Here is a 144179-nt window from a genome sequence, read left to right on the forward strand (position 1 = left end):
AATACGGAGGGTACAGATTTTAGCTACCCAGGATTTGTTGGTGCCTTTGACTGGTTTCTTAAAAAAATCACGCAAAGCAACTATGCTCAAAAAGTAAGTCAAGATTTATACACATCTTTAATTGACGAATATAAAGTTGCGAATAAAGGTTAGTTTCACAAGAATATGTTTTTTTTAGTTTTAGGCTAAGACTAAATAAAGCTGTTTTTTTTTAAATTTTCCTTTTAAGGAATTATTTTCCTGATCATGATAATAAACGTCCTCTTTGATTAATTGCAAAAAGCTGACCAAAAGGCACTTTTTGCAAAACAGTTTGTCTTTGTTTTTTCGTAAATAATTTCTTTATCTCTTGCAAATATAACACTTAAGAAACCCCGGTTTTTTAATCAGCAATGTAATTTTCGTACATGCACCACGTAGGGCAAAAACTTTCAAAATCGGGCCTCTAAAGTTAAACAAATATTTTCGCCTAACTTTGTATAAGACCACTTTGTGTGCGACACAGTTATCCATTGCCGATAAGCAACCCACTAGGTTAAAGAACCTTTTTAAGGGCTGCGCTTGCTGCAGACAATGACTCCGTCTCCAAATCCTTGTCCCTATTAATGATCAGAATAAAACAACTAGCTCTCCGTTTGTTTTTAATATGACATGTGTAGTTGGTGGCGCTTTAAATAAGGGTATTTCAGCGCATGGTTATTTGTCAATACCTCAATATATTAATTTTTCATGACTTTTGCCAACTACACGTTCTTTTGTAAAAAACAAGCAAACAGCAAGCTAGTAAAAGTTTCTTAACTTCAGATGTCCTTTTACTAGAAAATGTTTCCTATCAAAACAAGTTTTTTGATTTTGGTGGGGTCTAAAAAGAGGGATAAGCAATCAAAAATACTAGTCATTATCCCGTGGATGCCCATCCTAGTGTGCGGATACCAGACAGATGTAACTGGTATTATAATATGGACTAGTCAGGTTAAGGCACGAGTAACTGTTACGCAGCGTTAAACGCTTGGTGTAGCAAATAATGGTAAACTGTGCCAGACATTGAGGTGGAGTGCTTTAGTACAGGTATGTAGCATGTCGTAAATTGAGTGAAGCGCACACAACATTATGGTGCCCGGTGTAATATATTTTTCAAAAAATAACTTTTTACAACTTTAGCTGAAATAACAACACAGTTTACAACTCTTTGCTATTCTGTTATAGCAAAAACAGTTGGCCAACCTTTTTTATTTTTTTTAGAGAATGTTCCCGGTAAAAGTTCAAAAATAAATACTACTCTGGGCTGAGGGATTAGTACAGGCAAACAATGACATTAGCAAATATTTCTTGGGTTTAAGGCAATAAATAACAAATTAAATTTGATAAATTTTCTCCCTGATCTTTGTCAAAGCATCTTCAGATCACAAAGATGCTCTGACAAAGATCAGGGAAAAAAATTATCAAATTTAATTTGTTATTTATTGCCTTAAACCCAAGAAATATTTGCTAATTAACTATGAAAAGGCAAACCTATAAAGAATTCATTAAAAACAATGACACAATGACACAAACTTTATCGTAACTTCGAATAAACAGAAACTCAGGAAACAGCCATCGTTAACATTGGACTGAGCACTTAGTAAGGTAAACTGTGTCATCAATGCGTTTAGACGCAATACCCTTTTCGAAAAACTTTATTGCAACTTCGGTTTAAATAAGAACATAGGAAAAACAGCCTGTCCAGCTAAAAAAATCACTCAGCAATTTTACTTTGCAGATTAAGTTTTCATGACACTAATAAAAGGTGTTGCTACCTACTAACTGCGTTTAGCATAAGAAATATTGATTAAGAATTTCGTTGCAGCTAGCCAAACTGCATTTGGCTACTTTTACTCTTCAATAGCCAGAAGTAGCTAATAGCTAGCTATAGCTAAAGAGAGCCACAAACCTAATATAAAAATAAATAATAATATACCAAACTTTAAAATAATAAAAATAAATAAGGCTAGCTACAGCTAGCTGGCTTCAGGAGGATGCTGCCTTGAAATCTACGTTAGCTAGTTAAAATCTTGAAATTGGTTTGTTTCAGATTTACACATGGCTAGAAAACGTGATGATATTTTCATCTTAATATGTGAAAACATGGACACAATGAAGAGAATATCTTAAACGTTGATAGAACTGAAATTTAGGCAGTTAAGTAATACACCTTTCCCGAATTTATATTTTGTAAAATATTGCGTGCATGAAAACGAGGCAAATCTTGGTAAACATTATTCGGGTTCATATAAACATGGAGAAAGACAATACTATGAGAGATATTTTTCTTAAAATAATTGAGGAAAATATAGATTTAGTCTTCGATGAAACTGAAGAAAAGCGTGAGGGAAAACATAGAGGGAATGCCACCGTTCACGATAAAAGAAATTGAAATGCATCGACAAAATAGTGGTAAACAGCACGGTGTGGCAATTATTAAGACTTTGGAGCGTGGCAGAAAGTTTAGGGATAGATAGATGGATAGATAGATGTGCATATTTTACATGGCTAGCCTCACAAATATCGAGGTATATACCCTGTCTATTATTTCCAGGAGGGACCATGGCTTAGATGGAGAGTCCTAGAGTATTTAATGCTCATTTTGAGCTACGCAGACCCAATTAGGGCCCGCGCTCTACTAGACAACTCCCGGCAACATCCAACGGCCCACACAGTGGGATGAACTATACATATCTGCTGATAGCATTTTCACATCAACAACTACATTTGTTCCAAGTAAAAACAGAATTTTTAAAGACTTAGATATGGTCAGCCCTGTAAAAAGTAATGCTGACAAAAAGGTATCCATCTAACGTTATATGATCCTAGAATTAATGATAGTTTGTGTAACATAAATCTTAGAATATTAAAACTGCAAGAAGATATGCTTATGGTTGACAAACGGGTTGGTTTTGCTCATTGTATTGACATTACACGAAAAAGAAAAAAACAACATTAAATATGCGAACTTTCATGTCCGATCTACATTGTCACACCAACTACTACCGTTAGAATATACCATCAAGATTGTTACTAATATTATTATATCAAATACTTCAAATAAATCAAAACATAACGAAATGATACTTACCCATTGTTTTCTCAAACTTGGATCCGATGGAAATGAAAACATTCCAATGCCTGTTTAACTCTAGGTTTATTAAGAGTAGAACTTTTGCATAACAGTACGCAACAAGAGTTACCAGGTCGAGAGGCTGATATACCTGGATAGATTAAAGTATGATAAATTTCTTGCTGACCTTTCTGATTGCTACTCGCCATTACAAATACATATTCTTCTTTTACAAGACAAGTATGTTTTTAAATACATTATAAGTAGTTTCATTAAGAAAAACCTGCAATCCTTTAGAAAAATACACAATAAAAGCAGGTGCGGATCCAGGGTTAGTCAGATAAGTCGCGTGACTAAGTGTAAATTTGACGAAAAATGTTAGCCAAGCGAAGATGTCGACGATCCAGGCGTTGCAAACGGAGGGCGTTAAAAATTGTAATTTTTTACGGCGAAAAACCATGGTTCACAGCCCTCTCCAATTCGCCTATAGCGATGTTGACGTCAAAGTTGTGACGTCGCTACCATATAGACTGAGAGGGTTGCAAATTATAGCTTACAGATTTTGACTGATTCATTTTGACTAATCAGTCACTCAGTCAGTCAAAAATCAAATAGCTATGGCCCGCAACCCTCCCCATCTCACCTAAGGGACCTGTGACGTCAAAATCGTGACGTAATTTTCACACTCTATGCGTAGTCCAACAATATGTGGCCCGCAGCCGGCGAAGGAAATTTAGGTTCCGTACTGCGTGGTTACTAATAACCTGTTAGGCTATAGTTTTAACTCCCATCCGTCAGGATTAGTCAAAGACTCACGCCTTTTGGCTTGGATTCTTTCCGTACTATTATTGATTATGGCTGAAGCAGATATGTTGGCGCGGGTGCTTACTGATTTAAAGTGTGATAATTTTGAATCTGTTCGTAAAATGCAAAAAGAACTTTTAGAAAGTGTTTATTCTCGAGCATTTTTGTTGTCTGGGGATATTTATCCCTTGGTTGGTAAAAGTCTTCATCGGAATTTAGGTCCAGATATATACCTTTCATCTGAGGCGAGGTGTGAAGATAAAGGAATTATTGCTTTAAGGTGAGAAGTACACACCTTGCATTTATTTAAAGGTTTTCAGTATATCTGCTACGAAAAGCTAGTTGGGGAGAGCTTTATACAACAGACTATTAAAACCAAATACAAAAAGATTTAATTAGCTAATAGCTAGGGCTAATTACACCTTTACGATAATTCGGAAAAAATAATACTCCATCGCAGTTTATTTTGCAATCAGAGGAGGTAAACATTACACTTTTATAAGAGTTTATTAAGGAGAAAACACGTTTTTTCGTGATAGCTTTTCTTGCCACGTTTTTATACAACATAAGTTGTATCTTATTATTATTAACGTTTCCTGAAAATTTGAAAGAAATTGATACGACAGAAGTTAAAAAACTGGAGAAAACACGCTTTCGTCTCTAACAAACTCTCATAAAAACACGAGTTTTTCCTCCTTTTTTCCGATATTGTATAACGATGAAGAGCCGTAGGAACGCATGTACAATTAAATTATCATAAAGGTGTATTGTTTTTGTAATATGAGCTTTGAACAGAATTTTCAACATTGCGGAGGAATTCTTTCTCAATTAATATTTGTGTTGTTATTAGAAGCAAGAACTTGACATCTGGATAAGTAAGGTTGGTGATGAAAATAAACAACTCTTCGAATGACTATTAAGAAACAAAGTTTGTTGAGTAAAAGGTCATGGTAAAATATATTATTTTTAGATCCAATCTATCAGGAGACTGTCTATACAGCTCATCATCGTTGGTATAGGTATAGGTGATAATTCTCTTGTTGATGTTTTGAGAATCTTGACATCCATAGAACTTTTCTTGCATCCTTCCTTTTATTCCAATCATCCTGTTTTCAATTTGCTTTTAAAAACCAAAAGGCAAATATTTTTATATCTGAGAAAAGTTTATTCAGATTTTCCCTTTCCCATATTGTTTGTGATATGACTCTTTCTCCTGAGGAGGCAGTTAAAGCAGAAGCAATCAACAACTGTACCCCCAAGACATGGTTTCCTTTTCTATCAATACTTGCCTTGTCAACAGTAATAAAGAGAAAAATTAACACATTTTACCCACAATTCGGTTTGTTACAGTTTGTTACAACTTTCTTTACACAGTGTATATCGCCACACCCATCTATTTTACCTGATGAAGATCAGTTAAAAATTTTATTTTGTTATGAAGATATTGTTAAGTCTGGTGTAGACTTCAAGCCAAATCATTACGTTCCCCTTTTTCCAGGTTGCAACTTTCTTAACTGAAAGTTGCATTTTTCCTATTTCAGCATGCAAAAAGCAGTAAAAAGCCCTTCTTAATTCTTCTTTTAAAGTTCAAACGAAACTTGAGTTTAGCCGTATGAATAAACAAATATATCTGAACAAATACATGGGTTAAGGTGTGTTTGTATCATATCACATGTATGTATATTTCATTTTCATTATCCTGATCTTTCCATATTCTTATTGTTTTTGTTATTATTGTGTTTTATTTTGCTGTCCATGGCTGGTGTGATCATTTGATTCACCTAGTCATGCTGATGAAGCCTGATATTGGCAGAAACAGCAGGAGTTTATAAATAATGAAATATATTCACAATTGTCTCACTTTATTGTAGTTAATCCCTGTTAATTTTAGTGGTTTTATCTATCTAAAATAAGACGTGTAAGACGGAGATTTGATTCTTATAAAAGATGTTCTTAGGAGATTTTGTTATAGCTTAGCGTTTCTTTTGGTCAATTTTATTAATAACTAGATAAATCGGAAGACAATTTTTCGGCGATTTTTGTACCCGCAAAGCTTAAAATTTAGCCCCCAGCTGCTAAATTCAAGACTCAGTCTTGACTAAGTCTTGAAAAAGTCTGGATCCGCCCCTGTAAAAGATCATTCACAACGCATAAAAGTATCACACTCGCCGGCTGTATTTTTATGTTTACAAAGTTTACGAAGAAGTGCCTCGTTTTCATACCGATGATGTAATCGATAATTTAAATTCGGGAAAGGTGTATTATACTAACCCAACCAAATATTCCTCTTTCTTCAAAAAAGTGAAGAAGCCAGAGCATAAAAAATAAGGCGTCCTTGAACTCGGTCCCTCGAAAGAAACGACTCGTACCTTAACCCCTAAAGCTCGGTTTAGTTAAACAAAATTCGCCTCGTTAAAAACATAACTGGAAACGAGAATTTGAAGGAGTATCTAGCGTAGCTCATCAAATAATATTCAATTAATTTAAAAGTAGGGGTTATTGTCGTATTACTTATCGTATTAAAACCTTCTATCTTAGAAACTAAGAATTTCATATCATATTAAAAACCTAATGCTTTTGAGACTGAAAGTAAGGAGTTGAGATCATCTTGCACGTATCCATCTTTGGCTGATTCCGATTTCCAACGCCCATGTTGTTTGAATAGCTTGTCTGCTACTCCGCCACTCTCAGCCGCAGTTGCATCACCGGATCTAAGGCTATGTAGGCCAAACTTTGATTTTTCTAAACCGATACTGTCCAGATCTTATTATATTATTTCCCTCATTCTTGTGTATGTCCTTTTCTCAGAGTTCCAATCGGATTAGATTTTTGTCACAGTAACTGCTCTAAAAATAAATTCCTCCGAACTCTCATCCGTTAACTTTGTAAGTTCTAAGTACACTAGGTTTTTGCCTGGACATAATTCGTGTCCTGTCTTACTAATAAAAATCCAATTTCCTTCTCTGTAAACGTCAGTTTTGCATTTTTCTATGAACAGTTTCATGTAAGATTCACAAATTGATATATCACAACGTCTAAAGGCTGAAATACACGGTCAGTTTAAAATGATCATTTTAAAATGACTGGTGTTTTTCGTCATTTTAAAATGATGGAACACCTGAATACACGAGTCATTTTAAAATGATAGAATTTGTAAATAAAAGTTCTTTACACTATGGACTCTGAAGAGGAATGTGCTGCAGCAGTTGTTATAATTGCCATTCTTTCAAAAAGAAAAAAACGCAGAAGAAATAGATCTACTTGGGTGAAGCCATGGCTCGGTAGAAGAACAGAACTTGGTGTATATAATACTCTTTTACGAGAATTGCGTGTGGAAGAAGTGTTCGAATATAAAAAGTTTTTAAGAATGGCACCTGAAAATTTTGATAAACTTTTAAATTTAGTAGGTGTTGATATACAAAAAGAAACTACAAACATGCGCGAGCCAATTCGAGCAAAAATTAAGTTAGCAGCAACACTTCGTTTCTTATCAACAGGTGATAACTATGCAGACTTGCAACATATATTCCGTATACATAAAAGTACGTTATTTCGAATTATCCCAGCAGTATGCGATGCTATCTACATGAACTTAAAAGACAGATATATAAAGGTAATATTTATTTAACAAAATATTTAAAATATAATGTATTGATTCCGTTTGACTGGAGTTTAATTACTGCCAGCGTTTGGTGATGCAAAAGACTGAGTATAACTGTGTATATCTTGCTAATTATGGGGTGGTATCTGTAATACTACAGGTGAGTGTGGGGATGTCATCATGCTGGAATAATACGATCCTTGCAAGTTCTGTGGAGTTGACTGTCTTTGTACTACGGGAGGAGTAGTTGTACTCAGTTGAAATGGCAAAGGTAGTAGCCCGAACTGTGCTTGGAAGATTAATTCCTGTATTTTTACTTTAGCATATTCCTTTACCCGTTTATCAGGAATTTCTTGAAGACTCAACCCAATGTTTTGTCCAAAAAGAACATCAACGTGATTTACTTTGTCCTTTTTGGATGACAATACGGCCATAGCTTCATTAAGCATTACATCTCCTTTCGCTTTGCTATTATCAACCTTCCGTTTTTTATTCAACGGCTGTTTGGTTGACCGGGGAACATTATTGTCTAGTTCTATCCCTTTGGTTTCGTCTTCTCTGTAGTCAGCAAAGAATCCTTCACAATCGTCTTCCTCGTTAGAGTTGTATTCACCGTTTTCCTAAAAATATTTTTATTTTAGACACCATCAACAGAAGAGGAATGGAAAACAATTGCTAAAGAGTATGAAGAGCGTTAGAACTTCCCGAATTGTATTGGTTCTATTGATGGCAAACATGTTGTCATAAAACAACCTCGAAATAGCGGATCGTACTATTTCAATTATAAAGGCACTTTCAGTATTGTGCTTTTAGCTTTGGTAGATGCCAATTACAAATTCATTTATGTTGACGTTGGTTGTAACGGAAGAATAAGCGACGGAGGTGTATACCGAAATAGTTCACTTTCAAAAGCCTTGGAAGGTAATCTATTGGGAATGCCACCACCAGCAACGTTAAGTGATGATGAGAATGAATTCCCGTATGTTATGGTAGCTGATGATGCATTTCCACTAAAGCTTAACATTATGAAACCTTACCCATTCAGAGGCATGACCAAAGAACAAAGAATTTTTAATTATAGATTAAGCAGGGCAAGGAGGATCAGGGGCGGATACAGGTTTTAAAAGTCCTTAGTCAAAATTTTTCGTGAAGCCAAAAATTTTTTGTCGCAAATGCCCGAATTATCATTTTTTTAATGTATACTTACCAGACATTTCATAAGAATAAATTGAAAGAAAAAACAACAAATCTAGCTACTTTTTCAAAGCAGCTGGTATTCCAAAATAATGTTTTTTGAAAACTTGAAGGGTTACATTAATAACCCATAAAAATCTTCTTTCTTCTTTCTTCTTTCTTGCACATCACGTAATGTAGAAAACCATGGACAAATTGAATCTAACATGAAATGGGTCAAATTGAGCAAATTGTCAAAACCGGCCAATGGAATAATGAATGAATCTATCAAATCTGACATCTAAACATCAGTATACCGGGTTGACACGATAACAAAGAATTATATAAAAACAAATTTAAAAAATGAATGTGCAAGAACTATTTCAGTAAAATATATAAAAAAAACAAAGGATATGGCATATAAAAAACAAGGCTCAAAAAGTAAATTTATAAACTGAAAGGACTCTTGCTAAAAAGCAGCATTAACATATAAATCAGGGGTTGTGCTCAAAGCATTTTAATAAATGTATGTTATAAAATAGGAGTTAGGACTTCAGAAAATCCAAAGTTGAGAAACTTTTAGGGTGAACCTAAGATGTTAAGTGTATAATTACCAACTTAAAAGTAAGACTTATTAAAAGATGAGTAAGTAGAGGTAAGTATGGGTAAGTAAGGATAAAGTAAATTGTTTAAATATGTATTAAGTTTTAAGTGAATTTAAATTAACTGTAATCTTCTAGGATCTCGGGCAAAAACATTAAGTACATCATCTACCTTTGGAATAATTTCTTGATGAATGTACATTCATTAAGACGGCCATTAAGACGATCTTCTGTCATGGTACTACGGCAATAATCTTTTAATCGTCTTAATGATGAAAAACTTCTTTCACATTCACATGAAGTAATAGGGATAGTAGCAAGAATGCGAATAGCAACATTTATATTACTAAATAGAGACAGGTTTATTGACTTTAAAGTTTGAGCAATGGTTTCAGGTCTTGTACCCTGATAATCCAAAGCAAACTTTTCCCACAGCTCTAACTCAGACTCTAGAGCAAGAGGATTTGGCATGTCAGATTTGTAAAAATCTACAAACCTTTTAAATTTGCTCTTCCAATCTTTGTTGGAGTAAACCATTGAAACTACTTTGGCTGGTACAATGCACAATCCATTATACACTACAAAGTTTTCAAAACCAAACCTCGAGTTAAGTTCACTGTTTAAATGGTCCAAGATTGGTATGGTTAAGGCTTTTTAATAATAATCCTTTGGACTGATAGCAGGTTGGTTGTCCCTTAATGTTTGCCTTCTGATAACCCGTTTCATTTTCTCCTCAACTCCTACACTTTCCGCAACATCTAATGCCTCCTTGTACCATGAGTTGTGAAAAAAATCTACATTGTTCCTGCAACTCATAGTTGTATTTTTCAAATTAGTAATGTATTGAACATTATCTGTAATATCAATACTTCTATCTTGAAGCAAAGTTGTAACACCATGTGTTAGTGCCAAAACATTTCTGGTCACAACAACAGATACAATGAACTCAAAGGTGGAAATTTCATTAAAAAAAGAGTGTGCTTATTGAAGAAGTGACAAGAGATGAGCAACCTGCTTTTGATGATGATTCTGAGAAAAATGAAGGAAATAATAAAGGCTTTTGGGACAAAAAGGATACAGGGGAAGAAAGATTAGCAGGGAAAGTAAAAGTAGAAGAATTTTTTCCAAAAACTTGGCTGGCATTGGAAGTAGAAATGGAAACCGTTGAACTATTGTTAGAATTATACGTAGATGAACTTTTTATTGAATCAGTACTATTTATTTTAGTTATCAGCAAGCTGTTTTGTGTGGACATACTTTTTACTTTAGGTAATACAAGCTTATCGCTGCATTTATCGGTCCAAAATGATAGCTTTGCTTGTACTTTATCACTAGCAAAACCCACAGTTTTAATTTTTTTTACAAGTTTTTTTTCATTGGAAAAGGATTTACGCTTACTACTATGATTTAACAAACGTATACAGGGAACAAAATGGTTTGGTTTATAATTTTCACCTGGTCTGGATACATAACCATGCATAAAATAACAAAGCTCTATGTCAGAAGCTATGTTTTCATTGGGGATTCGAGGTTGAACTTTCTCCGCAAACAATAACTTATAACATGTTTCGCCGCATTCGGGGTATGCTACATTTATATTGTGATTAATGACAGTAGAAAGGGCAAGTATGTCAAGAAGACCTGCCCATCTGCCGTTTTTGCAATTATACAGAGCTTCAAATTGCACTAATTCTGTAAGTGAAGAACCATGGGGGTAATCTTTATCAGATATAGCCAGGGACATATCAAATACTTGCTTGAAATTCTTAAAAAGTTGGTTATTATTTAGTTGTCCTTGTTCAAAAATAGAGTATAGAAGGGGATGCGTAGAATAAAATTCAGCATGAATAAACAACTCTAAAGAAGTAAGTAACCTTAAATCATGGCACAATGAATTGTCACCTGACAACATTAATGTTACCGAGCTGTATAAGCAGTTTCCACTTGCTTCAGAGCTAAAACAAGAAAAACAAAGCCAATCTGAGTCTTGTGCCTAGCTATTAATACATTCACAAACATAACAACACAACTCAGCTACCATTTATATATTTGTTTATGACACGTTTTAAAATATTAAATTATTCTGAGAATAAAACAAAAGAATATTTAATAAAAACAATTAAGGTCAGCCATATTAAATCTTTGGCTTTAGTTTCAGTTTATGACTGAAAATTGCATTGTTATAGCTGAACAAAAACTAAATTGTAAACTTCACAGTCTATTAACAAAAACAAAGCTTTAGGGATCAGAAAAAAGTTTAAACAAACCTACCTCAAAGCAATGAGTGTTTCCGAGTTGTTTTGAACAAACTTTGTAGGAAAGTCCAAAGGAGCTAACCTATATTTTAATACACTTCCATTCTCCAGCAGCTGCGGAAAATTTATTGTAGGTAATTTTGACAAATCACCAATGCGGGAGTTAAAAATTTCTTTCATTACATCGACATTTCTACTTAAAAAAGCACTAGTCACCTTGTCAGACATGGTTTTTAAAGCCATGTTTAACAAGAAAGAACCTTTTTTCACAGGGGTAATCGAATCCAGCGGACTGCTAAGTCACTAGACTGGTAATTCGAGTTATATCGTTAAGGGCGGTTACCTTTTTTTTCACTCAAAAATCGTGCCGCACAAACTATATATGTCACTAGTCTATGTTACAGGTTTGCTCAACTCTGTAGATTTGTATGACTTTTACCGCCGTAAGAAACACTACCGCTTAACAGACCACAGACTATATTCGTCAAAACAATCACGCACCATGCAAATTAAAACAGATACAACGCACAGACGTGGCTCTGCGGCACCCTGAGCCGCTGGTCCCCTATTTTATATCAACTCCCGCTCGTCGGCGCACGTTGTTTACATAAAAAGAACTTTACGCACTACTATGCCCCTCTCGATTGACATCGTCCGTTATACAGGTAGACAATTTACCTTCGTCACTTGACGTCTTTGACGTGGTATGTATCCGCCCCTGAGGATTGTAGAGAATGCATTTGGTATATTGGCTAATCGTTTTAGAATCTTTTTATCGCCTACACCAGAAAACGTCCAGAAGATTACTTTAGCAAGTTGTGTGTTGCATAATTTGTTAAGGGAAAAAACTCCGTCAGGTTACACCCCTCCTGGAAGTCTTGATGTTGAGGATATTGAAAATGGAAGAGTGAATAATGGAACGTGGAGGTCTGAATCAAGTGAAGCTTTGCGTTCAATAAGAGTTACTGGAACCAATAACTATAAACCTGACGCTAAAGCTGTACGAGATCAATTCTGTGACTACTTTAATACAGTTGGAACAGTCCCATGGCAAGACAATTTCATTTAGATAAGTATATTATAAAAAGCAAATAAAAATACACTTGCCAGAGAGGATGTTGTTTTTCTTGGAATGATTGTGTCCCGTAAAAATGCCATAGATTGAAAATGAGGCCACTTTGACTCGTAAATTTCATCTCTACCCGCTCCACTTTTTGGTATTGATTTTTGGAGTTCTTTTGAATAATAACTTCGTAGAGTATTTATCTTTCTTTTCACATCACCCTCTAAATAATAAAATATGTATGTTTTATTATTGTTAGCTTTATAAATACCCATATATATATACATGCAAATCAGAGTCAATAAAAATTGCAACAATTTACTACTAAAAATACTAATAAAAGTTACATAAAGTTGCTAATAAAAGTTACATGTTTCTATAAATAATACAGTATATTTCTTAAGTTTTTAATAACAAAATAACATTCATTATGGTATTCAATCCACGAATATATAATGATATAAATAAGGTTATTTTGATATGATTTTGTATCGAGAATGTAAAAGTACAAACCTTCCATGGTGCATTTTCCCATCAAAATTCTAGTACTTTTAGCCTTTGCATCTTTGTTTTTATAAACTGTCAAAGTTACGTTCCACAGACTTTCTTCTTCTCTCCATGCACTTATAAAATTCTCAGTTGATTCCGTTTTCTGCGCTTTAGTTCCCATCTTGAAAATTATTCTTGTAATATATTAAATTTGTACTCGAAAAAAATTGAAAATGTTTACTATCTTCTATACTCCTTCTGTTTATACAGAATAACTGAAATATACTCAAAAAACTCAATGGCGTCATAGTAAAACAATTCCGTCTAGCAATTTCTATGCAGAAGTTCATCATTTTAAAATGATAAACTTCAAACATGTTAAAATGATCATTTTAAAATGATCATTTAAAATGACTGGTGTTTCTCGTCATTTTTTGTGAAATACACGGTCAGTTTAAAATGATCATTTTAAAATGATCATTTTAAACTGACCGTGTATTTCAGCCTTAAGACCGGCTATCTCGGAAAATCACATAAATCCTGCATAGCCAATTAGCATATTGCTAATGTCCTCATATTGTAAATGCTTTTTCCCTGCGAAAGTTTTGTGTGTAATAACTTTAAATGTTCGATTGTAATAGGTTGTGTTCTATTTTTCTTGGTCGAAATAATTCGTATAGAAGCCTCAAGCATTTCAGTAACAATAGGATTTTCACATGGGTTTTCGTATCCTCCGAGAAGATGAAAAAACTTTATAGCATAATAAGCACCTTCGATTTTTGACAAAGACCAATCGGACTGAACTCCGCTTAATAAAAACAACGCAATAGTGGTTGGTTTGGCTGGCGTAATTGACACTGCCTTACACCAGCGTTCCCAAAGGTTGAACGACGATTGATATTAATTCTCCTCACTACAAAATGACATATATGTTGGCAGCTCAGTAGCAAAATGTTTTAAAGATTCATTCTCAATTTCAATTTTCAAGTAAACTATAAAAGGGAGAAAGTTATGACTATTTGATTCTACTTGAACTTTCAGAGTATAGTATTGTGCTCTTAATTAAAGTCCCAGGGACCAGTACTCATACCTGTGGTCCCAGCGGACTCATTTTGCCCTGTGGCATTTTTAGCTGAAATCCAAATTGACAGCTAGTATTGGCGAAACGAATTTCTCGCTGCCAATGAAACACTTCTTATTTTTTCCTGTGTTACACATACTTTTGGGTCACCAAAAATCTTTCTGTCTGTGATTGCGGTTTTGTTTTCTGAAAACAGGAGCGGCCAGAAATAAGCAAAAGGCCAATAAAGTAACACAATTACACCTTAACATTTCGAAGTTTTTTATGTGTTTTAACACTTATTCTACAAGACTTGTTGAAGGTACTACGTACTTGTTTTCGACTTTCCAATTGTAATTTAGCGCATCTACTCCTTCTGTATTTGGACAATAAAATTTTAAATAAAACCGACATATCTTTTTGATGTCGTTGTCAGCAAATCTATCAACAGTAAAAGGACCCCACAGTTGGTTCAAATTGCTCTTCTTTTACTTGCCAGTCATCGTGATCTATCATACAACTAAGAGTGTCAGCAAATCTTAAATGTTCCCTTGGAACCCAGTTTTCCGTTAGGTCCATTCTATTTTCCCGCGTATATAAAATATACTTTCATCAATAATTTGGAGATCATTTTTTCGGCTTCCCGCGTTTACAATTTTTGACACTGCAAAATTATCTGTTTCCCATAGAATTTTCTGTATTATCAAAATGCTTTTTTAAAGACTCGAGTATTCTATAGTTTTTAATTCCCTCCAAACGGAGCTTTTTTCTTGTTCTTCTTGCAGACACTGTCTAAATGCAATTCCCTGTTGATTTGCATGCATCCCGCGCTGCTATCTCAATGGAGCTAGCATAGAAATTTACAACAATCGTTTTTGTAGAATTATCGTACAGTTTGCTTATGCTATATTTTGACAGATCTTTTTTCCAAAAGAATAGTTCTTTAATCGCATGGGGGTACTTAGCTATATTTAGCGTAGCATCCCAGAAGAATGACTGCTCAATGATAGAATATAACTTTCTTGTTTTTAGTAATTGCCCCCATCACAATTTTCATAGATATAATTTTACCACACAGCTGTGAAAGATTTCTCGCGCTTGTGTAAGGTAGGCGTATAATAATATCGTTTATTAAGTTTTTCGCTGATACCATTCTTTTCTCTGGTATGTACCACTCTATTTTTTCCAAATCTACCGAGACACCTAACCATTTTAACTTCTGTTTAGGATCCCACACTGATTTTTCTGCATTTTCTACAAAACCTGACAGTTGTAAAGATTTTTGAACAAATAGGACATCTTGTTTTGCTTTTTTATAATTCTTATCAGTGCCAAAACCATCGCCAATAAATATCGCAATTTTGATCATATTTTCACTCCAATATTTTATAAGAACTCTCATTGTTTTTGTAAAAATAAACGGGGCCGGAGAAAGCCCAAACGGTAATACTGTAAAAACAAAGTATCTTTCCTTTCCTCCTATGACCCATGAAAACCCCAAGAATTTCTGATGTTCTTCTGAAATATCAATGTGATGGTAGCCCTGCTTTATATCAAACTTAAACATGTACCCTTGTGCAGTTAGAAATTCCCTTACCACCTTCCAATTCTCAAACTTTACATACCTTTAATCGAGAATTAGTCTATTTTTTCCTCCGTTGGTATTGACTGAAAGGGGATTTACAACATGTGGTGCAGAAGACACTTCCTTAATTCGACTTGTATCAAGAAGCTCTTGTACCGCTTCATTGACGAATTCCGAATTTTTTTTAGCGGATTGATTATTAGAAAAAGTTTGTTTTTGTGGTGTCGTGAAAAAGGGAATAGTATAGCCTTCCTTGATAATTTTGAGAATAGTCGTATTACAGCCGATGGTTTGCCAATATTTTAAGTTTTAAGCCTACCCTCTAGTTCCGGCCGTACTTTTACTTAGACAAAATTCGTACGTTTCCTCATCTCTTACAATGTTATCAAAATTTAAACACTTATCTATTGTCTTTTCTTTAGACTTGCTTGTGGCCGATAACGTTTGGGCAGTCCTTCCTCCAGTGTCCCGTCTTGCCACAACCGAAGCACATTGATCTTGCACTTTGGAATCTGTACGCTGATTGAGAAGAATATGGTGTGTTATGGTTGCCGATACTCCAAGATGTTTGAGATGGTTCTCTTGAAAATGCGAATCTTTGTGATTGGAAATGGTTTGGCATAGGTGGCGACGAGGACGTGTGCATAGGGCTGAAACGTGGGGGGTAGAAGGACTTTGGCTTTACCTTTGCTTTTTTTTTGCCAGTGCTTTTAACTCAGCCGATTTTATCCGTTTTTCGTCATCTGAATTGCTTACTAATTCATCAGATAAGTACTCTTCTACAGTGACCATCCTGCTGGTGATCTATCCGCCAATGTTATTAGCTTGTTTCGCTTCGTGATTTCGAGTTTTATTCCTGCTAAACGTTTTGTTGTTCTTGATACAAAACCTTCTTTGATAAGGTCGATAACATCTTCCAAATCTTCCACTAATTTTTGGTTAAATTCGAATTGGATTTGGTTACCTTTGAACTTATATTGTCTCGACGATTCTGGTTTAGCTGAAACCTTCATGTTTTTCGGTGTACTCTGTTGTTGCAGGTTTGTTTCGAATTCTTGCTGTTCGATAAACTTTTTATCCAGGTAGCTTCTGATTAGGTCAAATTGTTCTATTCCGTTTAGCGTTTGTGTGGCAGATTGGCTTTTAACAGGTTCTTCCATGTTATTATTAGAAGTTTCGTCCATTTTTAATGCAATTGCGTGACCTTGAATACTTGAAAGCTAATCGAAAGGGGGTTGAACTTTCTGAAAATCCGCTCTTTTACTTAAAATCACGTGACAACGTGATACCGAGGTTATTACTGTAAGGCCTGTTCTACACCGAAAATAATTTCTAATAACAGTCTCTAACAATACTTGTTATCAAATTTGTAACGCAGTTTTCATTCTTTTCCCAATTTAACGAATATCAAGATACTCACACGGCTGGAGTAGCGCTGGGTCGCGGGGTCAGGTCGGACTTTAAAAGTCGTGACGTCACGGCAATCGGTTAAAAAGTCGGGCGGAGACAAAGAAAAAGAAGGAAAAGACCGCTCGTTTTAATAGGATTTCTGATGTACATCCGAAATTTTAATTATGCTGAAAAGTATTTGCTGTTTATACGGCCTGAAAACGAATGCATACTGGCGCGCCTGCACGCATATATTACAAACATCCTCTCCATATGTGTCATAGAGAGTCACGTTTTAAACCTTGAGGAGGAGTGCAAATTCTTGTGACACGTGACTTTTAAGAAAAACAAGGTTTGTTCAGCGTAGCCTCGATACCAATTTGACATCCATACCTAACATTGTATTAGCTTTTGAATAATCAAGCCTAATGAAAACAAAACTCCAGAATTGGTCGGTAAAATTTAGGTAGGTCGCCCTTGTTTACACACGAATAGCCAGCATTGTTTTTTGAAACTTTTATTTACACGTTCTTTTATTTTGAGAAATATTTCTTTATTCTTTTATAACAAGTCTAGAAACGTCGACTTTGAGTAGTTTCTGACAGGTTCGCTTTACTTGACAAGAAAAACAATCATGGCATGGGAAGGCCTGTAAAGAAAAGAGCTCACCAAAATCAACGAATCAAACTGATTAAACAAACAAAATTTCCTCGACATATTTTATATGAGATACGTTCTACTAAGCATATTTCTATATTGAATAAATCGTAATACGTAAACTATAATTGAAGTTTTAGACAGATGTTTGTCCAATGTTGGTAAGAGCTTTTTTGTTTGTAGCAGAGAATCGCATTTTTGATGGCAGCAGCTACATATAACAGAGGAGGGGAAGCATTGGAGGTAGTTGAATGGGACATGCCTTTCAGTGATACACAGGGACATACAAGAGATACTATTGACTTTAGTAGATTAAGTATGGGTACAGAAATTCGGAACAAAATGTGGGAAGACGATAATAAAATCATGCTGAGTAACTATCAAAATCGAAGCTCTTCATCCTCACCATTGTTTGATCAAAATCAAAATGTACCGAACAGCATGCCAAGCCCTGTCAGTAGTCAATCCTTAAAACTGATGATGGGCTCGAATGGATTTTCCCCAACAATTAATGAAGCAATCATTTCCAGTAAATATAACAGTGTTTTATCAAATCCAACACAGATAAACCCAACTATGTTTTTAAGTAATGCATCTATACAAGAAAAAGTGCGAATGAGAAGCCAGCCATTACTGCAGTCTCCAGTTTCCATGCCTGATGAAAGAAAAACCCCAGAGCTGCTTTCTCAGCAGCATAATGGCATTTTGTTTGATGACAGGAGGGTAGGATATATATCCTTTTTTAACTTTTTTGTAAAGGGTGACTACACAAAGTTTCAAAAATAAAATGCACTAACATAAAAATTTCCACTTTAAAATTGGCTGTTTAAAATAACAAATTGGTGTAACAGAAAAACAATGAATATTTTCTGTAATTTGTTGAACAGACGTCATTTGTTTAAAAAATAGTCCATTAGTAGTATGCGATAAAAAAATCCATCAGGTTTGAAGTGAAACATTTAGGGTTTAGTTACTTTTCAATGTTCAATATTTGAATTATAAAAATTTACTGGAACAGTTTTCTTAAATAATTTCTTCTAGGAAATAAATTTTCAGGTAAAAATGTGGTATGGAAATTATCTTATATGGTACGAATAAAGTTGTTCCACAAGGGCAGACATGTGCAGCCTGTAATATAAAGGTTGTTATAATTGCGGATTCAGAGATGCAATATATATGGGATAATCAAAACATTATGTGGTGGATACACTTGTCCTAAATGTCCTAATTTATATAATATTGACATTTGTGATTAGAAAGGATAATCAGTACAAAGATCTACTTTTTAATTAAATCTAGTAGTATATATAACTTTAGGATGCCCACTTTTGAAAATTCAGAAAGTCTGAATTAACTTTTCATCATTGAAGATGGATTGTTGTGTTAAACCTAAAATTAGAATACAATTCCCAATTATGGCATCCTGTTATTACAGGGTATGTGCAAATGAATGGGTATTATACGGAACCAAATCAAACCTATGGTTGGCCAATGTAAAGCACTGACCAAAGGCCTCATTTACTGATTTCTTAAGTCAATCTTGGTGTGTATATTCCATGATTGCAGAACTCCATGTTCGGTAATTTTTTCCTGACCAATAAACCAATAAAAAGGTTGTAATCTATTTTGTTTCTTTCAAGAATATTATTTATCAAACACTTTTGGGAAAAATAATTACAAATTTATCCTAAAGGAGGAAGTGTCTGAACCAAAAAAAGAGAAAAATCTCTCAATTATTAAGGAATGGATTTGTTGTTTTACTATTACTGCAAGAGGAATAACTGTAAAAATTTATTCAAAGTCTCTTTGCAATAGTTAAATTATATGTCTGCATAACAGCTGTGATTTGTTCCATTTTTTTGTCCTGTTAATCTGTTACTAAATTAAGAAACAATTATACTATCTCATTTTTTTATAATGCTTAATTAGACTAATTGTGTTAGGTATCCTAATAGCTTAATTCTAAATGAGCATTGTTTTTAAAATTCCAGTGTATATTATATACATTGTGATATATATACATAATTTGTTTGTGATTAAATTTAATTATGTAAAATTTGCAATTTCTTATTTTTGTTTCCATACTTTTATCATGTGCAAATAAATAAGAGCATAATAATTTTAAGTTTAATGTTAAATTATAAGAATGTTACCTTTGAACAGTTTAAAACAATTCATTTTGTTGCAACAGTATCAAAATTCTATCATCAAAATTTGATGTATTTTCTGAGCGAAAGGAGGGCTGAAATAACTTCATATTTCTTAGGCTTTGTTGGGAGTATTCACATTCCATGTTAAAGCTGCATGTCTGGCATGAATTCTCACCATGCATTAATTTAGCAATCGACAGGTCTTATTTTTGGGGGACTAATTCCAGTATGGTTCAGGATTTGAGAAAAAGTATTATTAGTTATCCTGACATGGCTCTAACCTTCCTATCGCATTTCGTAATTTTTGCAAAACAGTAAACTATGTAAATTCCAAAGTAAAATAAATCTGTTTTTGGTATGACAGGCCTATCAATAGGGGAGAACAATTGCTCTTTCTAACGCAAAGGCTCTCCCAATTCTGAAAAATGAGAAACTAGCTGAGCCATTAATTGCTCCCCCAATTCCAAAAAACGTTTTACTGGCTGAGCGCTATCACATCATCTCACATGGAAAGCAATGTTTTCTTTCTTATTATTTATACAGTAAAAAAGAACCAAAATATTTAAAAAAAGACAAAATAAAATAGATAAAAAGACTTTGTGATAAACTTTGTGTTTATAAACTTATTCAATTTATTCAGATTGCTCGCCAAGTTTAAATTATTGTAACCTTGGGGGAACGATTTATTGCTAAGGTGTTATTTTCTTACTGATAGGCCTGCATTATTACAGATGGTTGCGAAATATTGGATATCAAAGCTTCATAAAACTTGTTTCAAATTAGTGTCAACACTTTTAATATAGCTTACCTCCCAATACAACACAATTTAGCATATATAATATTTAATACAGTACCGCTCGAATGTAACTTTACATGTATGCGATAGTATCATCTTGGCATGAGCTTTTGGTAGCGTCAGAACTTTCGTTCTTATTGTTAGCCTATTGTTAAACACATGAGCTATTTTTGCATGTTGAAAACAATAGAGTTCATGTCTTGTTCGCGAAATTTAATTAGCTCATGTGAACTGCGTGTGTCCCATTGTTGTATTTAATTGCTATAGTCGTCAAGAGATCAACGAAAACAAATAAAATTTAACAAGGATTTAAGTCGGCGATAGAAAAGATTCGTTAGATCGTGTTTTAAAAGTTTAAGAGCGAAAAACGGCGATAAAAATGCTTCGTTAGATCTCATTTTAAAAGTTTAGTTTTGAGGCAGTTTGTTAGGACAATACAGTGATACATTTTAGGTTCTATTGGCTATTTTTGTTTTACCACAAGTTTTAAAAAAATTATTTTAATTAAAATATTGCCTTTTATGGATAAAGATTTTTATAACAACAGTACTTTTGTGTCATCTTAATTCAGAAGACTCATTGTGATCCCTTTATTCAACTGTGTGAGAGTAAAGCAATTTAATTTTAGAACAATCAATGACATAAATTGAAAATCATTCAGCAAAAAAATTATGAAAAAAGTTAAAATCAAAAAAAATTCAAAATGTTAGTGTGTGGTTGTGGTTGTATGCATCTTAAAGTTCGATCTACTTTACAAAATTTTGTGCTCTTAAGTCAGTGATTGCAGGAAAGTAACTTATGTGTATTTAAGTCAGCATTGTTAGAAATAACATGCTTAAGCTAGTCAGAAGTTCAAACACTTATCTTTTTCTGTGAAAAACAATTGGATGTCATCAATGTCAGGTACAAGTGGCAGATTGTACAATCTGCATGTTCCGATTTTGTGAGAATCAAATGAGTTATTTCACAATAGCTTGTCTTACTTGGCTTCAATGCTAGGTATAATTACATTGTGTATCACTTCATAGTAACTGTGTCCATGTATAAGATACCAATTAATTAGAAGTAGTGGCAAAAGAAATTTGTGATTGTTGTTAAACTTTTGAGAAAAAAGGGTGTGCAAAAGACTGCTAAGCTAATATTTGCAAATGGGACCTGGAAAATAACAAAATTTGTGAAATAAAACTCTTAATGAGATTACAGAATGATTGAGAAAGAAATATGGCTTTAAAATAATTGCTATAAAACCTATTGAATTTCAATCATTCATTGTTACTTTGTTTTATTTGTTAGATACATATTAATGGAAATCCTTCTAGTCAAGGAGATCTGTAATTATTTCATCCCTAAAACATTTTTCATTTTAATATGCGTTAAATCTGTATATTAATAATACCTGTATTTTGTCTTGCACGAAAAAATGTTGTGTTACCGAGACACCAAAATATTTATCCACAAAGTAGCAATTGTGATCTTATGACCAGTGGATTTTTCCGGGGGCTGACGACTAATTATTTATTATTTTGCAAATCATTTATAGCAGCAGGTAACATTCTATGCTTTACATTAAAACCTTTTGGAGGATAGCTGACTTGAATTCCATGTTGACATTTTTTTTAAGGTGAATGAAAGTCAAACAATAAAGGAGGAGTTGCTTGAAATGAAATCTATCTTTACAAAATTAGTGGCTCAGTCAGACGGTAAGCCTTTTTCAAACTCATATAGCTCATTATTTTTTTGTTTTTTTGTTTTTGGTGTTTGTTTTACTTATATTATTTTTGACAGATATTGTTGGACTTCCTGAGCCTGTGCAACTTGCCCTCAAAGTAATCAGATTGGAAGGTGAACTGCAAGACCAAGACTCAAAAGTGAAAAGTTTGGAGGATACTATTGCTGACTTGAAAAATGAGATGCATAAGACAAAGGAAGACAATGAATTCGAATTAGTGAAGCAAACAAGAGAGGTTAAATTTCTTACTGAAAAATTGGACTATAAGACCAACTTGGATGCGAAAATGAAAGAGATGAAACAAAAGGATGAAGAAACTGAAATCGAAGAACTTAAAGAGCAGATAACAAACCTGGCAGATGTAAAAGAAGATGTGAGTTAAAATGGTCATATTAGTTTGGAATTAAATACTGCTCTAAGTTGTAAAGTGCTTTTATCTCTGAACATAAATTCATTTCAAACTCTTCTCTAACAACTGGAATTGTCTTTCTTAAATGGTAATATAGATTTTCTTTTCCTATTGATGTCATCATAGCAAAACTGATCATTGTTTTCTTTAACGTTCTAAACAATTGAATTATTGTTTTTAACCTAAAATCCTAGCCTAATACTCTTATGAAGCATATTCTTTTAAAAACACTATAAGCCTGTGAAAAAAATCCACTTTGCTAAAAGAACAATGGAAAAGGTCAATGATTTGAATGTTAATGATGTTAGCAATGACCCGTCAAAACGCAAAAAATTTTTTGTTAACAATTTGTTTAACCGTTGCTTCATGTATTGGTTTTTACAAACAGTTAAAGGGATACTGTGGTTTAAAGATTTTTGATGATGTTTACCTGTCTCTAGCAAAAAAGATGGGTTGACTCGGTTTAGGAAATTGGCACTACTTTGGTTTCAGGAGGTTCCTAGTAATCTGCGAGGTAAAAATAACTGACATCAACAACCCATTAATGCATTTACATTGTGTCATGCATTTACGTTGTGTGGCCAATAAAGGTAGCATATCAGACATAACTTTTCAGCTACGTCATGGAAAAAAAAAATATTTTGGCGTTACAGACTTAGCCAATTATTATAAGAGATTACTAAAATTTATAAACTTTACATTATTCTTTATGGCCTTTGTACTATTCCTCATGTTGTGATCTTATGCTATATTGTTGTGTATCTAGAAGGTTAAAGAGCTTGAAGATTACAAAAACGAGAGTGAGCATAAAATCAAGATGCTTCAGTTCGATGTTTCGAACAATGAGAAAGAGCTGGACCATTTGAAAAAGTTGCTGAACGAGCAAGAAACAAATAGGCAAAATAAGAGAGCTGAAATTGAAAAGTACATAACTGCAGCTAGGGAAGCGATGGAAAGAGAGCGACAAGATAGATACCTTTTGTTGGTTGAGCAGAATAAGTTGAAACATAAAGTTGAGAAATTATCAGAAACGTGCAAGTCATACCAGGTATGCTTTGATTTTACAAAAAAATTACTTCCCTTTTCTCAATAAGCTTACAATTTCATTGCTCAGAATTGGTAATAAAAAGTATACCATTAAATAATACTATCATATGGCTGGTTTCTGTGTGGTCCAGCTTTGAACAAATTTTTTTCATGCGTTTGAAAGACCATACAGAAACCAGGTGAACTATTCGTAACAAAAAATATTATTGGTCATTTCAACGTTTTAACATTAGCATCAGATGCCAACTGAATAATTTAATGAGTTGAACCAATCAAAAAATACATTATATTAACTATTTTCCAACTTTTGTTACATTTCTTGTCAGACAACAAATCTCCTAATTAAACAAAAAAATTGCCTATCAAAATCTTAACTATGCTTTGTACCCAAATTTTTATATGGTATTAAACAACTTATATACCTGATTAAGACATTTGTGTGACTGTAAATACAACATCATATTTGCTACTAGACAAAAAATGAAGAGTTGTGTCGCATTCAGAATGAACTAGAGCAAGAGTGTGATCAGTTTCGAAAGTTGAAAAAAATGATACAAGAACATGGTTTACCCAATCATGAACAACTTATCATGCTTCAACAACAAGCAAGTTCTTTTATTCTATTTTTTCTTTCTGATGAATCTTCCCTTTTGTTGTTGTTATTTATTGTTATAGATTGCTGTTAAGTTATATATACATTTTAGCTGGACACAAATTTTTATTTATTTATTTTGGGTGGCTGGCATATGGCAATCCTAATAAAAAAATGATTTTTAGCATAAAAATCTGAATATTTCGCTTTTCTTTGCAAACTGTCTTCCTTCAAGTTGTTATAGTCTATATATCTTTTTTTTCACAATTACATTGTTGTTTGCGTACTTATACAAAAATAAATCTAAAAACACGAGTTTCTTTTTCTAGACTGAGATGTTTAAAGATGATGTTCTTAGTGAACGCAAAGACAGGGAACGAGCTCAAGCACAACGCGAAAAACTCCGCAGGGATTTGGAAATTCTTCAAAGTCGAAATCAATCGCTTCAGGAGCAGGTGCACTTATATTGAATTTAATAAATGTTTTAGTTTGAAGAGTTAGATAATCAGGTTTTAATTTCTGAGTTTAATTTCTAGGTGTATAAATATCAGGAGCATATCATGAGATTAAACACAGGAGACCGAAGATACCAAAGTCATCAAGAATTTATCATGCAACAACAGGTGTGTAGTTTCATAGATATATTATATTTTCGTGCATTAAAAAAGCAAATGAGATGTCGTAAAAATAGTTAAATGACTTTGATCTTTAGTAGGCTGGATATTCAGGAAGGCTTTTAGGATAGTAATTTATTAAGTTGTAGTATGCAAAAATTTTAAACTAATTGAATATTTGATCAAGTGTGAAATCTGTATACCAACTTTTGGCATTTACTAGTAATGCTTCTTTTAGGCAAGTGGCAAGTTTGCAAGACAATTATCGAGCCCTGCATACTACAACCCGAAATTAAGAGGGAGCTCAAACATGACTAATCCGATGAAGAATCCTGTCATGAACGGAGCTTCTTTAAATCAGGTTGGTATGACAAGACAAGCTCCACCTCTTGGTGATCTCAACCTAAACCAAAATCGAAGTTTGAATGGTTTTCCTGCTAATTTTCCAAATAGCAGAGGAGCGGCTGTGCGCAGTCCTCTTGGGTAGGTAACTTTTGTATGAAGATATTGTATAGATGTTGTAGCATGGCTCGTACCTGTAAAAACTAGAAAATCAATGAAATTTTGAAGTTGGTCTGCAATTTTGTTTATTTTTCCTTTATGGAAAAAAAATCCATAAAATGATGAAAAGTGCAAAAACTTCGGATAATACAATAAGCAACCTACAAATGAGTTACTTTTAAAAATTTCTTTTAAGAATTCATTTTTTTTTTCTACTAAATGATAAATTACAGGTGTGAATTAAAAATTTAGAATCTTTATAAATATTACTCTTAATACTACAACTAAACAACTGCGAAATTTTACCATCAAAACTGAGATTAAATTGCTTAAGTTGCTTATAAAAACTGTTGCTTATAATCTTTTTCTGTTTTTGGTTGATTTATTCAGCAATCTTCAATTTCAGATTTAACAACGGTGGTCAATTTGATCCATGGCCCCAACGTAATGGTATACCACAGCAGCTGTCGCAACCTCCAGCTCTATCACAAAGAAACACGTTGAGCGGGAACTTGAATAACAACCGCGCACCACGGTCTCCTTTATTAGGACCAAATGGAGATCCATGGATGCTTCCACCCAGCCCAAACAATGTACCACAACAACCTCAACTCGGCCAGGTATTGAAAATGTTTTCAAAGTTACTTTCGCGCGTATTTATTCACGTGCAACTAACTTGAGGTGTAGTTCAGCACGTTATGAGGTGTACCCGTTCATATTAACTTTCTGGCAAGTTTATTTTAAGTAGGGTGTGTTTTATATTTCACTACGAAACAGTGAAAAGAGAAAGTAATTTGTCAGATAGGATAAGTTCGAAAATGTTTTTACGAAACATCGATGTTTGCGTGTATTGGTTTTAGCGACACTCGCGTGCATATTAACTGTAGCTTAAACTCAGACCATTCCCTATTTAATGTTTTATTAAAGACAGCATAGTGTACTGAACACCATTCGCTTATTTATATTGAAATGAAAATACGCTGTATTATATATAGTCTTATAGCTAACGTTCTTTATAGTGGACACTTCTCAACAACGGACACTTTATTCAAGAACGGATGGAATGACGCGGTTATAATCTGATAAAATTCATATTGTAGACTTTTTATAGCGGACAACCCTCCATAGTTGTAGTCATTTTAGAGTTCCAAGTTACATAACTTTTAATAACAGCCACGCCCAATATATGATAAACAGGTTGCTAGATTTTTCACTCAATCAAAACAATGAACTTTTGGATTAAGAAAGCGAAGTTCTGAATATTCTCTAACACAAGTAAAAGTTTAGAAAGTGTTTTTATACTCTGTTTTACCTTTTAAATGAAAGAAATATAAAGCATATTTACAGCATAATTTCTTCAGCTTCTGATTGACGCACTTTTTCGCCGATTTCAATAAGCCCGAACATTCCCAGAGCAGGCGTTGAAAAAATAGAAGTCATCTATATTATAATACCCGTATACGTCTGTCCGTCCGTCTGTCTGTCACGCATAAGTAGCTTAGCTGCGCAATAGCGAGAAACACGCGATGCGGTATTAAAAGGACGGGCGAACCCGTGGATTTTCCACGGGCTAACAACTTTTTTAGAAAAACGCCTACATAGTGAACGCCTACCCCTATGATTGGTTCTTTTTTAGGTCTGCAAGGTGTCTGTTTTAGGGAGGTTTTAATGTAATCAAAATCACCGCAGTGTTGTTTTTCCTTGTAGCCTGGTCTCAACTACAATAACACCATTTGGTCACAACAAGCACCTGCCTCTCCTACTACCTTCAGCAACAGTAACAATGCTGCTCGTCAAACTGGACAAGCGAGTCCCACAAGTTGGCAGTTTTCTGACTCTCCACCGGGATTCAGCCCGCACTCTAATGATTCGATGAAAGTTTTACCAGGTAAATGAATTTAAACTTTGCAAATTTAATTAGATGTTTTGTGTGAAGTGTAGCATTTTGAACTTTAGGTCGCTTATGCAAGAGGTCATTTTAAGGAACATAAACTTTTGCCACAAGCAAACGTGTTTCTTAGTCAAGTTAAAATGATCGCTGATAAAGTTCTCATTTGGGTATTAGGTTGGCCAGATGTAGATGTAGTCTAAACAGCGATGCGATATTTTCCTTAGGTGGCGACGCATGGTCTACTGCTGGTGACGATCAGCACACAGCGACTGAGGGCCAGTCATCGCCTTCTGTGACTACCGACTACAACCTTGCTGAGAAAGGAGAAAGCAACGACAACATTGTCGGTTTTCAGTGTGGCAAGTGTAACCTGAAGTTCCAGGATACAGAATCGTTTCGTGAGCACGCAGAAAAATGTTTTAACTAGGACGGTAGGTGGCTTTTGAGAACGCAATTCCAGTTTGGCTGCTTTTTTTCTTGTGATTGCCACACGCGTTATATTTTTGCGCATAGCGTATATTTTGTTGTTGTCTTGAAACCAGTGAAAGTTGAAATGAACGAGACATTCAAGATGGTAGCTTAATTATTTGCTTTGTTTTCACTGAAGTAGACCTCCCGCACTGTTTTCATTGTTGTGGCTGTTTTGCCATGTGTCGATTTCAAGTTGAAATGATATTTTTTTTGAGTTAAGAATAGTTCGCCTGGTTTCTGTATGGTCTTGCTAATGTACAAAAAAGATGTTCAAAGCTAGACCACACAGAAACCAGCCATAGATTGGTATATATTTAATGGTATATTTTTAATCTAGCATGCCTTATTTTTTTAACAAGCAGTTTATAATAAATAAATAAATAAATAAATAAAAAAAGAATGTGTAATATATAAAATTTAGTTTTTGTCTCATGATTAGTTGAGATCAATTTCTTCAATACAGTGAAAAATGATATTTTTTGCGTGCACATACCGTCCTGCACTTAGCTTGCACGATCAATTCAACTGCCAGGTTAATATAGAAACAATTCTTACAGTTGATTTTTTTAATCCTTTTTATGTTATTCGTATTTTAATCTCCAAATTATAATTTTGTGAACCTTTCGTTTGTATTCCTTTTTTTCTGGTTGAGATAAAAATGATTTTTCGGCAAACGTTTATTTAAATTTATTTATATTTTTATGAAGGGAATTTATGCGTACAAGAGAATTATAGTTTTTTTCTGTTAGAGAGAATAATTGTTTAATTTTTGACTATCTAGAATTATTTAGTTTATTTACATTGTATATAAAAGAAAAATAATTTTGTTACTAGGCTACATAATAAAATAAGACCGTGTGACCGTGAAAATATGGCCTAGGAACAAAGTGGCGTGTAATTCTTATCGCTAAACCTTTTTTATATTTTTTTTAAAGTAAAGCTGGGTTACTGAGGCAAGGCTTATTTTAGCCTCGAGGCTAATTTCCAAATAACAAGAGAAACTCCTTTTTTTATCTGTTGCGGAAGAATTCTTTATGTAAATCACTGTAGTCTCGATTATAAAAAATGCACGTGCCCGCGTGGAGTTTATTAGTCATAATCTCGATGTACCCAAGTACCATATACTTTCTCCCGTAGAATTTAATGTCAGTATCGACCATACAAATTTACCCACTGTAGAATCATTAGGAATTTTACATTTAATAAAGACAAAGTAACGTTTCATTATGCTGGCATGCTGGTATGTTACTCGTCTGCTCAAAATGTTTTTGTTTCCCTACGTTCGAATTTGTTCTTTGTTGTTTTAAGAAAATTTTTTCTCATAAAAGTTATATTTAAAGTAAATCATATATATGGTGTGTAAACATTGTTCTTTTGTATAAGCAAAGTTTTATTTACGCCCTGTGGTGGCAAAATTATAATCATTAGAGTTATTTACGTATTTTTGAAGAACTGGTGTGTACACGCGAAAGTCGAAATTTCCTACACCTCAAATGATATCTTTCCAACTTGCTGAAATCATAAGAAACTCGCGGGCACAAGACATTTTTCTTTTTCTTTTTTGAGCCTACCCTGGATTGCTATTTGATCGAGATTTACCACCTAGAGAATAATGATGTAATTGGCTATTTTGTTGGTCTGCCGCAGAGAATTTCTTATTTGTTCAATCGTTTTTTAATGTCTTTTGCTGTGTAAACCAGTTTCTCCAAAAGAAACACTGACTTTGTTTTTGGGTAAAATTGGTATCTTATTTATGATCATGTTTCGTATATTTTTTCAATTTTAATATAGACGATATAAAACCACTCATTGTGTGTAACATGCGATGTGTACGTCTAATTATAATGTGTATCACGCGATGGATGCGTCTAATTATGTGTATAACGCGATTGATGCGTCCAATTATAGTGTGTATCACGCGATGGATGCGAGGTCACTTCATTTTCTGTTATCAGTTAAGGTATAAATTTTGATTGGTTTCCCTCCAAAAAATCTGAAGATATTATTGCTGCATTACGTATGGATAATTTGTTTTTCTATCCGTTTGTTTTTTGGCGCAGAAATTATTTGCATAGTTTAAAAGTAATATATATAGTTAAAATATCTTTAGCCAATTATTTAGCGTAGTTTTTATATGTAAAACAAAAATTTTCATAAGCGTAATGTTCCTTTAATGTTTATATCCCATCGACACGTTCTCATAAAGGCGACATGAAACGTTTTTTTTTTTTTTTTAAATTCCTTCTTTGCTTTGTTTTCTTCCGCTAAACATTGTGACATCATAATTCTAAGTGTCATTCCCAAGTCGTAAGACGAACTGTTCTTGGTTTTTTACAAAAGTATTGCTCTTTTTTGCTTTGCCTTAATCTATTCTGTAAATTATCATTTCAATCTTGCTCCGTGAAGAAATCGTAGTGTTCAAGTTAGCAACTAAACCTTACAAAAATCATGTCAATTTATATTATTTTTTTTAAAGAACTATTCAGGACTGTACACTAGCATTATGCCTTAATTATGATGATTATTCTATTTCTAGTTCTGTAAAATGACGTAGTTTATGCTCTGTATATCTTAAAAAGCGTGAATAAAAATAAAAGTTTGTAACACGTCTGTTTTGTGCTCGCAGGGTGTTCTTCAGGCGCCAACACAGAAAAATTAATATTTGTGCAATTTTTAATTTTTTCAATGCTGATAATGCCAAAGTTACAAACTACAGTCCTTCCTTATCTGTACTTTCTTGTTTCTCAACATTGCTAAATTATGGATAACAAAGTCTATACATATCTGTCTGGCTATAAATGCTTTGCAACAAAACAATTTGGCTTTTAAAGAACCACCCATCGTTCACGCTTTACTTAATTTAGTCAACGATGTTACTGATGCATTAAATAGAAATTTTTCACTCTCTGAGTATTTATTGACCTTTCTAAAAGCTTTGACACAGTAGAGCATGAAATTTTTGTCACAAAACTTGAATACTTTGGCGTAAGAGATAATAATGTAATCTTTTTCACGGAAAATATTTTTTTCAAAGAGTTAAAGAGACGTCTGTTAGTATATAACAAACACCTAAAGAGCCCTGGAGGCAAGGTTGTTTTTAAAAATGGTCATATATGTATTTTTAAAATGGCCTTATACATTTTATCGTGTTTGGTAATATCATCATCAGCGCGCCATATGTTCCTCACCGTAACAAAAGTTACGAAAGTAATAAATTTTCCTGACCATTTTTTCCTAGCCAAGTAAAACTGCTTGTTCGATGCACAAACATATGTTAAAAAGTACCAGTACAAAGTGACTCGCCTCTTATACACTTATTTAAAACAAAAATTTGTGTTTACCTCGTTTCTAATAGATTGAATTATTTTTCATACCTAAACTTCCGCACGGGGGTAGAAAGGGGATAATGGAAAATATATAGAGCTTTGTTTTGGTAACTTTGCATGCAGCGAAGACAGGGAAGTGCGAGGTAGTTTAAAAAGAATCTTTTCCTTTCTTGTATATATTTATAATCATGTGACTCGCTTTTTTGACCAAAGCAATTATTAAAAGTCAACTTTCGTTAAATGGGCTACGGAACGACTGTTAGTTTTCGACTTTAGTGACTTACACGAAAGTCGAGCTGATGTTTTCGAGCTGATCGAAAAACAAAAATGGCTATTTTTCCGGCATGTATGTAATTTACAGACTCAAACATATAGATATATCTAGAATTTTTATCTTATCTTGGTCATGTTTTCATCCAGAATGAGTCTTGCTGAAATATTTCTTTGTCATAATACTTTCGAAAAAAAAAAATTAAACCAACGAGCAAAATGCGCTGGTCTGATCATTGCACAAAACGCGTTTGCCGGATTTTTAATATGTGCGCGGTATATTCCAATTACTTTCAAAGATATACTCAGCCATACTGCTATTGGGCCATACTACTTTTGCTGTATTTTTTCTTTTCGCAAGAATTAATCCTCGTTTATTTCCTAAAAATTGCTGATTAGAAAAAAATAAATCCATACAAAATGCACTAAATTAAAATTCTTAAAAAATTGAAAGTCATTCCTTTCCAAACATTGAAATACTTCTGGGTGAACCAAAACTACATTTTCATATAAATTTATTCTAACTGCAAGAAAATATACAGACGATTCTATTTTTTATGTTTTCAGGATTCTCTCATAGGTATCTAGAGCAATTTAGTTCTTCTCTTTCTTGATACAGATAATCCCAACTCTTGCGATTAAAGGCCAGTTACCAAACCTTGTTCCGTTTAAATTCACAACACGATATCAACTATCACTTCTTACTTTTCCCTTTCGTTGGTTTACTTTTACCGGCTTGCTTTTTGCCCTTCCCCTTCGCCGAAAAACCGGCAACCGGTTCTTTCTTCATTTTAATCATGGCGTCTTTGCTGATGTCATCATCATCACCATTATCTTCTTCATCGTCAACATCTGCTTGGTCGTCGTCTTCTCCAAGTAGAACACCGTCAGTTGAAGCAATTTTAGTTTTTTTGGCAGCTTGGTGCACAGCGTAAGGTGTCTTGTGAACGTCTTTGTTATACAAACGTGTAAACGCTGATTTTACCTAACCAAAAAAATACATTTGTTGTCAACGAACATTTAAAAAGTCGTGAGAGTCAGTGGAAAAAAATATCCAAAATTTCATCTTCAATACCAAAGGAACAAATTAGTTGTGTAAGAAATTTATGCGCATGAGTAGTCCCATAATTCCTAATTTTGCCTAAAATAGTTTGAATAATGACTTTTTCCTGGAAATTAATTTTTGCAGATGGCAAAGACAATTTGTTAAAAAATGGACATATAAAAACACAATATCTAAGAAACTGTTGATATAACAAACTTCTATATACTCGTTGTCGTAAACCATATTTCAGAGAAACAAACTAAAATAATAAAAGGAATGAACTCAATCTTACCTTGGTTGGAATCTTTGCCGTATCATCCGATTCCTTACCCCATTTTCCGATTTCCATAACGGAATCCCAGTCTTCTCTTGTTAAATTATACTGATCCATAAGATCAATGACTTCCTTAGCTGCCGCATTGGCGTCAGCATCCTAAGTACCAGAGAAAATATGAAATAGTAGAGCGATAAAATGCGGTTTGGTCAAGCACTTAATTTTTGCAGGATGAAATTACTTGAACCAGGGTTTATTTCTGTTCATTGCTTTTCGTAACCAGAGAAAATGCCACGCGCTGAAACAAACGGTGCACGCTCATTCCTAAATTAACCAAAAATCGCCGCAAAAAAGGAAGCGAAGCACAACGAACACAAAGCTTACTTTTTCTAGCAATGGTTGTTTCAAGCGGTTTTTTAAAGTCGATATATAATCCATGTTTATATCTGTTTTCATGCAGTTACAGCTAAAAATGAAACAAAGCATTTAAAAAATTGATTACTATGAAAACTGCTTTATAAACCAAGAGGGTAAAAAAGAAAACGTATCACACACTTATCACTCACTGTGGACACGATAATTATAACCGCTTACGATAATTCATAATTTAAAGTCACCTAAAACATTCTTGATCACGTTTCTAATTTTGTTATCGTCTACCCATAAGTAAAGTTTACGGTACATTTTAACTTCAAACCCGAAAGTTTTAACAAACAAGTAGGCCAGGTTAGAATAATACGAGGTGACTACACAAAAACTTTTAAAAAACACAGAAGACATAAATAAGCCGAAATAAATACCTCAAAGCCATATGTGTTTTCAACTCTTGTAAGATTCGATCGTGTTTAGTACGACTGGAGTTTTTACCAAGCCATTGAGGAAACTCGATGCGTTGTCCCAAATGTCCAGACATTTTCATGGAAGGTAAAACAGTAGAAAACAAACCCTGTATAAATATATTTAAAACAAGTTTTACATGAGCAGCAGAAATCGGCCTTTCATTGATATTGTGATATCACAAACCTTCCAAAATGCACTCACGTTTATATTTCCAAAGTCAGACAGGCATTTTATAAGTTAATGGAAGTGATTTTATAGCAAACAAAACAGTGACAAAAAGTATGTAAAATGGACACGAATTTCGTTAGATTTATGAAAAGATTTTAGGTACGTGGCTAAACAAAGCAACCTAATTAAAAAAGATTATGAATTTTAGAAAAAAATTAATTGATAAGACAACAAAAAAAATTAATTGATAAGACAACGGTTATCGAATTTTGACAACTTTCGCAACATGTTTGAAGTCACAATAAAAAAATCTCCAGCTCTACCTGTAGAGGTAGCAAGCTCCATTGCTGCCGGGTTCTGATCAGATTCTCGACAAGACAGCCGTCTGCGATTGCATCAGCCGTGTCGCTTACAGCATCCAATATTTTCTGCATGTCACCTCTAAATAGCAGAAAATTTTTTTTTTTAAATATTTCTTGTGTCGATAGGAGTAATTTTTCACCGAGATCTTAGAATGGGCCTTTACATTATAGTTTAATACAACTTTGTTGAAATTCGCAATTGTGTTCCATGTGGTCCATTTCTTTTCACCAAAATATCGTTGTTAGATTCTCATTCAAAAGACTTTGTTCTCCACACAACTTACCATACTCTGATTATTCACTTTCTTAGTCAAAATTTACCACTAACGTAGTGGCTACTTGTGGAATGGTTCAATTTCTGTCACTGCATGCCATACAAATATTGAAAACATGGTGGCCTAATAGCTTTAACTTGACGAGGTTGCCACAAAACCTAAAAATCTGTTCTTTTGTCGCAAATCATTATTACAAACGGCAAATTTTGCTACCTTATTCGGGTAGAGGCTAAATTCCAGGTATGAGGATGGCTTCAGCCGCGAAATTTAAACAAATTACTATTCTAAGTGGATTTTCCACGGACTTAACTTCCTAGGACAGTCTGCTCGAGGTGGCAAAAACCCATTTGTGTTTTAAAATTGTTAAGACATTCTTTAAAAGTGAATGTCAGTCCTACAAGACAATTCAAAGTTAAGAAATCAGGCTTCAAAAAAAACAACAACAACAATTAACTTGCATTGCAGACAAAAGCAGTCGCCTAGCACAGGTTTCAATTACACAACAACCACCTATCAATGATTTGTAAAGACAAACCTTCCTTCGCTCGGATTGACACCCAGATAATTTTCTTGCATAAAAAGCGGAATGAAAGAATAATCCATGAAAAACAAATCCGACTTTTGATTTATCGACATCTTCGATGCTTCACTATGCGTGAATAACGTCTTGATTACATCAAATGGTCCCTGTTGTAAACAAGCATGTTTACGCAAAATGGCAGGTGGAGTAGTGTCAAAGATATTTAATATTTAATAAAACAAAGTAAAAAAAGTTAGATGGTAAGTATACGGCATGGCAAGTATTGACTGATCCAATTTTACTACACTCCCGTCATGCTCGGAGTTTTTCAATCGAGGTAAACCACTCTTAGCAGAAAATGAATACGCGGAAGAGCCCTAATAAATATTACATCCACCAAAATATGCTAGTTAGAACTCAACGCTTACCATTTTAATATTCTTCTTTGCATTGTTAGCTTCAGCCTTTGCATCATCGTAGGACAGTTTGTTGCTTGTGGCTGTCCACATCTGAAGGTTATGTACAACCTAAACAAATACAACGTATGTAAAGAGTGCGCTTTACTTTACTGATAGAATGACATGGTTCAAAATAATGCTGTCTTCTGTTCTTTATTATACGGCTACTTCACGAAAAACCTTTTGCTATCTACGTTCTTTTACCTAAAAAATATAAGCCAAGAGAACTAGGGTAACTTCTCTTATCGATCGAAATGAAAAAGTTAAAGACGAGACATTAGAAAGCAGGTTAGTAGTTTTGGAGAAAATTAAGTAACTATTTTGAGATACAATATCAAAGAGATATTTCCTAACGTCATCTGTTTTACAGACAAGGAAACACACAGTAAATTGCGATTACCATGAGTATATAATTCTACTATTTATTAAGTGCGCCCAAGCCTAGTTTCGAGTGCTAACTGTCCCTACTTAAAAAAAAAACAAATCTGCAAGAAGAGTATTCCAACCTGTCGTATGTCTTGGTTAGCACCCACCACAATCTGCTCCATGGCTTGTGGAGGTATCTTTAAACCTTCTCTGCTGGCTATGCTGAGTGCAAATCCCTAAACGAACCAGAAATAAAAGGTAGTCAAGGGATGGAAATATCATTTCTTATGCTTTATAAAGGGGTGCGAAATGCTTTCGGTGCACAACTTTATTTCACTCCAATGTCAGTTAAAAACCAATTAAGGTATATTCTCGTTTGTTTATTGTTTAGCTTATTTCATTGTTATTCATTATAATTATATATCTAAGGTCCATTCAAATATCAGTAACAAGAAGCCCTGGAGGCTCTAAGAACATCCGCTCGCTACCAAAATATTTGATGGCAACCTGCTAATTCGTTGTGTTATCGTGCCAAACATTCGAAGAGGTTTGGTGGATGAAGCTCTGAAGATAAAGCACGCAAATGACATTATATCTTACAACAAACTCAAACAAAGCGAAGCGAGTCATAATGAACTCACAATTTAAAATAAAATAAAATAGCCTATCATTCATGGTTGAAAGTCTTGCGATTAAAACGTTTATGGTCTTAAACAGCATTTAGTTAACAAAAAATCAAAATTTTGATGCCACCATCATGTTCGGCATACTTTTTTTATTAACTGTGCCAATTTTTGTTGAAAATGAAGTAGTTTTAATTTTTGGACCAATTTTGACCTAAAATGACATTTAAGGTGGCAAAAAATCAAAATTTTAATGACACCATCATGTTCAGCATACTTTCTTTGTTAACTGTGCCAAATTTGGCCGAAAATGAAGTGGTCTTAATTTTTGGAACAATTTTGGCCGAAAATGGCATTTAGGTGACAAAAAATCAGAGGAATGTGAAATCTCAGGGTCGATTTTTTCTCAAAAAATGCTCCAAAAGAAAAAAACGACGGTTTCAAAGAATTTCCTACGCCTTCGGGCGCAGAAATTCAATTAATTTACTGTTGTATCATGTTCATCAAACCAGCCAAATAACCATTCGCGTACAACATTTAAATACAGAAAAAACAGCCGCTTCGTAGTGCTATATTATCTTATAAGACATTCCTATGAGACAAACACTGCTACCCAATTCCAATTGATGACAAACTGAATTACCTTAATCTGTTCAACACGTGGTTTATAGAAGCGAAGATCAAAACAGTGATTGGCAAGACTGCGAACTTTAGGATGGTTTCGATCGTTGCACATACAAATGATAGGAATTCTTGTCTTCTTGATCAACTGAATAAGTTCCTAAACAATCAGATTGAATAAAATTAGTTTTCTTACTTCTTCACAAAATTGAAACTCATCATCCTGTCATTGTTGAATCAAAAATAAAAACCTGGATACAAAAGAGTGGGTTCTCAGTTACTAAATGTCAAAATTTGCGGAAAATTCGAAAATCTTTTCAAAAATTCACCCAAAAAGATATTTAGCATCCAGAAATCGGTATCGGAAAAAATAGGGAAAGACAAAAGACTCTTTGATATTTTACTTTCTGTTAACCGATAAGAATCGCTGCAAATGTGTTTTTTAGAACTTTGCTTTTAAAAAAAAGAAGAAAAAGAAGAAAAACAAAATAGCGAACAAAATATTTTCTCATTAACCTGCATTCCACCCCTGTCTTCATTACCAGCCATACCGTCAACTTCGTCCATAATTAATACATGATTCTTTCCACCATTGTTTGAACCTGGAAATTGAAAAAATATTCGAAGTAAAAAAGTTGAGTGTTCACTTTAAAAAATTAAACTTTCAAAATGTTCTGGTTTGCAAAAGGTATGACACCACCACCACATTTCTACATTAACATAATGTTCAAAAGACATAAAACTTGAAAATAATTATATAATTATATTATTTTACTCCCTCACAAGAACAATACCCTTTTCACAGGAGCTAGCCCTTCCATCAAAATCATACAATAAAGTAAAACCGCCCAAAAAGAAAACTATTATAACATGGTACAAAGACAAGGTGATTCTGAAACCTAGGAACCGACAATTATGGCAATGCTTGTATTTCATGGCAGATTTGGCTCGTGTATTGATGCCATAACAGAGAGAAAAGAGAGGAAAAGAAAGTTTCACTCACCTTGCAGCATTCCGTTAACTGTCACATTTGAAAGAGATTCTTTGATGACAGTTTCAAGCGCTTTCTTTCCACGTGTGTCACTTGCATTCATCTCAATGAAAGAAAAGCCAGCGTCCTAAGAAAGAAGAATATCACTGTGTTAAAAAAAGCAGAAAGTGAATGCCTAGTTAGTACCCCAGACTTTGCATTTTTTTGTTTATTTATATTTTGCTTAAAAAAAACCTTTCCTAGGTTGAAATGTTAGTGAAATCTCCCTTCAATAGATGTACGTGAACACCATACAATATTTTTTTGCAATTTACCTGGCAAACTAAAGTAGCACTCGTGGTTTTGCCCACACCAGGCGGGCCTGATAATAAAGCTGCCCTAAATATCGAACCATCATCTTTGCCCGCATAAAAATCTGGAACAAAAAAATCAGTTTAACAAATAGAAAACAAATTGAAAAAACAAAAACAAATGTAGACCTATAAAACTGCAAGGTATATCACAGACTGTCAAGACAGCAAAATTGGAAGTCACTGCATTAGGGTACGAAAACATTTTCAACGTCAATGAAATAAAACGCTACCAAAACAAAATCTTATATGAAAAACAAACTAGCTTTCTTACCAATAAAACGTATTTCATCATCGAAATTCCTAATTTTTTTCATCTTTATCAACAATGAAATAAAATTCAATAAATCAAACATATACTAAAATAAGAATACTTGATTTCGTCTTTTTTCCTGGTGCATTGTTGTCTTGCCAACGCAACAGCCATTTTCTCAACTTATTAGCATTGCTTTTGTCACCTTGCTGGCCAACAATATTCTTCATTGCTTTTGGTTTATATTTATCAACCCATAACAACGACGGGACACCTAAATATATTTTTATATTTTTATTTTTTCTGAACTATGCAAAATGTTTATAAGGATCACAGGGTTCTAATTTAAAACTAGCTAACAAAGTCTGAAAACACTTTTCCATGTTACTTACAAAGCTGTAACAAAACTCCTACCTTGTGACAAATTCGGACTCGACACCACAGGTGATTGTGTGTTTTGAGATGTAGGTGACGATAGTGCACTCTTTTGTGAATGCACCGAAACAAAACTCTTCGGGGTGTTTTGACTCTTTTGAGATTGGCTAAATTCCGAGATACTTTCTGAATTATTGCTTGACTGACTACCATCTATTGTCATTGGACTTTCGGGTGTGAGGCCTTGCATATTCAATTTCTTCGACGTTGTCTTATTCGGTTCAATGTTAGGTGAAGTCCATTTCTTGCCAGGTCTTGTGCGCACCAGTTCCAGAAATTCGTCTTCACTCAGTTGATGGGTTTTATGTTTTAACGCCTTAAAAATACATTGTTTAGTAAGCATTAGAAAGTTTCATGTACTGTTTTTCCAAAGGTCGTTATTAGAACGTTAGAAAATATAAGGACTGCTTTTCTACTAAATTTAAAAAAAAAAACCCTAACACGCACTTTAATCAAGAATACAAAAAGTAAGAAATTTGTTTTGTTGAAGCAGTCTCATTATGTAGAAAATCAGGACACAAATTACTTTGAAATCTCAGGAGTTCATGTCATAACCCAGACTTTAGACTCTTTTTCGATTTTAGTGGCAATAACATAAAAATAAAAAAATCAGAGTTTCACAACCATACCTTTTCCATTTTCGACTGACCAGGATCTTTTCCGACAATAACAAAACTGGTTTTGCCACTGACCGACGTGGTGACTTTACCACCATAACGTTTGACACAATCAACAATATCATCACGTTCAAATGCATCAAGAACACCAGTAAGTACAAAAGTTAATCCTTGCAAGCAATCCTCAGCACCCTATACAAAACAAGACTTCGACCTTTAAAAAAAATTGAATAAAACTGCTTTTTTGCTTGGAGTTTAATCATTTTAATTTAATTCGAAATGATTAGTTGTAAGAGTATTTATAAAAGAAGAAGTTTTATTTTAAATTTAGAAAAGGCAATAACCTATAAACTTGAAACACTACTAGTTCTTTCATCAAAAGGGCTACAAATTGAGGGCTACAATTTAATAGAATTTAAAATCAAAATCAAAGCATCTCTGCATACCACAGGCATTTCTTTCGACCCTAATGCTGATGGACCCTCTCTATTTATGTAAGCCCGATAATTTGTTTTTTTCTGCGCCACAGGCGTTTCATCTGTGTGTGGAGTATTTGGTGTCTTGTTGCCATCAGGTGTATGCGAGGGTAAAGAAGCAGCAGTCAATGGTGTTGTTGCACTTGGAGAAACTGGTTTTGGTGAAGATTTTTCTCGCTGTGGTGTTTTATTCGTATCTAGAAATACACACTAGAGTCAATAAGTAGTAAATTTTATGTTTTTGAGGCGCATAAATCTAATTGGTGGACCTGTCACCCTTTTTTGCTCAATTTGGTTAACTCTTTACCCACTTCGTCTGTAAGTTATTAGACTTGATGACTTTAATGGGGTGGCAGTAAAGCATTTAAACTGTATTGGAATAGTGACTTTAATGGTGATAATGGAACTCGTCAGACTTGACGTAAGGTTTCAAGCAGTAGAATACAAAACTAATAAGTGAGTTTGATTTAAAAAAAAATACAGTTTACAGGTTTACTGTGCACTAATTTTTTAATATAATGCCACATTAATAAGATTAAAAACTTGTCTCAAAATATACAACATAAGTTCATTGGATTTCCTGATAAGATCTTTCTCCGAAAATCCATAAAATTTACCCGTTTGTTTTTCTTTTAAAAATAAATACTTGATTTCCAGATCAGATGATTTCCTATCAGTGTAACAATTTGTCCAGGTAAAGTTGCAAAAATTAGATTTTTTCTACAAAAAACTTTCAGGCCTCCTAGGATAAAATATGTTTCAAAAATTTCCCTATGCAAAAATTTTTACCTATAAGTTACATTCTAAGTTTAACTGAAACTTTTACTCACCAGGTTGATTTTTTGCTTTCTCCTTGTCAACATCTTTTGCTTGCTTCAGGTACTTCTGTACCGAGTCTTTCATTTTAGATTCCACAGGGTCAACTTGGTCTGTTTTGGATTCTGTTGTTCTAACCTTGGTTGAAAGTTTGCTGGCTAAACTAGAAGTCTTTGATGCATTAGCCTAAATAGCAAAATTATTTTGCTACTAGTCAAAAAAGCGAAGTGTAAAAATATATCTGCCTCGGATCTCACCTTTTTCGAAGGTGGTGGTGTTGGCTCAATAATTTCATCATTGTCATCATTATTATCATTATTGGATAAAACAGATGCTTTCTAGGAAAGGAAATTAAAATAGTTTTGTCATTTAAAGCTGAAATTCTAACATGCCTACAAAGAGAACAACAGAACTGTAAAAAAGAGACATGTTATGAAGTAGCCAGAACCAAATATATGATACATTTTTGTTTTAAAAGAAAAGTCAAGTTTAACAAGACGTATGATATACGCAAACAACCTCGCGAATAAAGTTTACAAAAAGCTGTCTATCAAACTGTGATTTTTATTACAATTTTGCTATTCAGATAGGCAATAATATTTGTTACGTACTACGCAGTTATTTTTCAAAATTGATTTGTGAGATCTTCTTGAACAGAAAATTCCTCGAAATTTCAATCTTCGATGGGTCTTGGATAAACTGAGTAACAGGAAGAAGAAACACCACAAACCCCACCTAAAATTTCCTAAATTCAGTAATTCAGTAAACCCCCTTAAACCCTTTGCAGCATTTTTTTGCAAAATAATGTTTATAATAATACGTCAGTCCCGTGTGTCTGTGACAGGCAAAGTGGACGTCTTCGTTTTCCTTTGATGTTGCCGAAAAATGTCTAATATGTAAAATCTTCAGACGTTACGGCGTGACAATTTGGGTAAGTTTCCCAAACCTGGGTCCCAAAATCCGTTTCGGAATAAACGGGTTGATGACGTCATTAAAAAAACTTCAAACCCCAATATCTCTGCAACCGTTAGTCAAAGATACATGGTCCTATACATTTTCTTGATCAGCGTTTTAAGATCTACACAATAGAGAGGCAACGTGAAAACAAGCTTCTGAACTATTTTTTTGGTGGATGGGTTGCTGACGTCATAAAATTCAAATAATGCTTCTTTTTTATTTTTATCCTGCCTCAGTGAATTTTCCCATGGACTTTATGGACTAGTGGTGTTAATAATATGCTATAATGCTTAAGTATATTTACTGTAAAAATATAACGGCATAAAATTTACATTTACAGTATTTACAAAATGTTAAATATAAAAACCTTTCTAACGTTGCTAAGGAGGATGTCTTCAAGCAAGATTCTAAAACCCATTACAACAGTTTTTTATGGCAACCATCGAACTTTAGGCCATTATGTGGGAACTAGTCGGTGGCCCGTCTTTTTTATACAGCACTGCGTGCCTCTCGCTACTTGCACACATAAGCTACCATTTTGCATGACAGACAGATGGATAGACGTAAACAGGTATTATAATATAGACTAGCCGGTAGCCCGTGGAAAAATCCACTGGGTCGCCCGTCCTTTATATATCGCATTTCGTGTTTCTGTAACACGACTTTTTTCTCGCGCACAAACAGACAGACGGAATACGGCTATTATAATAGAGACTAGTCGGTTGCCAGTGGAAGAATCCACGAGGTCGCCTGCCCTTTATATTACGCAATTTGTGTTTCCCTAACAGGACATTTTTCTCGCGCACAAACAGACAGATGGAATACGGCTATTATTAAAGAGACTAGTCGTTAGCCCATGGAAAAAAAGAGAAAAATTCGCCCATCCTTTTTACATCGTGCATCTCGCTACTTGCGCAGCTAATCTACTAATTTTGCGTTACAGACAGACAAACATACGTATACGGGTATTTTAATATAGATTAAGGCTCCAAAACACTTGAATGCTTTCTCCATTGTTATTTTCTAATGCTAATTTTGCTTTGCTGTTGTTTCCCTGAAACATCATCAAATAGCATTCCGATTTTAACATTAGAATGTTTTACTTCATGTTAGTTATTTGTTGCTAAATAGTTAAAAGAATAATTTGAGTATTAATATTTAGTTTGGTCTGACAAATAGCACTGCTGTAAGACGTTTGACCTTCAAATGTATTAAACATACATTTGAAGGTCAACGTTGATACATCATTATTTGATTGTAATTGGTAAGTTAAGGTTTGTTTATGGTAATTTAATTCTGGTTAAAAATTACACTTTTGCTGGTGTCTACTTTGATGGTTTGTTAAGCAAATTGACAACATTGTATGAATTATTTCTTGATAGACTCAAACAATTTTTTTAGCCAAATACTCTGCTTTTATAAGATCCAGTAAAATTTAAACTTAGGCTGGTTGTTTTTATTTTTGTTTGTAACACAACTTTAGAATTTGCAAGGATGTTTTTATGGAAAATTTGTGTTGTTGCTGATCTGGCATTTTTACAATCTTTTTGTGCTCATTATATATGGTGACAATAGGAATATTACTTCTCTGATGAAAAACAGTTGTAAATAAACTTAACAAAGAAAATTTAAGAATAATTCCTGATCTAAGATTTTTGCATACTTTAAAAACCAGCATAAACTCTCATTATTTGGATGTCTTTAACTTTTAAATCAAAAAGTTATTGTTTTGTAGTCAAATGTTTTTCAACAAAATTCAAAAGTGTGGTAACATCATCACTCTGTTAAAAACGTAATCGAGAAATGTTACTAAATAAGGGAATTATCCCTTGAAGTATGAGCATCATAACACTATTAGAACAAAGTTATAATTATTAATCAGTTTAAAATCGCAAACATTTGTCTAAGAACTTGCTATACAAAAATTACTGAATAGTTAACTTTGAGTTATGAGATATCTGCTCTGTGGCTCCAAACATTTTAACAAAAGCTATCTATCACAAATACTACAAATACTTTGAAGTTCTGACTAAGGGCAAATTTTTTTTTTTTATATTAGTTTTTTTAAATTAGTTTTAATTTTCAACAAAGATATAGAGAATGAAAAAAAGTGACTTGATTTCAACCTTTCAAGTTCATTTGGATATTTTTTGGCAAATAGTGATGCCAACATGTTGCAGTAGCTGCAACAAATATGAATACTAAATGAACAGTAAATGCTGATATTTGTTGTTTATTCACCTTTTGTTGTAAAGTCCTAGTAGGTTTCTGAACAGATTGCATCTTTACATCTTTCTTTACCTAAAAACAGACAAAAAAATAAAACAAATTAATGTTTATAGAGGATAGTCCATGTCATTGAGTTCCTTTTTGATGCTAAAAATTTTGTGGGAGACTGAGCAAAGCAATTTTTCATTAAAAGACCTGGATGTAAACTTAGAAATTTTCTAGGCAGTCCAAGAAGAGCTTGAACCTTTTACATAAACATTGGTATACAAGCTTAAATTATATTTCCAGATGAAGCAGTGACTTGCTAACTTAGTCAAAAAGGTAACTTTATTAAACAAACCTTCTGTGGAGATTTTGCAGTCCCCTTTACAGGACTCTGTTCAACAGCTTTTGTTTTCTAAAAAAACACATTTAATTTAGAGAATAAAGTAGGAAATCCAAAGTGGGCTAAACCTAAATAGATTTTTAAAGAATTACAAGGCCAAAATCAGGGTCAAACTCATTAACACTTTGTTTTCAAACATGGGTGCTTATTTTAATGGCATGCTTTAACAATGAATTACAGCATCTACAGCAAAGGAGATTGTCAAAATAAACGTGTTTAGTTACCTTACCTTTCGTGGTGAAGTCCTACATGCTTTCTGAATAGACTGTATCTTTGCATCTTTCTTTACCTAAAAACAGCCCATAATGGGACAAGTTATGAATATGTACAGGGTAAAAAGTGTACAGGGTATAAAGAACCAAATTAGATATCAACAATAGAAAAGGCTAAAGAGGCATGTGTATTTATGATAAATTCTTTGACCGTAACAAACACTTCCACTTATCTTCTAACATGTTATGGTGGAGGTATGCATAAAGAGTGATAAGTAACCTTTTTAGATGGTGGATCATCCATGTTATCATCCTTAATATCAATTTCAGTGACAGGTTTTTTAGATTTGTCTTCACTCTTTTCTATGGAATCAGATGAATCATCTTCTGGCTAAAAGTATTAAGGTTACTGTAAAGAAAACAATTTTTTTTTAGGTTTTTTGCAAAAAATTTATGACATATAGAAAAAAAAATTCTCTTTCAAATGACATATTTTATATTCTATAAAAATTTTTGGAACATCACTTTTTTCTGGAAAAAGCCTTATCAGAGTTGTTATATTCTTCACACCTTCGACAAAATATGTGCAAAATGAGTTGTTCATATTTTTTATAAACATTATGCATGATATGGAACTCCCGTTTAAAAATATGCATAATAATATTTTTTAGATAGTTTACTTTCACCATCGATATATAAATATATGTAAATGTTGTCGTAAAAAATTAATAAAGTTGAGGAGTGTGCATATGAGATCTGAGATGGCGAAAAAGTCGAAGTCAGCTAGTGTAGATAATTGTCCTAACAATAACGTAATCATGTTTTTAAAAAATAACAAACAAAATTATCTAACAAGTCGACATGAAAATCTGTGCATTTATACGGCTATGTGCCATACTTTCAGAAATCTTAATATTAAATTGGAATCATGTCGAAATATAGTTATAAAAGTAATCCTTTCCGTTCCTCAAGAAAATGTAAAAAAAGGGTCATGGTTTGATGATGTTGGTGAAAATACACCTTTAATGAAATCATCAACAAGTCGGAAAAAAATCTTTAAATAGGGAGAAAATGATTGCAGTGAGTAAAGTTCATTTTCTGATACGGACGATGACTTCGATGACGACGAAGATAAAATGGAAAGTAGTTCTTAAATAGTGAACATAAAACTGTTATCAGAATATGTGAAGGAACAAGTTGCTTGTAGACAATGCTTTTCAAAAGTAGAGGTTGAGGAGAAATCTAATTTTAGGGTGGGATTAGCAACAAAGCTGAGCTCCAACTGTTCAAATGAAAGTTGCGTCACCCACATCACAGATTTTACACAACAGAAAAATCGGAGGTTTTCGATATTAATAGAAAAAGTGTGCTTGTGAGTAGAATCATAGGAAAAGGACGGAAAGGTTTAGAAGAATTTTGCAGTGTACTTGGGCTGTCGCAACCTGTCAGTAGACCTGCGTTTTCAGAACACATGGAGTATATAGAAGAAAAAGCATTCGATTTGATGCAGAAAAATATGAGAGAAGCAGCAAAAAGGGTCAAAGCTATTATAAATAATGACACAGAAACTCAAACTGTCACAGATTTACCAACTTTATTCGATGGCTCGTGGAGCAGCAGAGGATGGTTAGCCAAGATAAGAATTGTATCAGCAATAGTGGAAAATACTTGCAAGTGAGGACAAACAACTTGTAGAACAAGAGGGCGTACAGTACCGCTTGAATGTAACTTTACATGTACGCGAGTTTTACGACCTCATGTAACGATCTCATATCTACATGAAGAACGTTCACATATTTTTTGTTTATACACGAACTTAATTGCTTTCTATTGTTATCGTCATGCGTGAGTCAGAACAATAAGATTTGATGAATCCTTTTGTTGTCACATGTAACATGCATGTTATTGTTATTCTTAAAGATCACGAAGGCTATTGAAATATATTTTTTTAGAAAAATGAACGAACATAACACGTTAAAAGCATTTTTATCACTGTTTTTCGTTCTTAAAATTTTATAACACAATCTAACGAAGCTTTTCTATCTCCCTTTTTCGTTCTTAAACTTTAAAAATGAGATCTAACGAAGCATTTTTATCGCCGTTTTTCGTTTTTAAACTTTTAAAACACGATCTAACGAATCTTTTCTATCGCCGCTTTTCGTTCTTAGACTTTTAAAATGCGATCTCACGAAGCTTTTCTATCACCGTTTTAAGTTCTTAATTTTTAAAATGCGATCTAGAAAGCATTTCTATCACCGTTTTTCGTTCTTAAACATTTAAAATGCAATCTAAAAAGCATTTTAATCGCCGTTTTTCGTTCCTAAACTTTTAAAATGCGATCTGAAAAGCATTCTTAAACTTTTAAAATGCAATCTAACGAAGCTTTTCTATCGCCGTTTTAAGTTCTTATACTTTTAAAATGCGATCTAACGAAACTTAAATCTTTGTTAAATTTTATTTTCTTTCGTTGATCTCTTGATGACTATAGCAATTAAATACAACAATGGGACACACGCAGTTAACATGAGCTAATTAAATTTAGCAAACAAGACATGAACTCTATTGTTTTCAGCATGCAAAAATAGCTCATGTGTTTAACAATAGGTTAACAACAACAACAGAAAGTTCTGACGCTACAAAAAGCTCATGCGAAGATGATAACTATCGCGTACATGTAAAGTTACATTCGAGCGGTACTGTAGTACTGGATCAAAGGGGCATAGAGGACGAGGAGCAGCACAAATAATAAACAATTTGTGACATTTTTAATTTGTAGCGTATTTTTGTATATACTATATTCTTATAATTGTTGTTTTGGTATTCCTAAGCAATCACAAAATGTTTCCAACGTTACTTCATACGCATACTCTCGAATTTCGCCGATTATGTCTCCAGGTGCAGTATCTCAAATAAATGCTAACATCGACTGTGGATATTTGCAATTGGCATCCTCAGGTCCGATTTCCTTTACCTACAAGAGAAAAAATACAAATTTCCAAACAATTTATAAAAGGACATGGTAACTAAGTTGATACATATTTTTGAAAATTAGACAGCATCAATATTCTAACCTTTAACTCACAAGCCCACATACAATAGTGCATATAACGGATTTGTTTATTAACTTTTCCACGTTTTTGGCATACTTTTACTGATTCCATCACGTTTTCAATGAAAAGATTACCATCGAATCTAGGAAATGAAAATATTGTGATTGTGTAATACAAAAAACACATGATGAAATTTATGATTTTCATATTTTCAACTTACCCTCACAAACCCATTCTTTAAGAACTTCTTGGCAATCGTATTCTTATTCTTCTCAATTATTTTTTTCTTTTGTGCTACTCTTCTTGGGCATTTTTTAATTGCGCTATGTTTATAAAGCTGTGCCTTGTAACCCTGACTTCTGTCTAATAATAATTTTGAACGCGCGCACGAATATTTAGCATAAACAAAAAGTTCGCAATTCTATCATCTTTCTGCATACTCAGTTCACACATTTTCATAACACCTATAGAAATCTTTAAAAACAAATATCTCATTAGTAAATTTTCGCATACATGCCTTTAGGTTTGTGGTCTCTTTTTCCGAAAGCTTCCTATTGGCTCACTGAAATTTTCGGTAATGAAAATCTGAATAAATTAAGCACAAAAGGTTCCCGGATTTTAAGTATAAATTACTTATAAGTGAATTATGACGACAGAAAGAAAAAATATGCAGTTTTTTGAGTAAGTATAAATTATTACAAATAATTTCATAACAACGTTATTAGAAAAAAAATCTGTGAACCTTTTTGATTTTAATTTATGCTGAATGTAATGGCGCAAAAACGAGAAGCCTGCGACCATGCTTTCGAAAAAAGAAGCCATTTTAAAACGTACAGTGAAAAAAAGTGGTGTGTGTTCATTTAATTATATTTTCTTTTTGGAAAATCAATGTCTCACAAAAATAACACCAGCAAATACGTCTTTCATCAAGCATTCAAAAACAAAAAAAATAAGATAAAACATACAAGTATTGATAAATTATAAGAGTTTTTCTGACACTACTCATCAAGTGATTTTTTCCCCTTACAGTAACCTTAAACATCGAAAACAGGTATACGTGCAGAGAAAAAAATTAGCATGCACAAGGGTTGACTTCTTTACCTTTTTTCTTTTAACTGAAGTGGTGGAGGAAAAGAAATCTTCAGCAGTAGTTGGTTGTAACACTTCTTTTTTAGGTGTTATTAATTTTTTAACTGATGATTGTTTTTTAGCAGATGCTTTTTTAGTGCCGTGTTTTCCTGGAGTTTGATATGTGACAACAATATCATCATCATTTTCTAAAAAAAAATAAGTATGATAAAAAAATTAATTATTTACTAGTATACTACAGTCTTGATTCCTTTATGTAATACAATGCTGTGCCTAATTTTTTAAAAAAGAAAAATCATTTTCCGCCCAAACAACATCAAAATGATCAACACATTTCCTCACAAAATTCTGCTTTCACAGATGCACCCAATTAAAAATAAGACACATTATTCATTATTTAGAAACATCAGGACAGATTATTTTCATCTTTGTGGTTATTAACTACGCTAACAACTAATTCTAAGACATCCATACTATTTCAAGAACCACATAAATATATATATTTCTAATATCTTAATTTAAATTATTAGTAAAATGTGGACCCTTGAATGTCTTTAATACCTTCACTACGATTCTTTGAAGGAGTCTTTAAAGGAGTCTTCTTACTACCTTTTCCCTGATCTTTGCTATTTTTGTTTTTTCTATTATACACAAAAAAACGTCTTTAGGAATTATATACACACAAACATGACAACAAATAAAACAAAAATTGTTAAGTAAAAGTTTTACCTCAACTTTGATGGTAATGGTTCCTCATGGTCTGAATCAGATTCTAAATATTTTATAGTAAGCAAATTCACAAAGATTTAAAATAAGAACTTGTTGAAAAAGATAACACCATGCACACATCAGAGTCATTTTCTAATTATATATACAATCTACTTGATGACACAGATTGTTTCTGCATGTAAAAACCCTTAGCAGTCCCACTTAAGAAATCCTTATTTGTTACACTGTTGCTCAATGGCATGGAAGTGGTGAGACCAGCTCCTTGATATTTTCAAAGTTCTCCAAACACAAGAGGAGGTGCAGTAGGAGCAAACGTTTTCAACCACTTTGCTGTAATATCCACAACCACTTTGCTGTAATATTCAGCTTATAATTTGTTGACTTGACTGCATCAATTATGTAATCAAAACATTGGTACATTTTAATCCAGGGTGCTTTAACATTTGTTTTAGTTTTCATCACATGCATCAAACTCATCAATTTGCACAACTAATTAAGTTACATATTTTCATATTATAACCTATAGGGAAGCCATGATTTGTAGCTGTATTCTGCCAAGTTCCAAAACTGATAGCTGTATCAGCGAAATAAAATGCATCTTGTGCTCTAACTTTTCAAGCATGTTGCAAGAGTTTCTTGTTCCATATTGTAAACACTCCAAAAATGTATAAATAATTTAGCCTCCATAATTTCGAATCAGAAAATTGAATTCATGCACAAATATTGCAGAGGCAGATGTACATCACCCATTCTAACTTCAAATTCATCTTGTGAATTTAGCTTTTTCACACTGACTAGCACATGTGACAATGGATTTAATGGATTTCAGAGAAGAAAAGGTTTCGAAATATGACCCTAATATTAAACTCAATGTGTCAAAATTTATGTTCGAAAATGCTGTGTTCGCATAAACAAGAAAGGTTTGATATTGTTTGGGGTTTTTACAAGGAAAGTAAAATTGTAGTTATGGAAGGCAAAGTCACCCATAGCTTGAGTTTTATCCACATTATTACCTGATTCGATAGTTAATCTTAGGTTCTTTCTTTTCTTGTTTTTATCTCCAATTCCCTTTTCTTTCGAATCATTTGCTGGTTTCTGTAAGTAAATACAAAGATGTGAAAGAAGACTTTAACATGTCAATAAAAATGTACAAACAGTGATGTATGCAACAACTTGATGAACTATTTTGATGTAATGGCAAACAACACACAAAACAAACGCTAAAGTTGAGTTAAAAATATCCAAAAAAAAGGATCTTTTTTTAAGGTGGAAATTTTTTAATGAATTAGCTCGTAAGAGCCTCTGGGAATTTTCCTCAATTTTTTAAATATTTAATGTATAATATATTTACTAACTGCAGCTAATTGTTTTTACTAGTTTGTTTTTCTTTCACATAATTTATTGTTGGTTTGTAGATTATGCATTTTACTTTTTTCAAGATAACTCAATGGGAAAACAAATTTGTTTGTAAATATACTTTACTGTTTATAATAGCATTTTCATATTGATTGTATGTAATGTATACGGTATGTAATGTAATGTTCTTCTAAAAAATGGTGGGTAATCATTATCATGCTAACATTGGTTGGACCAAGTATTTAAAATTTTCAAGGCCACTAAAGCTATTCTAGGTCTGGCAGACACTAGACTTTGGAAATTCCATAGATTAAATAGATTCTGGAAAAAATTTTAGGTAAGATTTTAAATTTTAGATTTTATTTTAGGTTTATAACCTGATAGCGTGTTTCTTTTTCATTTTTTTGTTTGTTTAATCACAGGAAGCAAGAGTTATTATAGGTTGAAACTAATGTCTACAAATAAAAAGAAAATAACATTGTCTGATTTAGTAATGTCGGCATTAGCAGAAGATCGACTTGTTCAAATTAATTTTAAATTCATTATTATTTCGGCAATCGGAGACAAGGAAATTAAGACTGAGAGAGTGGCTAGTTCAGACACTCGGTTCTCGTGTTTGGGGTTCACAAGTTTAAACGTCCCCCACTTGTCTCCAGCATGAAAAAAAGACACAGAATACACACACATCTTTATAAAATGATTAGGGTAAGTAAAAATACGCTAAAATTTTTCCTTAACACGATGCGGGTTATGCAAAGTAAAACACATCGATTGAAATTTTATGCGGGTTATATGAAGGTGCTGGGTATCTGATAGCATCTTGCTTATGACTTCCTAAAAAAGCTGAACTGCAGGTTATACGATGTGCAGGTTATATACCGGAAAATACGGTAGCATCAACACACAACACAAAAATTATATCATGACAATTCCTTGTAAAATTTTAAGTGGCATATCTTAATGCCACGAATAAAACCTGAGGTATTTGAATTTTCTAATTTTAAAGAGCAGGACATCCATTTAATACGGGGCATTTAACAGAGGAGGGTGTTTAAGCTAAAAAAAGGTATCAGTTTTCTTTTTTAAGGATGAATTTTCTAATTTTTATTGCTATCTTATAAAAAAGAAACCTTTCTTTTAGTATGCTTTTCGGCGCTAAAATTAGCTATGGTCTGTAAAATATATTAAATATTGGTAAATTAAAAGTTTGTTTTGACAGGAAAAGAAAGACAACACAAGGAACTTTAACACACTGTGCAAGCAAACTCGCCATGAGGGTGATACTTTCACACATTGAGGCAATGAATATAGGAGCTGATGCAGAAAGTTATTTTGGGCGTCGATAGCCCCTGCGGGTATTTTTTCATACGCAAATTATTGCTTTATTTTCACCTAATTTTTTAGAAAAACAGGGAAGTGTTGGCTTTTTCCAATCAAAAAATAATTATATCAGCATAAAATGTGTGATAAAATTACACTACTTCCAATGAATATTTAATTGTTATTGTTAAAACCAGCCAATCGAAATTATTAAAGTTGATAATGCATTTTTACAATGTTTTGTTACATTGTCCTTGCTGTCCTAAAGTGAAAACTGTTAATCTCCCATTCTAGGCGATTACTAATAAGAATCAATTGGTGGTGGGGTTTACTTGTGTTGAACCAATCTTGCTGGTGAAATCATTGTGTTTAGAATAGTGGTATATATTGTGTTGTGTATAAATCAATTGGGTTTATTTGGTGTTGCCTTATTAGGAGAACTGTGAAGATAACCTACAGGTTAGTCATACACATATTGCGAGTTTAACAAATGGTAGCAGAGGAATAAAATTGCAAAGTATCATAGAGAAATGTCGAAAAGTTGGGTACCCCCACCATCATTGAATACAGAGTCCAGTTACAAAGACTGGAAAAAAGACGTTCAAATATGGAAAGCACTCACAGAATTAAAGGCGGAAAAACAAGGGCCGCTATATTCATGGGTTTGAAAGGAAAAGCTAAAGAAGGAGTAGACAAAAATTTACTTAAAGGATGAAAATCAAACTGCGTACCTGGCTTATGAAACCTTTGAAAAATTTAAACGACCCTCTGAGATGAGCATGAATGATTACCTTATAGAGTTTGAACAATTATATCACAAAATCCAAGTTCACCGTATGGAACTTCCTGATGGAGTTTTGGCATACCGAGTTTTACAAAGCGCTAATCTTACACCAGAGCAGCAACAGTTGGCTAGAGCAACTATAAATGAATTACACTATGATTCAATGGTATTACAGTTAAAGAAAATATTTGGTGATACTGTGGCCTCATCTGTGTCAAATGATGCTGTAAAGATAGAGCTTGTTTTACAAGCAAGTGCAGATTCTACAGAGCAGAATTACTTCACTAAAAGAGGTGGATATCAGCGTTGGGCTGCAGCACCAAATCAAAGATATGGATGGAGGAAAACCAGATCCAGTAACAGAGTAATAAATCTGCCTGATGAATTTGGAAATATTTCAAAGTGCAATATTTGTCAGTCCATTTATCACTGGGCTGTGAATTGTCCCCATTCTTATGAGAATCAGGAGTCTGAAGATTTGAAAAAGGAAGAGAGTCGTTCAAAAGTTACATTTTTTTCTAAAATTAAAGAAAGTGATATGCAATCCCTTGTTGGTGAAACTTTGTCATGTGCAGTTTTAGACTGTGGTTGTACCTAGACAGTCTGTGGTAAGAATTGGTACCAATGTTTTATTGATAATATTGATAGTGATAAAATGCCAGAAGAGTATCCAGGTGGAACAAGATTTAAATTTGGAGATAGCGAAGCAGTTTGTTCCATAAAACGAGTAATCTTACCTGTAATCATTGGTTCAAAAGAGGTTAATCTAGAAACAGAAGTTGTACCCAATGAAATAACTTGCTTTTAAGTCAAACATCTATGAGAAAAGCAGATGCAGTTTTAGATTTTAGCAACGATACTGTTAAAATGTTTAGAGAATGCCATCCTTTAAAATTTACCACCACAGGTCACAGTTGCATACCTTTAAACAACAACAGAATAGAATTAGATGAAAAGAATTATGACCATTTGCTTCCTCAAGTTGCCTTTGTATGCGCAAGTGAAAAATCCAAAAAAAAACAAGATCGTCAAACTTCATCGTCAGTTCTGTCATCTAAGTGCTGAGAAATTAAAATCTCTTATTAAAGCATCAAATTCCTTTTTAGAGGACCGGAGTGAAATCATGAAATTAATTGATAATGTCTCACACTCTTGTAAAGTATGCCTTAAGTATAGAAAACCAAGACCACGTCCTATTGTTGGCTTACCAATGTCGTCGGAATTCAATCAGTGTGTGGCTTTAGATTTAGTGCAATTTTCACAATCATTGTGGTTTATTCATATCATAGATACTTTCACAAGATTTTCATCTTCAAAGTTAACAAAGACAAAAGATAAAGATGTGATAACAGACATCTTTGAAATTTGGTTAGCAAGATTTGGTCAACCAAGAAAGTTTCTGGCTGACAATGGAGGAGAATTTATCAATAAAGTGTATGAAGAATTGTGTGAGCAATTTAACATGGAGTTTTCCACAACAGCAGCCGAAAGTCCTTGGTCGAATGGGCTATGTGAGCGACACAATGGTATCATTAAGGAAATGCTGAGAAGATTGTGGAGGATACGAAATGTACACCTAATCGAGCACTTTTCTGGCCTATTAGTGCCAAGAATTCTTTATCAAACAACAATGGATTTTCACAAACCAGCTTGTTTTTGGTAAAAACTATGACTATCCCTGCATCCTCACTGATCAGTTACCAGCCATGAATGATACAGTTTCAAGTAAGACTGTGGCCCATAACCTTGCTGTGATGCATGTATCACGAGGAGCATTCATAGCAGCAGAATATTCTGAAAGAATACGTAGAGCATTGCGTCCATAGTGACCAGTGTTACAATGATGTGCAGTATGTAACTTGAGATAAAGTCTTTTATAAAAGAAAAGACAGCGAAAAATGGCATGGACCAGGCACTGTAATTGGACAAGAAAATAAACAAGTACTTGTCAAGCATGGTGGAAGTTATGTTAGAGTCCACATTTGTCGGTTGCAAAAGGTAAATCAAGTAGTACATTCACAGAAACCATCACAAGACTCTGTAAAGAGCCCAGAAGTAACAACTATGCAGTTGGATAACTGTGTTTCACCGGAAGACGAAATTTTTGACATAGTTGATCTTGAAAGTAATACTACGGAAGTACCAGTAACAGAAGCACCAGTAACTGAGAATGCGGCCATTGATAATTCACAAACCAATGGGACACCAATAGAGGAAAGATCTAATGAAACATCAAAAAGTGAAACCACAGTCAATGAAAAAAAAGGCAATACCTCTATATTTCAAGGAATACCAAAGTTAAAAACCAGAATCATCTATAAGCTAACTCCAGACAGTGAGTGGATTAAAGGATTATTTCACAGCAGAGCAGGTAAAGTGAGTAGAAAAGGAAAAGAAGGCAGGCAATATGACAGCTGTTTAAATGTGCAAAATGAAGACACAGGTGAAATTAATTGGTTAGATTTCAAGATGTGTGAGTGAATGGCAACCGGTCGTTGAAGCCAATGACACTGAAGAAGTATTCTTAGCGATAAAAGCAACTATTGAAGACAAGGTCTTGAATGCGAAATTTAAAGAATTAACCAACTGGCAAGACAACAATGTTTCTCCACTGTTGAAGACAGAAGTCAATCTACAATATCCACAAGATGGGTAATCACAACAAAAAATATAGAGGGCAACAGAATTGTTAAAGCTCGTTTGGTCATAAAGGTTTTGAAGAAGAGGAGTTTCAAAATCTGACTAAAGACTCCTAACGTTTTCAAAAGAAAGTCTGCGAATTGTACTCACAATGTTAGCAACTAACGAATGGGAATGCCACACCTTAGATATCAAAACAGCATTTCTTCAAAGTAACCCGATTGATAGAGAAGTAATTATAAAACCCCCAAAGGAAGCAAACGTAATAGGGGTTCTTTGAAAATTGAATAAAGTAGTATATGGCCTTGCTGATACTTCAAGAGCTAGATATTTACGAGTAAAGGAACAGTTAATTGGTTTGGGAATGAAAATGTCTTTATTTGATGAGGCTTTATTTTATTGGGTTCAAGATGACTGTTGTCAAGGATTAATCGTAAAACAGGTTGATGATTTTCTTTGGGGAGGATCAGAAGATTTTCAAGTAAAAGTCATTGCATCCATTAGAAAAATATTTCGGGTTGGGTCAGAAAATTGTAGTAATTTTAAATATGTTGGAGTCAACATACAACAATTCAATAGTTCTATTGAGTATGACCAAAGCAAATATGTGGCAAGCATTGAACAGGTTGAGATTCTAAGCACCAAAAACAAACATCAAGAACTCTCACATGAAGAGCAATCTAGGTTTTAATGTATTTGTGGTCAATTAAATTGGGTATCTTCTCAATCAAGGCCAGATATTTATTTTGATGTTTGTCAGTTAAGCACAAAGTTAAACCGTGAAAATGTTGATGATGTTATGAGAGCTAATAAATTGGTAAAGAAGTTGAAATTGAATCCTGATATTTGCCTAAAATTTTGGAAGTTGAAACCTCCATTACAATTAATCTTGTACGCTGACGCCTCATTTGGAAATCTACATGACGGAAGCTCTCAAAGTGAAATTTTTGTTTTTCTTAAAGGTGTTGAGAACACCATGACACCTATCACATGGCAGTCAAGAAAGATTAAAAGAGTTGTGCGTAGCACACTTGCAGCAGAAACCTTAGCACTTGTTAATGGTATTGAAGCATGTATCTGGGTGAAAAATGTAATAATGGAAATCTTGAAGACAGATCTAAAAGGTATCTTGTGCTACACAGATAACAAATCTTTGTATGAAGCTGCACATTCAATAAAAGCTTTAGAAGATAAGCGATTAAGAGTTGACATGGCTTCTCTCAGACAGAGCATCAATCAAAAGGAAGTTATATTGAAGTGGACTCCCACCAAACATCAGTTAGCAGATGCAAGGAGCAAATAGTACACTTCTACTGAATGTGCTACAAAATGGTCATGATGAGTATTAGTGACCAATCAAATGTTGTGTTTTCAAAATGTTTTATTATAAAGTTTTTTTTTGAGTTTTATTTTTCAGAATTCATTGCTGAAACACCACTTAGCACTTGGCATCACACAACTAAGGACTCAAGAAAGAATAGTCTTCAGCAACTGTTTGATCAAGACTTGTATAGTAGAGGGCATTGGTGAAAAGCCAATTTCTTCCCAGGACCACTATACTAAGCGAGTAGGAGTCGCTATAAATTCCTCCCATAGCCGCATAAACTGAACAACGTGCAGAAAAGAAAATAGAGGGAGATCTTCCATTCTAGGCGATTACTAATAAGAATCAATTGGTGGTGGGGTTTACTTGTGTTGAACCAATCTTGCTGGTGAAATCATTGTGTCTAGAATAGTGGTATATATCGTGTTGTGTATAAATCAATTGGGTTTATTTGGTGTTGCGTTATTAGGAGAACTGTGAAGTTAGTCATACACATATTGCGGGTTTAACAATCTATTACAATAAATATTAATAATTATTAAATATTACAATGTTTTGTTACATTGTCCTTACTGTCCAAAGTGAAAACATCTTATTAAAGGCATTAAAAAAATGATATATTGATTTTTGACTTTAGTGACCAACACAAAAGTCGAGCTAATGGAAGTAAATAAATTTATAAGCACTGAGGACAAAAACAACATCTAAAATAATCTTAAAGGGAATTCAAGGTATGAAATGATGTTGGACTTATATTATAGAGCTTAGTTGGTTAACAACAATTCTTTTTAATTTTTTTAAAAAGCTTTTATTGTTTTTAAGATATTCACATATAAAGAATTACAGATTTATTTATGCTGCATAAATTATGATTTCATATGTATCCCTGTTAAGGGATGTGCATCTAAACTTTATCAATGCATAGATATTATAAAGGTGAATTGATTAACATAATTTTTTTTGTCAAAATGACACTAGTTTTTTCGTCGCAGGCCTCTTAACTTTTTTCCAATGACTGATGTATCCGAGGTCGGCTGCCGTACGAAAGGCAGAAAGGAGAGACCAAGATGGCGACAAGAGCTGTGTAATTTGTAGCTAGACTTATGTTATTTATAGCCAAGAAAGCTTTGTTGTGTTAACGTATAGCCGTTCTTTTCATTGGCGACGAGGATAAAACGAAACAAACACAAAACAACAACACCACAGGGAGACTGTGCGTCAACAAGAATGGCGGAGCAGAGTTTGAAGAAGTTCGATCCTGATATTCACAGAGACAATTGTTATGATGTATTTTCAGATTATTGTAATGCATTCCAGTACGAGTACGAAGCGATTGCAAAAGATCCACCAGCAGGAAGCGAGCCAGAGCAAGCAGAATGGATCGAACTCAACAAGAGGAAGGTATTTTTAGGAAGGTTTGCATCCTGGAACCTTCAAAAAGACTTTGAGGAGGTTGTTCCCACTGCAGAGAGGCGTACAATCACTTTTGATGAGACAGTAACAAGACTGAAGGAACGTTACCTATCACTGAAACAGCAGGTGAATCGTTTGACCTTTTCCTTAACCGTGTCAAAAATGAGGTGAACATGTATTCATTTCAATGTGATAGCGACACATGTAATGTGAAAGATACCATGGTTAGAGACCAAATTGTAATTGGGACGACAAATGATGACGTCAGAAAAAATGCTCTCAACAACCAATGGAATTTAGAGGAGCTCATTAAAAATGGGAGAAAGCTGGAAGCAGCCACAGTAGGAGCTCAAAAGATAACAGAACAACCAATAGCTAATGTAAGCCGTGTAAACACACCTGGAAAATACTCTAAGAGAAACCGTGCAAGAGAGGACCTCCTCAAGAAAGAAGGAAAGAGGAATGCATCTCCACCAAGAATGCCCAAATGTAATGACTGTTCGTCGAAATGTTGTAAAGGAGGGAAGAAGTGCCCGGCATTTAACGAGAAATGCTTTAAATGTGGACAGTATGGACATTTCAAGGGTTCAAGAACATGCACGAAAGGAAACAGAAAGCATAAGCAGACTAGGCGGGTAAACGACTCATCAGCAGACAGCAACGCCGAAGAGAGTACAACAGAGACCGAACCGTCTGAAGAATCTGAGAATGAGCAACAGCTGTCAAAAGGCTAGTGTATGCAGCCTGGAGAGTACCAAAAACCCGAAGAGCCGCACCTAAATCAAGAAAAACCCCACCACCCAAGAGATACGAAGTCACTGTTGGCATAAAGGAAAGAGTGGTCAAGGCATATTCAGATACAGGTGCAGACATTTCTATCATGTCAAAAAGGATGGCAAACCAATATGGCTCAAACCATATGGCTCAAAGAACCTTAAATGCCTAGGACACTACACTTGACCAGTTATGTACAGTGAAGTTGTGGCAAACGTGCGATTTTACATCATCAAAAAGGACCTGGAAACTCTCCTCAGTGGTGCAGTAAACGAGGAGCTAGGAATCATTAAGTTCCAGGGCCCGACAAATTCTAACATCCGCAGTGTCAACGTAGACAACACAAACATCAGAGATCTGAGCGCGAAATACCCAGACCTTTTCAAAGGGATTGGTACACTAAAAAAACACACCGTTAAATTACACATTGATGACTCAATTACACCAACAGCGGAACCACCCAGACCGATACCATTTCACTTAAGGCCAGATTCCAAGAGGAAATAAAAAAGATGGAAGAGAACAACATCATTGAAGAGCACCTTGGCCCAGCACCATGGGTATTGTTATGAAATTGTTGTGCTTCCTTACTTATATTTTGTTTTATTTCTTTAGATCTATATACTGTACTACTAACATATACTCCAGTTCTTTATGTTGAATAAAGCCATTGTTTTGGTTCATTACTGTTATCACTTTCATGACAATTTATTCAACATAAAACAAGATGAGCAAAGCATTGAAACCTTCACGCCTGGATATTGATCCAACTTCCACAAAAGCTGCAAAAGAATGGAAACACTGGAAAAGAACATTCGACAACTTTATTACTGAATGTGGGACAGAAGCACCTGATAAATTCAGATCTGTTATAAACTTTATATCTTCAGATGTTTTTGAATATGTTGAGGAGTGTACAACTTACGATCAAGTGGTAGAAACTTTAACAAATCTTTATGTAAAAACTCCAAACACTATTTTTGCTCGTCATCAGCTGAGTTCAAGAAAACAAAAGCCTAGTGAACCACTTGATGAGTATCTTGAAGAGTTAAAGAAACTGAGTAAACATTGCAACTTTGAAGCAGTCACAGCCGAAACGTATTGATCTGAAATGATAAGAGATTCTTTTATTAATGGCTTAACTTACATTCGACAACGCCTTCTGGAAAGTACAAAATTGACACTAGACGAAGCACACCAGAAAGCTCGGACTCTAGATGTTGCCCAGAAAAACGCTGAAGTTTATTCCCAGAATATTCAACCAACTGTCGCTGCAGCAACCGTTGAAACTGAATCTGACTCAGAGTCCGTAACGTCATCATCTCTTGATGCATTGAGAAAAGGATTTAATCCTAGACAAGCAACTCGTAAAAAATCATGCTACTTCTGCGGTGGTGCCATGCATACAAACCGATCATTATGTCCAGCTCGAGACGCCACTTGTCATAATTGCTCCAAAACCGGACATTTCTCAAGCGTTTGTCAGTCAACTAAAAACAAAGCCAAGGATTCTAACTTGTCAGCTATCTACTCTCCAACACTTTGTGCCATATCAGCTGCTTGCCCATCCAATCTTCGTCATGCTTCAGTACAAGTCACTATTAATGGTACCTCATTGGACGCTCTAATTGACTCTTGTAGTTCCGATAATTTTATCAGCGAGAAAGCTTTCAAATCATTAAACATCCCAATGACTTCTTCGGATAAAAAGGTGTCCATGGCACTAACCTCGATGCAGTCTGCGGTGATTGGAAGCTGTACGTTAACCCTATCGTTAAATGACCATGTCTACGAGAATGTTAAAGTAGATATACTTCAGAACCTGTGCAGTGATGTTATCCTTGGATACGGTTTCCAAAAACAGCATAAGAATGTAATATTCGAATTCCGTGGAACACAGCCAGATCTTGTTATCACTGGTAAACAAATTAATAATACAAATGTTGCTGCAATAACCGATGAACCAACAAACGTTGCAAAAGTCAAACCACCTTCATTGTTTAAGAGTTTACCAGAAAATATCAAACCAATTGCTACAAAATCAAGGTTTTTCAATAACGAAGATGTAGACATTGCTCCAAATGAAACTGCTCAAAATGAAACTGTAGAAGCAACAGAGATACGGCCAGATGAAGTTGAAAAAGAACTCGAAAACAATTTAAGACGATCTACACGTACGATCAGAAAACCTCAGATGTATGGTTTTGAAGACGATCAGTGAACCCTTAACTGTGGGAGAATGTTATGAAATTGTTGTGCTTCCTTACTTATATTTTGTTTTATTTCTTTAGATCTATATACTGTACTACTAACATATACTCCAGTTCTTTATATTGAATAAAGCCATTGTTTTGGTTCATTACCGTTATCACTTTCATGACAGGTATCAAATCCTGTACTGGCACCTAAAGAAAATGGAGGAATCCGAGTTACTGTGGACATGAGAAAACCAAATCTAATGTATCTTTGCAGCCAGAGAAATTCCATTCTGGGGAATCAAGGTAACACCGGAAGGAATTATGCCAGATCCATCAAAAGTTCAAGCATTGAAAGACGCTTCTGTACCAACATCGAAAGATGACATCCTTTCCTTCCTTAGCATGATCCAGTCCCACTCCAGTTTTATCCCCGGTTTAGCAACAAAGACTCGCCATATGAGAAAGCTGACAAAACTGCACAAACGTTTTGAATGGACCAAAGAATGTCAACAAGAGTTCATAGCACTAAAGGATGCATTCACCAACGACACACTAATGAGACACTTCAATCTAAAATTGAACATCTATATTTTTGTGGATGCCCACCGAACTGGCCTCTGTGCAATACTCGCACAGGGTGACAACATAGATGAGTCTTCTCCAGTCGTGTGCACAAGCAGGACAACAAGAATGTCGAACAACGATACCCTCAACTCGATCTTGAATCACTTGCTGTGGATTTTGGCCTTAGACGATTCTGCCACTACATTGCTGGAGGACCAGGAGTGGAAATCATCACAGACCACAAACCACTGGTCAGTATTTTTGCAAGCACCCGAATTGGTTCGATTCGAACAGACAGAATAAAACTGCGACACCAGGACATTACCTTCAAAGTACAGTACCGCCTGAATGTAATGTTACATGTGCACGATAGTTATCACCTTTACATGAGCTTTCGGTAGTGTCAGAACTTTCGTTTTTATTATATATCCATTTTTAAATACATGATCTATTTTTGCATGTCAAAAACAATAGAGTTCGTGTCCCACACGTGAAATTTAACGATCGCATGAAATTTTCGTGTGGCTTATTGTTTTTTATAATTACCGCAGCTGCTAAGGAATTAACACAAAAAAATGTTAATTACCCTTCGTGTCTCTATTGTTTCAGCAAACGAACATCTTTTATTCAGACATGAATTTATTTGTTAAAGTATCTCCGATTTCGTAAACGCGTAAGCGAATGTTATTGTTCTGCACATGAAGGAAATGTTATATGTTTTGTTTATACATGCAACGAGTTATAAAGATTTAAAAGTTTAAAAACGACGAACGGCGATAGAATTGCTTTTTTAGATCGCGTTTTAAAAATTTAAGAACGAAGAACGGCGTAGAAAAGCTTCGTTAGATCGCGTTATAAAAGTTTAAGAAGGAAGAATAACGATAGAAAAATTTGTTAGATCGCATTTTAAAAGTTTAAGAACGAAAAGCGGCGATAGATATGCTTTTTTAGATCGCATTTTAAAAGTTTAAAAACAACGAACGGCGATAGAAAAGCTTCGTTAGATTGCATTTTAAAAGCTTAAGAACGAAAAGCGGCGATAGAAATGCTTTTTTAGATCGCATTTTAGAAATTTAAGAACGAAGTTTTATCTTAACATTTATCTTAAAAAAAAACTTTTTTAGCGCGATGAAAAAAATAAATATTTCTGAGAATATATAAATAAAACTTTTTAGCGCGATAAGAAAAAACACTTGCAAAAAACTTATTTTTTATGATTATAAATATCTAAACTTTTGAGCACAGTAAAAAGAGTGTTAATATTATTCCCGAATATTATAGTTGATATTTTGTGATTGTTAACACATTTAAACAATAACATGCATGTCTTAAATTCGAACAACATTTTTTGTATATATTATTGTTAACAAACGCACCTATAGATAATAATAGAAACATGCAAAATATGTGTGATAACAATAGACACATAGTTTTTTTATGTCAACATGACATCGTTATGCGACATCGTGAAATGCGTGTACATGTAACATTACATTCAGGCGGTACTGTATCGTAGAGATGAGGAAAAGAAAATCCTGTGGACTTCTTATCCAGGCATGCAACACCCATTAACAAAACGTCACGGCAACAAAAATCCTGCAAACTGTAAAAAACTGTCTGGTTCCTCCAATACGCCCCCTATACAGAAGCCATCTCCATGAGTCGAATCATCGCAGAAACCCCTGGTCAAGTGCATTTACCAGGGGTAAATTCCAAAGTCAAAGAAATCGTTGGAACCATACCGTAAGGTCTACCACGACCTGGCGATATCGGACGAAGATCTAATGCTGCGTAACGACCGCATTATCTTACCACAAAGTCTTAGGTCGAAAGATATCGTTAAAGCCCACAAAGGAAGCCACCCTGGTATGAGCAGCTTGAAGAGAAGAATCCGATCACACTTCTGGTTTCCCAGCATCAATACATTGGTCCAGGAAGCAGTCGAACAATGCGAGACATGTCAGCTTTTTACGAAGAAGACAACCAAGGAGCATATTTCACCACAAAACGTACCTACAGGCCCGTGGGAGCACGTATTCATCGATCTGTTTGGCCCGATGCCAGACCACAGACATATCTTAGTAGTCTTGGACAACTACTCACGCTTCCCAGCAGCCAAAATTGTTCCGACAACCGCAACAAAACCAGTTCTAAAAGCCCTCGAAGATACTTACACGGACTTAGGCACTCCCGAACGTCATCGCACCGACAATGGTCCGCCTTTTAACTCAGCTGAATTTGCCAAGTTCTCTAGCGAGAACAACATCACCAGGTTCTGACGTACCCGTATCACCCACAAGGTAATCCAGCAGAAACCTTTATGAAACCATTCAGGAAAGCTATGAAATCAGCCTTCCACGAGCACAAGAGCAGAGATACAGCACTCAACCAGCTACTAGCATCATACCGTGCAACACCGCACACGGGTACAAACCTCTCACCCGGTGGAACCATGCTCCACAACGGATACAGGAAGGATTTTCAATGAACGCGATACACTACGAAGGAACGCAAACGGCACAGGACAAAGATCTCCAACAAAGAAAACAACAGAAAGAGCTGACAAAAATATACTCGAGACGTCAACCATCGACCGTTCAACAGGGTGACCTAGTTCTCATCATCAACAGTACCCACTCAACAAAGTTTGAGCCCGTATATCATCGAACACCCTACTGGATCTGCGAAATCGACACCAAGGGCGTAGTCCTGAAGCGATCGACCGATTTCAAACGAATTCACAGACACAAAGATGACATCAAGGCATGACATCAAGGCATACCACGAAAATACAAAGGAACTAGTTACACCAGTTCCTTCTGACCTACCAAAGAAATCAACAACATGGATCTTCAATCGAAATGAAGAACCAGAACACCACCACGACGAACACAGTGGTAGCAACAACGATGAGTTGATCATAGAAGACGGAAGCGACACCGCCACGATAACGGATGACAATACAATAGACGGAGGAGACACTTCAGACGCAGAACCCGAAGCCAGAAGCAAAAACTACGAGAAAGGTGACCTCCGAGACATTTACTGGACTATGAACTTTAAAAGTATATATATACATGTAAAAAACACTTTCTGAAAAGATGAGAGTAATGATGTATCCGAGGTTGGCTGCTGTACGAAAGGCAGAAAGGAGAGACCAAGATGGCGACAAGAGCTGTGTAATTTGTAGCTAGACTTATGTTATTTATAGCCAAGAAAGCTTTGTTGTGTTAACATATAACCGTTCTTTTCAATGACCAGATAACTTTGGATAGGGATTTACAGGGATTAAAAAAAAATTTAAAACCTTTTTAGAGGTATTAATTACCATCATTATTTTAAAAACTCAAAACACTTTTTTGCAGCATTGGTTTTTTGTGTACAATCATTACTTTTATAAGTCTCTTTTACAAAACTACAGAAGGTCTGCATGGGAGAGTGCTGCTGTGCTGAAGCTAACTTATTTATTTAAAAACAATTTTTAATCTACAAAAAATAAATTATTCTTGAGATATTACATCCCAAAGACAATAGTTTGAATTAAAATATAGTATTTTTAGGAAAATTAAAATAAATAAAAAGGAAGACTTTGTTTAAAACAATTTAAAATAGTTCTTAACAATGCTTCTAGTGATGAATAAATACTTTGATTTACCATCACTGAAAAATCGCGTTTTAAAAAATCATGCTAAAAAGGTAAATAAAATTTTCAGTGTTTACTATTCTTTTTGATATTAGTGTTATTATTATAGAAAATAATGGAAGTCTAAATAAAGGCTTAGATTTCAAGCTATAGCGTAACAAAAAGAACATATTAAACAACGAAGATTGCACTCTTAAACAACAAAGATTTATCCAATACTTAGCACCATCGTTTGTTTGTTTTGATCTTGCTGCACTCGCCTACCATCTTCACGAACTTTCGAACGCGGCAAAAGGACTGGGTCAATTCATTATTCAGCACACTTCTGCTTGTGACGTAGTTACCTGGCTTCTTATTAGGCGAACTCCCCCCCCCCCTGACTTGAGCATCGAACGACTAAATGTTTATTTATAATTTTTTTCCTTTCTTTAAAAAAGTTCTTCATGAAGATAGCAATGAATGAAAATAATTTGCAGGTTCTAGGATTTCAATTCGAGCCAGAAAGAACAGCGAATGATGAGCTAGTTCTGACTTTTCAAGACATGGACTAACATAACATTGAAGACCTTGCTGCTCCTACTCGCCTAAAGTTTTAGGGATGTCTATGGTGCCTGTGCGATAAATGTGAGAGGATGCCCTCTGAAGTAGACTGTTTTTGCTGTCACAAGAGACAAAAGACTCTATTTATATATTTTCAATTGCATGGTATAAAATTTTCTACTCCTTCATGAGTAAATCTTAGATGCGAGTGTGATTGAGTAATATTTTGCAGATAAAAATGTATTACGGAACACGAATAATTCCCAGTGGTGGTTTTATTTAAGAGTACGCTGTGGACATCTTTGGTGGCACTCCATCACAAAGAGATTTCGAACAACAACATACTTAGGAGCCCCCACTCACCTCCTTAACATCCATTTCTTTCCTCCTTTTAGATATTTCTCTGACTTTTGGTTTTTCTTTTTAGATCCTTAGGCACCAAAAAAAATTTTTATCCTGTTTTTTTCAACTGTTGTTAGTGCAACACAACAGCGCACCACAACATTATTCTGCCTCTCAACTTTACTGAATGTGCGATCTGAGTCTAATCTCTCTGTGGCAGGACATCTAGTAAAGAGGAAACTAATTTTTAATTATTGATTGGTTGTCTTTAGAGAGGCTGGAAACAACTATGCAACCCTAAGGCCAAAGTCATATTGGACTTCAAGTTTTATTAGTGAATGCTTCTTACTTAGGTTCGTACAGAATTAGAACAGTGTGTGCTTCCCTTAAGGTCTAGACACATATCTCGCCTTTGATTTTTTAATTCCATATGAATAATTCATAAAAAGCGGTCTTTCACAATTCAGGGGGTAAAATTACCAAAGTTTTTAAACATATAATATAATATCAGCCTGGCTCACGTTTTATTTATTTTGGTCACTTCAGTGTGCTCCAGTTAAATACAGCACACACGACATATATTTCAGCCTCTCTTTAGTGCCTATCATCCACCATCCATATAGCAAGAGACCACATGCTTTTTTTGTAAACAAGAATAAGATGTTGTTCAGTTGGTGTTAGGAAAGAAAACAAATAATTATTTATTTCTTTTATAGAAATTAGTTACAAATAAGAATTTTTTGTCAAAATTATAGTTGATTTTTAATCGAACAGTACCTTTAAGATTTCCTTCACTGACTCTTTAGATGGTCTATTCTTCTTGGTGTTTGGAGCACCAAAGAAGCTCCGAATGTCATTCTATAAAACAAAAATACAATTGGAGTTCACACTCTTCTACCTCACATCTCATGAAAAGTGAGTTGCACAACTCAAATGAGCAGCAGTTAAACTGTAAAATGTATAATCAAATTCTGCATTTAAAAACTGATCAAATTTAGCATCTATAGTGACCTCCACTCCATGCCACACAAAGACAAAGTCTTCCTGGTAGTAGTGGTAGCATTTCCACCCCTTCAACCAAAAAAAAATGAATCTCCTATGTAATAATTACTGCATCATTTAGTTTCACCTATACCCCTCCCCCAAATTAATATCATTTTTATGAAAATTTAGGGTTTTCTGTGTTTTTAAAAATATCGGAGCAGAAGTCGTTTTAATACATACATTATAATATACAATTTTTGAACCAAATAAAATATTAAAAATCACACTCAACTTTAAACTTGATCATATGTAAAAAATAAAAGAAGTCCAGTATCAAGTACTGTGGGCCCACAGGCCTTTGAAATTGCAGTATTTATTAAAAAGGCCTATGTATAATATAAGTCATCACTTTATACCTTGGGTTTCCTTTATCAATAAATTTTGGCACAACTTTCACAAAACTGAAAGTTTTGGTTTTATTTTCAGCTAAAAAATGTAACAATTAAATGCGGTAATTATTAAACCAAAGTTGAAGAGTGCTTCTCAAGAAGCCTTATCAGAGAAAGTTTTTGCCTTTCTACTCAAAATAAGAAAATTTGACTTAACACCTGCTATAAATCACTTCATACAATAAGTATATTAAGTATATACATGTAATTAATTATCACAATTGTTTTCACTAGTCGTTAACCCGTGAAAAATCCACGGGTTCACCCGTCCTTTTTATACCGCATTGCGTCCTTCTCGCTATTGCGCAGCTAAGCTACCATTTTGCGTGACAGACAGACGTATACGGGTATTATAATATAGATTGAAAAATTTTTTATATATACATAGAAATATATCAAAATAAACATACCATGATTTAATTTACTCAAAAACATGAGTTTATAGTTTTTCTATTGTGCTGTATTGTATCTATGCATTATTTTTTTTTCTAAAAATAAAATATAGAAATACATTAAGGTCTATATAAAGCCGTTTTTAGGATAATATTTTTTGCTATAGAGAGAATCTGTAATGACCATTCTGTTCAGTTCATGTGCACACACTTTTCTAATTTTGTTTTATATATAAATGCTTATTCAAAAAAAAGTTTACCAAAGAAAAATTATGATCAAATACAGTATTTATCATTTTTTGTATTTTCAGGAGATTAAATATTTGTGATGTGTACTTGAGGAAATCATAGTTATCCATAAATCTAAATTTTTAACAAAAATTTATTGTTTGGCTATCTTGGTTTTCCCAGGGACAAAAAGTCAACAAAGAACATTATTTGTGCTCCAACAGCTAGCTAGCTGACTATCACCACTTAAATAGCTCAATTATGAATCTAGGTTAGCTAACATTATCAACAAATTTTAAAAGAAAAACCAAAAAAATGAAGGGGGAGGGGGGGGGGGGGAGGGGGAATGAGTGCCATATTTGGATTTATTAACAAAAATTATATCAGATAGGAAATTTTAAATACAGTGGTCATTGCATGATCATTTATTTATAAAAAATGGTGCCAAAGCTTAGTTTAGTGGTTAAAACCCTAGACTTAGTGCAGGAGACCAGGGTTCAATTCCCCTTGGTTGCAATTTATTCAATATGAGCGAGATAGATATATAGATGTGCATATTTTACACAAGCTAGCCTCTTAAATATTGAGGGATATACCCTGTCAATTATTTCCAGGGGGGGGGGGGGGGGGGGGCTTTTGCCTGGATGGGGAGTCATAGAGTACTTAATGCTCATTTTGAGCTATGTAGAGAGCCAATTAGGGCCCGTGCTCCACTCCACCAGCAACATTCAACAGCCTAGGTGTGCCCAGGTGTGCCACCATCTCCCCAAATTTCCTCACATGGCGAATCGAATCCTGAGCTAGAACCACTAATCTACGGCACCATAAAGCATAGCGCGCGGTCGTGTAACTAGCCAAGCTTTTAGTAGGCTACCATACGATATATAGCAAGATTTGTTTAATAGAGAAAAATCTTTGTTAAACTTTGTTACGTTGCCATTATGCATCAATAGATACATTATTTTACTACGTAGCGCATTATGTTTTAGTGGCGTGGGGGGAGGACAGGAAAGAAAAATTGACACTTAAAATTACTTTCATTTTCAAAATTCATCTCCCGCCATAACGACGCCATCTTTATATACCCACCATAATATAAAACAGAACAGTGTTTTAAAGATAGGGAGCCAACAAAACTAGAAAGCTGCTTGATAACTATTAGGGCCGCAGAAAAATGTTGTGGTCGTTGTTGCAATGATGCGAAAAAAATAGAAAACACAGGAAGAGAGATCGTTGTAAACAAGACAAAAAAGAAAGGGCTTGGTATTTTGTATAAAGCTTTTTTTAATGCAATTATAGCAAATGGAGTCGATTTTTAAGACAAGATACTTCTTAAGAAACCTTTTAAATAGGCCTTGACCAATTAGTCTTACCACTACTTCAACTTTGTCTGTAGCTAGAGCTACCTAGATTGCTAAGTTTTTTGGGTAAGTTGGTGCTAGCTATAGTGCTAGGTAGCTATATAGCTAGCTAATGTTTTATATCCACCCCCTTTTCTCTTTTGCCCCCACCCCTTACCTTTTTAGAGCTTGCAATCTTTTCATTATTTATTATTTTTATAAGTTATTCAATAAAAAGTATTCTTCTGTGAATGAAGTCATTTAAAGTTTTGTCTGCTATGAAACAAGTCAAAGAGGGTTGTTCGATATGGGATTTCTGAATTAGGATACCATTTTATATTTTATCATGGTGGTTAAAACTGAACGTTAAACCCCCACACCACACATATCACACACTAAGCCGCGCGACACTTTTCTTCCCTAGACAGTTTGTTATTATTTGAGTAGCAGACCATCCACAACCATTCCACCACCTCCTAATGACCTGAGCAGTGTATGCAGAAAAAGTTTTAGGATCATGTGCATGTGATGAACTGTTACACAGATATCAGAGTTTAAAGTTATTCCATAGCGGCATTAACCCACCTGTTCTGAAACATGTGATAATTTCATATTATATATTCAATTCAATTTATTTATTTGCCATAGAAAAGTTGAAATTACAGTAGGTATAATCCATTATGTAAATAGTTACATATAGTTATATTCAATGGCTAAGGACCAATACCATACCAAAGCTAATAGTAATGGTGAAGGACACCAAATGAGTAACAAGGGTAAAGTGTATAGGAAGGGAAAATACTATTCCATTATCCCCATACAAACCAAAGGGCAAAAATAATAATAATAATAGGACGAAGAAAATTGACACACACACACGCACTTTAAGATATAAATCCATGTTGACAGACACATACATACACAGCACGTACAAACACTCACACACACGACTGAAGGGTCATTTCATGTGTCCAGAAAAAATCTGTTGAGTTTATATTTTATAACAGAATTTGACAATGTGATAAAGGATAAAGAGGTAATTTTTTGTAAATTATTCCAGGAAGTAGTGCATTGAGATCTAATTGAGTTGGTACCAAAATGTTTGAGAGAAAGTGGTCAAGCATTCCAGCAGTTTTGTACCTGGTATTGTAATGGTGTTGATGGATCTTGATATCCTAGGTTTCTGTTAGAGCTATAGGAGTGGAATCAGTGAGAACATATTTAACAAAGAGAATGTTGGAGATTTGTACAATATCCAAAAAAATTTTAAGACCAAGTTGATAAAAGATAGGACAGGTTGACCCCAGGCTTGACAACAATAAATAAGATTTGAATAAAAAAGGGAGTAATAGACCTGGATGGTTACTCTCAGTGGCATATAGTGTCTAAGCTTAGCAATAGCACAATTAGCAGACCTTAATTTCTTTGCAGTATCATTAGTTTGAGGTTTCCAGGATAAGGTGTCGTCGAGAAGAAGACCAAGATATTTGACACAGGTAGTTTGGGAGATATTTTTGCCATTAACTTTAAGGTTGAAGGTCCAATTGATTGGTTTGTTTTTAGGCTTAAAGATGATAAATTCTGTCTTGATGACATTGAGAGATATTTTGTTGGCATTTAAAGAGTTAGTTGAAGTGGCCCCTAATTACCCACAGTCATTTTCAAGATATCAGGTGTCAAACATAAAAATGCAATGCAACAGCTTCTCTAATCTTAAAAATGCTAATGATGATAAATGTCAATATGTCGGTCCAAAGCATTGATTTTGTGCCTTAACGTCAGAAAAGTTTACTAATACATAAAACACATGAACTATACTTTGCCTGCTATGGACTGATGATGCAGAATGAGCCTATTAATATATATAATTAAATCCCTGCTGTATTTAGTAAAACATTTGAGTTATTGAATTTAATCCATGCCAGTGACCTATACAGCCAATTGCCAAATAAATTATTGTCAAATTTTCTCTGCTTAGGGTAACCAAAACATCTGATATATACATAAAATATATTTTAAAATCTGCTTTCTTTATCTTTGTTTTTAACTAATTTTCCTTAAAAATTAGAAATTTTCTCCTTAAATCTGCAATTCTTCCCAATATTTACTTGTAGGACTCCCCTGATATGCTTAGCCAATTTGCTCACAAGAAAGAGTAATGACAAAATGCAGCAGCAGACAAATCAAAACACACTTGCTTCATGCATGATAGCATTATTGACATCTAAAATGTGCCCCCCCCCCCTCCCTGAACCATATTTTTATTATGTTAAACCACTTTGATACTAACTTGATTTCCATTTTGTCTATTAGACACAAGTCTGCAAAATCTTGAGAAAAAAAAGCCATGCTATTCTCAAAAAAAGCCTGTAAATTTATATAACATCTGGATAATCGGTATATAATAAACAGAGAAATTCTTTTGTTTTTTAACATTAGCTCCTAGTAGAGTCTGAAAATCATAAAAAGATAAATACATGGCAAGCGTTTTTTGTTGGTTTTTGAAATTTGCATTTTAAATTCTCATCAAAATCCTTGAAATTTAAAATATTCTAGCTGTGAAAAGCTATTTTTTTTAATTAGATTTAATTGATGGCATGTAATACATATAATTTGATTTTTTTCATTTGAATTGATGAATAAAGTCTGTGCTACGACACAGATTCTTAGAACAACTAGTCATTTTTACTTAAACACTTACTGATCATAATGCAACAATGGAATTAAAGTTTTGAAACAAACACTGCTTTGGGTAAAAAGTGCTGTTTTGTTTTTTTCTTAAAGAAAACAAAAGCATGATGCTTATCACAGAGAAGGGATTAAAGAATTTTGTTAATAACTGTAGCAAGATAAAATTTTGTTGTGGTTGTTGATGTTGTTATTGTGTTATGACAGACATTATTTTAAATGTTGAAAGTGTGCCAAATTATACACTTTTACCACAAGGTAATTGGATTATGTAATGTCTCAGCTATGTGTTAAAATTGATGACAAATAGAAATATTATTCATGTCATCAACAAGAGTATATTATCAGTCTTTTAATTCACATATTTTAATATGATTTATTGTAGTTTTATTTTGTAGACTTATCTATACACGTTATATATATGTTACAATCTGACTTGGAGTATGTCGGCAGTAACAGTATCTGAACATACAAGCCCCAGTTCGGGATCATTAAGTCGGAAAAACAGCAACTTTGCAATTAGAAATATATTTCGTTCATCAAAACGACATCGAAGTAAAGAAAGTATTGACACAGTCAGTACGAAATCATGTGAAAAGGAGCAGGTCAAGTCATCCAGCGAGCCAAAGCAGGATACAATGATGTGCAACGTTTGTTTTTCCTGGAAAAATACTTCGTTGTTTCCAGTTTTGTTGAGTTGCGAACATAGGAATTGTATAGATTGTTTAAAACAATATCTTGTAATAGCTGTCAAAGAGTGCAGAGTTATGGTGTCTTGTCCTGAATGCTCAGAAGTGTTTCATCCTTCAGATGTGAAGATGATTTTTAATGATGACAATTTGTTTGCAAAATATGAAGAGTTCACTTTACGTCGAGCTTTAGTTGGAATACCTGATATTAGATGGTGCCCAGCGCCAGACTGTGGATATGCAGTTATTGCTTCTGGCTGTGCTAGTTGTCCACAGTTAAAGTGCATGAGACCAGGATGTAGTTATGAATTTTGTTACCATTGTCGGCAGTTGTGGCACCCAAACACAACTTGTGATTTAGCTCGCATGCAAAATCAGTTTGAAATAAGGTCCTTGTCATCTGCAGATCGAAAATCTTCAAATATGCATGAGGACATAAAACCATGTCCGAAGTGCATGGCCCTTATAATTAAAATGGATGATGGTTCGTGTAATCACATGACTTGTGCAGTATGCGGAGGAGAATTTTGTTGGTTGTGTATGAAAGAAATATCAGATTTGCATTACTTAAGGTACTTCTTTAGATGTTTCCTTTTTGTACAAGTAAAACAGCACTTGCAGATTTTTTCTTAATCAACAATGAAATAACTGAATTTGATTTTGTGCTCTTTTGTGTTGTAAAAATTGCTTTTTTTATATTTAGCCCATCTGGCTGTACATTTTGGGGAAAGAAACCATGGAGTCGCAAAAAGAAAATAATGTGGCAAATGGGAACCCTGATTGGGGCTCCTGTGGGAATAGGTTTGGCTGCGGGCGTTGTTCTACCCGCGATGATGATTGGTATTCCAATATACGTTGGCAGAAGGGTAGGTCTAAAACTATTTTTAAATGATCAGGGAACATTTTTAGGTGAAATTGAAAACTGGTAGCTTTTCATTAATTATTAGAATTATGGCGATCATATTTACCATAGAGATATATGTTATTATATCTTTATGTGAACAACACTGTTCATTTAAAACCTGGTATTCACTTTTTTGTATAAACCAACAAACAGTACATGAAGTGAATTTATTTTAAATTTACACCATAGTGTAGCGAATATATATACTTTTTTTTGTTTAGTAAGTATAATATACTCTAAATTAAAAATTGTACTATTTATAAAAAAATTAAATTCTTTCGACTTCGATCCTTATGCTTTTACACACGAGGCATGTGTTCGTCTAACAATATGATAGTTGTGTGTAAGCTGGCCTTTGTATAAGCAAGGTTTCTAGTCTACATGCACCCATTTTAAACCAGACAATCAACTCTGTGAGTACATTTGCAAGAAAAGATTTTTCTCTTTACTGTATGTTTGTTTTTAGATTCGTGAGCGATTTGATTATTCCGAAAATGTGCACAAGAGAAACCTTGCAATAACAGGCGGCGTGGCGTTGTCAGTCATCGTATCACCGTTCTTAGCCGCCCTTACCGTAGGAGTGGGCGTTCCAATAGCTTTAGGATATGTTTATGGCGTAGTTCCAGTGTCGCTTTGTCGAAGTGGCGGTTGCACTGGCGTAACCAAATCTAGAAATGGTCATGGCGTGAATTTTGAATTTAACGAACGTGAAGATACGTACACACTTCCTGGCGTTGCCAGCGTTAAAAGCAGCCCAGTGCGGCGTAACAGTGGTAACAGCAGCATGTTGGATACAGCCAGTGTTTTAACTCAAGGCGGTAGCGTTCTAACAGTTAAAGCTACCATAACCAAAGGTATGTTGCTGGGTGTTTTTTAAATACTACTAGTCTTGTGTTATGGTATTGTTCTGCTCCACTTTTGTTTTTATTGTTTTAAATTCTCTTTTTGATCTCAGAAATATAAGTCTGGTGGTCACGTGCCACCTGTTAACTGTTTCCTCTCTTTTAAAGATCACCAACCAAGCATTTCCGGAAGCAACGACAGCACAAGTTTGGATGGACGTTCTTTTATCACGTCGTTTCGAAGTCGGGACCATGACGTTGACTCCCACGCGTCCTTAATACCTGCACCAAGAAGCACGACCATTAGCATAACTAGTAGTTTAGACAATGTAAATACGAAATCAGCAAGTAACAGCAATATAAGTCGCCTACCGGAAGTTAGTTGCGAAGAGACGAACAGTAATTGCAGTGTCCGTAAACTTGCTGATGATACACATTCAATAGGCTCGTGTTCGTCGAGCAGAGTTAACGACAATACGTCGTCGTCAAGTCGTTTATCACAACACTCGCACGGGAATTCAGCAGACACTTCAGTTATCGCCGAGGAAAGCTCGGCAGCGATTGACGCTGCTAGTGTAGTTTCAAATACACAAGTACGGCCATGAAGCGTGCGTCTGCATTTATTTATGTTTTGTCTGTTTTCTTTCCTTTTTGATGATACCACTTCGTCCTGTATTATGTATTTAAAAGTTTGACAGTGGTGCGTTGAACGTATTTGCAGACTGTCTTTCTTAAGTTATGCTACTTGATTGATCTGATAATTTTTGTTAGATGTTTTGGCAGGAACTACCCCTTCTGTTTTTTGTTTCGTTACTTAAGGTCACTTCTTATTAAGGCGTTCTTGGTCGCACCTCACGTTTGCAGACGGACGCATCTTCTACGAATTATTAAACATTAAGAAAACGTATTTATCTTCAATGCAATGAAAGACTATCATATTGTGTGGCAACGTTTAAATACTTTAATAAAAACAGCCTTGAGAAGAAACTCTTCGCGTATTTTGTTTGTAAACTTTTTGTTTGTTTTTTTTGTTTTATTTGCTTTATTTATTTGCTTTATTTTTTTTATATTCTTAAACTTACATTTCTTTCTCTTGATGATTTTTAGACATGCTTTCTTATTGTATTGTTTTCTGATCCACATTATCTTGATTATCTGAACGCCTCGAACACAAAGCCTTTAAAAACACAGCCCTAATAACATACTGACTTTCAGGAGTATCAGTTTTGGTCTTGGGAACAGAGACGGTGTTTTTGTGAAGGTTTGGTCGGCCAATAATTGTTCTTATTGCTTTAAAGCAATCTGATAGTCTTTTCTCTATTAGCCGTCAGTTCTCTCAATGTATTGAGTATACGTGAAATTATCCTATGATTTAGATCGTTTGTACTCCTTATCTTTACGTGAAGGAATAAGCAGAAAAAAAGGTCAGTGTCAATAGAGGTTCGAGTAATTGAGCTCTTGTCACTCGTTTAGCCACCATACCTAGTTTTTGTAGAACTGAAACATTGAAAAGTACCTAATGAGCTTCAAAACAACCGTCGAACTGTATAAGTGCGACTTTTGTTTCTCCGTAATGATAAGGGATTTATTTTACTTCATTCTTACAGCATAACTATTACCTTACTATTCCACGCGAGACTTGCCTTTATGTTTCCCCTGCTCTTTGTTAGCATAACTCGGGTCGAATATATGCCCTGGCTTTTTTGCTTTTTTCTTAAATATTGCTTTTTAACTAATTGGGGACTGATAACGAAGTATTTTAACATGGAGTTTAAATGTAGGGTTGTCGCTGAATTATCTTGCGTAAAAGTCTAACAAACGCGCGAAATTAAGTCTTTCTATCGGTATAAGTAAAATGTGGTGCAGCGCGAAAATTATACTTGATCCTGAGTTAAAATGGATGTGACTACTATCTAATTCGCTACAATTCTTTCGAACAAAAATCTCTCATGAGAGGTGAAGCTCGTTCCCAGGATATTTTTCCTTCATTCCGACAAGAACGAGAATAATTTATTTGACTTTTTTTATCGTCTTTCTTGTATATAACAGGTGAAAAGCCAGGTATTGAGGTTGACGTTACGAAATAAAGAACGCAGCTTTGTGCGTAGGCTTATTTTCTTTTTGTAAATATTATTGTAGAGGAGTTGTATATGAAGCTTTTGTAGTCGTTAAATCTTACAGAAGGGTTAATAATAAATTATTTTTACGAATTATGGGAGTGTCTTCTTTTCTCTTGAGGCTGATGTTGTAGCATATTCACATAAAGCCTCCATTTCTTTACACCATTGGAGTATCTGTTGTATTTAGAAGCAGTAAAAACACGTGTAAACGCTACTCTATGTTTTTTAACTGAACTTAATGTCTCGATAACCTCAAACACAACATTCCCCCCCCCCCCCCCCCCTCTTCAGTTCAATATGACTTTACGATATCACTTTACTAAACATAACAAGTTTGCAGATTGTCTTTTTATACATAGATTTACAATAAATCCGTTACTGTTGTTCAGGTAGGTAAATTTTCATGAAAATAGTCTAGTCTTCTTCTAATTCTTTGAGGATATTTTCGTACGTATAACTCCGTAGATCTGGTAGTAGTTTCGTATTCTCCTGGAGTGCCAATATCGTCCTCTTCCTCCCCCTCTTGACCAAAGTTGGTTGGTTTAAGCTTGGACAAGAACTTAAAGTGTTGAACGTTGCATGTGATAGTATGTCCTAGTCGGCTTGCCGTCAATTTTGTACCTTGAACTCGTCTGACACAGTATGGTTTTGGATCAAAAGGGCTTGAAAGCTTGCTCGATAATATCGGCTTTTGTGAGTTTGTCTAGTTCTTTGTCGACTTTTTAACGGACGTGAAAAAGGATACGTCGTGGTTGTTAAGCGACAGGTTTAACGCTTTCATTGATGTGTAATTTTTCTGGCTCTTATAGGGCATAGAAACTTTTCACGAAGAAAAACAAAGTGAAAAAAGCGGTGTTGCTTGCACTAACGTAACAGATGTAGCATCTTAAGGTTTACGCGATTCTAGACAGCATTTACAACTCTTAAAGTCATTGATATACCAGCTTGATACAGTGCTCAATTTTTTAATCTTTACTGTCAGTTACTTCTCCTAATTGTCCTAAGCCTTTTACCATACTTTCTTATTCGCTTTTCCCTGCCGCTGTTGTTGTATCCTCAAAAATTACTATATGCTCTTCCCAACATTACAATCGAGAAAATTGCCATACCGATCGGATCGCCTTAGGTAGTTCTTCTTTTTAGCGTAGCACAGTTATAGCCGTACTAGTACCTTAGCAGTTAGTCATATAATTTTAATGGGTACAATATTTCAATGTTATGAGTCATAGCATATGAATTCCGTGATGGTCATAGCATGTCTTCTGATATTGTTGAATGTATTTTCTGTACCTACGCAGCAGTGATTGATGATGAAAAGTTAACAACGTCTTCAGGATCCTTAGGATCTGTCGGCTCCTGCACGCCGTTATTACACGGAGTGCCTACCCAGGAACGGGATTATACTCTCTTGATTTGTGTGTCGGTTCCAACTTCTTCTATTATAAACACGGCTGTTTCCAGCGGGCAATATTTCGGAAACTCAGACTGCGCATGTCTAAACATTTTTTTTTTTGAATTAGTACTGGGGCGAGATCCGTTTAAATGTAAACATATTTTAGACTAGCTAACCTTTATTTGGATACAGCTTTATACTTTATACCCACTGAAATCTTAAAACTGAGATTTGATAACAAAAATTTATTCATTTATCAATAAAATTTTGAAAAAGTTATTACAATTAAGTCTCATTTGTTTATCAGCTACCACAACAAGCTTAGATTTTATGTCTTTTTCTTAATGAAAACAGATACCTTCTCAATCCTGTTAAATTCTTGTAAACACGAAGTTATCCTGGCAAAAAATTTGGTTAAAAGATGTAGTTGAGGCTTAAAAAACTGCTCTTAATATATGTCCTGTGAAAAATAAAATTATAAAATATTATTATTATATAACAGTTAAAAACACGAGTTAAAAATACTAGCTTTACAAGAAGGCATAAAATAATTTATTACAGATTAAAAAAGCTTTTAGTGTTTCTTACGAAACTTGGTAAAGTATCCAATTTTCGAATTTCAATTGGTAAGTCATTATAAATCTTTGATCCCATAAATTTAAAACCAGATCTATTAACTTCAAGTCTCACTCTAGGTATTTTCAGTAAGTAATTCTTGTTTCGGGTGTTTTTACTGTGCGATCTTATCTCGAAGAAATCTTCAAAATTGCTACACACTGCTTTTTCCAAGCATTTTCTGACGAGTATGACAGCATGTTTCTTTATTTCATTCATAATCGGTACTTGCCGTTTCTCTGTCACCTTCGCAATTCTTCTATCAAGCGATTGAAGCTTAATTTGCTGACCGTTGGTAAGATTCAGGTTTGTAGTACAGCAGTAAAGAAGCGTTGGCAGCAGCATTCCGACGTAGATTTTAGTGATTGCATTGTTCGTAAAGTTAGATTTCAATGAGAGTAGTAAACAAAGCTTGGCAGACATTTTCTTGTAAAGACTTATAAAGTGATGGTTCATTGACAAAGTCTGGTCCAGAACAGTCCAAAGATACCGATATTCGGTGGTTGTGTTAATTAGCTTTCCGTTGATTTCCAAGTTCAAGGTTGATCCCTTTTTATTTAAATTTTTGCGAGTGTCGAATATCATCAATTTGGTTTTCCAGCCTTCAGATTTAATACAAGTCCGTTTTCAATGAAGTACTTGTCTACGTTTTTCAATCCAGCGTTGGAGGCGATCTCAAGTTGCTAGCTTGTTTTTTGTCCAATGTAAAACACGGTATCGTCCGCAAAGTTTAGTACTCTAGAATGTTTCAAACAATTTTCGAAATCATTGAAGTAGATTAAAAAGAGACAGGATCAAAGAATGGACCCCTGTGGTACACCACAAACAATGGGGTTGGGCTTCGACTATTGACCATTTACTTCACAAATCTGGGCGCGGTTAAACAAGTAGTCTGCGAACCAGTTTAGTGACAAATCTTTGACTCCATAACTTCTTAGTTTTGACAGAAAAATGGAGTGGCTTAAAGTATCGAAAGCCTTCGACAGGTCAACGTAAAGCGCACCATTAAATTCCCTTTGTCCATCTCCTTCCTGATTTCCTCTGTCAGATAGAGTGTGGCTAATTCGGTAGATCGTTTTTTCCTGTATCCGTATTTGCTGGGTGTTAAAATTTCATTTTCTTTAAGATAGTTCACAAGTTGAACATAAACAGCTCTCATCATTATTTTAGATATGACCGGTAGGATGGACATCGGTCGATAGTCTGACATTTCGTCCATTTTCCCGCCCTTGTGGAGTGGGATGACTTTCGCCAACTTCCATTCAGTTGGTATGTTGGCTGTTTTTAGCGACAAGTTGATGATGAACGATAAGGGACTTGATATGGCTGTGGCTCCGTCTTTCAAAAATCCTGATGGTACTTGGTTATAACCTGTAGCTCTCTTGCGCTGCAACTTTTTCAGCTGACTTTCAACAAATACATTTGAAACGTAAGTGAACGCAAAACCGGAATTCGTATTTTCAGTCACTTCACTTGGCTTACCCCATATAAATTCCTTCATTGGCAGTGCAACAGATTTAAGTTTATTTGCACATGTGGAAAAATATGAACAAAAACTACCAGCTTTCTGCAGCCGATGATGAAAATGCTTTTCATAATTTTCCAAAATTTGCTATATGCTAAAGTAGGCTTAACTAGGGGAAGCTGAATTGTTTTAACAAGAATTACAAAAATGGTTGGCTTTAAAATTATTATCACATCCTTCATCAACACCTTGCAGACAAAACAGAATATGAGCTTGAGCATAAGTATTTTTAGCATTTAATGATGTAAATACAGGCTCAACTTTGCACCACAGTTAAGAAAATACGAAATTTGGTTTTTGGTTTTTGATGTATCTGTAAAGTCTGGAGGCACAGCATAATTTTTCTTACCACTGGGAAATTAAAGTATTTGGCGAAAGGTGGCAAAAATTCTCTGTGTTCAGAGTACTAACCATGCTATCGCAACTAGTCTACCAAAACAAACTAAATTAAGTCTGATAGTACAAGTAAAAACAGCTTCATTCCCCACAAATTATATTGTGTTACACAAGTTCAATTGTACAAAGCGTCATCATCATATGTAAGATGGAATACATAAATGACTTACCTTGATGTTCTTCTTAGCAAGAAAGTAAAACAGAATTCTTACTATATATATACCTCAGGGTAAAGGAAAAACCCTAATGATGGAATGTTTAATAACTCCTGATTGCTTTGTTATATGGCTATGATACTTACTGAGTTTCAACATTTATCTATTAGACACCTGCATGCTAATTTTTTAGGTCCCATACCTTTCAGAGGCTTTGATATTGGCCATTACTCGAAACTACCCCTGAAAATCTCTATGAAATCCTTATAATGGGAAAAATATAATAACTCCTGTTAGGATTATTCTTAGAACTTGAAACTTGCAACACAACTTTGTTTCATCAAGAAGAATCATTTTGAATAATTTGAGCACGTGACTATTCCGATTTTCCGATTTTGTCGGATTTTACCCGAAAATCGGAAAAAAACGGATTTTCGGGCAATTTTTGGCAATTTTTTATCCGATCCATGTAAAAACCTGAAGATATGTTAAATAACTTTTATTTAGCTTTCAGAAACTTCGAACAGAATGTAAAAATTCGCTCTAGAACAAAAGTAATTATATTTTAAGCAGATAGTGGCATTTTTAACAATTTTCAAGCCTTTGATGACGTCACAGAAAATGTGCTGACGCAAGCAAATTTTTTTTCGCGCCATTTTGTTCCTTTTATGACGTACTATAAGTGTGCCAAGTTTGATTCAATTTGAACAACCCTATGAAAAGTTATTGAGGGGGGGGGGGGGGGGGGGGGGGGGCGGAATCCGCCCCCCCCCGGTCATAGTATGTTCGAAAAACCCCGGACCGAATAGGGTTAAACTAGTTTTATCAATTCCTATCTGACTTATTTCAACCAGAAAAATTACTTTTAATGGTTTTTGTACTTGTATCTATGTTAAAACAGATATGCTGTAAAAAATGCCTTATTGGCGTCCCCGAAAATTCCTAAATTAAAAAACTTAAGAACTGCAATGATAGGTCAATGTATATTGGGCTCTCTTTCATCGATCTGGTCTAAAACTATACCATATGAAGTTTTTAGCCATTGTTTTAATTTTTGCACAAGTTATTGGACTTTTACTATTAGCGAAAATTATGCTTCTTTATACTACCCACATAAAATTGCCACTTTGACTAATTGGTTAGGAATTATTAATTTTTTTAAAAAAATTCACAGACTTGTACTAATATCAAAATTCCTCAGATGAAATATCCTAGTAGTAAGCTATTAACATCTGCAGGAAATTATTATCAGTCTACGTGTGCTCTGGGCCTATTTCGTGAAGTGTTTAAGATAACAAGAATGATAAAGCATTATCTTCTTAACATAAAGCAATTGCAGAACTCTTTAAGTTTTTGGTCAACAACAACAACTTTAAAAATAACCCACTCTGCATTGAAATTTCTAGCTAGCTAGCTAGCTAGCTACATATGTTTTAATATCTATAGCTACGCAACTGTAATTATATTTTTGACATAAAGACTTGATTTAATGTAATAACTTTACGTATCTTTCTTGCACACTTATTGCATCTCATTGCAGCACACATGGTGAGTCACCATACAGTGTTTGTTGCATGCTTTCGTTTGGTCCGAAAAGCTTTTGATTGCTTTCATTTGGTCCGAAAAGTCATTGATTGCTTTCGTTTGGTCCGAAAAAACCCTCCTAATTGCTTTCGTTTGGTCCGAAATTCAAATTACACGGCATCGGTTACAAAGAAATTCAATGATTATTGAAAAATACATGCTGTGTCACATTTCGAATGCCGTAAATATGGGTCAAAGTCGTCAGTTTTTTGTTAACCAATCAGAATACCTTATTTCGGCCGCCAAGCCAATCACATTGCATGAAAATTCTTCGGATGTCAATCGCTTTTTGCCGTATCCATCAAATCAGTCACACAAGAGAAAGGTCCGTAAAATAAAGGTCAACGGTCGCAGGGACTGCAGGATCACAGTACCCTATTATTTTTTACGATTCTTAGTTTCTCGCGTGACGGCGCTGACGTACACTGGATCCGCCCCTGTTGTAGTTGGTATAACTAGTCGTTAGCCCGTGGAAAATCCACGGGCTCGCCTGTCCTTTTTATACCACATTGCGTGCTTCTCGCTATTGCGCAGCTAAGCTACTATTTTGCGTGACAGACAGACGGATGGACGGACAGACGTATACATACGGGCATTATAATATAGATAACGACAAGTAATTACTTTTGGTGGAAGTTCTTGACCAGTGTGTCTTCGAACGCAAGCGACGCAATCGTGATCGCCAATACTCAAGTGTATAACTTTTGTAGAACGAATTAGCGAGTGATTGTTTGTATAAATCAAATCTATAAGGGTGCTTGATTTTCTTGTTGTTCTCGTAGCCGCTGTTACCAACTAGTTAAATCCCTGGACAGCCATTAGCTCTTTAAATTCTGAATGATCATTTTTATTTTTATAGTTAACATTAAAGTCGCCCATAATGATAATTTTTAGCTATAGGTCGTTAACGGTCTCAAGCCTGTATTGAAAATATCCTTTCCACTTCTTGTGTAAGTGAAGTGAATTGTCCGGGGGTCGGTACATACAGCAGATTAGATAATGTTTCGCTTTTTCCGGGCATATTTCGATCCAAATGTTTTCTAAAAATTCACATTCAAGGTCTTCTCGTCGTTTCCAGTTTATATTCTCCGAAACACCTCCTCCTAGGCCAGTTTTTCGTCTCTTTTCTACAAACTGGAACCTCGGAATACAAAACAAGCTATCGCTTTCGTGTACAATATGTGTCTCTGAGAGAGATAAAATTGAGTTTTTCTCTCCCGAAAATAAAGCCGTAAGATTTGGTAAACAATTTGTCAAACCTCTACAGTTTTAGTGATGCACACCATCGCCGGCCAACGGCTTCAATAATTTTGAAAAACTAAAGCAAATCCGCTGAAATTGATTAAATGTGTGTTTTTAATCTCGGCCGCCATTTTGCGCCGCAACGTGCTCAAGCAATCAGCGCATAATGAGACAGGTCTATTTTATAAGTTGTTCCCATATCTCTTTGTTTTTCGCTATTTTAAATGCTTCTGTAATGTTAATGTTCAGCGTGTCTTTCAGTTGCTAAACCATCATTTTTACCAAGTTGTTCTCGGTTATAACACTTATCAACAAGACAAAATGCCCTGGGAACGAGGTTGCGCATTAACTCAACCTGGGAACGAGATTGAAAAAGAAAAAAATATATTTGGTTAGTAAGTCTAGTAACTTCGGCATCTGGTTAAGCAAGCACAGTCAGAGATGAAGAGATGTCGGATCAGTCAGAGGGTGATGGAATTTTTGACATGTCAATCTTTGGATTATTTTTTTTTACATATAGCTAGCTAGCTATCTAAGCGGCTAGCTAATTGTTTTCTAACTGCATAAATTCATCCTCCCTCTTCCACTCTTTGTAGATTGTTCTAGCTATATTATTGAAACCGTCGTTGGAATTGTTTTTACTGTAATACTATGTAAGAGTTTATGTGGGCTTTCCATGTGTGTGTGGTGTCTGCCTGTCAAATTTAAATCAAACATCTTTAAATAATTCTAGCTTCTTCAAGGGATCAAAGTAATAATCTAGCTAGCCTTTAAACTGCAGATAAGTTTGAGAAATGAAATGACATAATTTTCTCTGATCTGGTTTTGCGTCCTGGAACAATAATGGTCATTATCCCCCCTAATCCCCTCCACTTTGTCCAAGTAAGTGAAATTTGGATGATGTTAAAAAGGCTATAAAATGAAACACAAACTTTAGGATAAGAAAAATTGTCACACACCTTTTGTCAATAAAAAGGCTTGCAACTTTTTTTAAGCTTGCCACCATTTTTAATTTAATCAAAACAAACAAAATCGACAGACAGTATTGTTTGTTAGGCTCTCCCTTGTGCTTGCTTGGCAAGGCAAGATGAATAAGGTTCTAAAAAATACCATTCAAGAAGAAATAGAGCGATATAACAGAGATAGATATACACATGTCGAAGGTAATTCCAACCCCAGTAGTAGTGCTGTTACTACTACCGGTTTTACAACTGCGGTGGTTGCTAACAACAAAGGGAAATCAAAGAATAGCCTAACTTATTGAAAATCGAATTTAATTATTTTGCAGTCGCATTGAGTGAAAAAAGCTCAAACAAAACCACAATTTTATGTTATTTAAAAATTTCACAACAAAATTATGTCGGCATTTATTTTGCCGACGCAACAGTGGTATCAGGTCTATTTATATCTTAAGGTTCAACCCTTAGTTGATAAACTATAAAATTTAATAAAAGACCATAAAATATAAATTTTAATATAGCTGGCGCCCTGTGGAAACAATCCATTACCTATATGTTTTTGTGATTTTCTGGGCTAGCCACTTTAAATATTTATTATCAGCATGTCTTCCTTTTTTTCTTTTTTTTTTTTTGGTTTTTACTTTGCTAGAATAAATTTTGTGATCTCTTTAGATAATGAAAGAATCAGCAAATAGATATATTTTTTAATCATGCAATTTTCTGCATTTCTATATACGTAAAAAGTTTTAAGCAGGAGTCCAAATGGACTCTTGTGACCATAACTTACACAAGTCTTAGTGCAAGTCAGACTTGTAGTCTCATGTCAGATTTCAAGCCCTAAAACATCTAAAAGCCTCCATGATGATTATAATAATAAGTACAGAATGTTTTTTTTAAATAAAGAGGTTAAAAAAATGCTCTAAATTGGCATCAATAGTCGATGTAATCATATCAATCTACATCAAAGTGTCTTGTTCTACATGTTAATAATATGCCAGTTTTTTCAGTGATGTTGTTTTCTTAAAAGTAAGAGTCAGTCAAGCCTTTGACACAACAAAACAAAATCTCAACTGCCTAATTAAGATTTTAATAAAAATTCTATTTCTCCACTTTTTTTTAAAAAAAAAGCAAAGAAAAATGACTCATGTTCTTTAAAATGCATATTATCATCATTATTGATTGTTCTTATTAAGAGATTATATCTATACTATGATTTTTGTAAATATTGTATTGCCATGGTAATGCTTTTACATCAAGTTTATGCTACATTAAAAAGATTTGTTAAAAAGTTTATCTAAATTTCTCATTCTGGGGAGTTACAGTGTTATATAAAATATTTTGCATCAGAAAAAATTGCTCGCACCCCTCAATGTGTGTTTTCCAAGTTTTCTATATTACGTGTGTATGTTAAGTGGTAAAACATCTATGAGTGAGGGTGTATTCATAATAAATGGCTTGCTTGTGTTTCCATTAACGAGTTAATTACTGTCATTAATGATGCCATTTATATTTGTAATAATATGTTTTCAAGTTCATATGTGGAGGAGATTTTTCTCTGTTGTCATACACAGCTCCATCTCTTTTCTCGTTTCAGCTTCAATAATAAAAAAATGATTCCATGCTTAGTTTGGGAAAATCACTTGAGAAAATGGTAATGAAGTAATGAATAAAAATAGGTAAGTCGTGTGCATAAAACTCTACGTGTTGTTTATAGTATTAAATTATAATCTGTTAAATCTCAGTTAGATTAATATAATGTTTCAGATGAAAGTTAAACTTTTTACATGGTGTATTGTGAGGGTGTCCACTCTATCAGGAATTTTAGGTTTAAATAATTCACAAAACTATTTTTATTTTATTTTATTTTTCTCTTCTTTTTAATCAATATTGTTATACATAATTAATTGCTAAAGTTGCCAGGAAAGCCACAGTATTAGAAAGTCAATTGTATTTCAATTAACAATGTTGCGATGTCAGTATAGAGGGATATTTAGCGAAAAACAATGATGATGTTGGGCAAACAAAAATACACAAAATTCTGTGCGTGTGCCCAAAGTAATAACACTCTTCTCCAGTCGACACATATCCTATTCTCCTGAAGCTCACGGGTTTATCACACTGATTTATCTTGTCTCAAACAACTTCTTATTGTTACCTTCTCACAATTTTTTACAACTTCTTGTTGTTTCATTATCTCAATATTTTCCATACCATGTCTGTTATTTGCAGAGCATAATAAAAATAATTCTAAAACTAGACACTTTAAAATTACTGTGATGTTTTGCAATCTTCTGTGCCTCTAATTTATTTATTTTGCCATTGAAAGTACCTTTAATGGCAACAAAATTGTACTCACATTTAGTAAGATTTATTTTTCAAAAAATTTCCAATATGTTGTTTGAGAGGATATTTTTAAAATACTTCTGCTAGTATATGCCAAATAAGAAAAAAGGTCTGTTTGTATTTTACTTCATTAAAGTGAAGTGAAGTATCAGGAAGTACACTGAAGCTTTTTTGCCTTTGCAATGCTTATAACTTTACTCTGAAACCACTGAGTCTGTCCATAATGAAACCTATGTTCTTTTTTAGAAATGACAGGATGGTGCAAAGAGAATCTCGTTACTACAAAGAACAAAATGGACACCAACCATCATTTTATCCCATGATATTTAACCCTACCGTTTATTATTCATCACACACTTCACATCATCCACAATTTGAAGCAAATCACACACCAGGAAATTTACCTTACCAGGTACATGTGTAGATCAATATACAGCGACATCAGAACATCTCTGCAGCCTATTCTTTTCATCTCAGACCTTAAACCCATTTTATATGCACTTAAAATGTTACATAAAGGGTTTTGACTAAAGCTATATTTATTCTTTAATGTAATGAAGAATATTACTACGTGTCACTAAAATATAAAACCGATTAGATCTTGGATATATACAATCTAAAAATTAAAAAAGAAATGTCAAGTATCTACTTGGAAATTGACATCATCAACAAGATATAGATGACTATCCACCAAGGTTTATACATTTGTGAACAGACCAAACAAAAGAAAATTAAACAGTATTAATCATTAATCATTTTCAAAAATTTATTTAAAGACGAAAAATCATTTACTTTTTTGAGATTCCATACTGTCAACTAAGTGAGGTTAAGCAAATTAATTTTCCAGATGGAAATTTTTTCCAATAATCAACAAAGTACTGGGAACATTATCATATTTAATGTATTGAGGATATTGAACACTGGCGTTAGGAGCTGCTACCATGGACACTTCAATAAAAAAGGAGGTCTACGAGCCAATTTCTGAAAAATTAAAATGGGGTGGTCAAGAAGTGATATCTTTATATTTTGCTAATTTTAACATATTTTGTTTACACCAAGTAGTTAACAACTTTGCAAACTTCTTTATAAAAATTCTCACCTTCAAGATTTTGGGACTAAACGTTTGTCCTATTTTTAGATAAATTTTGTGCAAAAGCTGAAATAGCATTTTGAAAGTGAATTTAATGCTAGAATTTATGTAGAAAAAATGTTTGTTCTAGTTTTACATACAATGCAACTCATGTCCTGCATAAAAACCTACATGAGTTCCAATGTCTCTTGTGGCCCTTCTTGCACATGATAAATTATATAAGATGTCAAGGTTATCTTTAAAAAAATTAATGTGCATGCTACGGGCTTGGTACTTAGACTTTCCCAAAGTTAGAATTTTGTTCAATTTAACTATTGTGCAATAGACCATAATAGCAGTAGCCTTTGGTTTTGGAAGTTAAAATTATATCATTTAATCTTTTTTTGAAAACAAACCATGTGCTTGGGCAAAGGAAAAGCACCATAGACCTATAAAAATAACCAACTTTGTAGAAAATCTTATTCAAAATTGTCTTCTGCAACTGGCTTGCTATGCATAATAACGTTTATAAAGATCTGTCTTAATCTTTCTTAGTAATATGATTCTTAAAATAAAATAGGTTTAGGAGCAAAATAAATGTCTCTTAATCAGCTCTATTATGCCCAAAAAAGTAAAGAATTACTATTTCAATATTTTGAAAAAATACAACATTTTGTAGACTTCATTTGTGGCGCCGTAGATTAGTGGTTATAGCTCTCGTACTCTGTGCGGGAGACCGGGGTTCGATTCCTCTTGACGGCGATTCAACATGGGCGAGTGAATGTTACCATAGCCCCGGGTTAACCCAAGCCATGTGAGGGAAATTGGGAAGATGGCACACTGTGTGGGCCGTTGGATGTTGCCGGGAGTTGTCTAGTAGAGCGCGGGCTCTAATTGGGTCTGCGTAGCTCAAAATGAGCATTAAATACTCTAGGACTCTCCATCTACGCCATGGCCCCTCCTGGAAATAATAGACAGGGTATATCCCTCGATATTTGTGAGGCTAGCCATGTAAAATATGCACATCTATCTATCTATCTATCTTCATATTTTCAAGAAAGCTGCTGCAAGATGTAGCTTATGGTGTGAACAAAATAACAAATAAAAATTGTGATGAACAAAAAGTTACTAATGGAATTTTGACCAGGAAAAATAGTCAAACAACTGCCTTTTACAGAGGTGTTTGTATAGAAACATGCTACACATTCATGTCTGTTTATTTTTGTAGAGAATTATTTATGGTCTTTAGTCTGGGCAAAATAAGAGAAAATGAGCAAAATTGGAGTTCTAGAATTTTTCCAGAAAATGGCTAGGGTTTTCAAAAACCAAGATGAATGGTGTTACAAGGTCTCTTAATATGCATTTATTTAAAGACAATTTATCCCTTTTCCAATTTTGCCAAAAAATAGTAATTCTACCTGAATTAGTAATTTTATCTCATGCATCACTGGATACATTTCAGACAACAGAAAAGAATTTTCAGATTGATGTTTTTAAGTTTGACTGAGCAGTCACGTACATCACTTTAAAGATGTTATTTGTAATTTTAAAATTCTATTTTGGGATCCCAACGAATACATTTTTTTTTCATGTGCACCTGTTGCAAATTTCTTGACATGGATAATTCTTGTTTTCTTTGCCTAATTAAAATAGAAGATTGTTTGCTTGGAATTTACTTTACTTTGTTATGATTGAAGTAACACAGTGTTTGCTTGTGGAGTTAAATGTCATTTTTGACGTAATGGGTCATTGTTCCTAGGTCTTTCCATTTTCTACTTTTTTGTTTTCATTGCAAAATAAAAGTAAATAAGCCAACTTCTGTTTTCTTTTTTTGTGTTTTTTTATTTGTAATGGTTTCTATTGTTTTCTTTAGAGAGATTCATTTCAAGACAGACAACTAACCATGCCTCCTCAGTTACGGGACACTTCCAGGTATGGCCTGTCGAAACAATATAAATTATTAAAACAATAATACTAAAATTAGTCACATAGGTAGCTTTGGTATTATATCTGTATTTATTTATTCTTTCAGAGTTCACGCAAGTAATATTTTTACTCCTGGCAATGCAACAGGTACTTCTCAAACTAAGGTGATTTCTGTTTTTATTATTTTTTTATTTGGAAGATATTCCTACTCGGTGTTACAGGTTTGAAAAATAATTGTATATCAAATGTGAAAAATATATATATTAGAATTTTTATTCATATTTATCAAGGAAATTAGGGAGTAGTGATTTTTTGTATAAACACCAAGAAAGCATTTGTAATTGTATTTCTAAACACTTTAAAAATTTCAGCTGGAAAAACATCATTCAACTCTAAACTCTTCGTTGCTTGCTACACATCAAGGGCATCATTATCATAAAAGTAGTCGAAGACGTGGTAGCATGCCAGTATTTGAGGTATGAATTTAACGTTATTACTGCAACAAACGTAATGATTGATTATTAGTTTGCACTTTTCCCATTTCTCATTCTACTTTGAATTTCCTTTAGTCTCACACACAGTCATTACCAAAACTTAACTATGTCCAAAAATCTATTCACCAAGCAACGCTGGTCCAACGACCTATAAAGGTGAATTATAACATCTTCTAACTTTTTTCAGTCCTTTTAATTTGTACTTTTTGATATAATGTGCATATGAAATGTTGCTGAAATCAACTACCGCACCACTTATATCTAGAGATATGCAGGCATGACTCAACTTCCATTAATAGACCCATTATCAACCAATTATTATCAACAATCAAACTCTCATGTGTCAACCAAGGTAATAATGTTATTTTGTGTTTTTAAGTGTAATTAATATCCAATTACATATACTCTTACCAGATATGCCTGTGGAGTGGCAAACTGATAAGAAGATATTAACGTTTAACGATTCTCTGTTAAACCATTGCCTCTGTTCTGTAGAAGTGACTTACCGATAAAATCTATAGAGTAAATTTTTTTTAAAAAAAAGTCATAAACCCATCAGTGCTGAAACAGATAGGTTGGCACAGTATTGAGAAATCAGCCCAATTCTGGTAGCAGGAGGTCCCTACCCTTACCCATAGCTGCAATGCTTTGATAGTAATGAACTCATTAATTTATTAAGTTATTTACATCAAGGTATTGTTATAGACATTGTAACACCGAATTTTTCAATTAACATTTTCAGTGGCATTTTTCAGCAACTTCAAAGAAAAATAAACACATCCACTATATCTGTCATAAGCTTAGCATATTAGGGTTTGACAGTCATTTTTTTGATTTTCTTAACTCTATGTTTTAGTCAGCTGTCCCAAGTTATTAGGGGTTTGGACATCAACTAATCTAATATTATCTTTTAGGAAATATATGATTCAGAAAAGTTCAGCTAAACAAGCAAAAATATGTATCAATTATGTTTAACATTGTGTTTCTTTTATTTATATACACATAGCTGTTTTAAGGGTAAATTTGGTTTTCTAATAAAATTGCAAAAATCGCTCCGGTTTGAGTAACCATGAGTAAAAACCATGTGAAGTAGATTTCAACAGATTTTTTTGTTTTTTTTTAAATTCTTAAAAGAGGCTGTCAGTGGCTATTATGTTTATAAAAAAAAACAAAGATGAGGAAGCAGAAAATTTTATGTATATTTTAGACTAAATTTTTTCAGTTAGAGTATTGAGGCAAAACGGCGAAAAGATCAATGGCTTTTTGGCATCATATTTTAAAAATCTTTCGAGTGCTATAATATTTTGATCACAATAATTAACAGACTGATCAAGATTTGATTTTGTTTATACTTGTTTTAAAGGATCAGAGTAATTATGATTTCAGTGCCAATTGTGACAAAAACAAAATTTGAGTAGTCAATACTTTCGCAAACTCGTAGACGAACTACGGTTGCTGACGAGTCTCATCACCTTGCATGTGAGCAACAAAATTGTGTCTATGGGGTTGGAAATTTACACCCGCACCAGTTTTCGATCATGTTTGTTATTTCTTTAAAAATAAGACCCAAAATGAGAAGAATTTTTCTGATTTTCCTGTTTTTAAATTATGAAGCAATATTTACAAAAATTTCATTGTATTGCCCTATTTTGTGGGAACTAAAAAAACTGTTGTTATTTTTACTAAGATACAAAAAGAATTTATAATTGAAGCTAAGATTTTTAAGTTGCAGATAAGCTAATCTCAAAAAACTACTGTACAATTACTGTACAACTTTTTTGTCTACCTGTCTATGTAATGTTATCATTATATATATGTGTTTTTAATATAATATTCCCCTCCAATTTAATTCAAGTACATCTTATTAACCTCAGAATATATTTCAGCTTTCAATACTTGTTTTTGTCAGCAGTATATTCTGGGAGAAAATATAAATATATTTAAAGGGGACAGGTGCAAATTTTTTTAATCCTGTCTTTAATAACATATTGTTTTTAAGAGTACTTTTTGTTCTTCTTTTTTTCTTTCTTTTTGTTTGCAGATATATATATACATATTTTTTGATAACTCAATGAGTAGTTGTGTTGGGTGGTTTTGGAGAACTTAACATAAATATAATATTTAATTTTAAAATTTAAGTTTTTGTTTTATTGTCTTTGTTATTGTTGTTTTTATTTGTTGTTGCTGATTTAATTTTCTGTAGTTGTTGTTGTTGTTATTTTTTGTGTGATTTCTTTCTTTTTTGTTTGGAAATTCTGTGCTTGATTTTAAATTAAAGTGTTGGTTTAAAATTTTTGTTCAATGTAAAAATACTAACACAATATTTTCTTTTTTTGTAAATTTTCATTCATTTTATACTTCTTTTTCTTTTTTTGTTTGATAATTCAAAAATTTAAATACAATTAAAAGCAAGATTTTTATCTTCAAGAACCATGCCTATTAAGTATTTTAAGGAATGAAAACAAAGTGTATGTTTAACTTGACCGAGTTAATGTGGAACCTACGAGCATTATTTGAAAAACTTTGGCTTAATGCAGAGGTAGAGAGATTTTTTAATTTTTCATACTTCTTTTTTCTCATTGTGTAGTAGAAACTTATGACATTGTAAATATTTTATGTTATTTTTCTTGATTTTGTTTGTAAAGTGGATTTAAAACTTATTGGGGAACGACACACCTAATCCGTTTAAGACAGTTGTTTTTCATATTAATACATTTTTTACATGTGTAAGTGTTGTTTATGAAAGTGGAAAATACAGAAGTTGTTAGGCTGGTTTATCTGAAAGCATTTTGTGACTCCAAAAGGTGTTTGCTTTCTTGCTTCAGTTAACATTTAACTCCATATTAACCTGGTACAATACAATCTGCATTTTTGTTTATTAAAATACGACCTCTCTGCACCATTTCGCATGCTGTGTTCACCTGGAAGAAAAGGGTTTCCATTTATTGTGCAAAGTAAAAATTTTGTACAATAAAATTTTTGCTGTTATATTTTCTTTTTTCTTTTTTTTTTTTTTTCATATCAATTTCTACTGATTAAAGGGTTTTTTGATTGATTAGCCATCCCAAACCCATACTACCATAGGGAATACATGGTAAACCTGTACTTATGATGGCAATAATGATAAGGAGAATTCGAAATCGTGTTGTTTTGCCTATTTAATAGCTAACATGAAGTAACTTATTCAATGTATAGGAAATGACGATGTTCTATACCCTACTACTCTGTCACTTTTAATGTAAACAAATATGTTTTTTTATGATTTATTTATTTCTTGCTGCCATAATGGTATTGATATTGTCACCTTCGTACTGAGTAGAGTTGTCGCTAAACGCAGTTTTTGTAGTTTGACTTTAGTTACGATGTGATTGTCAGTGTCTTTTGTCAGTGTGCATACAAGAAGGAAGAAAGTTTGTAGAGACATTGGCTTAAACCAGTATTTCTTTTTTAGTATTGAATCACGAAGTCAGGAAAGTCTGCTGTTGTTGCAAATATTTTCTGAGAATAACCAAATGGTTTTGTTTATTTATCATGTGATATGAGAATAGGGAAACTTACAACCATACAATATCATGTTAATTATGTGTTTTGTTTGTAAAGTAGATGTATTCTTTGGACAAGTAAAATTGACTTGGACCTCAATTATGCTTTTAACATTTTGAAAAATTATATATACCCTTACGTTGTGCTTGTCTTGAACAATCTTTTAAATATGCGAACACACTTATATACTAAAATCTGAAATTTGGTAATGTAATCCGGGTCCAAAGTTATTAAATGCACCAAACATTTTATCAAACATTCTTTAAAAGTCATAAACCTTTTTCACAAGCCAAAACCTGTGTTAAGAAACTGCAAAATAATTCTTACATGAGAAAGTGAAGAAAGTTTCCTTAATTTTTGCTTAAACTTACTTTATAATCCACAGTCAAATTGCTGGTCACCCTGACTTTACATAAGGCAGACAATTAATTTCTTACTTTTAAGCCAATGATGTTATAATTATCTTCTGTATAATGTTTTAGGCTCATAACACTGGCACATGTGACAATCCACCTCAACAAAGGTTTGTCTCTCATACAATTATCTTTTTGAGTTAAAGAATTTATTGTGCAATTAAAAATCAAGCTAGAACATGATATTTGTAGAAATAACCAGTTTGGAGGTAAGACGACACCTGACTAATACTCTGCGTTAAGTAGGCTTCAAAGAAATATTTGAAAAATTCTCTTTTGCAATATATATTATGCCTGGCGTTGTTGTAGTTGGTTCATGTAGGTTTTTGAGTTGTACTTGTGCTCACCTCTTCTTGTCTTTGCTGGCGTTTTGGAAACAGCATTGTAACTTTTGCTTCGGTTTTAGTGAGTTGAAAGAAAGGACAGCGAATTGTGATTCTGTGGAAAAATGGCCCCTTACTCCTGCTGGTGAGTACGATACTGGTGGCTGCAGTATATTTTCAGCTTCTTTACACACTAGGTTTTACTGATGTGTTCATATGTGATGTTTTAGCTTCAATGAAATTGTACAAAGATCGACTGACTACCTTCGAACAAGCTGAAATCTTAGATTACACTGAGGTCTGGTACCTAGGTGTGGATTCTAAGAAGATTGAAGGTGTTCCTGGTGCACCAATGAATAATGGTCAGTTTAAATTCGTAGCTTTAACTCAAGCGTAAATTACCACCCCTTTTTGCACTTAGGTTACTAAGAGAATGAGGTACCAACAGTAAATGATAAAATAATTTTTAATTTGTTGTTGTTGTTGTTGTTTAGTGTGGTCATCGTACTATTTTGTTTGCATTTATTCTTTTCGAAAGCTTTTCTCTCTTTAGGTTATGATGACGAAAACGGTAGCTACATCCGAGTGTTAAAAGATCACATTTCTTATCGTTATGAAGTGGTCGACCTCGTCGGTAAAGGTTCTTTCGGTCAAGTCATTAAAGCGTACGACCACAAGCTGAAAGAATATGTGGCCATTAAAATTATTCGAAATAAAAAGAGGTAACGTGAATAGTGTTTTATACTACCGTAGTTGAACAATTCCCGCATTTAAATATATATGCCAGTGCTCTCAACGTTCAAGACAATGTTCTAAATATTAAAAATTAATAAACATTCGTTCCATTGGTTGAGAACAGAGGAAAAATTAGTTATGTCATCAGTTAAATCATGCAGGATGGAATTTGACGTTTTCCTTTCGTATTATTCAAGTTAATAGGACTGTACACCAATTAAGTTCCAAAAAAATTTCAGACATATTATACCGTATGTTTCTATTCTATCGTGTCTTCAACTGGGTGGTTCGTTGGCGGGTAGTGTGTAGCTGTAATGTTATGTTGGCGGGTAGTGTGTAGCTGTAATGTTATATGCCTCTTGTCTCAACCTTACTTTTGTTATGGAGTGACGAAGTGCTTCCTGTTCTATATGCGACGATATACTAACTCACGAGAGAAAATTAACTGACGTTAGCTTTTAGTGAAAACCAAACCTAAGGGAAGAAGGTTATATCCAGTCCTTACTTTTTCCTTTACTTTTAAAATAATCAATAAAATTTTTCCTTTTTTCTATATGTGCAAACAGTTTTATATTGAAGCAACTTATTTTAAAACAGTCTAATTTCTGCATCCAGTTTTTTGATATTTATACAACGTATTTCAGAACAATTTCTGCATTGCTTTATTTAGATTCCACCACCAGGCGTTGGTGGAGGTCAAAATACTAGACTCTCTCCGTCGCAAGGTAAGAAGCTTATAATATTAAAGATGATCTTGTTTTCAGGTTGTGTAACATTTTAAAGTAGTAACGCGTGCAACAAATTAAAAACGCTTTTTTTAATTTAGGATCGTGAGAAGGGGCATAACATAATCCATATGAAAGATTATTTTTATTTTAGGTTTGTGAACACCCCTTTGTTTGTTTTTGTTTTCTGCTGTTGTGTTTTCTTGTGTTTTTGATACCAACAAATCATTCACCCTCATCTTGCGAGCTCCATAGTTTTTTTTTTCGACAAAATTGCAGGTTTAAAAAACAGGCGAGGTTTTTGATTTTTTCTTTAATTCGCCAATATTTACACGCGCGAAAAATGTTTTTGTATGTCATGTCTATGTTCTTGGAAAATACAGCTAAGAATTCATTGGATTTTTTAAAATAAGTACCTGCTATAAGTGTACCAATTACCGGAAATGATCGTTTTCCATAAGGGTATATTTTCGTAGCAGTATTAACAACATTATTAAAACACGATACGATTTTTTTCTGTCGTTACGATGCAGTTTTTGCTAAAGCAAGCAATAGTGCATATATGGGAATGGTAATTCAAACAACGCTAATGGCACCACATGAAATCTAAAAGACGCCAAAACCTGGTAAAAAAAGAAGAACTTCTCTTTAATATTCGCGTGTTTTGTATCCCTGGTTTTTCTATCCATCTCCTAACCTTTTAAACTCTTTGGTAATTTGTGTTTTCGTTCTTTTCGTGTAGGAATCACTTATGCATTTCTTTCGAGTTGTTAGGGTATGCACATTTTATAATTTTGTGTTCTTTATTTTTTGGTTTAATATGCTGGTATGTGCTTAGAAATTACAAAATTTTTTGTTTTTCAGAATGAATTTATACGAACTAATAAAAAAGAATAACTTTCAAGGGTTTAGTTTGACGTTGATTAGAAGGTAATATTTTGATGTTGTTTTTTTGTGTGTGTGTGTTTTTTTTCCAATTTTTTTAAACAAATGATGCGGTGACCACTTACATGTACAACGAAAAAAATATTACAAAATATTAAATTATCATGAAAAAGAAGTGAATTTAGAATCCTTTTTTCTTTATTTTAGGTTTGCCATATCAATACTACAATGTCTTCGGTTGTTGCACAAATGTAAAATTATCCATTGCGATTTGAAACCGGAGAATATACTGCTGAAACAAAGAGGCACGACCGCCATCAAGGTAATCGACTTCGGATCAAGCTGTTACGAACACCAGAAAGGTATGTTTGTGTTTTATTGCATCTTGTTCTCTTTAACCTTCTTGTGTTATTATTATTATTATTATTAAATCCTGTTTATAATATCTCTTATGTTTAGTATATACTTACATACAGAGTCGTTTTTACAGATCTCCAGAAGTTATCCTAGGTAAGTGTAGCTTGTCATAAGTTTAAAATGCGTCATGTATGTTGCAATGAAACGCTATGAAAGATTATAATATTTTAAAACAAGGCGTCCTGTTCTATGCCACATTATTTTCATTTTAACGGTACAGTCAGAACGTTAAGTGAAATTCTTGATCGTAAAGCTTGAATTTTTTTACGAAGAAACGAGGAGCTTGTTAATTTTTTCCACATAAATATCTTCGCGAAGTATAAAAAAAATGTTATGTCTTTTTTCTTTAGGTATTTCATACTGCACAGCTATCGATATCTGGTCATTGGGGTGTATTCTAGCAGAGCTATACACTGGCTATCCGTTATTTCCTGGCGAGAATGAAGTGGAGCAATTGGCTTGCGTGATGGAGGTGAATATACATAAACGTCTAATCGTAGATCTCGTTTTATCTGTTGATTCAGACGCAAGTGATTTTGATAATCAGCTTTGAACTAAATTAAAATTGTTAATTTTAATTTAGTTTATTTTAACTGTTGTTGCGTAAGTTTGACCGTGAAGCAACAAAACAGCAATAAGAGCCGCCATTAAATGGGCTGCATATAAAACACCACAAAAATAGATACTGAAGTAAACTAGGGATGTTGTTTATTTTTTGATCAAATTGTATGTTTACAGACTTGAATACAATTTTAGTTATTTTACGCAGCAGCAATTAATGAACGTAACCTCATGTCTTGTATGTTTTGTTGTTAGATATTTGGTCTCCCACCAATAGATCTCATCGAAAAAGCACAGCGAAGGAGGCTATTTTTCGGTACGAAAATTTGTTTTATAATGTCGAAGAACAAGAGCAGCAATAGGCTGTTTTAATTTTCCAGTCAGGTGTTTTATTTCTTCTATCTCACTTGTTCTATTTTTTGGACAACGGATCTCAAGTGCTGTTTCGTATGTTAACTTTGCATTGCAAACATTGAGTATCGTAACATTACCTACAGTTTCATGTTACTTGAAACCTTTTTCATAATTTTGAAGAAATGAGAAGTAGTTTGAACGCTCTTGTTGAACATAATTTAGATCGTTCCCTGTTTTCTTGCATGGCTGTGTTTTTGATTTCAGTTTCAGAATGCTCTGTCAGGAATTTTCAAATATTGTCAGGAAAATTTCAAGAATTTTAGACTTATTTAAGTTCAACTATTATAATTTAAGGTAATGCCAAGGATTCAATTTCATATCTGTTAGCACTAATTTTATTTAAGCATGGAATGCCAGGAATTTTAGTGAAAAAGTGTCAGGAATTTTTAGAAAATAATGAGTTAATATTGAGTGAATGAGTAATATTGAGTCTTATAGAGACTTGTACCCACGAATTAAACCCTCGCATCTTGTCCCTGTGGAGTACAAGTCATTGATCTAGTTATTCTTTTTATAGATTCAAAAGGTCAACCTCGAAGTACCACAAATTCGAAGGGGAAAAGAAGAAGACCTCTCTCCAAAAATTTGAGCACATCACTCAAAACTAACGACCCACTTTTTCTCGATTTCATACGGTGTTGTTTAGAGTAAGTGAAAGAAATACCTCTTTATGTCATTTTTTTACACTTGTAACTGTCTTTCCATTGCCATGTAGCTTTTGATTTTTGATTTTTTTGAAACCTTTCTTAGCGTAAAGGTATTTTGAACGTTGTTTTTTTAGGTGGGATCCATCTAAAAGAATAACTCCTGATGAAGCTATGCATCATGCTTGGATAACTGAGGTAACTATTTTGGCTTGCTAAACCAGCGCATCATTTGTTTTGCCAACTTCCACATAGTAAGAAAGTGTATGCTACCTTGCCAACTTAAATTATGGCTGCCCCATGGGACGAAAACTTAAGTAGGAGACGAAAACTCGAGGTGACAATTAGCACAGATGAAACATCTCGAAAATTCTATTTTTTCAAGCCGCTACAAGAGAAAATTGACCCTTTATTCTACCTAAAAAAAACTTTTTGCGAGAAAGCATTTTTGTGAATATTGTGCATTTAATTTTTTTTCTCGCGCGTAAAAGTAAATTTAGCTCCTGGGTAAAATTATAACATCTAGCATTTTCTTTGATTGGTAATGCTGTAATAACTCTTCAAACATCACTTCTTGAACTTTTCGATCAAAAAAGATTAACTTCGTGGCATTTTGGCATTTCCCCCAACAACCGAGTTCAACCTGTCATTTCTTAGCTAACTGAAAATTTTAGCCTTTTTTGTATATCCATACCAAAACGCTAAAACAGCCAAAATTATCTTTAAAGTGACAAAATTGTTTCAATAAAACGGAGGCAATATATACTACTATCTACACTTTACTCAATCGTAATCTCTTATGTTTTGAATTGTAAATTAGTATTTACCATTTACTATGTAAAACCAACTTTAAATAAATGAAATAATAATAATAATAATAAATAATTACAGGGAAAACAGAATTCAAAACGGACATCAACAACACGAAAGCAAATCGATGAAAGTCCGGTTCCAACCACAGATAAACATTCGGGTTCAAACCCAGATTCATACCGGACATATTTTGTTACTCAGTCAAAAAGGAAGCCTGTGTACCACGCTCAGTTACAGTATTCGCATTATCCGGACCTCTCGATGCATTCCGGTGCATACTTCTGCAACAAAGAAAACAAAAACGGAAAAGAACGGCATCAGCCTAGTGAACCTAAAAACGACAAGTTTCTGCCTTCGTTAAAATAGTTAGGCTGTGTAGATATCGCGATTGCAACAAAAATTAAAAGCCACGGCTACGTTAGATGAGTTGAAATTGCCGTATCGGCATTGAAAACCTTTTACGAGATATTACTAGATTTGCGACATGCGAAGTTAAGACTACATCAATTCCGTTGTCTCGATTCGTCTACGGTGAACATTTCTCTCTGGTAGAGAAAACCTTAGTTTTAATAATAGTTTATAGTTAGAGCATAGATAACGCATCCTGCGCACAAACAAATTGACTATGTACACCCTTCATCGTGGCCACGTTTAAAAGCTATGTTATTATTAAAAGTTCTTCCGTGAACACGTAGAGTTAAACGTTTCGCAAACAAACACCAAAACGAGGCACTTTAAGTAAGTTTACCTAAAAAGCTGACAATCGTACATTCGCACAAAGTATTGATTATTTCAACTGAACTATCCTGAACGCATTAGTGTAGACCAGACACACTGCGCGTGCCCATGCTACAAATTCATGTTGCAGCACTTTGTTATTTTATTTCGTAGTAGAAAATAAGTTTTATTTATTTGTCACGTTTTAAAAGTAAAATACTTTTTTATTACACCGTAATATTTTTTGTAAATTTTTGTTATTTTTATTTTTTATACCTCGTTTTATTTTAAATTACCTAAATGACTTTATAAATAATTATAATGTATTATTATTATTATTATGATCAATGCTGATATGGAGATAGACTAATCGCTCGTTCTCTCTTCATTTGTTAAAACAAATGTTACAGCGTCCCACGTTGGACACCAATTCAATGATTTTGTTTTTGCGTGAACAAATTTTCGCGCGAATTTAATAAACGTATCATTATCCTGCTAATTTTTCGTGAATTTTACAAAAAAAAAAATTACATGCCAATTTTTTTCTCAATTTTTCACTATTTTTTTTCTTATTATTTGCTTTTCAGTGGTTTCAATCGATTCACGGGATTTAACTTTACTAAATAGCGACAGAAAATGAATTCTCTTCTGCTTGTCAAAAATAAAGTTTCGTGGTCTTTTAGACTCGCCACTTGGTGCGGCTGATTAAAGGGGACCCCTTGAAGAAAGCCTTATTATGATGTAACAAAAAACCAGCATTGTGATACAAGGCGGCATGGAATACAACATAACACATTGCATTACACAATCTTATTTTAAAATATTAGTAATGTAAGATTCTGTACAATTTTAAAGAAAACTACGTCTTCTACTCGAGGTGGTGGTGGAGGATTTTAAACCATTAAAATGATTGGTGTCTATACGCGTCTAACTGTGCAATGACGCCGTTACAAAGAACTGCAATATAAAAAAAATTGTTTTTATTTTTGTGACAAGCCATACCGTTAACTTTTACCTCCCTCTGTTGTAAACCCCCCACCTATGAATGTAAATAAAAGCCAAGATTGTTAGATCCAGGGTAATCAAAAAAGTGTGGCTTGTACTCACTACTTTCTTCGACTAACCTAAACTGAGGTTTTCTTAAACCGGCTGTGGCACCAGCCTCGTTCCCAGGGGCTCTTAACTTTTTGAACATTAGCCGTCAAGGCGGCTTTGACACTGTGGTTACATAAAATGGCAAGTAAGGTGAAAGCTCACAAGAGTGTATTCATAGGTTTTTATATTTAAATGCGCCTATGTAAATAAGACTTGGCTGGACTTTTCGTTACTAAGATAAGTCTGAGAAATTTAATAAAAATATGAGTTCCAGTTTGTAAAAAAAAACCTAGATGCAACGATTTAGTTCATCTTTTCATAATGAATTTCAGGTAGTTAAAACTCTTATTATAAGCAAATAAAAATTTAATTTCCATCCCAAATTGAAAAAATTGCAGTTGGTATTGGGAAAATCAACCGAACACAAGTAAAAATAAGTTTTTCGAAAAACTCAGAAGTTAAAAACAAATTTGATAAATAGGAGTTTAAAGTTGAAATGATTATTAGTCTTCAAAATTAAAAAGGGTGTCAAAGAAAATTATCCTCTCAAAACTACCAAGCCGTATGTCTTCCTATGTTGGTTTGATATTTTTACGTTTTTAACAAAATATATTAACTGGTGTAAATTACCCAACTGACAGGGCCTCGTGATCGGCGTAAAAATTAAATGTGTGGCCAAATTCAACTCAGGAGCTTACAGTGGTGTATGATTATGTTTTTTAAAATCCGTCCCTTGTATGTTCAATCTCGTCCCCAGGGCATATTGTATCTTTTCCGACCTCGGGACGGCGAAACGAACACGTCCAGCCAGATAATAAAAAAGACAACAGGCGCTGGGAACAAGGTTGTCCCTGTTGTCTCTTGCCGGGAAAAGTTACGTCCGTTTTATGACATATGCGTGGGTCCTTGTAATAAACATTAACCGACCCTTGCAAGTTATACGGAGTTGTCTACTAAACCCAGTGTCACGCTATTTAAAGCTGTTCTTCAATACATGAATCTTTTTTATATAGAATATATATTTTATTTTACCTTTTAAACAGCATTAATGCTGGTTAGTTATTTTCGAATGTAGTAAACAGTGCATTTCGGTTATACACCTACTTTGTAAAGTTATAAAAAACATAGATTTAGTTTTTGTTGAGTGGCTAACCATGTGAATATGTTGCAACGCATGATGTAAACAAGAAATATGGCGGCCAGAGCACAAGCGTAAATATCGCTTCAATTCCTCTTAATCACTTTGTACATGCAGCCAAGACCAGAAGACAGTTCTTGTGTGAATGGTGAAAAAGAGATTTAAGTTTTCTGTGTTAGGACTATTATAAAGTTTATTGAAATTTATTTTTTAAGAGACCTTTTTGTGCAATTTTTCATTATATTATTTTTATATTATATATCAGTCAGGGATAACCGCAAATTAGGCTATCATGCCAAATTAGGCTAGTAGCTTAGTTAGGAGATTTTTCATAGACTATTTAGGCGAGTATCTCCTATTTAGGCGATTTGCTATCTTCTTTTATGATTATCTCGAAAACCACGTCTGGTCGCGCCATATCTTTTGAAGCTTTGGTTGCTAATTACATCATCTTCGTTTGAGCAAAATTTTTTATAGTTTGCTTCACAGGATTAAAAATTATACATCAAAAGTCTTTGGAGCGGCTAATTAAACGAGAAATAGTCTATTTAAGCTATGCGCCACCATGTTGAAAATATGCGCGCGGGAAATTTAGCCTTTTTTCAGAAGCAACCGTGGCCGTAAAACAAAGAAGCCGTAACACAGCTCATGCGTTCTTAATCAAAGCAAACTAAACGCTATATCTTCGGACAGCGCAAATAATAAAGAAAAATATATTTGGACCATCAAAAGGGGGTTCTATAGAATGTTTTTAGCTAATATAATCATTGCAATTATGCAACAGAACAGCGATAGGCAGCAAAACCATGTTGATAGCCTAATTAGGAGTGATAAATCGCCTAAGTAGGCTATCGTAGACTAATTAGACTATTATAGCCTATTTTGCGGTTATCCCTGACTGTATATTTATTATATTTCATTATGTTTATTACATATTTTTAGCTAGAATTGCAATGTTTATAAAAGTTCTGTGTATGCGCACGCATCTTTACAGGCAATAGAAAAGGCCTACATAAAGAAAATTGACTATTTCCTTTAATTTTTAGATTTAGGGAATAAACAAGAGCTTGAATTGGTTTTTACTAACTATAATTTTTGCCGTGTCTGCATGACCGGCAGCCGGCCGATGATATTTGAAATACTTAATGGCCAGCAGTTAAAAAATTACATAATTTATGTGCCGGTCATTGTTATCCTATATACTAAATAGCCGGCAGTTTAAGATGTATGTGTTTTATGACGAGGGTGTCGATAAGCCGCATACGCCGTAAAAAGTGCAGCATTTTCGGGCAAGTTTGGCATTTTTTTAAAAAATCAAGTATTCACCCGAAAAAACCTGCATAGGCTCGAACAGTGCCTGAAAGACACTAATGATTTAAAAAAACTATAAAAATTAAAATAAACTTCCTATGTGGCAGCGAAGTTCTTAGAAGAACTGTTTTTGTTGGTTTTTGTTGGTTTTCTTGTATATAAACTTTATTAACTCCTTCTTCACAACCATCGCCCACATGGTTTGTTACAAGGAATTGCATTTTGGAAATGTTCCGGGTGAGTTTGGGAAAGTGTGGGCGGTTTCGGGGGACAATTGCCAATTTTATTTGAAAAGTCGGCCAAACTCACTCGTATATATGCGGCGTTTGCGGCTTATCGGCACCCTCTTGTTTTATGTGTCAATCATTAATGTTATAGATACTAAGTAGCCGGCAGTTGAAAACAGGCCAGTCATTAATTTCCTCAATTTATTTTTTCATTATATCGTTGGTGAATAATTTTCATGTAATTAAAAAGGCAACATTTTGTGCTATATTGTTTCTTGCTACCTACTTCCAAAGTTTGTGACAATGTATTTTATTAACATTTAAGTATTTTCAACGCAAGGTTTTGTTGAGACAATAAACGAAACGAAAATATGGGAATTAAGTTTGTTTTTCCGTTTATCAATTTCATATAAAAATTACTTTTCAGAGTATTTCTTTCTACATACTTTTTAAATAAACAGAATTTTATGTAGCTATAACTTAAAGGTAATTTAATTTTTTCAGAAGTTTGACTGTAATATTTAGCTAACTGCAGTAAAATATTTTTAAGTTGACTTGAGTGGAAAGAAATCATTCCTCATAAAACAACAAATGTTTGGCTGGTTAAAAATTGCATGTTTTCATAAATTTTTATGCTGAATTCAAATATTTTTTTTTTTTTGTTGAAAATTATCAATTTTGAGCATGTAACCCTAATGGTCCGTCTGCACATCTGTTATCTAGCTACATATACTGCTTTGTTTTTATTATCTTAATAGAAACTGTAAAGCTATGTGTTTTATCTCTTACAGAAAAAAATACATACAAATTAGTATATTAATATGGCTGCAAAAGTAGAACCTTCAAATACAAATAACACTTCAACATGCCCTTGGGCTAAGAAAAAAACAGCACAGGTCCGTGCCTTTACTGATGTTATGGATGAAGAATTTGCACAGCAGCTTCAAAATGAAAATTTAAATGAAACTAGCCAACCTTTTGTGGAAGCTGTGGAGGAGTTTGTATCTAAAGGTTTGAATATTGTTGTGGTTATTTGCACTAATACACAATTTTAAAATTAGGATACATCTTTAATTTTTTCATTGTGGTGGGGAAAGTTGGACTTTGAACCCCCGTTTTCAGTAGTAGCATGTAAATTTTGTCAAGGAGAAAGCAAAAAAGCTTGTTATAATTTAAAAATAACTTTTTCAAAAAAGCTATGGAAAAAGCATTGCATAGATTATTTTAAAATTTTTTATAATCAATTTGCTATTTAAATTACCAACTGTTCTTTTTACATTTTTTGTGAAAAAATCTGTTATATATATCAGGGGCTGATCCAGAAATTTATTTTGGGCGTTGATGGCACCGCAGATAAAAAAACTTTTAGGGCAACAAAAATACATGGCTTTAGCATATTATTTTCTTTTTTAGTATAGAACATAGTTTCTTTATGAAAAAATATCTTCTCTGTGATTAAAGATATAAAAAAATATAATATGAGATAAATATCCCAAAATTAAGAAATAATGCAATTCTGAAGCATTTTAAATTATGTGTTTCTAAGCTGGGTACCCAAATTAGATGTCCCCAAAATCGGTATACCAATGTCCTAATTGACTTGAATCAACCCTTATTTATATAAAACTTTCCTCCCATGACAAACTGATTTTTATCTATATCAAAAAACTTTCAATGTCATAATGTTTTTTGGATTAAACAACCTTGTAGTAAATATGTAAGTTTGTCTTCTTTTTTTTTGCTCAATCATTACATTTAATTTAGCTAACTGTAAATATGTAAGGTGGTGAAGTACTCTTCTTTCATCTTAGCATAAACGCCAATTGCTGCCTAAAAAGTTATCATGAAATTAAAAATTTTAAATTGTTGTCTAAAAAACGTTTAAGTGGTGTGTAGTATGTGTCAACTCATGCTACAGGTACTTTTTAGGTTTACCTTGTTAGCCATACTCTGCAGGAGTAACTTCAATTAATTGCCTGATTTAGTATGTTCCCAGGAATTTGAAAAAGTTCAGAAGTGTTAATTGCTGTAGATTCTTAGCTCCGACCATTGAAACAAGTGTACATCATCCAATCGGTCAATTATCATCTGTATATACTTGCTATTTTTCTTGTTAGAAACGTCATCCAATGAAGCCACTACAAATGATCTTCTATTAGCGCAAATGTTGCAACTTGAATTTGACAGGGAGAATGATGAATTTGTAAAAAAGCTTGAAACAAACTATAATGGTACTAGTAAAGGTAAGAATAAAGAAATTCATGTTTATGTCTGCTTATTATTTTATATATCTATATATAAGTTTTGGGGGGAGAGGGTGAGAACATTTTGCTCTTATTTCTTTTTGTCAACAAATGAAAATGTTTCGCAATCCACATGGTTCTAATTTTACTGTGCATTATTAAGAAATCAGTTTTTGTTTTTTTGGTATACCTATTGTCGAAGGTTGTGTTTTATTTAAATCCTCACTCTTAAATCACTTTAAAGCTTGATTTGAATTAGGGATTTAATGGGAATTAATAAACATATGCACTGCAAATATATACACTAATTATAGATAGTGTTGAAAATGAAGACTTGTGACGTAGACCTTGTGCATAAAAATTTAGTGAAATAATATTACCACGGTGGTGACCACATGAAAATATATAAGATACTTTATACCGCTACATATCCACCGATAAATAATGTGTATATTACCAAAAAAAAATAAATATTGTAACTATGTTATTTTGAGTTTTTAGTGTCCATGTCATTTAAGAATTTTCGCACCCTTCACCCATATGATATTGAGGATGTAGATGACACTGATGATGACAGCGAGGAAGAGGAGGAGGATGGTGAGACACTACTTTTGATTGAAATGAAAATAATGCTTACATGCATTGTTTGAAAAGAAACTTTTATCCATTTAGATGAAATACCAGTTCCAAGTGGGAAGACAAATTCTGCTTCTGAAATTATCACTAAACACAATAGTTTAATCTCAGAAAGAAAGAATGCAAAATATGTAGAATCGGTGAGAGCTGATTGAGTTAATAATTTAAAACAGCAAATGTTACCGAATGTAGTTTAATTCCCCTTAATGTTTGTCCCGTTTTTATTATAATGCCCTGTGTCTTGTGCACGCAATTTGTTATTCTGCATATCCATCAAGTTTTAATGTGGATATTTTTGAAGGCTGATTCCTGTTAAGTAATTTTTTGGTTGGTAGCATATCCATTTTTTGTATAAAAGCCAATCAACAAACCCCAATCACTGTTGATTTTTTATTCAAGTTATCAATGATACTCTAAATTTTTACCAGATGTATAATAATAGTTTTCCAACATTTCCCCAACTTTTACACTATAATCTTTTGCACATCCACATGTAAAAAAAGAAGATTTCGCACCCCTTGATTCCTGCATAGTATTCAAGTTATTTTACCAAAAAATATCAGAATTAAGTGCGACATTGTTTAATAATACAGTCATAATGTGTACTCATATTTTCTCTTTGTAGTTCCCTCTAAATTTTGCATCTGGAGATGTTGGCAAAAAAGATATTCGCCTGCCAAACCATGTGTACAACAAGTTGAAGACTCACTCGATGAAAGAAGAGAGAAACAATATGCGACTACACGAGAAACAAGAACATGCTACACATGTAAGTAGAACCCGATTCCATAATAGCATAGCATCTTTAGAATTATACCCTAGAATAAAAGTAGTCAGGGTGAAAAATTTCTGTCAATGGAATTTGGAAATAATTCATAGATAGTTGCAAAATTGGAAAAAGTGCGGGAAATTAATTGTTAAATCTGTTTTTAAGTCTTTTTTTTTCAGTCATCGGGTTATGAAGTTTGTTTACGTTTTTTTTTGTTTTGTTATTAATCAGATCACTTCTACAGAAAAGGGCAAAACTAAACTGCTGAGAACCTCTTATAATTACTTTTTGAAAAGGAGTGGCCACCAAGTAGATCGTGTAGTTGTTTGGTTAACGTTGTCGTATCCTTTGAATGAAATTAACATCTCTTTGTTGACTAGGAAAAAGCCCTTGATGAGAATACGCGACTGCTTATATATAAAATGGTAAACAGTGGTGTGTTGCAGTCAATTAATGGAATCGTAAGCACTGGAAAAGAAGCTGTTGTAATTCACGCCGACGGAGGAGAGTAAGTGATGGAATGTATTAAGTGTGGTACATTAAAAAAATTATCGACTTTGCAGCCGTAATAACTAAAGAATATGGTTTTCATTTTTATTTTGAGATAGCAGAAGAATCGTGAGAGTTGAAGGCTAATTTTTCTTTCGGATGCTACGATGTCAATTTTTAGTGTGTGTGTTTTTTTATATAATTCAGCTATTTCCTTGTTGTTCTACGGCTTTAGCGGGCAGAACTTTAAAATGGGCTTCTTTTTTTGTCGTTGTTTTTACTACTGAGACTAGTGAATAATATCGCGCTTACAGCCTAGTGCGGAACATTTAGGAGACTTTTAGGGAGATATGTTTTTTATTAATTAGGATGGAAGAAAAACCGCTATCAAAAGAGTGCGCTCTCAAAGTTTTTAAGACAACACTGAGTGAATTTAAAACTCGTGAAAAATACATCAAGGATGATCACAGATTTCGCGACAGATTCGCCAAACAGAATCCCAGGAAAATTATAAAGCTGTGGGCTGAAAAAGAATTTCGAAATTTAAATAGGTATATATTTAATTTCTGTTTTTTCTTGTTTCAGCTGCCCTTGTTTTTCAGGGGAGGGTTACCCCTTTTTTTAATATTTCATTTCTGGAGTAAAGTCTAATTTTAACTCGACTTTTTTTCGTCAAAAGACCGTGTTTTAATATAGCAAAATTTTCTTAATGAACCGTAAGAAAATCCGAAGTTAATAAGAAATGTTCGATTTTTCAGAATGAAGGATGCAGGTCTCAATTGTCCGCACGTTGAACTGTTGAGAAAACATATTCTCGTCATGTCTTTTATCGGTGAAAATCGAGTTCCTGCTCAAAAACTAAAAGACGCACGACTCTCTAAAGAGCAGTTTAAAAACGCATATGAACAGTGTATACAGGTTGGTATCTAGTGTTGTTGTTGTTACTGTTGTTGTTCTTGTTGTTGTCACGTGATCTATTCTATTTATTTAGACCATAAAAACATTATACGAAAAATGCAATCTCATTCATGCTGACCTCAGCGAATATAACATCTTGTGGCACGACTCAAAATGTTTCTTCATTGATGTCAGTCAGTCTATAGAACCTGTCCATCCACAAGCATACCATTTCTTACTGCGAGACTGTCGTAATATTATTAACTTCTTCAATAAAGTCGGAGTAGCTGAGATTATGAAGGAAGACGAACTATTTGCTTACGTGTGCGGTAAACAACTTGAAATTACAAATCTTGATGAAATCGAAAACGAGGTTAGTTGTCGTCTTCGTACTTTTTTTTTGCTTTGTCAGACTAAAGTAGTTTTGACAACCTTGATTATTCATCATTCTCTAGAGTTATCTAGTTTTAAGTTATCTACTTTTTATTTTCGAATTACTCCCCTCTCCATAATTTTATACGTGTTATTTCAGGGTCGTTTTATTATCCGCCCTGATAGTACCTTGAGATTCCCGTTTGTGTGTGTGCCCTCAAGGAAGTTGAAATTAGGAAAAGCTGAAAAAAAAATGAAAACACCTTAAAAATAGAAAAAAAAAGAACAGCTAACAAACACCCTGCTTGTTTGTTTTTTGTTTGTTTTTTGTTTGTTTTTTGTTTGTTTTTTGTTTTTTTCTTTGTTTTTGGTGTTTAATTGTCCTTCTTTTTTTCTTTAGTGTCAGCTACAATTCGAGAAAAACGAGGAATTGTTAACGTACGGTATCGACTCGAAAAATTATCCCTTCAACTATCATTTTGAACAATCGAAACAAAATATAAGGGAGAATACTGATACTTCGTAGTGCTTCGATTACTATTCATATTATTAATTTTAATATTTGATAAATTTTAATAATTGTGAATATCACAAAAGCAAATTTAAAAATGAAAATTCGTTTAGTACTGCGATCTTACACCGTTTTTTTATTATATTAGTCTAAGAAATGTATCTTTATATTTATATGGTTGTAATTGAAGATGAGATGCTTTCGTTTTATGATCTCGAATTGCCCTGTATAATGATGTTGAAATTATACAATCATTCGCAAGATATGATTAGATCAATGGGTAATTTGTGTGAGTAATGGGTAAAGTTCGATGCAGCAAATACTATTATAAGATATTCCAATGCCAAGCTGTCCCAATCTGCACAGCCGACATAGGACTTAAGATCTGAGGTTATTTAGTCAGATCCAAATGTGTCTTAAAATGTGCTTATTGCTGCTGGTGTTGGTATGAGTATTTTTTTCTCTGTGGGCTCTATCGCGAATTTTATCGGTGAAAAAAGTCGGCAAAAATAAAAGTAATTTTTACCAATCACTTTTTGCTAACTAATTTCAATATTGAAAATGACAACGAATGTTGGAATTTTCATTGCTTTTTTTTCCAATAAAAAACTCCAAGGGGAAGACAATGAAAACTGTATAAATTAGTCAATTTCGATATTTACTTTTTTATTTAAACCTTTTTTCTGCTTTGTTTCTCGACTTTTTACTCCGTTCTCTTCTTTGGCATCTCTTTTTTATCTGCTATGCTCACTTGAAACGTTATTTAGAAAGAAGATGAGCGCAGAGAAATATACAAGGCTGTTTTCGTGTTCTCTTTATTTGAGACGGAGACGTGACTTATTGCTGAGTTTTACAAAACTGTAGCTGCAGTTGAAAAAATCTGTCAACATGGACAAATGTTTTCTTTAAACGAAAGTGACAAAAATTCCTACGCACGACAGAAATTTTGTCCCATACCGTCAATTGCGTCTCCAGGACTTACTAGGTTTTTCACATCTACTTCTTTTACATTTTGTTTTAGACAACTAAATGTGGAGAAAAAACACGTCAAATGAAATTTAATGTGGGTTTAACCTTGGCAAAACAGATGTGTCTAACTAATTTTAATCGTTGTGTGCGAAAATGGTCAATTAAAAAATAATGTATGAGAAAAAGGCCGTGTAAAACATGAACAAACATGAACATTTTATGTATAATTCATTTTCAAGTCAAAACAACTCGTTAATCGTACTTAGAAGTATACCACTTCAGTGGTTGACATTTTGGCACTGTTCATTAAATTTAACCAGATTAAAGACCAGATTTGATATGACGTCATGTCACATTGCCATGACGACACAATTGTTTTACTTAAAATATGTCAACAATCCCAAAAACATATGTCGGCGTTTTATGTGATTGTCGAGTAATATTTTACACATTTAAATCGTTTTTAAGTTGTTTTTTTTTTGGCCAAAGTTTGTGTTCAACTTTTTTAGCCTTTTTTCAGGTTCAGAAATATATGACGAAGTCATCCAACTTTTATCCCAATGTGGTAAATTTAGTAGCATTAGATATTTTAAGTAACGTTTAAACATGAAGAGCATAACATTGACCATTTAATCACAAGTTGCTACATTTAAACTTCATAAAGATGTATTCTGTATATGAAATCAAAGTCAAGTATTCGTTCATATCAATAGTTTTCATCAACATAAACAACCCGAAACTTTGCAAATGTCTATAACGCGCATGAAGAACCTAACACAGAGCAGTTGATTACACTATAAACTTCTTAGATGCTAAAGACAGGAAGAAGACAACAAGAGCCAACAAACTGAAAAGTTAATATCAGTATTATGTTTGTATATTGTATTTGTTTGTTACAGGTTTTTATATTACAAGTTTTTGTTTATAACGTTTTTTAAAAATCTATTCACATCGTGACAAATCTGCGCACATATCTCATTCCTTCATTTGAACATGTTTACAATCTGGAAACGAGTTAATGTATAGCTTTGCTTGTTATTATTATTATTATTATTATTATTCATATTTATTTACAGGTGTCCTAATCAGGGTTCATAAAGACAATCCTGGTATCAATAAGGTTCCTGTATATACAAGTATATAATAAATAATGTTAAAAATTTTAAAAATAATAAAAAAAATGTATTATCTATAAGACAAAAAATGAAATATACAAGATAGTAGAATAGGCGAATGTGCTGGGATAGATAGTTTTGTTAAGCATTCAGAATTAGCAACAACCAAATCATTATAGAAAATCTCACATCTTCTTTATCTGTGAAATAATAACAGTAAACAAAAACTCACGTGATAAAAACGTAATAATTCCAAGTAAATATTCTCTAAGTAATCTTTTCTATTTTAAAGCATTAGATTTAATACGAAAAACTTTTCCTCAGTAGCCAAATGCTGATTTACGCATTTGATCACACGTAAAAGACTTTTTTTCCAAACAATTTTGCATTCCACAACATTCAGAGCTTGAACAACTTTTTAAAATATAAAAAAAATTGTAGTAGCCTAATGTCAATTTAAACTTTTGTTCACACCTTAAGAATAACTTTTGCGGTCAATTATACGCTCTCTATGTTTCAGAGAACTAATTCTTTAACAACTTTTTAAAATATGGAAAATTTTCCCGTAGACAATATTTAATTTACGGTTTGTTCACACCTTAAGAATAATTTTTGCAGTCAATTTTGCATTCTCTATGTTTTATAGAGTACTGTTTCTTTAACAACTTTTTAAAATATGGAAAATTTTCCTAGCAAACAAAATTTAATTCACGCTTTTTTCACACGTTAAGAATAATTTCTGCAGTCAATTTTGCATTCTCTATGTTTTAGATTACTAATTTTGTAACAACTTTTTCAAATATGGAAAGTTTTTCCTTTAAACAATATTCAATTCACGCTTTTTTCACATGTTAAGAATAATTTTTGCTTGTCAATTTTGCATTCTCTATGTTTTAGAGTACTGATTCTTTAACAACTTTTTAAAATATGGAAAACTTTCCCCGTTAGACAATATTTAATTTACGCTTTTTTCACACCTTAAGAATAATTTTTGCAGTCAATTTTGCATTCTCTCCATTATTTAGAGTACTGATTCTTTAACAACTTTTTAAATATGGAAAATTTTCCTAGTAAACAAAATTTAATTTACGCTTTTTTCACACGTTAAGAATAATTTCTGCAGTCAATTTTGCATTCTCTCCATTATTTAGAGTACTGATTCTTTAACAATTTTTTTAAATATGGAAAATTTTCCTAGTAAACAAAATTTAATTTACGCTGTTTTCACACGTTAAGAATAATTTCTGCAGTCAATTTTGCATTCTCTATGTTTTAGATTACTAATTTTGTAACAACTTTTTCAAATATGGAAAGTTTTTCCCTTAAACAATATTCAATTCACGCTTTTTTCACATGTTAAGAATAATTTTTGCTTGTCAATTTTGCATTCTCTATGTTTTAGAGTACTGATTCTTTAACAACTTTTTCAAATATGGAAAATTTTCCCCGTTAGACAATATTTAATTTACGCTTTTTTCACACCTTAAGAATAATTTTTGCAGTCAATTTTGCTCTCTCTATGTTTTAGAGTACTAATTCTTTAACAACGTTTTCAAATATGTAAAATCATCCCCGTAGACAATATCTAATTTACGATTTTTTCACACGTTAAGAATAATTTTTGCAGCCAATATTGCGCTCTCTATGTTTTAGAGTACTGATTCTTTAACAACTTTTCCAAATATGAAAAATTTTGAATTATAAGAACTTTAAAATTTAAAGCTCTCAATGACTTTTAAAATCTTTTTTTACGTGTTTACGACGTAACGGTTGATAATTTTTTTATGATGTTTATGAGCGTTGTCGGAAGTCGGCTAGTCGCTAGTATGAAAACGGATATAATATATCAGTAACATAAATATATATGATTACGCTTTTTCTTGATTTGTATCTTCTTGTCCAACATATCTTCTTGGACAACACATATTTTAATTGCTTAAAACAATCGGATATGCATTTGTAGGAGCAACCTCTATGCGTAGATAATCATATTTGTCGATGTTCTGTCATGGTATATAAATTAGTCATTGCTTTGCAGGCTCCAACGGCCTGCTGGACTATCACCCAGCAAAACAAATGGGTTAATAAACGAATATTACCTAAGTACCACCTCAGTCCTTTTTTGAATATAAGACAGATGGGATGGAATTTGAACGTGTGTCATTTGGTGTAGATAAATTCAGTTAAAAACCAAAATGGATCACCGACAAGGTTTCGCATTGTTGGTTAAGAAACATGATAGCCCATAAACGACCCAAAGGTCCAACTACTTTCTTCCAGTGCTGGAAGTTTCCAACACCTTTCCTATACACAGATCCCTAATGAATTCTAATAATTGGTACGTATCTCTGAACTGTGATATATAACTAGAATCAGCAATTTTTTTGCCATATGTATTCGGTATATTAATATACTGTTGTTTTCGTAACAGCTTCTAATTATCGCTAATGTAAGCATTCAATGTCTTTTATCTCAGAGTATATAAGTAAATAATATAACCAAATTATTAGGTTATTATTATAGTTTTGTTCCAGCATGGATGTATAAACTTCTATGGTTCCAGATAATACTTCCTTTCTTTCATTATTCTGCGTTTCGTACAACATATTTTTTAACGTAGTTCTATTCGATCCTCGTAAATGTCCATCGTAACTCGCATTTTCGCGGTATGGTATCTTCGTAAGCAAATGACAGCGTATGATCCTGCTTTATATAGCATGTTTCACGATCGATAAATCTTCTTATCTAAGCCTTGATTTGAGCTTCTGAGGGCAGGGGACGCTCATTTTAAACCCTGTAATAATGCTTAGTTTTGAAAAGAATAACTGGAAATAGTTTTGGTGCAGTTTGGTTTTGTGGACTGAGGAGTTTATAAACACAAGCATCATTATCAGTACCCGTATCTAGAAAAAAAATTTTCACGGTGACGTTCTGTTTGAAGAAAATAAAAATCGTCATCATAAGAATGTTCAAAGTAATTAAGTCACTGATGAAACAGCCAGAAGGTCGTGCTCTCGACAATCCTTAAATAAATGTTAGCAGCCTGACGGCTACTGTGAACAGTAACGAAAGCTGCAGTCGTGTTAGTATTAAAATTTTTGACAGAATATTTTCACGGTTCCATTTGCAGAAAGTGGTATACAGCGTAATTAAGATTGGTTAGCTGCTATGTTCTAAACTTCATGCCCCTTGCGCTGGGTCGTTTTCGTTACGGCATTGATCTTAAGTACGTGAGAATAAAACGTCGACGACCTGACAGGTGGTTGAGATAACATTGCCATGAATTGCCATGCATTGCCAACTCTTTAACAGGGTTGAAGAGGTCAAACCTGCACTTGCAAGAAGTTTCCTACGAGTAGTAAGCATTTGATTCCAAAGTCTGTTTTTGGTACGACTCATTGTATAAACTATTTGCAAAATCTGTTCGCCTTATTAGAATGATGTGTGTAGGTTATTAAGTAGCAGGGTGCTATGTTGGTTTTGAAGTAGCAGGGTGCTATGTAGGTTATTAAGTAGGGTAATTAACCTCCCTGAGAACTGCATTCTAACAACTGGCTATTCCTCCTCTTCCACTGCAACTATGTTGCCTTACTTCTACAGATATGTATAGCATTGTTCTAACTTGCTTGCCTGCCACACAAGCCAGTTCGTGGTCACTAGATGGTACTAAAGAAACCGAAGACACTACATTTGAAGTGCACCAGAATATAAATTTTAAACTGCAGCCTTATGATTATAAGTCAAATGCGCTACCACTACACTATTTTCGCACACCAGTAAAATTAAGTTTTTCACTTAAATTACACAAAGGGTAATAAAACATTGTAAAGGTTAAGACATGGCAGAAATTCATTTGACAATATTATAAAATAAAAACGAGTTTCTAAGTTCTTAACTGATAATTTTCGACCAGACGTTAGTTTTTTTTCTTGAAGTTGGATTGATTTTTGCAGCTTTGCTTTGCTCTTCATTTCGAGCATTTCGTTTGCATCTTTCCGGAAGTAAAGAATCAATTTTGTTTCTTCTCTGAAAACTTCGGTGCTGTTGGGGTTACTGCATCTCAAGATTTTCATTTAAGTTGGTTTCAATTGTCAGCTTTACTTGTGGACGGTGATTATTTAGAAATAAAAGTTTATCAGGTTTTGTTAAGGATCTCCTCGCGATGATTTCATCTAGAAAATCAGTAGTCCCTTTCATTTTTCTACATGTTTTATTCCCTTCCATTTTTTTTCATTTTTTTTCATTTTTGCACTTTGAAATTCCCTGTGAATAGCGTAATTCCCAATGACCATACTATATATATATATATGAATATATATATATATATATGAATACTGTTTAGCTTTAAATTTTAAAGTTCTTATAATTCAAAATTTTTCATATTTGGAAAAGTTGTTAAAGAATCAGTACTCTAAAACACAGAGAGCGCAATATTGGCTGCAAAAATTATTCTTAACGTGTGAAAAAATCGTAAATTAGATATTGTCTACGGGGATGATTTTACATATTTGAAAACGTTGTTAAAGAATTAGTACTCTAAAACATAGAGAGAGCAAAATTGACTGCAAAAATTATTCTTAAGGTGTGAAAAAAGCGTAAATTAAATATTGTCTAACGGGGAAAATTTTCCATATTTGAAAAAGTTGTTAAAGAATCAGTACTCTAAAACATAGAGAATGCAAAATTGACAAGCAAAAATTATTCTTAACATGTGAAAAAAGCGTGAATTGAATATTGTTTAAGGGAAAAACTTTCCATATTTGAAAAAGTTGTTACAAAATTAGTAATCTAAAACATAGAGAATGCAAAATTGACTGCAGAAATTATTCTTAACGTGTGAAAAAAGCGTAAATTAAATTTTGTTTACTAGGAAAATTTTCCATATTTAAAAAAGTTGTTAAAGAATGAGTACTCTAAATAATGGAGAGAATGCAAAATTGACTGCAAAAATTATTCTTAACGTGTGAAAAAAGCGTAAATTAAATTTTGTTTGCTAGGAAAATTTTCCGTATTTTAAAAAGTTGTTAAAGAAACAGTATTCTATAAAACATAGAGAGCATAAGTGCACTTAAGTGCAAGTAAACCATGCCCAACATTAAGGTAGGTCGGTTGAGTACAGGTACACAGTATGTGGGAAATCCAGTGAAGCGCTCTTAGCAATAGAGCTGAAATGAAAACACAGTTTACAATAGTTGTTACCCCAAAATAGCAAAAACAGTCGCGGCTAGCATTTTGTTATTTTGCAGAATATGTTTGCGTAAAAAAAAATAATCGTGACGCCGGGATGAGAACTTAGTACAGGTAAACCATGTCGTACATCCATGTGTGGAGAACTTAGTACAGGTAAACAATGTCGCACATCCATGTGTGGAGAACTTAGTACAGGTAAACAATGTCGTACATCCGTGTGTGGAGAACTTAGTACAGGTAAACCATGTCGCACAGCCATGTGTGAAGAACTTACTACAGGTAAACCTCGTCGCACATCCATGTGTGGAGAACTTAGTACAGGTAGACCATGTCGCACAGCCATGTGTGAAGAACTTAGTACAGGTAAACCTCGTCGCACATCCGTGTGTGGAGAACTTAGTACAGGTAAACAATGTCGTACATCCGTGTGTGGAGAACTTACAGGTAAACCATGTCGCACAGCCATGTGTGAAGAACTTAGTACAGGTAAACCTCGTCGCACATCCGTGTGTGGAGAACTTAGTACAGGTAAACAATGTCGTACATCCGTGTGTGGAGAACTTAGTACAGGTAAACCTCGTCGCACATCCGTGTGTGGAGAACTTAGTACAGGTAAACAATGTCGTACATCCGTGTGTGGAGAACTTAGTACAGGTAAACCATGTCGCACAGCCATGTGTGAAGAACTTAGTACAGGTAAACCTCGTCGCACATCCATGTGTGGAGAACTTAGTACAGGTAGACCATGTCGCACAGCCATGTGTGAAGAACTTAGTACAGGTAAACCTCGTCGCACATCCGTGTGTGGAGAACTTAGTACAGGTAAACAATGTCGTACATCCGTGTGTGGAGAACTTAGTACAGGTAAACCATGTCGCACAGCCATGTGTGAAGAACTTAGTACAGGTAAACCTCGTCGCACATCCATGTGTGGAGAACTTAGTACAGGTAAACCATGTCGCACATCCATGTGTGAAGAACTTAGTACAGGTAAACCTCGTCGCACATCCATGTGTGGAGAACTTACATTAGTACGCCCTTCAGATACCATTTTCAATACAGAAACTTTATCGCACGAAACAACCCATCAAACCTAAACAATTTAACCAAACTAAAACAATCGCTCGCCAATTCTATCTGCGGAATAAGTTTTCTTGCAAATTTGCAAAATTCTTTATCAGATTAAATAAGAACACATATAGCATGTCGTTACAAAATAAGGTTAAGGTCAATCGAGACTGTTGTCTCCAGGAGTTTATAAACACAAGCATCATTATCAGTACCCGTATCTAGAAAAAAAATTTTCACGGTGACGTTCTGTTTGAAGAAAATAAAAATCGTCATCATAAGAATGTTCAAAGTAATTAAGTCACTGATGAAACAGCCAGAAGGTCGTGCTCTCGACAATCCTTAAATAAATGTTAGCAGCCTGACGGCTACTGTGAACAGTAACGAAAGCTGAAGTCGTGTTAGTATTAAAATTTTTGACAGAATATTTTCACGGTTCCATTTGCAGAAAGTGGTATACAGCGTAATTAAGATTGGTTAGCTGCTATGTTCTAAACTTCATGCCCCTTGCGCTGGGTCGTTTTCGTTACGGCATTGATCTTAAGTACGTGAGAATAAAACGTCGACGACCTGACAGGTGGTTGAGATAACATTGCCATGAATTGCCATGCATTGCCAACTCTTTAACAGGGTTGAAGAGGTCAAACCTGCACTTGCAAGAAGTTTCCTACGAGTAGTAAGCATTTGATTCCAAAGTCTGTTTTTGGTACGACTCATTGTATAAACTATTTGCAAAATCTGTTCGCCTTATTAGAATGATGTGTGTAGGTTATTAAGTAGCAGGGTGCTATTTTGGTTTTGAAGTAGCAGGGTGCTATGTAGGTTATTAAGTAGGGTAATTAACCTCCCTGAGAACTGCATTCTAACAACTGGCTATTCCTCCTCTTCCACTGCAACTATGTTGCCTTACTTCTACAGATATGTATAGCATTGTTCTAACTTGCTTGCCTGCCACACAAGCCAGTTCGTGGTCACTAGATGGTACTAAAGAAACCGAAGACACTACATTTGAAGTGCACCAGAATATAAATTTTAAACTGCAGCCTTATGATTATAAGTCAAATGCGCTACCACTACACTATTTTCGCACACCAGTAAAATTAAGTTTTTCACTTAAATTACACAAAGGGTAATAAAACATTGTAAAGGTTAAGACATGGCAGAAATTCATTTGACAATATTATAAAATAAAAACGAGTTTCTAAGTTCTTAACTGATAATTAAGTGTTGGTACCTTAATCCACACAAATTTATCTCGATTTCTTTTGGTCATGATAATCGCGTGGAGCTGGTAAACAATTTTCCAGGAATAAGATTGCCGAATTTTCGACCAGACGATAGTTTTTTTTCTTGAAGTTGGATTGATTTTTGCAGCTTTGCTTTGCTCTTCATTTCGAGCATTTCTTTTTTTTCATTTTTGCACTTTGAAATTCCCTGTGAATAGCGTAATTCCCAATGACCATACTATATATATATATATGAATATATATATATATATGAATACTGTATTTTTATAAATATTTTATATCTATAATACAGAATCTGCCTAATTCAAGTCTCATTGGGAAAAACCAATATTCCAATTAGTAAGAGATTCGATACAGAAGGTTTTGTTTTTAAACATTTTGCTTAAGCCGCAGAATAGAAAAGAATGACACAAGAGTTCTCCGTTCGCCATACCTGCGTCCATTCTAGTTAAGCAAATATTGCTGTGTTTGTGCCTCCTGCGCACTTTTCTTTTTTATAAAGAAAAGAAATTGACAAAACAAAACAAAATTGTTAGTCAAATTACACGGTTTGATAGTAAAGCAACATAAGAATTGTCAACATCGTCAATCGTCAACAACATCAGGCCAGTCAACCAACTGGCTAGCTATAGATGGCTTCATTTATTGTTATTAGCTTTTCATCCTAACTAACATTTCTTATTTTTGTTTTTTCTTCATCAATCTGTTTTTTACTCAGCTGCATCGGGGGTGGCTATCTAACTGCTAACTACCTCTGGCATAAAAGTGAAAGCAGCTAAACTACAGAAACATTTTCAACTAATCTTTCTCATGCTAAATTGCATTAAGGTAGCTACAACTTTTACAGTAATATAAAATTTATTGATTCAATAACGAGACAACAGTCTCGATTGACCTTAACCTTATTTTGTAACGACATGCTATATGTGTTCTTATTTAATCTGATAAAGAATTTTGCAAATTTGCAAGAAAACTTATTCCGCAGATAGAATTGGCGAGCGATTGTTTTAGTTTGGTTAAATTGTTTCGGTTTGATGGGTTGTTTCGTGCGCGATAAAGTTTCTGTATTGAAAATGGTATCTGAAGGGCGTACTAATGTAAGTTCTCCACACATGGATGTGCGACGAGGTTTACCTGTACTAAGTTCTTCACACATGGATGTGCGACATGGTTTACCTGTACTAAGTTCTCCACACATGGATGTGCGACGAGGTTTACCTGTACTAAGTTCTTCACACATGGATGTGCGACATGGTTTACCTGTACTAAGTTCTCCACACACGGATGTACGACATTGTTTACCTGTACTAAGTTCTCCACACACGGATGTGCGACGAGGTTTACCTGTACTAAGTTCTTCACACATGGCTGTGCGACATGGTCTACCTGTACTAAGTTCTCCACACATGGATGTGCGACGAGGTTTACCTGTACTAAGTTCTTCACACATGGCTGTGCGACATGGTTTACCTGTACTAAGTTCTCCACACACGGATGTACGACATTGTTTACCTGTACTAAGTTCTCCACACACGGATGTGCGACGAGGTTTACCTGTACTAAGTTCTCCACACACGGATGTACGACATTGTTTACCTGTACTAAGTTCTCCACACACGGATGTGCGACGAGGTTTACCTGTACTAAGTTCTTCACACATGGCTGTGCGACATGGTTTACCTGTACTAAGTTCTCCACACACGGATGTACGACATTGTTTACCTGTACTAAGTTCTCCACACACGGATGTGCGACGAGGTTTACCTGTACTAAGTTCTCCACACACGGATGTACGACATTGTTTACCTGTACTAAGTTCTCCACACACGGATGTGCGACGAGGTTTACCTGTACTAAGTTCTCCACACACGGATGTACGACATTGTTTACCTGTACTAAGTTCTCCACATACGGATGTGCGACGAGGTTTACCTGTACTAAGTTCTTCACACATGGCTGTGCGACATGGTTTACCTGTACTAAGTTCTCCACACACGGATGTACGACATTGTTTACCTGTACTAAGTTCTCCACACATGGATGTGCGACATTGTTTACCTGTACTAAGTTCTCCACACATGGATGTACGACATGGTTTACCTGTACTAAGTTCTCATCCCGGCGTCACGATTATTTTTTTTTACGCAAACATATTCTGCAAAATAACAAAATGCTAGCCGCGACTGTTTTTGCTATTTTGGGGTAACAACTATTGTAAACTGTGTTTTCATTTCAGCTCTATTGCTAAGAGCGCTTCACTGGATTTCCCACATACTTTGTACCTGTACTCAACCGACCTACCTTAATGTTGGGCATGGTTTACTTGCACCTAAGTGCTCAAACTGTCTTAACATAAAAATAAGCTTTAACAATCATTGTAGTTGTTTCATGTAGATATTTTGTATTATTCTCGTAATTTAGTTTCTTTTTCTGTTGTATTTAATCACGTCACTGACAGTATATATAACCACATGTGTGTCACATGTGTAGGCCAGGTAAACTGCGTTGAAACAAGGTGTTTGCAGTTTCTATGTTCGCATTACAGAACAATCCACGAGATCAGCTAAGGCCCGAAAAATGTACTGGTTTCTGGCTAGGAATATCTTCTGCCGTAGTTAAGCCTTTTGCCTTCCTTTGCTCTAAGAATTTTACTAGGATTTGATTCAAGAGCACAAAATTATATCTAGGCTATATGTTGAATTAAAAATAAATAAATGAGAAAAAAGATGGATATTTTTTAAGTTTTGGTCCATTTATTCCAAAAACACAGAACTTAAAAGAATGCAGATGAATGTAGATTACCAGTGTACACGAGACCATCGTAGACAAGTGTCGACTAGCCCTATTGTCTAAAGGGAATTATGCCCCCCCCCCCCCACCTTCTCCTGTTTTTTTTAATAACATTCTGCCGCGTCATCAAAACGTTCTGATTTTTGTGACTTCAACTAAACTTTTATGACTTATTATGGTGAAAATTGTTTAAAATTTTAAAAGGAATATTCAAAACATTTTTAAGGTCGTAAGAGTATTTGCTCATATACTATATACGATGTGAGAAAAAGTGATGCTTGAGCTATAAGAGGTTTTAGAAAAATGTTTTTTGTAGCATTTAATTAGAAGAAGTACACCTGCAAAAGAACGAACTTTAATAAAATTCTTACAAAATTTGAGCTTTTACGGTCACTTAGTAACTTAATTAACAATTCTTTAAGGGTCATGTTGCAAAGCTTAACTGTATTTTTTGGAGAGCGTTGTTGGACCTTAAAAGTATGGGGGTAGTGGCTGCAGTCTATCACTACTGACAGAGTTATAATTATAACATTGAGATCTTTCTGTGTAATTTTCTATTCTCTTTGATTCTCTGTTAGCAGTGTAAATGGTTTGTAACATATCTTTCACTTTCACAATAAAAATAAGTACTGGACAAATAATGAAAAATGCAATACGTTATTGTATTTATTTTCGTTACAAAATACTCGTGTGGCGTTACTAGTTCCAGTCTTAACGTTTATAACACGTGCAACAACTCCCAATCTTCTCGCAAGCGGATTAACCATCAGGGCTGTAACAAGTTAAAGAGAAAGCCCACCCACCCATCCCCTAAAAAGTTGTAAAAAATGATAAGGTAATAATTGCCTTATGTTACGCTTAGAAATATGCCACGCTTCTATATGGTTTCTTTTTGGAAAATAGGTAAATGAAACCAACCTCATTTGGCTGCGAGGTACCGGAGAGTTTTTATCCTGGAAAAGGCAAATCTCTAAGTAAAGCTTGCACTTAAATCAGTAGAGAAAAGGCGAATACCTTCTGATTGCTTGTTGTTTATTTTTTATTATGTACATATATTTTTTGATGACGTAAAAAATTGTAACGATTCTGAAAAAGTGTAATAAAGATTGATGATATTACGATGAAAAAAATGCTGACTGTTAGCTGAGTCAAAGTTGTAGCTTAGTAGAGAAGCCACGGAGGCATATTGCTGAGCAGGAGGATGAGTTAAAATTCGATATCGTGAACACTGACCTTAGTAGAGAAGCCATTGGGCATATTGCTAACGACAATTTAGCCAGATATGCTTTACATTTGTATTTTTACACTTTACGAACTTGTACAACTGTGATAACTAAGACGACTACACCATAAATAACTACTACAATACTAATACCGCGTTATTCTTGTCCCACATGGAGTTTAGAAAATACATAGATTATTTTCGGTTGAGCAAACCGAATTAGAAAATTAGTGGAAATAAATTCCACAAGTGACAAAACTTAGCCGACATGTTTAAATTAATATTATAAATGCCTTGTGAAATTTTCATGTTAGTTCAGAATTTATAGCATTTTCCGTTTTTAGACAGTTAAGTGTGGTGGTTTTGAGCAATGTCTAATAATCCGTGGCATCAGAGAAAGAAGTTGAAAGCTGGCAGACCAGATATAATATCACTTCCAAGGCCTGAGATACATTATTAAACATTTTTTTGAGGTTCAAAGTTCAGGTTTTGAAAAACCCCGAAAAACGTGTATTTTACAGAACCCCACCTTAACTGCGTCGAGCCACAGGTGGATTAAAAATTTTCGGAAAAGACGCTACTTTATTCCAGGACACGAAATTATAGGGCAGGCTGCCGGGCAGCTGATATTATAAACGTTTTAAAGAAAAAAAGAGAAACAGGTTTTCAACAAATTCATTCTCCAAGTTAAGATACACATATTTTCTAAATCGCATTATTTTAATGTTGTTCGAAAGTCGGTTGAGCTCATTCGCGTTAATTACATTCTTTTGTTCAATTTATTAAAGGTATTCGTGCTAATTTTCTTTGCATTAATTAATTTCCTGAAAAAAGGTAGTCATAAAAAGTCGCAAAGTTTTATAATAATGGAGCAAGTAATCCAGATGATATTAATATTTAATTTTAAACCATCTCTTTCTTCCATCGACTGGTACATCTTAATCTGGTCCATCACAAAAAATGTTAAAATAGACAGAAAAACTATAAAAAAACCTCGAAAAGAAAGCATTTTTCTACAAAAAAGTCCTTGACATTAACCGATTGTCATAACTAATCTTCTGCCATATAGTTTCATACTTTTTTTGAAATAGAATTAAATGTTCAGTATGAGCATTCAATTCTATTTCAAAAAAAGTTTCAACACCAATTCCACCGGCTTGCATGAGCAAAACAGACATTTTAGCTACAACCTTCGAATTAATTGAAAAAATCTAAAGTTTGAACAACTTCGATTTTAGCTTATTTATCTTGTAAACCAGTTACGTTTTCGAAAAGATTTCAAGCAATTTGCAGGGTTAAAGAGTCAAAATAAACGACCATTAGATCGAAATGGGTTTACAAAAAACAGCAAAAATCTACTAAACACATTATGTTACATCTCTGAATAAGATTTACCTGCCTGGATAATCAAAACATTGCTTTGAACAATTTTTTTTTAAGATAAGTGATATTTCATTCTTTGTCTGCCGAAAAAATCACAAAATTACAAGCTTCTCGATAGTTCGACTTTCCAAAATGTTGGCCAGCAGACAACAGAAATTATTTCCTCGAAATATGATTTTTTTCCAATGGTTAGGGTAGTGAATGGTATTTGTATTCCCTGTTAGCAGAACTGCTTCCCATAAAATTATCTACATAAAAAAATCACTATCGGTTATAAATCTTTAGCTTCATTGGTAGCATTTTAGTTTCTATGACTACAATCTTGAAAATAAATTGGTGGTCAAATATTACACCTTCCCCAAAAATTCAGTATTCGAGTCGAAAGACAGATAGTTAATGTCAGCTATGCTTTTGCGTCTTGTTGTTTTAACTATGACGTCACTTCCAATAAAATTTTGGTTGGTGGTAAGATAAAGAAATGCGCGCATGATGAATACATAAAATTGATGTACATTGCACACTTCATGTTATTTCATTTTTCAATGCCATGCAAACCTAAAGATTTTACAACTAAAGAAAATAGAATATCAAATAAAAAAGCACTAACAACTTTTACGGTAAATATTTACATGCATGCTTTTTTTTAGAGTTTTAAATTTTTTTAGATTGAACTATTTATGAACGTTGCAGATTTGGCTTGATTTCGCAACAACAACAACTAGATGGAGAGTTTAGTTCAATTCTGGCGGACCCATCATAGACTTAACTGTAGTAGTAAAAAAAAGCTCTCCTTTAAATTTTACAATACGACAATATCGTTTAACAATATTGCAGGTTGGTGGCTATCGTTGTTGTTGTTGTTCTCGTCGTCGTCGTCGTTGTTGTTGTTGTTGTTGTTTTTGTTGTTGTTGTTGTTGTTGTTGTTTATTTTGTTGTTGTTGTTGTTGTTGTTGTTGTTGTTGTTGTCGTATTCGCTGTTGTTGTTGCTGTTGTTGTTATCGTCGTGATAGCCATTGTTTTCTTTCCCTGTATTCCAATTTGGGCGTAATTTTAAGCTTGTGAACTCCGTACTTGATCTGCTTTTTGTCTTGCCAGATGAAATGGGCGTGTCTCTTTTATCCTTCTGTTGGTGCAATCTGCCATTCTTAGATCTTCTTCCAACAGCTGCTTTCACGTGCGAGAAAAACACGAGCGGGTTTAAGACTGAATTTAAAAAAGCCAGCGCGAACAATGTCCGTTCGACATCTTTGCCACCGCAAGATTCACCACTGGCTTTAAGCAGATTACAAGTTGAGAAGGGAAGCCAGCATAGCGCGAAAATTAAAACAGTTTTCACAGCCATTAACACAAATCGGATCTAAAAAGTATAAAAGTATTATAAATAATAAAATGGAAAAAGAAAGAAGTGACAGATCTAAATAATTAAGAAATCCAACTGAATACGTAAATGTTCTAAAAATATATCATGCGATTCTTAAAACTCATCATAAAACATGTTCTTAAAATTCTTAATAACTTAAAAATAATCAATAGTACACTATAATATATAACATTTTTTCTAAATAACTATGTATTTACATTAGAAATAAATAAGCAACAAAACTGCTCTTCATTTTATGCATTGCTCATTGTTTCTATATGTTGTTAACAAATGCACACAAAACGTTCTTATTGTCAAAAGGTATCAACGGAAAATATACCACCAATAAAATCATAAATGCGACACTTGTGTTCAATTTTTAAACATAGATGGCCTAAAATCTAGAAATTTAGTTGTGGTAGAATCAAACCCATGTTTTGTAGCCTTAAAATTCTTGTCAGCAAGTATATTGACAGGGATCATTATGCCAATATACTTTTTCAGTTTTCTTAATATTTTGCGAGTTTGCATTTGTACGAAGCTATAATCTCAGTCCAAAGTTGTTTTAGATGTGTAAGTCAGCAGGATTCTCTGGCGTTATTACAACTTCACATTAAATTTTTTTTTAAATTTTTTTCATGGCTTTCACACAAGGACGTTCAAAGCTTCTTCTTAAATGGGTAATACTTGATTGATTAAACCGCTTTTGCATTTCATATTCTCCTTTGAAATAATTTAACAACAACAGATTCCAGGGTATCGAGTACACTTTGTCAGCTTTATTGATTAAAACAAGGTTCTATAGATATTCTCTGTGCAGGGAAAGGCTAGCATCAATTGTTTTGGTAACATATTATTTTTTTTAGGCTTATTTAAGAGTTTTTTATGCCTAGTTAAGTGACTCAAGTCTTAACACGCTTTCAAAAAGAAAGAAAAAAATGGCGATTAATTTAGATGCATTACTGAATTATTTACCAACATCGGTCTTAACTTTGCGTTGTAGCCTACTAGCTATAAGGTATCTACATACTCCAATTTTCAATCCTTCCTTATTTAATCCAGTTTTCTTTGGTAACTGACTCTTTTTAGTGACTCTTTCTAAATCCCGGGATTAGGTATACTGTTTCCTTTAACAGATATAACAGCCGTGGAAACAGACTGTTAAACGTGGTCGTAAATTTTGGGCCAAAAATCCGCTATTAAATACATATTACCAATAGGTACCCCGCTCACTATCGAATTCTTGTTGATCAATTATTTTCTGCACAACTGGCGCATTTCTGTCAACTTGATGTTTTCAACATTGGGAGAGTTTTTGTGAAGTTAGAACGGAGGGAGATCTGTAAAATCCCAGTCAAGTCAGAAAAGTTGGAATGTTTGAATCTAGTTAGATAGCTAGTTACTAGTGATAGCATAGTCGCAATTAACTCGTTTACTACCAAGCTAGTTAGCTGCTGTCGCAAAATAGCTGTCAACAATACTTATTTGGTAACTACTGAAAAATAATATCAGAGCATATTCTTACTCACATACAGTTATGCCTGTTCTTGTCGTTTTCCCATTCGACTTTTTTTAAAGTTTTTTTGAATTTTCAACAAAACCTTGCCACGCAGTAAATTAAAATTCTCCAGCAAAGGCACATAAAATAGTTTGAGAAAGTGAATAAAATGGAATTAAAAAGGTATGCAAAGAACTTAGCGTATGAACGCATATGGACTGGCTTTTTATTGAAGATGCAAATTTTTTCAACGTTTTGTTGACTTACGAAATTGATCTATACGAAGCACACATTACGTGAATTATTGGACATCGATTTTACTTTGATCAAATAAAACGCGTTGCGTACCAACTATTACATTAATTTATGTGCAGTACCCCACAGATAGGTTTTTCTATCGTGGAGTATGAAGAGTTTTGTATTCGTCCTCTTCTAGTTTTGTAATTTTGTGTTTAAATATATATGTATATAAATAAAAAAATTACATAAACTGTTCAGTTCCTGTAAACGTTCTGTTTTTTTTTGTTTTTAAAAAGACAATAATATTAACATAGCTATAGCGGAAATATGCAAATGCATAACAGAAGGATGAAATCATCCATACCTCTCTCTTTAGGTCTCTTCCAACATTATGTTTCCCCGTGCTCTCAAATGCTGCCGCTGAAATCTGCTTGAGTTTGTTGTTACTGCGACGCAGGACAACAAAAATAGCGGTGTAGCATGCAACAAAGAAGATGGTAGCTGTGTAAGTTAAAACTGGAAATACCAAGTTGTTATACTTTTCAACGTTTGAAAGAAGAAATCTCGATACGCAGTAGACGAGTGAAACACACGCCAAAGAGAGAACCCACGCACTGAAACATATCTTATATGGAAACAGCTTGTTTTGCTTATGATGAAGAAACGGGAAAGCAACGGCAAATAATCGGTCAAAGGTGATGGCAATGAGATTAAAGATGGAGATAAGCAGCGAAAATCTGATAAACACGTGCTTTATAATGCTGTATAATTCTTTAACCTCGGATTTTCCTTTCAGTGTCGTTTTCATGAACGGGTCCATGCTCTTTAGTATGATCATATTAATCCCAACAAATGTGTCTGATAAACATAAATTGAGGATGTAAATCAAGGACGGCTTTAGTTTGACTTTTTTGATGATAATGGCGACGACAATGACGTTGAAAAGTAGCACCAAACCTGCCAATGCTGGTGTTGCATGAGTGTAGATGACTTCTCCATATGCTGCTGGTCTTCCAGTCATTACTGAACCAGATGGCCTCCTGCAAAAATGGGCATTAAGTCATTCTTTTGCAGATGGATTTACTTGAAATAAGATTACAAAGCGGAACGCGTTACAGTTTTGCAAAAAGGGTAGTTGTACAAACATTGAGATTGTTTGAACCTATTCAACCGGGGTATAGGGTACAAATGGTTTCCTGGAATCCAATTTTCTAAAATCTTATTTTTGACGACATTTTCTTGCGATTAAGAGGTCAATTTAGCAAATTGTTAAAAATTACTTTCAATAAGCCTTTTTAACGCGATTAATTAAATATACTTTTTCTTATCAAGATAAATTATTGTTTCTGGGTCATAGAATAATGATTTGACATCGCACTAAAGTCACAATAAAATTTAAAAAATGCTGATAGAATTAAAAAAGCAATAGAGCGTAAATTGTTTCAACTAATTAAAGCGTATAAAACTGTAACTAAATCGTTTCAGTAAATGGGAAGTTTTAGGCGCCCTAATTTGTGCCACGTTTTTTTACCCCCGGCTGTCAAAATATTCATATTAGAAGTCACAATAACAAAAGATAAATAATCAAATAAAATAAAGATAACAATCCTTACCTATCTTTAGCATCGCATGAAAAATGTTCCATGATCATACCTCTAAAATCGTATTTTATATACTTTTTTGCATTAATATTAATTAGGAATAAACAATTCAGAGGTTTTTCTGCCGCGAATTTGAAAGCCAGAGCGTAAACCGCAGTTACATCCAATGAATTTCACCATGTTCAGCTTTTCTTAATTCTCACGACCACATTTCGAAAGAAAATATTAAAATCTGTTTTTTTTTTACGGTTTTAACAGGAAAACGTTTCTTCCTTAACTCATATTACACAATTTTTATTCCTCACAAAAAACCCTGCAGAGATTATTTTCACTTTTTGTCTTTTTAATTGGTTTGTTACTTTCTTTTTTCAAACCAAAGCAGCCTAAAATATTGTACAAACCCACTTTTATATCACTTTTATTTTAAACCATTACTGGCATGACGCCACCATCCCAAAATAGTTTAGTATGACGCACGTTTTTCTTCTTAAACATTATCTAGCTTGCCCTCGCGTTTGTTAAAATTGGGTTTGCGTTAAAACACTTTGCTCGTTTAAAAGCTGGAAAGAACAGGTGTTGTTTTGTTATAGAAACATAAAGTTGCACTGAGACACACTTTAAATTTACATAAACTTTCTTGGTTAGCTACTGTGCCAAGTTTATTGTCATAACATTTGCCCTTCACATAATTCCATGGGTTTGGGTAAAAAAGGAGACCCTCAATATTCTCCCCTAAAATGGGGTTGATAAATGGTTGTGCCACTTAATTAGTCATTTGTTACTCAGATTAGGCATGATTATTCCCATCAAATTAGCTGTGCTTGTCCGATGGAGAATTTTCTTTGACTAAGTCACTGTCTATGATTGGCTAGAATTTTTGCATTTTTGCTATAGTGAGAATCATGCAGAAAATAACTACAATATCACGTCATCAGTTTACTCTAAAAACGGAGAAAGTCTCTTACACCAAAACAAAACAGCTAGTGAAGAACTATCATGCCCTTTAATTTAATGATATTGATAAAATGTATGAGAACCTACGTGGTGGAAGCTTTCCTGAGAGGAATCTGTCACGATAGCTATCCATCAATTGGGGGAATTGATGGATAGCTATTGTTTGAAAGTATAGGATCAGAGGTAGTGTCGTACACTCCCCCTTCGCACACACGTATCAAAATAATATCAGGGGGACTGGTGTCGACGCAATGCACGACGTATATAGGTAGCTACACTGTGCTACGCGAGTCGGACGTGGTGCCTTCTCTGCAAAATAATGTTACAGACTATCGTTGCAACTCAAATGAGTTTTATAAACAGCTTTCAGTGCATGATATATTTTGCACAGAATAAAAACACAAGCTGCCAGTCCATAACGAAAAAATTCTCTTTTTTCTCCAAATCGATCAAGCAAGAAGCTGATAATTAGCACTAGCAAGTTATTTTTTTATTTCGTGCAAATATTTTTTAATTTTTAATACGTATGTTTGCAAAATAAATTTCGGTCATAAAAAAGAAACGAAAAAATTGTTCCGTGTTAATTATGAATATTCCTCTTTAAAATATTCATATTACCAAATATTTGTCTAATTTTATCGTGAAGTTGTAAACATTCACTTAAACGAATGGACGTGGTAACACTCTTTGGAGTGAATAAAGTTAACGAAATATCAACACAAAATAACACCTTAATCACACCAAAGAAGGAAAGCAGATACGATTTGGCATTATATGGACTGGATAACGGTCAATTTTACGCCATCCATATACCAGCGTTAACATGTATTTTTTTAAGTTTGATAACAGCTATACTGGTACTATATTTTTCATTTAAACATCAAAGAATATCAACATTTTTCACATGGACAAAAAGTGAACGGTTTGTTGTGTATCTTGCCATTTGCGATGCCTTGTTTAATATCTGTCACTCAATGGATCATTTGCATATTGTCATCAAAAAAGATCATGTCTACCCCAAAGCACTTTGCGAGTTTTATGGCATCATGCTAGCCGAGTTCATTACTGCCCAGAACTTGATGGTAAATGTGGTTTCTATCAACGCTTTTGTTTTGATTTACTTTCGTAAAAAGCTTGAATTTGGAAAATATGATTGGAAGTTGTTGTTATGGATGTTTGGAACACCAGCCATTGGTAGTATGATAGCTCTTGGGACTGGATCTATGGGACCAAATGGAACCTTGTGAGTATTAGACATTTTGGGCTTTCAAGTTCTACGGAAGTAACCAGTCGTGTAGGGTATGCGTGTTATGCTAAAAGAGAATGCAAACCTAAAATATTGTTATTTTTTACAACAATCTTCAAAACAGAACATATAGTTTAAATCCGCTTTAAAGTACATAATGGAGGGTAAATAAGAGTAACTTTGCTTCGACTGTAAAATCAAAGCCTTAACACATTTTACAAAATTAAAGCTATAAATTGGAATATTTTTTTATTTTACTTTTAGCTGCTACTTTGATGGTGTGAAAGGAGAGTACGCGAATTTATTCTTCACCACAGTGCCTTTGCTTTTAATTCTCACCGTAAACATCATTATGTATATTTTAACATGGTACCGCATTCAAAAAGAGGAGCCAAAGTTCAAAGATGTTTCTGGCAAGGGTGCTCACATGGTCCGGGCATCACATCGAGCAGCTAAGACTATGTCCTTATTTGTTGCAGCTTTCTTTATACAATGGTGGGCGATGGCTTTGTATGGTGTGTGGCAATTAGTAGCAGATGTTCCGCAAGCGTTGTTTCAGTTTGTTACGACCTTCTCTAACATTGGAGGAATCTTAAATGGTGTTGTTTACGCAATTATAAGAAGTCGAAAACGTGATACGGAAAGTGTTGCTCATCACTGACTCTCATGCTTCATTTCAGCAACACAAGTTTAAACCTACTAAAAAAGACGGAAATAGTAAGAAATTAAAAAAAAAACTGTAATTATGAGACATATCTGCAATCCTGTTTAAAAATATTCAAGATGAAACCCACAAGCAATAGTTTACGGTTTTTTCAGTCCCAAGCACTTAAGAACTAATGAAACTTAAGATCATTACTCGGTAAGATTCGAAACCCGAAACTGTGACTGAAATTTGAAACAGTTTACAAAATTCAAAATTTACGTTTCATTGTTCAGCGTATTCACACACTAATGTGTGGTATGTAAGTATCACGCATACTAATGTGCGCTATGCGAGTATCACACGCTTACTAATGTGCGGTAGGCGAGTTTCACGCACACTATTGTGTGGTATGCGAGTATTACGGCAAAGATTATACAGCAAACAAAAGAGTAAGTCCTGTGATCAAAGTTAAAGTTATTAATACATGATGGCCTGTCGAGTTAATTTTTTAGTGTACGAATGACGCTAACAAATCAAATATCGATACTCGAGCTACCTCTTTTACAAAAAACATTCATTCATGATTGTTACATAACAGAGTAAACACAAATAGATAGTATAGATAAATAGTAATTATAATGAAATTTCTATTAAATTTTTAATAAGTAGCTTTTAGATTAAAAATTATTCCAGTCCGTAAAGCTACGAATGAAAAACTAAGAGCAATAAACTAAACCATATGACATGTAATTGGAAGCTAAAAAATGATTTAAAAGACATACAAAATCGAAATTATGTTTAAGCTATTCCCAACGCAATCCAAGTGTGTTTTATTCAAACAAACAACACATCAATTTTTAACTGTTACACTTTGATTTCATTTACAAGTTAAAAAGGCGCAAAATGGCCCTTCTAAAAAGACACAGTTTCTATAACAACTAGCAACCATTTTATTTAAAATATATGGTTCGTTCCAAAGTTCTGCTAGCTAAAGCCGCAAAGCAACTTACTACCATGCTGACGATATTTCTGCAACATACGTAGCTAATTTGTTTCCAATGTACCATTTTACCTTTTAAAAAATCTTCTAAACCAACTCCGAAGAAGGTTTTTGAAAGAAGTCGACAACAAAACATAAATACAGGCATCGGAAGAATAACCGATAGAAAAAACTATGTTGATTATCACATCTAACAGAAAAGTGTTTGCTATAAAACCTCTATACATCAACAAGAATATAAAATCTGGTATGACAATGAACAGTACGAAAGTTGTCACTAATAGGAATGGTAACAACAAATGTAGATTCGCTCGTTTGATGTGCTGACGCAATTTTTGACCATTTGAACTAAATCCATCCGTATTACGATCTGTATTTCTTTCTATTGAAACCGACATTCGAGCCATTACCTTTCTATTGCGTCGAATCTTTTTCACAATGTATATGTATGTCGCAAAAGCAATTATAACGAAAACCATATCGCCAAATGGAAAGCCATAAAAGTGGGAAAAATCTTCAAGCTTTTCAAAACCATTTACTTGTTCGACACGAATATAAACAAATAATGACAACTGCAAGCACAAAGTTATCAACCATACTATGATCATGCAATATTTCGTTTTTCTTGCTGACCAATATAAGGGATAACGGATGTTCAAGTACACTTCTGCCAGTCGGTCTAATGTCAGAATGTACATAACGGCATAATAAGGTAAACATGAAACCATTGAGTAAATTAATAAAAATTGATACACAATGTTTTTCTCGCCATAATAATAGTACACCACGATATAAGCTACACTCGCTGCGGATAAGCAAATTTCCGACAGACTCAGATTGATCATTAATATAGTTTGACTTCTGCTAACGTTGGAACTTTTTGTTAAAAGTAGTATCATACCAAAACTGTGTAATACAAATGGTACGACATAGGATATCAACGAGACTGCCCACAATTCCATACCTTAATCGCTTCACTACTGCGAGTGGGTTTGTGACCAAAATTAGGAGTAACAGTATAACTATTCTTGCACTATGGCAACACACTTTGTTTCAATCTTTGTTGAAAATCGAAATATGCTAGATCTTACCATTCCATGTCTTGGATGCGGAAAAAACTGAGGAAAGATTTTTAACCGGTCAAAATATTAAATTAAAAAAAAGAACAGTTAAAAAAATATAAAAAGGTTATATACATTTTCAACAATAACATTAAATTTATTTATAATTCATGTTTTGTTTTTTGCTTGGACTGCGATCTATGTAATTTCAATCGACTGTAGCTTTAAATGGTGCAATCTTTTGACTTTCTTGTAATTAAATATAATCACATTTATTATTTTATCCAATCTTTTATTCCATGTGCATAGCTGCAAAAAAATAGCTTGAATAATATTTGAACCTCCCACTTATTTCTTTACGTATGCTACGTTACTTGTTATTGTAGTTTATGGTTTTTGTAAAGTTTGTTACAAAAACCATTTTGAAAAACAATACTCTCTTCGCATAGAGATGAGCGACATATTTTGCTTTTTAAATAAAAAATAAACAGAATAATGGAATTTTTTGACGCAATATCCAGGGGCGGATTCAGCAAATTTTCGTAGTAGTCATGATGGCTATGAAAATTTGAATATACAGCTAAGTGTCTCGGGGGGGGGGGGGGGGGGGCGCTGTAAGTCCCTCAGGCGGGGTCTGGGGCGCCACTGGGGCGCCCCAGAAGCTTTCGCTAAAACGGACTTTGTGAACCCTAAAATAGGCTTGAACGGGAACAAAAAAGAACCTCGTATGCAGACGTTTTAAGTGCTTTAGACCTTGATAACAGAAAAAACATTCTCATAAACGCTGCAGCGCTGCATAACCACTTCAAACAGAAAAGAAGAAGCCCTGTGGCTTGAAGATTTCCGTCATCAGCTTGGACGATTCTAAAATTCGAAGTAGACATCACTGTTTGGTTTAGCCTTTCTTCGTCTCGGAATAAAAAATGAACACATTGGTGAATAATTTACGCAGAGCCAATTCATGTGGGAGATTACATAAGAAACTAGCCGAGGGGGTAAAAATTTTATTTATAAAGCGGATTGACATTGATTTTTAAGGGGAATGTCGTAGATATAGTGATCATAATGTTGTATTTATTATAGGTAGTTAATCTAGCTTAAGATAACCGTATTTCATATTCCTGTGCAAGTTACCGACTCACACCTTAGGTGGCTAATGTTTGAAAACGAAACTTCAGGAACGAAAAGTTGTTTAATGGCGCGCCGTTTTTTCATTTTTGTGCAAAAGGCGCATATTTCACTTTCCGTACAAAAGTTTGACTGATTTTTTCTGCCATTATGAGTGTTATCCTACATGTATTTAGCCAGGAGACCCAGCCTAATTTTTCTTACCACTATCGAAGAAGAAAGCTTAGTTAACTACGCTAACATATGTTGGGTGTTGTATGGTTACTGGTAACTTGTCGTGGATTTGAATGTATGTATTTAGTCCTTATCTTAGTCTTTCAACTATGGTTTTACATTGATTTCATATTAATTTTGGAGCTTAAAACATTTTGATTGCATCATTTAAGGAACTTATAGCTAGCTACTAGCTAAATTAGGTGTATTTCGAAATTCATTCTGCAGACTTTGATTCTATTTTTTATTCCATTTTATTCTATTTCTAAAGTTTTTACCAGTGTTGCTTATGAATTTGCATCTCCATTATGATGATACGATAATCTTAAAATTTGTCATTTCAGATGATTCTTCACCCCAAAAGTCTTGACATCAATCAAATATAATTGTAAACACAGGATTTCACTTCATTATAGACAACAACATCATTTATCGCCAATGAAGTCCAGAATTTTGCATTTGTTATGTCGTTGAGATTTTTTAAATCGAAGAGAAATAAGCTGCGTAGGAGCTTTTATATTATTTAGTATGTTTATGTAGAGCCTAGCGTATCTCACATTGGAAAAAAAAATGACATCACAGAATTAAGACGTAAATTACGAATTAGGATATTTTAGCTAATTCATCTTTTGTTCAACCGTGAAAAATTTCCATTTTGTTTACCTGCATTTTGCAAAGTTATTTTATGTAATAAAAACCACGAGGGTGCCGATAAGCCGCATACACCATAAAGTGCGTGCATTTTCTAGCGAGTTTGGCGTCTTTTTTTTGCTATTACTCAAATTCTTTTTTCCTATTTCTTCCATTTTACTGGAAATAATGTTTTTATAACTTATTTTTGGAACTAGTTGCTGTTACAGAAATTTCAAATCTAGATGCGCTAGAAATACGTGTCATGCATACACAGCAAAATCAGCAAGAGGTTTAAGTAATTTCCGATGTAGTTTAAAATCACGCGAGGAAGAAAAAAGAAAAGAAAAAACTGGATTCGAGAATACTATAAAACTAAGCCATTGCATGCTTTGAACTCGCGAGATGCTATGATGACGATCAGAGCTAACAAAAAAAAGCTTCAATATAAAAATTGCTAAAAATAAGTAATTCAATTTTATTTTTGTCTCTGTAAAATTAAAATATTTGTCATTTAGTTGAATGGTTTCTCTCCTGACGAAAATTAAGATAACCAGGAATATAGTACTGTGGAAAGTTTATCATTTCTTAAACATGATAGTTTAGTAGGCGACGTTTCGGGAGATTCTTCTCCCATCATCGGGTAAAGTAAAATGATGTTGAGCATGTATTTATATAATTTCAGAGGATCGAAATTCATAAAAATTAACCAATCAGAAACGAGCTGATAATTACAGTTAATTACAGTAATTAACATTTACAACATCATTACAACTTCAAAGTGCTGTCAGGTAAGCATTGTTGCTATTTTAGGTCGCATCAATACTTAATAAACGCCTGAGCGTGCGGTCGGTGGACCATTTTTACTGTTGTTTTCGGCTCGCGTATTTATATAGTATTTTTTTTCAGCCTTTTTTTTCTCGTTTCAACTTTTCCTTAATTCTACATGTAAAAATCGTTATCATATCGGGATTTCGTTCATTATAATCATTAGACGTTAAGTATTTACACTCTTATTATTTTTGTAAAAAACGTTGGGAATAATTTTACCACAAGGAAGTTTCTCTTATCTCAGATAAAAATAGGGAAATATTGAATTGTAAAAAAAATCCAATCCAATCTATAATCCAATTAGGAAGCTGTGATAATATTCCGTGTGTTACGAATTTTTGATGGCAAAGAACCCAATAAATAGTTCAAAAATACATAACAAAATTCATGCAAAATGTCAAAAGAAAATACATCTATAGTTGCATACAGTCATGGAAATCGCAAGATCCCCCAATATATACACTGCAATGGACGTAAGAAATCAGAAATTAGTCTTGATCAGCGATATATGTCGTTGAACAATGATTTGGTTTTGTATAAAACCTCTTGCAGAACAACTTTATCTACACAAAGTAGGACATTTGCCATAAAACATCTGCCCCCAAAAAATTATTTCCCGGTTTATTTGATACAAAAGAAAACAAAGTATTTGAGAAAATTGTTTCAGTTAATTCTTGAAAAAATCAAAGGAAATTGAAAAGTGACAGAAATTCAAAATCTTTTACTTCAAACCTAATGACTTTTGCTATTATTTTACTATAACAATTTAAATGGATAAAAAAGATATGAAGGTGCATAACAGACAGAAATACAGAAAAAAAGTTAACAAAAAAAATAATAAAAATGAGATCTTTTCGTAAAAAATATAATTTAAAATGTCTTTATCAAAAATTCTACTTCAGTTCAATTGAGAAGACCTTTAGTAAAAATTGGAGTAACAATTGGAGTTATCCCACTTTATGTTGGTTATTTGTCTACAAGATCTCTAAACTTCAAAAAGTACAGGTTTGTGTAAATATACTTTGCTGTTTTTTCACAAGCCTTAAATGTTTTAGGATCATGGATTTTCAAATCATGCCTCGCTTGTTTGATTTTTATGTTAAAACAAGAAATCAAGCATTTTGATTGGCTTGAGGAATCTCCAGTGTCAGAAAAGTCGATCCCGTTTAAACTCTCTATTCCGTTTGGAGGTGACCGTTTCTAGTAGAAAAGTTTTTTTTAAAAAATATTAGAATATACACACCGTGTCAAGTATTCCGCTGGGTGAAAAAAGCAGGAAGTCTCTCTTTGTTTGATTGGTTTGGAACCAAAATTGAAGAGCGTAAACGCACCTGCAGATCAATAATATATATTTTTAATTTGAAAAACGCATTCAAATATCTGCTTAGTAAAAACGAACTTTTTAATTACTTGCCGCGATCTTACAACTCCTATAGTGTCTATAGCAACAAGTTGAATTAGTGATAATAAATAAATTAATGATATTTTTGAAGCTGCATTGTGCAAGTTGTTTTATACCAGGGAATGGTAATTCAATTTTCTAAACACATTTGTAGTAAGGAGACAATATGGGAGTGTGGATAGTTTCATTAATATCGTACGTTATACCCTTTGTGTTACATAGTATTGGTATGATACTACTTTTAACGAAAGGTTCCAACGTTAGCAGAAGTCAAACTATATTAATGATCAATCTGAGTCTGTCGGAAATTTGCTTATCCGCAACAAGTGCAGCTTATACTGTGCTATACTATTATTATGGAGAGGAAAACATCATGTATCAACATGCTATAATCTGTTCCTTAGCTTCCAGTTTACCTTATTATGCCGTTATGTACATTCTGACATTAGACCGACTGGCAGAAGTGTACTTAAACATCCGTTACCCTTTGTATTGGTCAGCAAGAAAAAACAAGTATTGCATGATCATACTATGGTTGATAACTTTGTGTTTATTATTTTCACTTTTTGCTTATATTCATATCGAAAGATTAAATGGCTTGGCAAAGGTTGAAGATTTCTCTTACGCTTATGGTTTTCCATTTGGCGATCTCTTTTTCCTTGTTATTGGCCTTGTTACGTACATTTACATTATCAGAAAAATTCGACAAAAAAGAAGGATAACAGCTAGAATTTCAATTTCTACGGAGAATACAGCAGTGCAAAGAGAAAATGGTTCCAATTGTCAGAAGGTTCGTCACCAAAAAAAGGAAACAAATCTACATTTGCTATTACCATTTATGTTAGTGACGACTTTCGTGATATTTATACAAATACCTGATTTCATTTACTTTTTGGCTCAAACAAATGTTATAGCAAATTCTGACGTTCTGACTACAACACTCGACATTATTTATTCTATTGGTTATTCATCTGATGCTTTCATATATGTTTTGTTGTCGACTTCATTCAGAAGTATTATTTACAGAAAGTGCAGAAGATTATTCACAAGATAGTGTTTTCGTGATTTCATTATTACAACCGCAGGAAAATCATGTGATGAGAATTATCTATATTATAATCCCCGTATACCTCTCCGTCCGTCCGTCCGTCTGTCACGCAAAATGGTAGCTTAGCTGCGACGGGTGAACCCGTGGATTTTTCCACGGGCTAACGACTAGCAAGTTCAGGTTTCGTCTCGTGATCTTTTGCTTTTTTCTCCATACGGTCTTGTTGTACAGTAATTATTCACCGTGTTTTGTGTTCATTAGCTTCTTATTTAATATCTTATCGGTATTAAAAACCGGCAAAAAGTGACAAATGTTTTTTGCCGACTAACAATTTTTGACGATTTTGTTTTATCTGACTAAAGATTTTTTTAACCATTATTATTTACCGATTTAAAAAAAAATACGAAGCAAAAGTTGAAGACAAAAGCAGAGCAAATGTTAAAGAAAAAGAACAATAATCATTGAAATTGATGTACAGTAGAATTCAATTGAGGAATAACCCACTGCGTCCTTACTCAATCATTAATGTGATTAAGGACAAAATTATGTAAAATAATTATGTATTCGTTATATTAATACGATAGCTGTGTCGGAAAGTAACTTTTCACAATTTTCTTTGAAAGTGCCGATAAAATATCACATGTTCTGTTTCTTATAAAAGTTTTGTTTACTTTTTATTTGGCTATAACAAATTACGTGATAAAATGATAATTTTCTCACGATAATTTCATTAGCTAATAATTTTGCTATTGTATTCTATGTAATTATTTTGTTATAAATTATTGTACAGATAAAGTCAGGGGTAAGAAAACATTGTGTTTGTTATTGGTTTTGTTTAAAATGCTTTATTTAATTCTTTTAAATGACATTAACAACAAACCATTTTATATTAAGACGCTAAAATAATAAAACTATAAAATCCGTGGATCCTTCCACGGCTTAAAATCACTAGTAACTTAAAAAGGGGATTGTATTAAGGAGAAACACTTACAACTAGCAACTCTGTTTTTTAAATAAGCAAAAAAAAATCGTGCCCAAACTCTCGCACTATCAACAAAAAACATCAAAAAGAAAACAGAATACAGTTGACTCTCTCTATCTCGAACTCGCAAGGGACCAGAAAATTTGTTCGAGATAGAGAAAGTTCGAGATAGAGAAAAATTGACAAAAATTGGATTTTTTCGTAAAAAACGTATTTTTAACCTTTAGTGTATCGGGAGTTGATAGAGGTCAATGAGAGATGTTAAAATGTTAATATTCAATGCACAAGACTTCTTTTAAAATAAATACATAAAATAAATTTACAGCTTCATTTAAAGAAATCGGTTATGTCTTTTTGTTTAAGTGATGCCACTCTGTCTTCATTATACATTTTTTCAAATTTGGAGATAAGCAATTTGCATTTCATTGCCTTTTTCGCAACACATTGCTAGATCTTTCAAAAGATCAATACTACACTCGACTTTTGATCTTGATGGTTTTTCGACAACTATATCAAATGAATCATCCTCCATGTCACTGCCATCGTCTTCAGCTTCGTCGTCCTGAGATTTCCGAAATTCATCAATGATATCCTCATTAGAGATTTGAGGGGCGGTTGCGATAACCTCATCATCCAAGGTCACAAGATCATTAGCACTGAGATCATTTGGTACCAATGATGGATCAGCCTCTCTTAAATCATCCAAACTTTCTTGAAGATCTTTAAATGGGTCATCCGAATCAGCAATAGCATCCTGTTGTCCTGTAGAAGAGATTCCAGATTTCTTAAAACAATTGATGATGGTTTGTTTAGTTACAGCCTCCCAAGAATCAGCCAGTATCTTCATTCCGCTTAAAATTGAAATCTTTGGCAAAGGTTTGTTGTTTTCCAAAGCACTGCACAGCAAACGTACAACTCTCCTTCGGTAATGCGCTTTTAGACTTCGTATGACACCTTGGTCCGTCGGTTGCAACACAGACGTTGTGTTAGGGGGCAAAAAAAACGAGATGAATGTTTGTTAAGTTCGAGATCGATGCGTGTGCTGGACAGTTGTCGATTATAAGAACGTTTTTTCTCCCGTCTACACGAAACTTTTGGTCCAGTTTCCGGACCCAGTTTTCAAATATTTCACTATCCATCCAACTTTTCTTTTGTGATGTGTATTGGCAAGGGAGATGTTTGATGTTATTAAAGCAGCGAGGTTTTTTTGATTTGCCAATGACGAACATTGGCAACTTTTCTCCAGTAGCACTTGCTGCGGCCATTCCAGTGAGTCTCAACTTGCTCTTCTTCCCCCCAGAACACTTTTCTCCTTTGAGGCGGTATGTTTTCTCGGGAAGACATTGGTAAAACAAACCAAATTCGTCTGCGTTGAAAGTGTCCTCCAATTTGTAATTCGACAGAATGGTTGGGAGCGTGGTTTCGTTCCAGGAGCTTGTCATTTGATTTGTAACTGACTTACATTCACCACCGATAACTTTCAAGGAAATGCTGTGCCTAAAAAAGTAATTAAATAAAAATGTTTCGTGTAAAGCAGCCCTTAATCTTAATCGAACATAACACAATCGAACATAAATTTTAAGATTGGTTCGATTCGATTCTTATCTGTTTACAAATTATATTGTTGAACACGTGGAGTGTAGTAGAATCTGTAATGAACAATATGGCTATAAATTTACTGGGACAAGAAATTGAATTAACTGAAAATATGCCACTCGTCGTTTTGTCTTCCACTGACATTACATCTTACATAAAAGGGTACCATGTTTACAAAAGTTTGTGGACACCAGTCCAACAAGAAAAACTACAAGGAGAAATGGAACCTCACAACCCTGTCGACAAATACGCTGTAGCCGTTAAAAAAGATGGGAAACTAGTCGGACATTTGCCGTTAGGAGAAAATGGAAAGTTTGCTAAAACCATATTTTATTTTCTCCGTGCTGATCAATTTGGGAGATGTGATATAACTGTTACTGGAAAGGCAGTTAATCTTGGAGATGGTGATGGAATGCAGGTCCCCTGTGTTCTAAGCTTATCCGGGCAAAAGTCAATGGTAGAGATTTTGAAAAAACAGAAGCTGTAATTTTAGTGTTTGATATGTAATCACGTTGTTTTTATACACGAAATGAAAATTATAACCATGTTATTTACCTTTTTTTCCATTTGTCCAGCCAACCATCGGAAGCCTTGAAACTTGAACAATCAAAGTTTTTAGCAAAACTGAGTGCCTTTTCTTTTATCAAATTGCCATCGATCGGAATGTTTTGGCTTCTTTGAACAGTAAACCATTTGAAAACAGCCTTGTCTATCTGCTCATAATCACAGCCTCGAACCTTTTTCGAACCAGACGCGGTTTTTTGTTCTTCCAAGCTTTGTAGGATCTTATGTTTTTTTTTCATCCAAGTTGAAATTGTATTTTTGGGGATCCCGTATTTTTCTGCTGCCTCCTTGTTTGACATTCCTTTCTCGATTTCCCGAATTATTTGACATTTTTGAATTAAAGAAACGTTATTGAGTTTTCTTTTTAAAGCCG

General features: G+C 33.9%; 11 protein-coding genes across 21 annotated transcripts; 6 read left to right on the plus strand and 5 right to left on the minus strand.

Annotated features, from left to right (window-relative positions):
- Positions 1-12095: 12095 nt before the first annotated feature.
- Positions 12096-13450, minus strand: LOC130647346 (uncharacterized). The gene is made up of 2 exons (XM_057453171.1): positions 13106-13450; positions 12096-12815 (listed from the first exon to the last, which is right to left on the minus strand). Exons 1-2 carry the CDS (start codon positions 13260-13262, stop codon positions 12595-12597), a joined length of 378 nt encoding a protein of 125 aa, XP_057309154.1. The 5' UTR covers positions 13263-13450; the 3' UTR covers positions 12096-12594.
- A 2871-nt stretch (positions 13451-16321) lies between these two features.
- LOC130647337 (cytospin-A-like) lies at positions 16322-30576 on the plus strand. 3 transcript variants are annotated; one of them, XM_057453149.1, is made up of 12 exons: positions 16322-16390; positions 17956-18495; positions 22340-22418; positions 22504-22820; positions 23623-23904; positions 24377-24508; positions 24825-24950; positions 25032-25118; positions 25348-25592; positions 26017-26230; positions 27318-27498; positions 27726-30576. In XM_057453149.1, exons 1-12 carry the CDS (start codon positions 16337-16339, stop codon positions 27926-27928), a joined length of 2460 nt encoding a protein of 819 aa, XP_057309132.1. In that variant the 5' UTR covers positions 16322-16336; the 3' UTR covers positions 27929-30576. The 3 variants fall into 3 exon arrangements, with proteins under 3 accessions (XP_057309132.1, XP_057309134.1, XP_057309133.1); XM_057453151.1 differs by having other exon boundaries at positions 27676-27869; XM_057453150.1 differs by lacking the exon at positions 16322-16390 and adding an exon at positions 17564-17581.
- LOC130647338 (dual specificity tyrosine-phosphorylation-regulated kinase 4-like) lies at positions 25014-101504 on the plus strand. Its single transcript, XM_057453152.1, has 23 exons — positions 25014-25023; positions 86705-86788; positions 87702-87867; positions 90398-90456; positions 90557-90614; positions 90822-90926; positions 91020-91100; positions 91210-91296; positions 94970-95010; positions 95307-95368; positions 95454-95585; positions 95777-95945; positions 96629-96683; positions 96785-96837; positions 97426-97458; positions 97548-97613; positions 97776-97930; positions 98028-98078; positions 98336-98457; positions 98802-98862; positions 99478-99607; positions 99742-99802; positions 100496-101504. Exons 2-23 carry the CDS (start codon positions 86775-86777, stop codon positions 100781-100783), a joined length of 2049 nt encoding a protein of 682 aa, XP_057309135.1. The 5' UTR covers positions 25014-25023; positions 86705-86774; the 3' UTR covers positions 100784-101504.
- On the minus strand, positions 32071-68538 carry LOC130647336 (replication factor C subunit 1-like). The gene is made up of 28 exons (XM_057453148.1): positions 68451-68538; positions 67385-67465; positions 50723-50804; positions 49710-49752; positions 49542-49621; positions 48993-49168; positions 45122-45232; positions 44859-44918; positions 44585-44641; positions 44257-44316; positions 41316-41396; positions 41073-41244; positions 40213-40439; positions 39779-39958; positions 39129-39465; positions 38836-38988; positions 38426-38526; positions 38124-38238; positions 37637-37722; positions 37143-37280; positions 36017-36112; positions 35481-35579; positions 35068-35219; positions 34219-34336; positions 33688-33833; positions 33272-33353; positions 32906-33046; positions 32071-32553 (listed from the first exon to the last, which is right to left on the minus strand). Exons 1-28 carry the CDS (start codon positions 68451-68453, stop codon positions 32263-32265), a joined length of 3468 nt encoding a protein of 1155 aa, XP_057309131.1. The 5' UTR covers positions 68454-68538; the 3' UTR covers positions 32071-32262.
- LOC130647340 (E3 ubiquitin-protein ligase RNF19A-like) lies at positions 72707-77336 on the plus strand. Its single transcript, XM_057453153.1, has 4 exons — positions 72707-73949; positions 74081-74243; positions 74748-75135; positions 75292-77336. Exons 1-4 carry the CDS (start codon positions 73132-73134, stop codon positions 75726-75728), a joined length of 1806 nt encoding a protein of 601 aa, XP_057309136.1. The 5' UTR covers positions 72707-73131; the 3' UTR covers positions 75729-77336.
- Positions 101505-105726: 4222 nt separating the features above from the next.
- LOC130648131 (serine/threonine-protein kinase RIO3-like) lies at positions 105727-110837 on the plus strand. The gene is made up of 12 exons (XM_057454163.1): positions 105727-105916; positions 107023-107148; positions 107208-107222; positions 107650-107745; positions 107821-107924; positions 108410-108553; positions 108785-108862; positions 108934-109061; positions 109411-109593; positions 109801-109960; positions 110034-110312; positions 110712-110837. The coding sequence occupies exons 1-12, from the start codon at positions 105727-105729 to the stop codon at positions 110835-110837; spliced, it is 1629 nt and encodes a 542-aa protein (XP_057310146.1).
- A 7067-nt stretch (positions 110838-117904) lies between these two features.
- Positions 117905-121868, minus strand: LOC130647342 (uncharacterized). Of its 6 annotated transcripts, none has more exons than XM_057453163.1 (3): positions 121798-121868; positions 121603-121671; positions 117905-119097 (listed from the first exon to the last, which is right to left on the minus strand). In XM_057453163.1, the coding sequence occupies exon 3, from the start codon at positions 119064-119066 to the stop codon at positions 118131-118133; it is 936 nt and encodes a 311-aa protein (XP_057309146.1). In that variant the 5' UTR covers positions 119067-119097; positions 121603-121671; positions 121798-121868; the 3' UTR covers positions 117905-118130. The 6 variants fall into 6 exon arrangements, with proteins under 6 accessions (XP_057309146.1, XP_057309144.1, XP_057309145.1 ...); XM_057453161.1 differs by having other exon boundaries at positions 117905-119112; positions 121618-121671; positions 121798-121863; XM_057453162.1 differs by having other exon boundaries at positions 117905-119112; positions 121618-121671; positions 121714-121798.
- Positions 118264-123177, plus strand: LOC130647341 (uncharacterized). 4 transcript variants are annotated; one of them, XM_057453155.1, is made up of 3 exons: positions 118264-118291; positions 118541-118593; positions 121519-122737. In XM_057453155.1, exon 3 carries the CDS (start codon positions 121524-121526, stop codon positions 122586-122588), a length of 1065 nt encoding a protein of 354 aa, XP_057309138.1. In that variant the 5' UTR covers positions 118264-118291; positions 118541-118593; positions 121519-121523; the 3' UTR covers positions 122589-122737. The 4 variants fall into 4 exon arrangements, with proteins under 4 accessions (XP_057309138.1, XP_057309140.1, XP_057309137.1 ...); XM_057453157.1 differs by lacking the exon at positions 118264-118291 and adding an exon at positions 118309-118333; XM_057453154.1 differs by lacking the exon at positions 118264-118291 and adding an exon at positions 118390-118417.
- A 5968-nt stretch (positions 123178-129145) lies between these two features.
- Positions 129146-129925, minus strand: LOC130648132 (trace amine-associated receptor 13c-like). The gene has a single exon (XM_057454164.1). It carries the CDS (start codon positions 129923-129925, stop codon positions 129146-129148), a length of 780 nt encoding a protein of 259 aa, XP_057310147.1.
- A 1984-nt stretch (positions 129926-131909) lies between these two features.
- LOC130647328 (uncharacterized) lies at positions 131910-133507 on the plus strand. Its single transcript, XM_057453138.1, has 2 exons — positions 131910-132702; positions 132970-133507. Exons 1-2 carry the CDS (start codon positions 132128-132130, stop codon positions 133364-133366), a joined length of 972 nt encoding a protein of 323 aa, XP_057309121.1. The 5' UTR covers positions 131910-132127; the 3' UTR covers positions 133367-133507.
- Positions 133508-134419: 912 nt separating this feature from the next.
- On the minus strand, positions 134420-135313 carry LOC130648133 (histamine H2 receptor-like). The gene has a single exon (XM_057454165.1). The coding sequence runs from the start codon at positions 135311-135313 to the stop codon at positions 134420-134422; it is 894 nt and encodes a 297-aa protein (XP_057310148.1).
- Between the last annotated feature and the right edge of the window lie 8866 nt (positions 135314-144179).

Source organism: Hydractinia symbiolongicarpus, chromosome 6, assembly GCF_029227915.1.
Source record: "Hydractinia symbiolongicarpus strain clone_291-10 chromosome 6, HSymV2.1, whole genome shotgun sequence".
NCBI classification, from domain to species: Eukaryota; Metazoa; Cnidaria; class Hydrozoa; order Anthoathecata; family Hydractiniidae; genus Hydractinia; species Hydractinia symbiolongicarpus.

Bases quoted from the DNA above. Each gene is read 5' to 3' on its own strand.
- LOC130647346 (XM_057453171.1), bottom strand. From the start codon at position 13,262: ATGGGAACTAAAGCGCAGAAAACGGAATCAACTGAGAATTTTATAAGT. The intron at 12,816-13,105 runs GTTTGTACTTTT...TTTATTATTTAG, and splicing joins GGGAAAATGCACCATGGAAG to AGGGTGATGTGAAAAGAAAG.
- LOC130647337 (XM_057453149.1), top strand. From the start codon at position 16,337: ATGGTTTGGCATAGGTGGCGACGAGGACGTGTGCATAGGGCTGAAACG. The intron at 24,509-24,824 runs GCAAGTTCTTTT...TTCTTTTTCTAG, and splicing joins TTATCATGCTTCAACAACAA to ACTGAGATGTTTAAAGATGA. The intron at 26,231-27,317 runs GTATTGAAAATG...TTTTCCTTGTAG, and splicing joins AACAACCTCAACTCGGCCAG to CCTGGTCTCAACTACAATAA.
- LOC130647336 (XM_057453148.1), bottom strand. The intron at 49,753-50,722 runs GTAATAATGTGG...TAAAATATTTAG, and splicing joins AAGATTAACTATCGAATCAG to AATCTGATTCAGACCATGAG. The intron at 49,622-49,709 runs GTAAAACTTTTA...TGTGTATAATAG, and splicing joins CCATTACCATCAAAGTTGAG to AAAAAACAAAAATAGCAAAG.
- LOC130647340 (XM_057453153.1), top strand. From the start codon at position 73,132: ATGTCGGCAGTAACAGTATCTGAACATACAAGCCCCAGTTCGGGATCA. The intron at 73,950-74,080 runs GTACTTCTTTAG...TTTTATATTTAG, and splicing joins TCAGATTTGCATTACTTAAG to CCCATCTGGCTGTACATTTT. The intron at 75,136-75,291 runs GTATGTTGCTGG...TCTCTTTTAAAG, and splicing joins TAAAGCTACCATAACCAAAG to ATCACCAACCAAGCATTTCC.
- LOC130647338 (XM_057453152.1), top strand. The intron at 95,011-95,306 runs GTTTGTCTCTCA...CTTCGGTTTTAG, and splicing joins GACAATCCACCTCAACAAAG to TGAGTTGAAAGAAAGGACAG. The intron at 97,459-97,547 runs GTATGCACATTT...TTTGTTTTTCAG, and splicing joins ATTTCTTTCGAGTTGTTAGG to AATGAATTTATACGAACTAA.
- LOC130648131 (XM_057454163.1), top strand. From the start codon at position 105,727: ATGGCTGCAAAAGTAGAACCTTCAAATACAAATAACACTTCAACATGC. The intron at 105,917-107,022 runs GTTTGAATATTG...TTTTCTTGTTAG, and splicing joins GGAGGAGTTTGTATCTAAAG to AAACGTCATCCAATGAAGCC. The intron at 108,863-108,933 runs GTAGATCGTGTA...TTTGTTGACTAG, and splicing joins TGAAAAGGAGTGGCCACCAA to GAAAAAGCCCTTGATGAGAA.
- LOC130647342 (XM_057453160.1), bottom strand. From the start codon at position 119,147: ATGGTATCTGAAGGGCGTACTAATGTAAGTTCTCCACACATGGATGTG.
- LOC130647341 (XM_057453155.1), top strand. From the start codon at position 121,524: ATGGATGTGCGACGAGGTTTACCTGTACTAAGTTCTTCACACATGGAT.
- LOC130648132 (XM_057454164.1), bottom strand. From the start codon at position 129,925: ATGACTGGAAGACCAGCAGCATATGGAGAAGTCATCTACACTCATGCA.
- LOC130647328 (XM_057453138.1), top strand. From the start codon at position 132,128: ATGGACGTGGTAACACTCTTTGGAGTGAATAAAGTTAACGAAATATCA. The intron at 132,703-132,969 runs GTGAGTATTAGA...TTTTACTTTTAG, and splicing joins ATGGGACCAAATGGAACCTT to CTGCTACTTTGATGGTGTGA.
- LOC130648133 (XM_057454165.1), bottom strand. From the start codon at position 135,313: ATGGAATTGTGGGCAGTCTCGTTGATATCCTATGTCGTACCATTTGTA.